The sequence below is a fragment of the Chamaea fasciata genome, unplaced genomic scaffold (genome assembly GCF_029207755.1).
Source record: "Chamaea fasciata isolate MVZ Bird 193981 ecotype frontalis unplaced genomic scaffold, bChaFas1.0.hap1 SCAF_68, whole genome shotgun sequence".
Classification (NCBI taxonomy): Eukaryota; Metazoa; Chordata; class Aves; order Passeriformes; family Sylviidae; genus Chamaea; species Chamaea fasciata.
The window spans coordinates 49,265-189,630 of record NW_027094153.1 but is presented as its reverse complement, the minus strand read 5'-3'; the positions used below and the strand labels follow the sequence as shown (position 1 = coordinate 189,630).

General features: G+C 47.0%; 3 protein-coding genes and 4 long non-coding RNA genes across 16 annotated transcripts; 6 read left to right on the top strand and 1 right to left on the bottom strand.

Annotated features, from left to right (window-relative positions):
• The first annotated feature begins 19,810 nt into the window (after positions 1–19,810).
• LOC136304293 (zinc finger protein ZFP2-like) lies at positions 19,811–24,767 on the top strand. Its single transcript, XM_066207927.1, has 2 exons — positions 19,811–19,852; positions 22,866–24,767. Exon 2 carries the CDS (start codon positions 22,880–22,882, stop codon positions 24,368–24,370), a length of 1,491 nt encoding a protein of 496 aa, XP_066064024.1. The 5' UTR covers positions 19,811–19,852; positions 22,866–22,879; the 3' UTR covers positions 24,371–24,767.
• Positions 24,768–34,763: 9,996 nt separating this feature from the next.
• LOC136304295 (uncharacterized) lies at positions 34,764–104,358 on the top strand. The gene is made up of 3 exons (XR_010724461.1): positions 34,764–34,844; positions 35,462–35,604; positions 104,044–104,358. It is a non-coding gene; the product is annotated as an uncharacterized lncRNA (long non-coding RNA).
• Positions 55,674–57,024, top strand: LOC136304301 (uncharacterized). The gene is made up of 3 exons (XR_010724465.1): positions 55,674–55,890; positions 56,094–56,221; positions 56,940–57,024. It is a non-coding gene; the product is annotated as an uncharacterized lncRNA (long non-coding RNA).
• On the top strand, positions 74,547–78,891 carry LOC136304300 (uncharacterized). Its single transcript, XR_010724464.1, has 3 exons — positions 74,547–74,612; positions 78,411–78,448; positions 78,876–78,891. It is a non-coding gene; the product is annotated as an uncharacterized lncRNA (long non-coding RNA).
• On the bottom strand, positions 100,344–104,134 carry LOC136304294 (large ribosomal subunit protein mL52-like). Of its 7 annotated transcripts, none has more exons than XR_010724459.1 (6): positions 104,090–104,134; positions 103,845–103,914; positions 103,152–103,219; positions 102,156–102,219; positions 101,123–101,208; positions 100,348–100,546 (listed from the first exon to the last, which is right to left on the bottom strand). XR_010724459.1 is itself a non-coding variant. In XM_066207933.1 (5 exons), the coding sequence occupies exons 1-5, from the start codon at positions 104,115–104,117 to the stop codon at positions 100,543–100,545; spliced, it is 234 nt and encodes a 77-aa protein (XP_066064030.1). In that variant the 5' UTR covers positions 104,118–104,134; the 3' UTR covers positions 100,350–100,542. The 7 variants fall into 7 exon arrangements, 5 of the variants coding, with proteins under 5 accessions (XP_066064025.1, XP_066064030.1, XP_066064027.1 ...); XR_010724460.1 differs by having other exon boundaries at positions 100,349–100,546; positions 101,123–101,199; XM_066207933.1 differs by lacking the exon at positions 101,123–101,208 and having other exon boundaries at positions 100,350–100,546.
• Positions 104,359–107,449: 3,091 nt separating the features above from the next.
• LOC136304297 (uncharacterized) lies at positions 107,450–116,248 on the top strand. Its single transcript, XR_010724462.1, has 3 exons — positions 107,450–107,524; positions 108,141–108,283; positions 115,383–116,248. It is a non-coding gene; the product is annotated as an uncharacterized lncRNA (long non-coding RNA).
• A 9,037-nt stretch (positions 116,249–125,285) lies between these two features.
• LOC136304298 (inhibitor of nuclear factor kappa-B kinase subunit beta-like) lies at positions 125,286–133,291 on the top strand. 4 transcript variants are annotated; one of them, XM_066207936.1, is made up of 9 exons: positions 125,286–125,429; positions 125,543–125,604; positions 126,021–126,130; positions 126,387–126,436; positions 126,951–127,045; positions 127,232–127,379; positions 127,583–127,710; positions 128,428–128,518; positions 129,051–133,291. In XM_066207936.1, exons 1-5 carry the CDS (start codon positions 125,315–125,317, stop codon positions 126,962–126,964), a joined length of 351 nt encoding a protein of 116 aa, XP_066064033.1. In that variant the 5' UTR covers positions 125,286–125,314; the 3' UTR covers positions 126,965–127,045; positions 127,232–127,379; positions 127,583–127,710; positions 128,428–128,518; positions 129,051–133,291. The 4 variants fall into 4 exon arrangements, 3 of the variants coding, with proteins under 3 accessions (XP_066064033.1, XP_066064032.1, XP_066064034.1); XM_066207935.1 differs by having other exon boundaries at positions 126,855–127,045; XM_066207937.1 differs by lacking the exon at positions 126,951–127,045.
• Positions 133,292–140,366: the final 7,075 nt, after the last annotated feature.

Sequence of the window (140,366 nt, the reverse complement as noted above, 5' to 3'; positions counted from 1 at the left end):
TTGTCCAGGTGCCCACGGCCAGAATTGGGATTCCACCTCCAACATTGCCTCTTGTGAGAGACTGGAGGAGATTGTTGGCTGGAAACATTTCGTGTGAGGGGGAGGAAGGGGCAGAGGCAGCCTTACCCTGCCCTGAACCCCAGCACTTCTCAAAGCATTGACTTGACCCTGTAACCCAAATCCCCCCGAGCCTCTATCCCAGCCCAGCAGTGTCTGCCAATCCCTGGCACACCAAAGGCAATGCTCCACACCCACCTCTGCAGCCCCCAGCCCAGCTCCTGAGTGACCAGATGACCCAAAGTCCCATCTGGGGGAGGGGCCCAGGAAGACCAAGGGGTATTTTAGGCTGACCACAAGGCAAGCACACACGTTGACCCTGGCTCCTCTTGGAATTTCTGTCTGAACACTGCTGGAATCCAGGAGCTGGTAGCAGTGTGTGTTCTTCTCTCTATCTCTCTCTCTATATTTTATTTGTCTTTCTCTCTTTCTGTGTCTTCCTCTTCTAATTCCCTCCTTGCAAATTTTGCTTAACTTAAAATTGAGCAGGCTTCCAGTTTGTGAAGTTGAATGGGCCAAGTTAACGCTTTGAGCAGTGTTTTTTTGTTGACTGAATGTCATAGTAAAGCTTTTGCTCAAGTTTCTCTGATTTTCTAAAGTTGCCAGTAAAGGCTGTTTTGTTGTTTTAAGCTTCTGAGAATCTCTTGTTGGTACTTCTCCATTGTTTCCAACTCAGAGTACACAAACAATTGTAATTCCTTTGCAATGTCTCACGGAGAGAGTTGTTTGGGGGTTGGGGCTCAGGGCTTCTCTGTCCTGCTTGGCACAGCCCAGGCAGGGCTTTCACAGCCACATCCCACACTCCGTTTCCCACCTGGACCCGCTGGTGCCTCTGAGTTCTGCTTGCCCAGCCCCAGGGACGCTCTCCTTGTCTGCCCATTCCCCCACGGTCTCTGGGCAGGGGTGGCCTCAGTGGGAGCTGTGACACCCTCCCTCAGACACTTGGAGGCTGCTGCTGGGTTGGACTTCTCCAGAGGCTTGTTCAGCCTTCAGCTCTTCAGTTCAGGAATTCAGTGGCCCAGGGCTCCATCAACATTCAGAACGCGTTAACAGGCCAAGCCTCGGGGAATAATTTGATTTAAGTTTTCAAATTTTTCTGGTTAATTGGACAGATTTTAGAACTGTCCTCCAAGTGAATGTATAATATTTTAAAGGACACTGAGAAAAGATTTTTATGGTCCTGTTTAGAGGTTTTATTCCCTATTAATACACTGATATGTGCAATCTCCAATTGGCATTGAATCCAAGTGAGACATAGACTTTAAAGAATTAAGGATTTTAGAGAGGTTAAGATTTTAGTTAGAGATAAGCTTTGTAGGAATTAATTAAAGTTTGCTAAAAATTAAAAGTCTGTGGTTAGTTAAGGGAAACCAGATTTGAATTAACTTTCCCAGGCCTCAATAACTGATTGCTTGTCAACTTTATGTTTTGCTTAGCTGGGTTTGTAATGAAGAACAGAGAACCTGATAAATAGATTTAGGAGCACAAGACGATTACAGAAACTCCCTATTCAGAAACCCATTGAAAGTCATGCACCTGGAGAAATGGGAGTCCTACCAGAGCTCATTTGTCACATTTGCATTGAAAAGGTAGAAAGTTCAGAGCAAGGACGACTCATCTTACTTTCTTATTTTAAGCCCCCCTCCCCTTGAAAAGGAGCACCGACCCATTTCAAAGGCCAAACTAGCATGCTTAATTGTTTTTTGGCTAGTTACCATACTAAGCGGAGAATGGGATGGGGGGGGGGGCTCTGAGTACGCATTTGTGTTTTGGGTATTCAACATCTTTGTAAATAAAAGAACTCTGTGATTGTCTGTAAATTGCGGTGTGTATTTGGGAGCCACCCCGCATGCCGCCCGGTGCTGCAACAGACATACACTTTCTAACTTTAAACTGTTAGAAAGTTTTTGTCCCCCTCACTTGGATATCAGTATTAGCTCGATATTCATATTTTTTTAATAAATCACAAGTACCTTCTAATTCACTTTGAATAGCTATGAAAATCAAGGCCCTTCCTGACTGACAATCAATCAGACTCTGTCCCTACCCCCACCCCACCATTTCCCACATCCAAGCCCTGGGACTCAGAGCAGCCTTGTGCAAATCTGAGCTCCTTCCACCCCAGGCTGCACCTGCAGCTTTCAGCTCCTTGGCTCCAATTCCCACCTGCTTTCCTTGGAGGAGCTGCCTGAGACACAGAGGGATGTTCATTTCTTGTCAGCACACAAACCCAGGGGAAGGCACAGCTCCGTAAAATGCAAAAGTCATTTCTCTGCTGGGTATTAACATCCACTTTCCACAGCAGACACTCTCAGACCAATGGAAAAGACCTCCTGTGCCCAGCACAGATCCCAAGGTCTCCCCAAAGCCTCCCTGCCCCGATTCTGGCCAGATTTGTTTTTTGCACACGCTGAAGACAGGAGCTCCCTCCATGCCTAGAGGAAGGAAAGGAGAACAAGTGGATGAAGAGCTCTCCTGTGCAGAGCCAAGGTGCAAGTGCCACCGGAGTGGGAACCACAACTCACCAGGTTTGTGTCCTTTGGGGCTCCGGGACTGGTGAGACTCAGAGGCACAGAAAGGTTTCTTGCCAACAAACAGGAGTTGAACACCATACAGTTTAATAAGCATCCCAGCTCTTCCCTCAGCTCTCTGTGATGTCCCAGCAGCATCTGACATGTCCACCATCCCCAAGGGCTTTCCATGCAGGAAGAGTTTTCGACAAAGACATACGAAAAGGAAATTCTGTGATAGATACAAACACACTTAAGATGTTGACTGATACGATACTTCTGTGAACTTCAGAGAGATTGGGCAACTCCCTGAAGATCAAAGCATGAAACCAGTCAGTTGAGAGGCACTTGAATGACCAGAGAGTGTCTGGAGGAGGAAATCAGGGAGACTCGGGAAGGACATAGATCCAGCTGGTCTAGTAAAGAAATGTCCTTAGTCATGGCAATTTAAACAGGACAGCTAGAAACACCAGAAGGAATAGGTGAAGAAAATAATAAACGGAATCTTTTTGACACAACTAGAGAAGAGCAGTATTTCTTGTTATGCCATCAGTAGAAGAATATAGTAGATCCAGGAAATTTCTGGTGGGAAAACTTTGCCATTTCCTCAACTACTCAAACGACCCAGATAATAAAAATATGCTTGTATATTATGAAATGCACAAGTACGAAAACCTGTGCCCCTTTCCAGGCAGACATCAGCTGTGTGTGCATGAACAGGCGGTGCCACTTGTGCCCCGAGGTGCCGAGCTGGGATTGGCATCTCTCAGAGAACAGCTGTAGGGGGAGCAGCGCACCTTGCAAGGTGCATTCCCGGAGAGCCCCAGAGGGCTCCTGTCCCATAAACATCTGCTCTGCTCCAGGCTGCAACAGGGACCAGCATGGTGCCAGGATCATCAGAGAACAGGATGAGTGCTGGAATTCAATCCCCTGCCCATCCCGCAGCAGCCCTGCCTTTCCCTCCCCAAGCCCTGGTCTCCAGCACAGCCATGGAGGCTCTTTGGGCTCTGGACTTTTCCTGCAGCCACCGAGGGCAGCTGAGCTGTGCCTTTGGCACAGTCAGCCCTGCCCAGCGCAGGCGATGCCCAGCAATTCCTCACGTGTGCCTCGCCTTGCTGTCAGCCCCGGCAGCCCACACGTGCCCCCCTGGCCTGTGGTGCCTCTGGCAAGGGAGCAGCACAAGGCACTGCAGGAGCCTGCAGACAATTCCTGAAGCACTTGGAGGATGATCCTGCACCCCAAGGGATGTTCCCATGATGCCAACTCAGGAAGTGAAATGGGGAGTGGGCCCAGAGAGGAAAGGGCAACCAGGGATGGGCTGTTTGCTGGGGAGAGAGCAGGGATGGGCAATAGGGAGAAATTTGTACCAGGAAAAGAAAGCCAGGGTGAAGCAAAGGAAATGCTCAGGGCAATTTGGGGGTGGCTGCCAGGCAGCGCTTGGCTCTGAGCAACAACATCTGCAGTGGCACAGGAAACTCCCAGCTGATGGGAACAAACTTTCTGGCTGACTTCAGAGGCCACGACAGAACTGAGTGGTTTCCCTCCTGTCCCCCAGGCCTTCCTGGCCCCAGGGGCTGATGGCATTTGTGCTCCCTCAGGTTCATCTCCCCACACCAACACCATGGGGGTGCTCAGGCCTGCTCTGGGCACTGCAAACAGGGGCTCCTGAGCCAGAGCTGCCGTGTCTGTGCCTGCAAGGATGCGGCCCCCGTGTGAGCTGGGAGAGAGGCCAGGGCTGCAGAGGGGGGATGTTGTTGGCAGGTGCATGAGGACGCTCTGGGACGCTGCCCGGGGGTGTCCAGCACAGTGGGGATGGATCAGCCCCTGCTCTGCTGCTCCTTCCCGTCTCCCCCAGGGACCCTGCAGAGCCCCAGCCGGGCTGTTTGCCCCCAGCCTGCCCACGGCCACCCTGGGGCTGCTCACGGGGCTTTTCCGTGCACAGCATTGGGCCTGGGCGTGTTCTGGAGAGAGCCTGGGCAAGGAGCCTGGAGCAGCGAGGCCCTGCCCTGAGGCGTCAGCGCTGCCCCAGCGGAGCCCATGGCCTGTCCCTGCTGCAGCCCCGGCACTGCCAGCCCCAGCCCTGTGCCCGGCGCCGAGAGCACTCCGGCCCTACAGCAACACCAGGGCCAGGAGGGCAGCGGGGCAGGGCCACGGGAGCAGCGCTGCCAACACCAAGGGCTGCTGCTCCTGGGCACAGCTGCTGTGCCAGCACTGATCTGCCCCCAGCTCTCATCCAGAGAAGAGAACCAAAGGGGGATCTCTGCAGAAAACTTGCCTGCCAGATCCTTGGGTTCCTTTAAAGCCACCAGGAGGGCAGCCCCTCATTGACACAGTCTGTGGCCACAGGGAAGGTGGAGAGAAACAAAATGAGAAATGGCACAAACAGTGACACTGCTTTGTGGACAATATTACAAAAGTAAAACAAAGGAAAAGAACCTCCAAAGTAAAGCAACAAGAGGTATCAAAAATGACTTTTATGACAAGTGATTTTGAGAAACTGGCCAGCAGTTTAACATTTGTGAAACCATCCAGCCATCAGTCTTCCACTCTGTAGCCTCGAGCTCCTGCTTCCTCAGGCTGTAGATGAGGGGGTTCACGGCTGGAGGCACCAGCGAGAACAGAACTGACAGGGCCAGATCCGGGGATGGGGAGGAGATGGAGGGGGGCTTCAGGTGAGCAAACATGACGGTGCTGAGGAACAGGGAGACCACGGCCAGGTGATGGCGGCAGGTGGAAAAGGCTTTGTGACGTCATCCCTGCTCAGACGGAATCCTCAGCACGGCCCTGAAGATCTGCACAGAGGAGAAAACAATGAAAACAAAACAACGTAATCATAAAGAGATGGAAAAACCAGTGAACCCAAACTCCCTGAAGCAGTAGTTGGACTCGGAGAGCTTGAGGATCTGGTGAACCTCGTGGAAGAACTGGCCCAGCGCATTGCCATGGCACAGGGGCAGGGAAAATGTATTGGCCGTGTGCATGAGAGCATTGAGAAAGGCACTGGCCAAGGCAGCTGCTGCCATGTGGGCACAAGCTCTGCTGCCTAGGAGTGTCCCGTAGTGCAGGGGTCTGCAGATGGACACAGAGCGGTCATAGCACATGATGGTCAGGAGCAAATACTCTGCTGACATGAAGAACAGAAAGAAAAAGAGCCGTGCAGCACCTCCCGTGTAGGAGATGGTCCTGGTGTCCCAGAGGGAATTGTGCATGGCTTTGGGGACAGTGGTGCAGGCCGCTGAGGGCCAGGTTGAGCAGGAAGAAGAACATGGGGCTGTGCAGGTGGTGGCCGCAAGCTATGGCACTGATGATGAGGCCGTGGCCCAGGAGGGCAGCCAGGGAGATGCCCAGGAAGAGGCAGAAGTGCAGGAGCTGCAGCTGCCGCGTGTCTGCCAATGCCAGCAGGAGGGAAGCGGCTGATGGAGCTGCTGTTGGACATTTGCTGTGGCTGCACATGGGGACATGTTCATGGATAAAGGACAGTGACAAGTCAGGACAGGCTGCTTTGAGCCAAACATGGGTCATTCCCTGTAGACTGTCCCACTGTGATTCACCCACCCTTGTTCCTGCTCTGGGAAAACCTTCACCCAGGTCCCTGCCTGAGCTCCAGTTGTGCTGTCTGAGTGTGCCAGGAGCAGCCAGGCCTGTGCATGGGGGCTCTCCAGGAGCCGTCCCTGCCCCGCTGCCCTGGGTTTTTGGCCATGTGGCAGAGGGACAAGCCTGGATATTCAGGATTTGTCAGTGGAATCACTCCTAATGCAGAAAGGCTTGTTGCCATCTTCACTCCCACTTCTAAAGGGCATGGAGAACAGGAAGGAATTATAGGCATTATTTTCCTGCCCACACATCATTCCTGGTATACTGAGGTCAGAAATCCCCAGCATTTCTGCTGCACCAGACCTTGCCCAGAGCAGAGGGATCCCTGAATGTCTCACCCTCTCCAAAGGTCTCTGGGCAAGGTCCTCAGCACCCCCTTCTGCCAAGGACACTCACAGCTCCCTTGGCAAACCCAACAGCATTTCCTCAGCTGTGGCATCTCTGCACTTCCCCGTGGCACATTCAGGGAACTGCCAGAGGCTCTGGCACAGATCTGCAGGCAGGAGGGCAGCTCAGAGCTTGGAAGGACGCAGCAAGGAGATCCCCGGGTGTGCCCATGATGGGGTCTCAGGGAGGGGGCTCAGCTCATTCCCCTTTCCCATGGACTGCTTTGCCCACAGCCACACAGCTCACAGGGAAGCTCGGACAGCCCATTCCCATGGACACAGCTGCCTGGCAAGAATCCCAAGGGCAGTGCCTGGCTCAGCTGCTGCAAATGCCAGAGCCTCCCTGAGAGCACCAGATGACAGTGACAGTATCAGGGGAGGGCAGAACCAAGAGAAGATGTTGTGGGGCTGTGCCTGGGAGGGCAGGGCAGACACAGCCAGGCACTCAGGACAGTGTTCCCGTGCCCAGCTGTGCACAGCACCTCCCACACACCCACAGTGCCCTCCTGCCCCCAGCACTGCTCTGTTCAGCCCCCTCTCCTTCCCCAAGCCTCTCCCTGGGCCTGGACATTTCCCTCCTGAGAGGAGCCTTGTCCCTGCCAGTGCTCACAGAGCCCATGCCACCCTCTGCGCCCTGGGCTCAGCCCTACAGAAACCTGCCTGTCTGCAGGGCCCGGCCTGGGGCAGGGTCTGTCTGCAGCTGGGCAAGGGCAGCTCAGGAGAGCCCTGCTGGGCCCTGCAAAGGGGATGCTGCTGCTGCTGCTGAGGGCTGAGGAGTGGCTGAAGGCCCTTTAGGAGGCTCCCAGCAGAGAGACTGACCACCCAAAGTTACAAATCAGGAGTCTCTGTAAATGATTAAACGTGACTCTGATGATCCTAGGTGTCCCTTTCAACTCAGAATGTTCTGTGGTTCTGTGATTACAATTCCTGTTCTGCTTCACTCATCCTCTTTTGCCTATAATCAGAAGAGAAAAAAACCCCTTGCAACAGCGTTACAACAGTGAAGTAAAAACCAGACATTTCTTGGAAACTTCCAGGTGTCTCAGTGGGAATGAGGAACACCCAGCCCCTGATTTCAACAATTGATTAGAGGTTGATTAATGAGGATATTTAACAGAAACATCGAATAGGAAATTCAGTATCCACAGCTACAAACCCCTGGGTCAACCCATTGGAGTAGGTCCAAGGGCTTCTTTGTGCCACTTTTTTTTCTGACTGCTCACACTCTGGTTTAAAAACAAAATGTTCATCTTGTAGGTCCACTTCCTGACAATAAGACTGGGCAGTATTTCAGGAATATATTTTGAAGCTTATTGTTCTAAAATCTAAGATAAAGGGTAGGAAATGTTGTAGAGTTATTGAAAGATTATAGTAATACAAGTATATAAAAGTAGTTGAATAGAGTCATAGTAGTTGAATAGAGTTGATTAAAGATAATAGTTTTATAACTACATAATAGTAGTTAACAGAGCTACGAATAAATGAAAAATGCATAAAAAGCAAAAATGTTTTTGTCATCACCCCAACTTTCCCATCCTTCTCCAAGCAGGAAATTGAAAACACTCTCAGGAAAGCTCCTGGCCTTTGCAGCAATACCAGGCTTAGCTTCCTTTGGCAAGTGTCCTCCGGAGCTGTGCCCAGGCTGGTCTGGAGCTGGGCGCAGCCCTGCCCCACACAGCCCCTCTCAGCAGCAGCACCTGCCCTGCTCAGGGCGGCTCCTTCCCCCCACAGCTTCTCCCCAGCGCTGGCAGCAGCTCCCCGGGCCAGCTGAGAGCTGTCCCTGGCAGGCAGCAGAGTCCCTGGCCCAGCGCAGCGCCCTGGGCTGCAGGACCCTGCTCTGCACGACAGCCCTGGGCACCCCTGGCTGCAGCCCCGGCTGCTCAGCCCTGCAGCAGAGCCCGGCAACAGGGAGCTGCCCTGTGCTGTGCCTCGGGTGCTGCAGCAGGGACACCCAGCCCTGCCCTAGGGCCACATGCCTGCTCTGCAGCCACGCTGAGAGTCCTCCTGGAAGGGCCTTAAAGCTGTGGGATGTGCCAGCTTCAGGAGATCCCTGCAGGAGCTGCAGCTTCTCTTCCCCCAGCCTGGGAGTGACTCTTCCTAACGCTGCGAGGATTTCTCCCCCAGTGAGCCCTCAGTGAGCTCTGCTCTGTGCTGCCAGCCCAGGCTGAGTTGAAGCCCTCTGTGCCTGTGTGCTGTGCCCGGGGTGGCTGCAGGCAGTGCCCCAGCCCTGCTGGGCTGGGCACAGGAGCTGCTCCTGGGCAGAGCTGTCTCTCTGCAGCGCTGCCCTTGCCAGGAGCTGCCTCTGTGCCAGGAGCCCGGCCCAGCTCAGCAGCACAGACACGGCACAAGGGCTTGAGTGACCCTCTCCAGGCTTGTGCTGAGGCCCTGAACATCAGTCCCTGAGAGGGAGCTGGAGAAACCTCTCAAGAATTCAAAGTCAGAATCCAGCTCCAAAGTTTCTTGAAGTTTTACTGGGTCCCGCTGAGGGACACAACAGAGAAAGTGTCCCCAGGCCCCAGCCAGAGCAGAGAAGTGCAGGCAGTGATGACACGTGGGGACAAAGAGAAGCCAAGTCTTGGTGCCCTGGGCCACAGCAGCCTCTGTGCCACCAAGGGCCGTGAGGAGTCACCTTGTCCTGAGGCCCTGGGGCCTCCTGGCACAGTCCCGGCAAGGCTGGGCACTGTCAGCCCCTTGTCCTGCCCTCGGCATCCCCCTCCCATCCCAGTGGCCTCAAGGATGTGCTGGAAGGAGTCCCTGGGGAGCCTTGGTCAGGAATGGCCCTGGGGCTCCTTAATGCTCCCAGGGACTGCAGGCTTTTCAAAGGACTTAGGGCTTTGCTTTTGCCTTGGAGTCTCAGAGAGGTTTGTGCAATCACGGCCTCCAGTTATCTGCTTTAATTAATCCCTTGAGAGGCTTTGTCAGTAATGACACTCAGTGCACTCATTAATGCTTCAAAGCACTTCAGGTTTTTAAAGGTACTTGATGCTTCCCTTTTAAAACTGACTTTGTGAAAGGTTTGTGCCATTGTTGCCCAAATTATCTACTTTAACAAGTCCTTTGAGATTCTCAGTCAGTAAAAGCACTCAGTGGGGCTCATCAGTAATTCCGGCTACTCAAGGTTTATTCAAGGACTTTTTTTTGACACTGAGTCTGAGAGGTTTGTGCACTCGTGGCCTCCAATTATTTGCTCTAATCAGTCCCTTGAGATTTTTACTCAGTAACAACACTCGGTGGAGCTCATTCATGCTTCAAGGTAATCCGGGTCATTTAAGCACTTCTTTTTGCCACTGAGTCTCTGAGAGGTTTGTGCAATCATGGCCCCAATTATCTGCTTTAAGGAGTCCCTTGAGAGCTGTGCATTGACACTCAGTGGGGCTCATTAATGCTTTGAGATACTCAGGGTGTTTAAGGTACTTTGGGGTTTTCCTTCTCACGCTGAGTCTCTTGAGAGGTTTTGGTGCAATCCTAGCCTCCAATTCTCTCCTCCAAGGACTCCATGAGGAACCTGTGTTGGGGATGGACCTCAGGGTGACCCTTTAATGCTTCCAGACACTTTGGGTTTTTCCTCTGACTCTGACTCCTGGAAAGGTTTGTGCAATCTCTTCTCAGGCCCTGAGGTTCCAGGGCTCAGCACCAAATGCATCACTGGGCTCATTAGGAGAAAGCAAGTCCTGACAAACCACGGCTGTGCCTTGATTTCCTTCTGGCCTGGTGCAGTTCCTTAGGAAGTCTTTTTTCCTAGAGTTATGGAGAAATAGTTCAAAGAGCGTCGAAGGAATCAACACTCTTCTTTTCAAAGGGGGTATTTTTCTCTTGAGAGCAGAGGTCATTGCAGCATTCAAGTGACTGATACTGATCCAGGGTCTCTCCTAAGGAAGTCTGGCCTGGTCAGAGGAGCTGTGCCTTGAGCTCTGATCCACTTTGGACAACCATGCTCCACATTCCCTAACCCCATCCTGCCTCTCCTCACTCACCTGGGACCTGCTTTGCTCAGAGAACTGGGTTCACTCAGACAAAGAGAGGTTTTCTTCCTTTCTTAGCAATCAAAACCTCCTAAGTTCCAAACAATCTCCTCAATTTGTGGCAAGCCCAAGGTGTCACCAAGGAGGTTCCCCTTCCCCAAGGCAGAACCATGCAAGGAATGTTTTAGACACCAACGAAGATGTACGATAAACAAAAATTTAGAGTCGGCTGGAGGCAGAATTAGACCAACTCCTCAAGGACAGACAAGCTTTGAACTCCTTGCAAGTCAAAGCTCCAGGTGGGTTGTTGGGAGGTGTGTGAGTGAGGCAAGAGTGAGGGCAAGGGAAATGCAGAGAGCCCTGGAAGTGCTTCTGTGCACACAGGCTGTGGGGAAGGGCGCTGCAGCCCAGGCCTGGGCCAGGAGGGAGGCTGGATCATCATCCCAAGCTGCCCGGGGCCATGGCAAGGGGCTGTGGCCATGGACACTGGCCTGAGCCCAGTGCCTGGGCCCCTTGCCCAGGGCTGGTGTCAGTGGCCAGAGCCAGAGGGGATCCCTTGCTGGGGGCTGTGCCACGGCCACCTGCCCTGTGCCGCGCTGGCTGCTCAGGCGCTGCGGAACCAGCAGCAAACGCCGCTGCCAGGGCCAAAGGCAGCTCAGCCAGGCAGAAAGGGGCAGTGCTGGGCACTGGTTCCATGGCAACCCTCACTGGGACAGCACACCTGGGTCACCTGTCCCGGCAACTGCCATGGAAACCTGGCTCATTGGGAATGCAATGGTGGACAAAGGTTTTAGGAGGGCCTGTCCCAATAGGACAAAGGGTGCTGGTTTTAAACTGAAGGAAGGGAGGTTCAGATGCGGAGAGATAAGGAAGAAATTTTTGAGCATGAGGCTGGTGATCCACCAGGACAGGCTTTCCCAGAGAGCTGGTCAATGCCCCCTCCCTGGAAACATTCAAGTCCAGCTGGGACAGGGCTCTGAACAACCCGATCTGGTGAAAGATGTCCCTGCTCATCGCAGGTGTTTGGATGAGATGAGCACTGCAGAGCTCTTCCCATCCCAACCATTCCAGGATTGCATGGGGAGAAGGGGCTGCTGGCTGGACTCCATCCACTCCCTTGACTCCTCCTTGTCTCTGCTGGAGCCCACATCCAGCAGCCAAAGCCAGCCCCTTCTCTGGCCTTTCCCCCCCTGCCCCAGGGGCTGCCAGAGCCAGGGAGGCGCAGGTGACCTTGAGGCTTTGCAGGGCTCAGGCACAGCGGCTGTGCCAGAGTCAGGGCTGAGGTGTCACTCTGCGGGCTGGGGCAGAGCCCAGGCAGAAATGAGCCCTGAAGCAGCAGCTGTGCAGTGGGGGCCAGCAGGCCGGGCTGCCAAGGGAGGCTTCTGCCCATGGGCTGGAAGCAGCTGCTGCCGCCAAGGTGCCTTTGGTGCCTCAGGCTCTCCCTGGCACAGCTCCCAGCACGGCACTCTGCACTTGTGCCCGAGCCCTTCGTTGTGTTGGCTTGGCCTGGGGCTTTTCCTGCAGCGGGACCTGCCCTGGTCATGGCACAGGAAAGGCAGTTCCTCATGGAGCAGGAGGCTCTGACTGTAATGGGCTCAAACAAGTCCAACAAGGCCCTGTTTACTTCAAAATTGCTTCCTAGAGCACTATATTCTATATAATTGTTACAGCTCCTATACTGTGGAGTAAATAACTCTCTTTTTTCTATTTGCTCTGTTGTGTAAATAAATCTTTCTGTCTAATCCTGATCAGAATCAATCATAGCTGCATTTATGGAAATATATCTGGTATTGAATCGGTAATCCTGGAGGACAAATTGCATTGCAGTTCAATTCCACCTGTCCAGTCTTTTACACGTAAACCTTTGACAAAGTCTGGGACTAGGATTGGATCCGGCCACTCCCAGTCTCCTCTCTTAGATGGAATTTGAAAAGTCAGGCATCCTGGAGGGGTTTGAGGATCCATGGTGTCTGTTGGGTGTCATTTCTCCACCTCGTGACTCAGCAGGAGTTTCTCCAGTGAAGAAATGAAGCTTTTGCCTGAAGCTCCCACTCTGCCCATGACAGGAAGCTGTCAGAGTCTGTCCAAGGATGTGATATGCCTCACGACTGTCTCCAATGATTGAGGACTGAGACCCCAGACTCTGAAAGCAGCCCCTGGCCTGGCTGAGGTGGAACGCTTGCCAAGTCTCGGAGGACTGGTATGCATCTCCATGAGAACGGAGTGCAAGAACAATGGAACTGGTCACAGTGGACTGAGCCAAGGCTGCCTGTCCAAACTGGGCTGTCCGTACTGGAGGTACGGTTTGCAGCTTGTTTCTGAGCACTCAGCCTTTACACAGCTGGTTCCCGCTTTGGCTCTGTGCCCCTTGCTTTGCTTCCTGCCTTGACCAACCTATAAAACCTCTGGAGACCCCCGCTCACTTTTGTGATCACCCCACTGGAGAAGATCGCGTCTATAGGCATCGTTAGGCGTCGAAGACTCGACCCTCCACGTTCATAGCTATAATCCCCTTCCCCTCTTTCTCTCTCTTTCTTACTATTTTTTATTTCTCTCCCCACTATGGCATTTGTTGGCACTAAATAAAGGTGCATTTGTGACTGAGTAAACTGAGTTTGTCCCCCACTGTGTCTTTTGCGCTCTGAGATCCCTAAAACGAACCATCACGAACCCCGCTTGTGTGAGCGGATCGTGACATTAAATTGGCGTCACGGACAGGATCTTGATGGACAGAGGGGTTGCGGGTTTTGTATAGCTTGTAACAGGGGAAGGACCCTCGTCTCAGCCGCACCTAGCACGCCACTTGGGTGAGCGCTGTTAGAAAGCAAGGGGGGCCAGGGAAAATTCCCGCACACTGTATACACCCAGGCGTATAGCACTCCCTGTCATCAGGATTTCACAAAAGGATCTCATTGTGCAAAAGATGGGACTGTAGTTAGGTTTGGGGTGGGGTTTTTTTGTGTTTTGGGCTGCTTGGTGTAGTTGAGGAGACAACCCTTTGTAACTAAGGTGAACCTCCCAGGCCGTTTTGGTCTCCTCGCCCATTCCAAGGAAGCAAAGGGAAACACAGTTTTAGCTGTGCCTTTGGTGTAACTTGAAGCGTACCTCCCTGAGAGTGGTTTTGGTCCCTTCACAAAATGAGTGAAAAAGATAAGAATGCATTTTATGCTTTGCTAGCTAAACATAGTGCTAGACCTTCTCCAGACGGAGAAAGGTGGGCACAGAATAATTGGTTTAACTTTGAAAACATTGTAGATAGAATATATTCTTTACAACATGATGCTAGATACAAACTGGGCAGAAATAAAACCATTCTATGCTCAGTTTTGGGGGCCTGTCTTTTGGCAGCCATAGAGACCCGTACTGAGCGGGTAAGTGAAGAAAAAGCAGTAATAGAATCCCTACAAAATTTGGTAGAAGCTTTGCAAAAACAATTAGAACAGGAAAGAAATCAGAATTATTTGCTGCAAATTTCTCTTGCAGAAGAGCGAAGCAAAAACTTAAAATCTGCAGATTCACCCACAGAAATAGAAGGAAAGGAGACATACAACATTAAACAAATATACCCTCAGAAAGAATTAGTACACATGCAAAATTGTGGGGAACACTGTTGCTCCAACTTGAGACCTCTCATTAAAACAGAATATAATTATATAAATGAAGAAGATCATGATCCCCACATAACCACCAAAGAAATACCATACACAGCCACTGAATTAGCTAAATTAAAGACACAATACTCCCGCCTCCCTAGTGAATCAGAGACGGAGTATGTTTTCAGAGTTTCCCTCACAGGGGGCGACCAAATTAAATTAAGTGAACAAGAAGCAAGTGGCTACTGGGGACATGGAGTTTTCTTAACAACAGGAAATATGCGTGCTCCATGGTCCCTGACACAGCGTGTAGCCTACTGGGCAGGGGGTTAAACCCCCTTGAGAGGGGCGACCCTCTGGCAATAGTCGGCACCTCAGACCAACTCCTAGAAAACATACACAAAGCTGCATGCTTGCAAATGATACAGGAAAGAAAATTAATCTCTGCCTGTGAGTCGCCAATGCAACAGCCTGTCAAACCTGAGATTATGACCCCCCTCATTCCAGGTTTGCCAGAGTCTCTTAAACCAACAGCAATTCTTCTTCAAAAAACAATAGCATCTATCTCTTCGGTAGATAGACTTGACAGATTTCTTGGCCATACAAGAGATCAAACTGGTTCCACTGACTCCACTGACTCCTCACCTTTTACAACTCCTAGCACACAATCTAACAGCAGTCATAAACTTTGGACATGGAGTGAGGTAGCAGAGGAGTTAATAAGTTACAGTAGAAAATATGGACCAGTGAAGTACTCAGAGGACAAACCAGAAAAACCCAGAGGAGTCAGGCACATTGCTTCTCCTAATGAAAAACCAGAAAAGGGAAAACAAATTTCTAACCGGCAGCAGCTGTGGTTGCTAGGGCTGGAAAGGGGAGTGCCACGAGAAGTAATGGATAAATTGCCGTATGATAAATCGGCTAAAATAATTTCCAATTGGCCCTGTCCCAAACCTATTGTGTTGGAATCATCCAACCAACAACCCAGTGCACCTCCTCTTCCACAAGCCTTGGGCAACCAGCCACAACATTCCCCAACACAGGTTTTAAGCAATGAGACACAGCATGCTCTCTCCCCGCTTCAGGGAAGTGAAACACACCAACCTCCTTTAAACTAGAAACTCCGTTTCTTGATAGTGAGCGAAGAAACGGAGACTGGATGTTTTTGAGGAAGCTCACAAAGGACCCGAGAACAGGGGACATATTGATTACAGCAATAGTTGGCCCCAAACAAATATTAATAACTTTTGTTGTGGACACAGGGGCCCAAATCAGTGCATTGAAAATCACACACGCCCAAAAGTGTGGGCTTGTTCCCAGCAAAAAACGATGTTGTGTTTTAAATGCCCTGGGAACTACAGAGTCTATGAGTATGGCTCTAGTAAAACTCACACTGCCCGGAGAAGACAACCCAATAGCTGTCCAAATGGTCATTGGAAACATTCCTGACAGTTTGTTAGGGATGGATATACTTGCTGGGAGACAATGGGAAGACTCAGAAGGCTTTCTCTGGTCTTTCGGAGCTCCCAGCCTTAACATCAGGCTGCTACAAACAGCTCCTTCCCTACCGTTCAGCAAAATCACTTCTGTGAAACAATATCCTTTACCCTCTGGTGCTAAAGATGGCATCAAGCCAGTCATTCAGGAATTGAAAGATCAAGGAATAATTGTTAACACTCACAGCGCTTTTAACTCACCAATCTGGCCAGTTAAAAAACCCAATGGAAAATGGAGACTGACAGTTGATTACAGACGGCTTAATGCCAACACAGACCCTCTTACAGCAGCGGTCCCAAATACAGCTGAATTAATAATATCAATTCAGGAAAAAGCTCACTCTATTATGGCAACAATAGATGTTAAAGACATGTTTTTGATGATACCCATACAACAAGAAGATATGGACCGTTTTGCCTTTACATGGGAGGGACAGCAATATACCTTCACACGTCTACCCCAAGGGTAGCGACACTCCCCCACTTTAGCCCACCATGCTTTAGCCCAAGAATTAGAAGAACTATCTAAACCTGACACTGTAGCTGTTTACCAATCCATAGATGATATTTTAGTGGGAGGGGAAGAAAAAGTAGTGGAGGATGTTCAACAGAAAATAATTTCCCACTTAGAAAGCCTTGGTTTGCAGATCCCCTCAGAAAAAATACAAAAACCTTCTCAAGAAGTGAAATTTTGAGGCATCTGGTGGAAAGGAGGTATGACATGCATCCCACCAGACACCCTAACTTCTTCAGATCAAATCAAGATGCCCGAATCTAGAAAAGAACTCCAACAAGCTCTAGGACTATTGGTATTTTGGAGAAAACACATTCCAGATTTTTCAATTATTGCCAGACCTCTTGATGATTTGTTGAGAAAGGGAGTAAAATGGGACTGGAGCCCTTCTCAGGAAGAAGCATTACAATTGTTGATTTTTGAAGCCACAGCTCATCAGGCCCTAGGCCCTATCCACCCAGCAGATCCTTTTCAGGTAGAATGGGGATTTGCTACCTCAGGATTGTCAGTACATATATGGCAAAGGGGTCCTGAAGGCCCAATCAGACCCGTTAGCTTCTACTCCCGTGGCTTTAAAGATGCTGAAAAAAGATATACAACTTGGGAGAAAGGCTTATTTGTTGTTACCCAAGCTCTCATAGAAGTAAAAAAATCACAAGAAAACAACCAATTGTGTTGAGAGGTCCCTTTAAAGTCATTAAAATAGTGATCACAGGGACTCCACCTCCTGAAGGGGTAGCACAACGAGCCTCAGTAAGGAAATGGTATGCACAAATAGAGCATTCTAATAACATCTTTTCAATTACTGAAGGCGCTGTGAAAAATTTACCAATACAAGACACAGAGAATCTGAATAGCAGCCAAGACAAACCTGCCTCAGTTCTTAAAATAGCCCCTCCCTTCTCCCCTGAGCAAACAGCACATTCATGGTTTACTGAGGCCTCAGCTAAGCGTGAAGGAAAAGTGTGGAAATACAGAGCTGTAGCTTTGCACACTTCTTCTGCAGAGCGGATCATTACAGAAGGGGAAGGCAGTGCCCGAATTGGGGAACTTAGAGCTGTTTGGAGTGTTTTCCAGAGGGAGGCACAAAACACCTCTCTTGTCTGTATTTACACTGACTCCTATGCTGTATATAAGGGCTGCACTGAATGGCTGCCTTTCTGGCAACAGAATGATCGGGAAGTTAACAGAATTCCAGTGTGGCAGAAAGAAAAGTGGCAAGAAATTTTACAAATTGCAAGTCAAGGGAATTTTGCTGTAGGGTGGGTAGCCTCTCACCAGACAGATGATAATCCAGCAGGAGAATGGAATAACAGAGCTGATGAATTAGCAAAATTAAGTCCTCTGAAAAAGGATGAAATCACTGAAGATTGGGAGCACTTATTAGAATGGCTGCATGTAAAACGACAACACACAGGTACAAAAGATTTATACCAGGAAGCTCATGCCCGGGCTTGGCCCGTTACCAGAGAAATGTGTAACACCTGCATTTAAGCCTGTGAGCAGCGTCGCAAACGGCTAGAAAGACATCCTTTAGAGGATGACCCACTACACTTGAGGACAGGTAAAGGCTTATGGGATGCATGGCAGGTAGATTACATGGGTCCCTTTAAGCAATCAGGAGGTAAACATTTTGTGTTAGTGGGGGTTGAGATTACCTCTGGATCAGTTCAAGCCGAGGCATTTAAAAGGGCTACAGGGGAAAACACTGTTAAAGCATTGCAGATATGGTTCGGGACTTTCCCAAAACCACAGGAAATTCAATCTGATAATGGGTCACACTTTACTGCTAAAGTAGTACAGGAATGGGCAAAAGGTGAAGGGATAAAATGGACTTTTCACACTCCCTATTACCCTCAAGCTAACGGAATTGTAGAAAGGACTAACGGTCTTTTAAAACGACTTCTGAAACCACAAGAGGGAGGCTGGGATGGCCGGTTGCATAAAGCTGTGCAAAGTGAAAATGAAAGATGGGGGGTAAATGGGTGCCCCAAAATTACTGCTTTTTGCCCAAATCCTCTGAGCTTAATCTCCTCACAAAGAGGACCAAATGATCCCGAAACTCCAGTTCATGACCCGGGACACCCTGTTTTGGTAGACCTCCCTACGGTGGGATAAGTACCACTTGTGTTGAAAACTTCTCTGAATCAAGTTGCGTGGATAGCATCTGATGCCTTAGGAAAAGAACATCGGATAAATACCCGCTGGATAATTCCATCGTTTTAATGTTCTGCCCTTAGGTGGCAGATTTTTCTGTGTTGCTATTGCAGGAGAACTCCGAGGGGACACTTCAAGTGACATGAAAACAAAATAACCATGTTAACATTATTAATACTTCTCTGTATCCTGCCACACTCCCATGGCCAGGAGCCAGCTGAGTGGCCGTGGTCTGAAGCCACTGTTAGATATCCCAGTACTCAAGAATCACATCCCAGAAGTCGTCACCTGAACCTGGCAACCTCAGGGTATCATGGTGGTCCACGTGAGTGGGGATGGGATAAGAATGAACGGGTTACAACTCTAAATGGAACAGTTGGTTTGGGGATATTTTTGTGGGCGGATGTTGGGATCGGGATTGTGTGGGGCTGGGTGGGTGGGATGTGGTTTGATAGTAAATCAAACTTGGAGAGTTCTTGATCACATGGACTGGGATCACATGGACTGGGATTTCACAGGCTGGACCATCTGGATCAGAACCATAGAGACTGGGATCATCTGGACCGGGGTGGCCGCCTCGGAACGATGCGAACCGAGGCGGTCCCGCCCGGCCCAGGGCAACCTCCCCGTCCCTCCCAGTCCCGCCCGGGGGCGCGGCCAAAACTCCCCAGAACGAACGCGGCGGTCCCGGAGCGATCCTGGAGCCGATCCCGGAGCGATTCCGGGTCCGATCCCGGTCCCTGTTTCGGCCTCGGTCTCAGTCTCGGTCCCGGAGCGCTCCCGGTGCTGATTCCGGTCGCGGTGCCGATCTCGACCCCGGAGCGGTGCCAGTCTCGGTGCCAGTGCCGGTTCCACTTTCAGTCCTGGTCTCAGTCTCGGTGTCGGAGCGGTGCCGGTGCCGTTTTTGGTCCCGGAGTGCTCCCAGTGCCAATCCCAGTCTTGGTCCCGGAGCGGTGCCAGTCTCGGTGCTGGTTCCGGTGCCGGTCTCGGTCTCGATCCCGGAGCGCTCCCGGTCTGGGTTCTGGCCGCAGTCCTGGAGCAGTCCTGGTGCCGGTGCCGGTTCCGAAGCGCTCCCGGCGCCGGTCCCAGTGTCGATGTCGGTCTCAGTCTTGGTTCCGGTACCAGTTCTGGTGCCGGTTTCGGTGTCGGTCCCACAGTGCCGGTCCCGGAGCGGTGCCGGTCTCGGTTCCGGATTCGGTCTCGGTCTTCGTGCTGGTGCCGTTTCTGGTGCTGGTCTCGGTCTCGGTGCCGGAGATTTTAGGGTCTTTTCGGTGATTTTAAGCCAAACCGGGCCCTTTTAGGACCGCGCGTTCCCTTGACCCCGCCCATTCCCCACCTCAGAATTCCCGCCATTTTCTGGACCCCGCCCCTTTCCCCTCCCAGTTCCCGCCCCTTCTCTGACCCCGCCTCGTTCCATTCGTTCCCCGCCCTTTCATTGACCACGCCCCTTTTCCCTTGGGCCCCGCCTATCTGTTGGCGCGTTCCTTCAGCGCATGCGCAGACGACCCAGAAGTGGCTCTCCCGAGCGTCGCCATCTTTGTTCCCGGTCTCCCGAGCCGGCTCCGGCGTGTCCGAGACCTGCGGTGGGGGAATGGGGGTCTATAGGGGATCTATAGGGGATCCATAGGGGATCTATAGGGGTCTGAGAGGACCTGGAAGTCTCCTTAGAGGATTTGGTGGGGGATCTGCAGGAGATTTGGGGCGGTCTGTAGGGGCTTTGGGGCGGTCTGGGGATCCCTAAAGGGGGCTGGGCGGGTCTCGGGGCTCTATCGGGGTCTGGGGCTCTGTAGAGGGTCCAGCGGGGTCCGTAAAGGGGGTCGGGGCGTCCCTAAATGGTGTCTGGGTGTCTGTGGGGGATTTGGGGGGTCTCTGTGGCGTTTTGGGGGATTTGGGGGGTCTGTAGGGGATCTCTAGGTGTCAGCGGGAGCCTGTAGCGGGTCCGGAGAGGTCTGGGGGTGTCTGTGGGTCCCTGTGGGGGATTTGGGGGGTCTGGGGGGGTCTGGAGGTCCCCAGGGGGGTCTGAGGGGATATGTAGGGGCTCGATAGAGGGTCCGGGGGCGCCTGGGGGACCCTATAGGGGATCTGGGGTTCTCTACATGGGATGTGAGGGGGTCTGGGGGAGTCTTGGCATCTCCATAGTGGAGTTTTGGGGCCCATAAAGGAAATTTTTGTGAATTTTTGGCTCTGAGCAGCTAATTCTTGGAAATTTGGGGTCCAAATTGGGCAATTTTGGGCGCTCTGTTGGGATTTTTTTTTTTTTTTAATTTTGGGGCCTCTGTTAGGAATTTTGGGGAATTTTGGAGGAATTTTGGGTCCAAACGTAGGAACTTGTGGAATCTTCTGTCCAAGCGTGGGAATTTTGGGTAATTTTGGGTCCTAACTTGGGAATTTGGGGAATTCTTTTTCCTAGATATCCTCTTCAAGTTGTCGGTGAGTGGCAGCACGGCACGGGCAAGTCCTGCCTGCTGCACAACTTCATTGAGAGCAAGTGTAGGAATTTCTGTGAATTTTCAAGGATTTTGGCAGTTCTAGGGGGTCGTGGGATTTTTGGGAATTTTGGAGGGATTTTTTTTCATTTTGGGGGACGTCTTGTGTATTTTGAGGGGATTTTTGAGGTATTTTTAGGACTTTGGGGTGGTGTTTTTTGCATTTTTAGAGTGTTTTCTGTTGCTGTTTGCGGGCTTTGGGGAATATGTTGGGAATTTTGAGAAATCTGAGGAGTTGGGGGATTTTTAGATAATTTTGGAGATTTTTTGGGGAGTTTGGGGGGTTTTTTAAATATTTCTGGACATTTTTAGGGTTTGGGGTTTTTTTTATTTATTTTATTTTCTGGGTGATTTTTATTGGTGTTTAGGGAAATTTTTGGACATTTTTTGGAATTTGGGAAATTCTGGGTAGTCTGGGAAATTTTGGGAATATTACTGGAAGTTTTGGAGGCATTTTCTGGGTTTTTTTCTTTTTTGAGCTATTTTGAGGCTTTTTTCAGTTTGTTTTTTTTCTATAGTTTTCCTTTTGTATGCAATTTTGGGGGGAGTTTTTTTTTAATTTTTTGGGAATTCTGTGTCTCTCCGGGCGCTCCCCCATCCTGCGGCATTTTGGGCAATTTTCTGTCACTCTTGGGTCATTTTTGGTCACGCTTTGGGTCATTTTCAGCCATATTTTGTAATTTCAGTGGCATTTCTAGTCAGTTTTGGGTCATTTGGGGGCCATTTTGTGGCCATTTTCTGTCACTTTTCGGGCATTTTTGGTCTCTTCAGGGGCGTTTTTGGTGCCGTTCGAGCCATTTTTTGCCGGTCTCAGTCCCGGTCTCCGGGCGGTGCCGGTCCCGGTGCCGGTCCCGGTGCCGCTCTTGGTCCCGGAGCGCTCCCGGCGCCAATCTCGTTCTCAGTCCCCGTCCCTGGGCGGTGCCAGTCTCGGGGCTGGTTCCGCTGCCGCTCTCGGTCCCGCTCTCGGTCCCAGTCCCGGAGATTTTAGGCGGGTTTGGGTAATTTTAGGCCAAACTGGGCAGGTTTAGGGTGGATTTTCGGCCCCTTTGGATGATTTTAGGCCAAATCTGGTGGGTTTTAGGGTGGGCTTTAGGTACATTTCATTGATTTTAAGCCAAACCAGGTCTTTTCAGGGTTGATTTGACGCCCTTTTTAGGAGTTTTAAGGGGATTTTTTGCCATTTTGTGTGGATTTAAACCAGTCTGGGCAATTTTAGACGATATTGGTTGGTTTTAGACCCCTTTAGATGATTTTATCCCCAACGGGCTGATTTTAGACCGAACCCTGTGGCTATAGGGTGGCTTTTAGTGCCCTTTGGGTGATTTTAGGCCACTTTGTGGGGATTGCAGGCCTCTTAGGGTGATTTGAGGCCAAACCTGATCCGTGTTAGGGTGGATTTTAGGCCCTTTTGGAGACATTTAGGCGCTTTTTGGTGATTTTAAGCGAACCCCGGCGGTTTTAGGACCGCGCGTCGCCTTCGCCCCGACTCTTTCCCCTCACGATTCCCGCCCTGTCCCTGACCCCGCCCCTTTCCCGTCCCAGTTCCCGCCCTTTCCTTGGCCCCGCCCTCCCAGGCCGGGCCCGGGCCCGGGGGAGGAGGAGGAGGGAGGGAGGAAGAGGCGCAGCGGCGGCAGGAGCGGGAGGAGAAGACGAGCGGAGGGAGCGGCGGCTCCAGCGCTCCCTGAACTGGCGGCACCGCCGGGATCATCGCCCCCATCCCGCAGGGGGCCGGGGAGGGGGAGCTCGCCCCAAATATCCCGGGGGGTCCCTGGGTTTGGGGTTTTTGGGGTTTTTGGGGTGTCCCGGTGTCGGCAGAGCCCCTGGAATTGCCGGGACCCCGCTGGGGCTGGAGGGGCAGGATGGGCGGGAAAGCGGTTCGGGGTCCCGGTGCCGGCAGTGTCTGCTCCCAGTATGAGCCTAGTCAGTCCCAGTATGAGCCCGGTCACTCCCAGTATCCGTAGGTGGGGAGACAGAAGAGGGGGGAGCTTTAAGGGTTCCTGGGACTCGCCGCAGCCCGGGGAGGGCAGGCACCGAGCAGACGGGTGATCTCCTTCCCCTTCCCTGTGACACGGAGGCAAATCCCATCCTGTCCTTGTCCTTCCTCCCCCAGACAAGGAGCCGAGCATGGAGAGCAGGGAGGACAAATCCCCGCGGCAGAAGCTCGTGGCAGAGGCCGTTTTGAGCGGCTCCACGGCGCAGGAATGCAACGGAGAGGAAAAGGGCCGGAGATCCCTGAGGAGGAGGGGCTGCAAACGCAGCTGGCGAGGATGTGAGGAGGAAAGAGCCAGGCCGGGCCGGGAAGGCGGCCGGAGATGGAGCCAGAGCTCAGAGCTGGTGGTCCATGAGCAGCTTCGTGATGGGGAGAAGCCCCACAAGTGCTCCGAGTGTGGGAAGAGCTTCAGCCAGGCCAACAGCCTGATCTGCCACCAAAGCATTCACACAGGTGAACGGCCCTACGAGTGCGGGGAATGTGGGAAGAGCTTCAGACAGAGAATCAACCTGATCCAGCACCAGAACATCCACACTGGGGAAAGGCCGTACAAGTGTGGGGAGTGTGGGAAGGGCTTCAGGGGCAGAGCCAACCTGAACTTCCACCAAAGGATCCACACTGGGGAGAAGCCCTACGAGTGTGGGGAATGTGGGATGAGCTTCAGCCAGAGGTCCAGCCTACTCCGCCACCAGATGTTCCACACAGGGGAACGACCCTACGAGTGTGGGGAATGTGGGAAGAGCTTCACAGAGAGAGCCACCCTGACTGAACATCAGAACATCCACACTGGGGAAAGGCCGTACACGTGTGGGGAATGTGGGAAGGGCTTCAGGCAGAGAGCCAACCTGAGGCTACACCAAAAGATCCACACTGGGGAGAGGCCCTATGAGTGTAGGGAATGTGCGAAGAGTTTCATCCAGAGTTCAAGTCTGATCAGCCACCAAAGCATCCACACCGGAGAGAGACCCTATGAGTGTGGGGAATGTGGGAAGAACTTCAGTCTGAGGTCCAGGCTGATCTTTCACCATAGAATCCACACTGGGAAAAGGCCCTACAAGTGTGGGGAATGTGGGAAGAGCTTCAGCCAGAAAATCAACCTGATCCAGCACCAGAACATCCACACTGGAGAAAGGCCGTACAAGTGTGGGGAATGTGGGAAGGGCTTCAGCCACAGAGCCAGCCTGAGCTTGCATCTAAAAATCCACACTGGGGAGAGGCCCTACAAGTGTTGCCAGTGTGGAAAGGGGTTTCGGGTCAGCAGCAAGCTCCTTGAACACCAGCAGACACACACAGAGGAGAGGCCCTTCCGCTGCCCTGACTGCGGGAAGGGCTTCAGGCACAACCCCAACCTCATCATCCACCGGCGCATCCACACTGGGGAGAGGCCCCAAGAGTGTCCCCAGTGTGGGAAGAGCTTATCACAGAGCTCAGCCTTGACCCAACACCAACCAAGGCAGCATCAGGAAAGCCCTGCCAGTGCCCCCGGTGCAGAAAGAGCTTCGAGCTCTGCTCCAGCTCCAGCCCCCACTGGAGGAGCCACATTGGGCAGAGCCCCGGTGACCCACATTCCCTGTGTTCCGTGTTGGGAAGTCACCTTGCCGATTATCCTTTTGATTAGACCTTAGTTATTTTCTCTTCTCCCTCTCTTTGTACTGCAAAAGCCAAGAGAGATTGTAGCCCTGCTTTCATGCCTGAGATCTTTTAGTTTTGTGAAATTCTTTTCTCAGGGAATTTTCTGTAAACAAGAGGAGTGTTTTTCTAAAAACTGTAGCATTGTTTTTCATTCCTTTTCCTAGGAGAGACTTCTTCTTGATGTCCCTCTGGTCTGACCAGTGTGATTGATGAGGTTTGTCTTTTTTTGTCACCAATCAGATTGGTCTGTGTAAAATACTAAGGGAGACACATTCGAAAATCTAAAGGAGTCATTTTCAGCCTTGGGAAGCTCCGAGTCTCCCAGCTCGGTCCCGCCCAGTCCCGCCCGGAGGCGCGGCCAAAACTCCCCGGAGCGATCGCGGCGATTCCGGGTCTGATCCCCGTCCCGGTTTCGGGCTCGGTCTCAGTCTCGGTCTCGGATCAGCGCCAGTGTCGGTGCTGGTTCCGGTGCCGGTCTCGGTCTGTCCCGGAGCGCTGCCGGTCTCGGTTCTGGCCGCAGTCCTGGAGCCTTCCCGGGGCCGGTTCCGAAGCGCTCCCGGTGCCGGTCGCAGTGTCGGTCGTGGTCTCAGTCTTGGTCCCGGTACCAGTTCTGGTGCCGGTTTTGGTGTCGGTCTCGATGTCGGTCCCAGTGCCGGTGCCTGTGCGGGGCCGGTCTCAGTTGCGGTGACGGTCTCAGCCTTGGTGTTGCTGCGGGTTCCGGTGCTGATCTTGTCTCGGTCTTGGTCCCATTCCCGGAGATTTTTGGCCCATTTGGATGATTTGAAGCTAAACCTGGTGAATTTACGGTGGATTTTCGGCACAATTGGCGATTTTAGGCGAAACCGGGCGGTTTTAGGACCGCGCGTTCCCTTGACCCCGCCCCTTTTCTGTCCCAGTTCCCGCCCTTTCCTTGGCCCCGCCCTCCCAGGCCGGGCCCGGGCCCGGGGGAGGAGGAGGAGGGAGGGAGGAAGAGGCGCAGCGGCGGCAGGAGCGGGAGGAGAAGACGAGCGGAGGGAGCGGCGGCTCCAGCGCTCCCTGAACTGGCGGCACCGCCGGGATCATCGCCCCCATCCCGCAGGGGGCCGGGGAGGGGGAGCTCGCCCCAAATATCCCGGGGGGTCCCTGGGTTTGGGGTTTGTTGGGGGGATGTTTGGAGCTCGCAGGGCTCCAAAGCCGAGCAGCAGATGCCCCTCGGGGGGACATCGGGCGCTCCCCGGGAGGTATTTTTGGGGGGTCCCGGTGCCGGCAGTGGCTGCTCCCAGTATGAGCCCGGTCAGTCCCAGTATGAGCCCAGTCTGTGAAAAACAAGGTTCACTTTCTATGTAAATTTTCAGAAACAGGTTTAATAGAAAATGAGTCAGTTAGGAGATTAAAAAAAAGCTAAGTACATTTGGCCGGTTGACTTGGCATTTAGCCAAGTCCACACTCTGCTGTATCAGAGTCATTCTTTAAATACCATTTCCATTGTATCAACCTGTTGAATGTTCATATTTTTCCATAAACTAGTTTCCATATTCCGGGAACTGTTTTGCATGGTCCCTCCTTGGGTCCGCTGTTTTAGGGCATGCGTGTTTCTTGGCTGTGTCTTCATTATCACCTCCAGCTTGGGCCTTGGTCCATACTTTCTTCAGATGGTAGATGCTGATAGTTGGTATCTCAATAGCAGAGTCTCCTTTACATGTTTTCTAGATGTTATCCCGACCAAACAGACAGTTTAAGCATACTATATCATCTAGTACCTCCATGCCTAATTTTCTTTACTAATAGCAGAACTAAAAAAAACTTATATCATTACACAATATTCTTAACCATATAGAACACATCTTGCAAAAAGCCAAGTTTATAATATGCATTTATAACACCGGTCACTCCCAGTATGAGCCCAGTCAGTCCCAGTACCCGTAAGTGGGGAGACAGAAGAGGGGGGAGCTTTTTGGGTTCCTGGGACTCCCAGCAGCCCGGGGAGGGTGGGGACTGAATAGATGAGGGACCCCAATAAAAGTGTGACCCCCCAACAGCTGGGACAGGGGGGAACCAGTTTGGGCCTTGGAGCTGCAGGTGGACACAGGCAGCTGCTTCTGCTCCCTCTGTGTGTCCCCATGTTCAGCAGTGCTGCTCCATCAGTCTGTGCCCAGCAACGGGGAAAAGCCTCAGCCCTGCAGGGCCAGTGGGAAGGGAGCTGCTCCATACAGGAACAGGAAACAAAGGAAGCACATTCTTTAGGATGTGTTTTCTGTTAAAAAAAAAAAAAAAAAAAAAAAAAAAAGAGAAAACCGGAAAAAATACAAAAGATAAAAACTGCCCCAAAACCGTGTAGTTAAAAGTCTTCCATAAGTGTGGATTAAAAAGATGTAAGTGATGTTTTGAAATGAGAACTCAGTTGCTTTGTAAATGTGCTCGTGGCAAGGATTCATCAGCTGCATTCTTTTGCAGATGTTGGAATTATTTCCTAATATGAAGTAAATTTAAACTTAAAGCAATAGGAAATTGAAAGATGGATTGTGTACGACTGCATCTTGAGTGTAAAAATTTGGCAGTTTGAAACTTGGAGCAAAAGTGTTGCAAATGAAAGTTTTAAATCCCAATGGATTGTGTGACAGCAGTTTTTCCTATACTATGTGTTGCAGCCCAAGGATTTCATCAGTGGGGTGGTGGGTGCTTTTAGCTTTGTCCTGTGCCACTCTGGGATGTCATGAAACAGGACTTCACCTGCCACCAGCCCGCGTTTCCCTCTGCCACCCCAGCTCCGTGGACCTTGTGTCCCCCAAAGCAGACACAAAGTTTTCCTGCTGCTCTCCCTTTGCACAAATCCACAGAGAGCTGGGATTGTTCCAAGTCTTGTCTCTCCATTGTGCCATATTCCAAAAGAACCAGCAGCCCATCCCAATGAATACAGCGAGTTACACTGATGGTTGTCAGCTCCATTTCCTGCCTAGAAATCCTGAAACTGCTTCTAAATGCTGCTCTCCTCAGCTCTTAGACACCTACTCACACAAAGCTGGGAAAAAATCCCCTGGCTTCCGGCTTACAAGTGAGCCAAAGTTAGAGCTCTGTGGAAAATCTCTATCCATCCCTATCCTTTTAATACATCTGTATGTGAGGTGTGCATGGATGTGTCTTGTATAGAAAGGAAGGAGTGCACAAGCACCGTGCCTGACACTTTCCCTCTCTGTGTTCATTCCATACCCATGGGTACAAAGACATTATGGAAACCCTGGCGCAGACAGAGCCTTCTGTGCATGGATACAGAGACATCCAAGAGCCCCTTGGTCATCCTGCTGGAAGGACGACAAAAAGGGAGTGGGAACTCAGCAGTGAGGAGAGCTGAGGGCTGGAGAGCAGCTCTGAATGACACTAAAATGTCTCTGGGCCACTGAGACATTGCTACTCTTCAGCCAGTGACAGTCCCTAAGCCTGGGACTCAGTCTTCCTCATGCTGAGGGGCACCAAGAAAGGCAACAGTGTGATGGAGACTGGCATGGGCTGGGAACTCACTGGGGAAAAATAGAGAGCATTGTGAAGGAAAAGGCAGGTGGAGGACAGAACTGTTCAGAGAAGAGCTGAGCTACAGCTTGAGCAAGCTTAAAAATGTCATTTGGGGCCATCCCAGATTGATTTCATTTCAGAAGGTATTGAAGAAGTTTATTTTTTGGGCGGTATCATGTTTTCTCTTGGAGATGTACACTCTGCAAACTTGAGCCGCATTGCCAAAATGCTCAAGGCAAGTCTCTGCTGCAGGGCACACCGTTTCTTCTTTGGCTGATCCCGGCCCGGTGCTGAGCCCAGCAGAGCCCTGGCAGAGCCCAGAGCAGCCTCAGCACCCGCAGAGCCCGGCTGCAAGGACAGAAACCAGAAACCGCCCGTCAGCTGAAGGCTCCTGTGCCCTTGTCCCAGCCGCCCGCGGTGCCCAGGCCACGCTGGCCGTGCTCAGGGCTGGGCCCAAAGCTGCCCATCATTGCTGGCAGGACGTGTGCCCAGCCTGCATCCAGCCCTCAGCAGCTGCCCAGAGCAAGATGCTCCTGTGCTGGCTGCCATCTCCCAAAAGCTCTTACCCCACCCGTGCCAAGAAGATGGGGACCCACCTCACGCCATCCGCCGCTGGAAGAAAAGCTGCTCCCAAACCACGTCCTCAGCCTTCTCCAAGGGCGTGGCCCATCCACGCCACAGCTGGTCCCAAGCACTTCCCAATCCAAACTGGACACCACCTAGAACACTTCCTTTAGAAAAACAAACAACAAATTAACAGACAAAAAGGGGAAACAAGGGAAAAGGTAAAAGATGTGATCTCTGTCAGGGGCTTGAGGAAGGGCCAATTCCGACATGCTTGGGAAAAACCCACCCACCAGTGAGGGAAGCCCATGCTTTCACTCTTCCCCCCTGCACTGCCCCCCAAAATAATGGTGATCCCAAAGCAAACAAGGGCAGTGGAGCAGCCCAAGCCCTTCCTTGCCTGCAAAGCAAAGCAGCCCATGGACAGGCTCTGGAGTCCCACCTCTGCTCCCACCTGGGGGGTTTGTTTGTGTCGGGCTGGCTGCCCCAGCCCCAGCCCAGGGCACGGTGGGTGGTGGGGGCTGTTGGCAGGGCCAGGAGCCAACTCCCATTTCGTAACCACCCCAGCCTGTGCCCCCAGCCCTGCCAAAAAGCAGCTTGGCAGCCCACTGAACAATCAGTTGGACCTGCCCCAGCAAAGAGAGGAACCTGTGGTTCCTGGACAGGCCGTGCAATGCCCAAATCTGGGAGCATCCCCCTGTGCGTGGACTCATCTGCAAATTGGCTGTGGAGCCTGGCTTTGAAGAAGGTGCCAGAATCGAAGTCAATCATCTTCACCTTTGTGGTGGCCAGGTCCCAGAAGAGGTTTTCATCCTTGATGTTGTCCTCGCTGTCTCCAGCAGCAGCAGCCCCACCTTGTCCAGCTTCTCCAGGGGCTCCTTCTCGTTCCCTGGGGGTGAGACCAGGCTCTCAGGGCTCTGCCCAGGGCCCCAGCTGTCAGTGAACCAGGACAAGCAAAACCAGCCTGGATGGCAGCCACCAGTGCTGGGCAGAGCAGCTCGGCTCCAGCACGAGGGCTGCCTGTGCCCATCCCATGAGCCCTGCGCAGTGACACAGGCAGGACAAAAAGTCTGGCTTGCTCTGCTTCTGATCGCCGAGGCATGTGTGCAGCTGGAACTCACCAGGGCCCTGCATCAAAGTGTGCCTGTGGCTCGCTCCCTTCTTCTATGGCAGGTGAGTATCCTGCATCCAAGGATCACAGAACAGGTCTTCTAATGAGGGCCTGTCCAAGGAGTGCACTGATAAACACCACCTGATCAGATCTTGGCAATCTGGGGAGAGAAACCAGAAGCCGCCAGTCAGTTGGAGAAAGCTCCTGTCCCACTATTCCCATGCCCAGGCCATGCTGCATGTGCTCAGAGCTGGGCCTAAACTTTCCCACCAATTCCCTGTTTTGGAGGAGATCAGGAGAGCAGGACATGTGCCACCTCCTCAGCAGCTGCCAAAGCAGGATGCTCACAAGCCAACTGCTGTTTCCCAGCACTGGTATTCCCCCCGTGCCCAGAGATGAGCATCCACCTTGAGAGAGCCGTTGTGGCAGGGAGAGCTGATGGTCCCAGCTGATCTTCTGACCCCTCCTGAAAGGGTGTCTTCCACAGACCATCTGGTGCAGCAGGATGCCCAGGGACCAGATGGTAGCTGGCTCGCCATAGTACCAGCCACAGTGGCTCCATTCCGGGGGGCTGTAGGATGGTGTTCCTATGGAATACAGATGGAGTTCATCAGGGGGATGCTGCTGCTCCCAGAGCCTGGCCCCAGCATCCCTGGGCATGCGGGGGCTGCACCAGTGGCACGTGGGGTGACCTGCTGCTCTCTCACCAGCACCAGTGACTTGTTTACAAACTCAGGGTTGGAAAAAAAGCTACTAGTGTCGGAAGGGGGCAGCGGAAGCCATGGCAAGGCCTGGCCATGACATCCAAAGGAAAAACCCACCCAGCGCCGGGGAAAAACCATGCCCTCATCCTCCCTGCCTGCATTGCCCCAAAAAACATTATGAAGCCAGGGCAAATAAGGCAGGCAGAGCAGCCCAAGCCCATTCTTGCCTGCACACCAAACTGGCTGCTGCACTGCTTCTAGCCCCCGCTTCTCTGCTACTCTCACCCACAGGTGTTTTTGTCGAGCTGCCTGCCCCAACCCCAGCACCAGTCCTGGGCAGAGTGGCTGGCAAAGGCTGCCAGCAGGGCTGGAAGCTGGCCCCCCACACACCCCTGCTCAAAAGCCACTTGGCTGAAGACTCAGTGCTGTGTCTGGCAGCAAAAGGGAGAGTCCCTGCTGCCACACCCAGGCTGGGCCATGAGATGCTGGGACCGGGAGCACACCCCTGCGTGGGCTCACCTGCAAACTGAGTGTATGCTGTCTTTTGCAGGTAGGTGCCACAGCCAAAGTCAATCAATTTGGCCTGCCCGGTAGCCAGGTCAACCAAGATGTTCTGGGGTTTGATGTCCCTGTGCAGGACCCCGCAGCTGGTGCAGTGCCGCACGGCTTCCAGGACCTGGCGGAACAGCTCCCGCGCCACCTCCTCGGACAGGAACCTCCGTGCCCGAATGAAATGCTGGAGGTCCTGACACCGCTCCGGGCGCTCCAGCACCATCACGATGTCGTTGGAGAGCTCCACCCACTCCAGCAGCTGGACCACACCAGGGAAGCCAGTGGAGACCCTGTCCAGCAGCACGATCTCCAGCGGTGCGCTGGTGCCGTTGGGCTGTGGGAGGACCACGATGCCGTCAGTGGGGCTGAGGCCCTGCCAGGGGTGGGGAAGCGCTCACCCTGCCCGGGATGTTCTGCACCCTCCAGTGGCCGCACGCCCGCTCTCCCTTGAGGCGTCCTGGCGGATTCCACCCTGCCGGGCCTCGGCTCGTCCCCGCCCGGCACGCCCCGGCTTCTCCCGCTGGCCCCCGCTCACTCACCAGCTCTCCCCAGTGCCGGACGCGGTTCCGTGGCACCCTTTTGATGGCCACCTGCAAGGCAAGGGGAGCAGCGGGCTGAGCTCACCGCCCGCCCTGCCCAGCCCCATCCTCTTCCTCCTCCTCCGCCCTTCTCCTCCTCCTCCTGCACCCCCTCCTCCTGCGCCCGCCGCTCACCGGGGCGCCATCCGAAAGCCGCGTCGCCGCGAAGACAGTTCCGAAGTCGCCGCGCCCCAGCAGTGAACCCAGCCGGTACTGCTCCTGGAGGCCCCGCTGCGCCTTCCCTGCCGGAGAGACGCGGCTGTCAGCGCTCGGCCTGGGGCCAGGAACGGCCCCTGAGCGCCCCTCAACCACCCCAGGCCGGGCATCCCCAGGCGTTCGCTCCTGGGAAGGCGACACTGGCGGCTCGGGGCCGGCGGCCGCGCTGGCCAGCGGCGGAGCTCGGGCCGGGGAAGGCGCAGCGCAGGCGGCGGGAGCGGCCGCGCCGCGTGTGTCCGCGGGGCCCGGGAGGGGCCGGGGCCGGGCTCGGAACAGGCGGAGGCAAAGCGCGGCGATACTGTCCCTGGCCCAGGCACCGATCCCCGCCCAGCACCGCCATCGCCAGGACAGCCAGAGGCGGGCGGAGGCCAGAGCGCGGTGGGAGGCCCGGGGGCGGGGACGGGGCAGCCCCGCCCGGGGCCGGGGGCGGGCCGGGGGCATGGCCCGGCCCTGCAGGGGAGAGGGACACTGGGAGAGGAGGGGGACACCGGGACAGGGAGACTGGGAGCGGGTGTGGGACTGCAGGAGAGGGAGAGGAGAAGCAGGAGGGAGTCACAAGAGTAGCTTTTTTTTGCTGCCGCTGCTGCCGCTGCTGCCATTGCTGCCGCTGCAACTGAAGCCCCGGGGCCGTTTTTCCCCGGGGCCGTTTGTCCGTTGCCCGCTCAGCGCCACGCCGAGCCCCGCGCGCCCCGGGGGCAGCCCCTGAGCCTTCCAAACACGGGAACTTTGCCCCGTTGAGCCAAGACCCAGAGCCTTGACTCCTGCACTGTGGCAGAGCAATCCCCTTGGCCGCTGCTGTGCATTGTCCCTGTTGAGGGTCACACACTGTCAGAGAACATTCCTTGAATGCAGAATTCGTACCTGGCCCAAGCACTGCACTTGCGTCTCCAGCATTGCTTTCCAAGAAAAACGGGGGTAGGCAAATTGTGTGTAGCTCATGGTATTTTACAGCATCCAAAACTTGCCAAGTCATGGATCTTAGAGGTGAGATCCATTTGTAGTTAATGAGATGGAGAAGTAGTGCAAAATGGAAAAGGGGAGCATAGAAATAAATAGAGAAAACCATCTTGGATTGGTTCTTTCCATTTTTGTTTCATTTTTTAAAAGCTGTTTCAGCTTTCCCAGAATCTTCTCCACAGTCCTGTCTGCTCTTTCCAAGAACCCTTCCTGGAGAACGAGCTGCAGCTTCTGTCACTAAATGTCCTACCAACGGCAGCAAGTTTGTGAAGGAAAATAAAAAATGGTTTTACAAATATATTACGGCAAAAGGAAGGCTAAAAACCGACCTTTGTTCTCTGCTGGATGTGGGAGGGAACTTAGGAACTGCAGATGAGGAGATGGCAGAAGTGCTTAATGCCTTCTTTGCCTCAGTCTTTAGTGGGAATATGGCTTGTCCTCAGGACAGCTGCCCTCCTGGGCTGGTAGATGGTGTCAGGGAATAGAATGGTGCCCCTGTTATCCAGGAGGAGGCAGCCAGAGAACTGCTGAGCCAAATGGATGTTCACAGATCTGTGGGCCCAAGTGGGATCCACCACAGGGTGATGAGGGAGCTGGCAGATGAGCTTGTGAAGCCGCTCTCCATCATTTACCAACAGTCCTGGCTCACTGGTGAGGATCCGGAGGACCGGAAACTGGCCAATGTGACAGCCATTCACACAAAGGGTGGGAAGGAGGAACTGGTAATTAGAGGCCAGTTAGCCTGACCTCAGTACCCGGTAAGGTCACGGAGCAGTTTATATTGAGTGTCATCATGCAGCACCTACAGGACGGCCCGGGGATCAGAGCCAGCCAGCACGGGTTTAGGAGGGGCAGGTGTTGTTTGACCAACCTGCCTCTTCTATGAACAGGCCACCTGCGTGGTGGATGTGGGAGAGGCTTTGGATGTTGTCTGTTTGGACTTCAGCAAGGCCTTTGACACTGTCTCCCACAGCACACTCCTGGAAAAGCCGGCGGCCCACGGCTTGGACAGGAGCACTCTTTGCTGGGGAGGCAAAGGCAGAGGGTGGTGGGGAATGGCGCCGCATCCAGCTGGCAGCCGGTCACCAGTGGTGTTCCTCAGGGGTCTGTTCCTCGGGGCTCCTGGACTCAGCCCCAAATCCACCGGATAAAAAACCACCGAAATCCCTGCGGAGCTCTTGGTCTTCCTTCAGTTGTCTTCAAGTCTCCATGGCTTGTGAAGCTGCTTGGAATCAGTTCGGAATTCTCTTAAGGAGGAAGATATCAAAGCGCACCTCGTGATTTTTGGTTTTTTAATTGCAGGAGTATTTTTTTTATTTTTCATTTCATTGAAGAGTTGACTGAAGCGTTCTTTAGGTGATCTTGGTGCTGAATGTCTCCTTAGGAGTTCTGAGCACAGCGAAGAATGAGCCCCTTGCAGGCTGACCCTGTTTGGACAACCTGCTTCTCACCCAGCCTCACCACGTGTGACATCACCCACCGTGGACTGCGCTCCCAAAACATCAAAGAAAATTCAGCATTTTTTTATGAAAACAAACTTATGTAAATAATAAAATTAGAAATTTAATTTTTTTATAATAACATTTTTCTATATTTTATTAGCTAATTTTTATATTGACATTAAAAAATCAATATATTTTTAGCAACGAAGAAAGTTATTGGTCATTGGTTCTAAGTAACACACTTCCCTTCATGAATTGATTGACCACTACTGGCTATTGATTTCTTCTTCTTCATGCTGATTTGCTCTATTTTTAGTCCTTTTGTCATCTTCTTTAGCATTTTCTCAGACAGGGTAAAAGGGGCAACTTTGGGGTTCATGGAGACATTTCTGGGGCACATTTGGGGCAGGGAATTTGGAGAGAACTTGAGGGTCTGGAGGACACATTTGGGAAGCGGGTGGACACTTGGAGGGGCACTTAGGGATTCTGTCGGACAATTCGGGGTCCAGGGGGCACTTGGAGGTCAGGGAGGGGAATCCGGGGCCCTTCGGGGTCCGGGCGGGCACCTGGGGGGCTCTGAGGGGACTCTCTGGGGCGCGGGGGATGATGGGAGTTGTAGGCGCGGGTAGAACAGGGTTGAACGGCGCCGCGGAGCATCACGGGAGGTCGAGGCGCAGCTCCAATGGCTGTCGGCGGGGCGCGGGGCATGATGGGAGATGGAGTCACGGCTGGAGTAGCGCTCCGAGTGCGCCGCGGAGCATGCTGGGAGCTGTAGTCCCGGAAGTGGCTCGAACGGGGCGTCTGGGGCTCCGGGAAGGCGCTTTGGGGACACTTTTGTGTCCGAGCCGCGATTTGAGGTCCTCGGGGGGAACGTGTACGGCTCGGGAGCACTTGCGGGGAGCTTGGGGAGCTGTAACCGAGCTCTCTAGGGCCCCGGGCGGGGCAGGAGTTTTTAGGCGCAGAACCGTGTTCCGAGGGGCTCCGAGGCCGGGGGGGATGATTGGAGATGAATCCCTGAAGTCGCTCTAAGGGGAATCTGTGGGGTCGGAGCGTTCAAGGGATCCGGGGACGCTTTGGGGGCGGGCGAATGGGCGCTGAGGGAACAGTTGGGGATCCTGGAGGGGCTGGGGGACACTTGTTTAGTTCAACGTGGTTTTCTGCTCATGAAACGTACGTATTGTATTTAAAACTTAATATTCCATAGGTATGGGTTCTACAGGCGTAGATATCAATTAGCCTAAGTGCAAAACCTAATATTCCATGTAAGAATGATGTTCTCTACTGTTAAAAGCAAAATTAACCATAACAAACAAAAAGGAGAGGGTTAACAATTAATGAGAAAGGAACAGAAAAGGTTGTTATGCCACTGTAAACTTTCACTCTGAGTCTACATTTCAAATAATACAGGTGACCCATCTGAAGGAGAATTTCTCCTCAGGGGAAATGTCTTTCTAAAAGTTTCCTTTGTTGCAAGGAGCTGCCTCTGTGCCAGGAGCCCGGCCCAGCTCAGCAGCACAGAAACAGCACAAGGACTTGAATGACCCTCCCGTGGATTTGGTGTTTCCATTCAACTCTGTCCCTGAAAGAGTGTTCCAAAAACTTCTCAAGAACTCAAAGGTAAATTAAAACACTGAAGTTTTTTGCAGTTTTAATGGGACACACAGAGAGACCCAATGGAGAAAGTGTCCCCAGGTTCCATCACTGCAGGCACTGGTGACAGGTGGGGACAGACAAGGCAAAGGTGTCTCTGGTGCTGAGCAAACCTGGATGTGTTCCATGAATCCAAAAGGCCAAGGCCTGAGCCCCGGCCCCTGGCAGGGCAGGGATCTGTGGGGCAGGGATCTGTGGGGTAGGGATCTGTGGGGCAGGGATCTGTGGGTCACAGATCTATGGGTCAGGGCTCTCTGGGTCAGGGCTCTGTGGGTCCGGGATCTGTGGATCAGGGCTCTGTGGGTCAGGGCTCAGCCATGGGTCACAGTACTATGGGTCAGGGCTCTGTGGGTCAGGGCTCTGTGGGGCAGGGCTCTGTGGTCACAGTACTATGGGTCAGGGCTCTGTGGGTCAGGGCTCTCTGGGTCAGGGCTCTGTGGGGCAGGGCTCTGTGGGGCAGGGCTCTGTGGTCACAGTACTATGGGTCAGGGCTCTGTGGGGCAGGGCTCTGTGGGGCAGGGCTCTGTGGTCACAGTACTATGGGTCAGGGCTCTGTGGGTCAGGGCTCTCTGGGTCAGGGCTCTGTGGTCACAGTACTATGGGTCAGGGCTCTGTGGGTCAGGGCTCAGCCGTGGGTCACAGTACTATGGGTCAGGGCTCTGTGGGTCCGGGCTCTGTGGGTCTGTGGGTCAGGGCTCAGCCGTGGGTCACAGATCCGTGGGTCAGGGCTCTGTGGGTCAGGGCTCTGTGGGTCAGGGCTCAGCCGTGGGTCACAGATCTATGGGTCAGGGCTCTGTGGGTCAGGGCTCAGCCGTGGGTCGCAGATCCGTGGGTCAGGGCTCTGTGGGTCAGGGCTCTGTGGGTCAGGGCTCAGCCGTGGGTCACAGATCCGTGGGTCAGGGCTCTGTGGGGCAGGGCTCAGCCGTGGGTCACAGATCCGTGGGTCAGGGCTCTGTGGGTCAGGGCTCTGTGGGTCCGGGCTCAGCCGTGGGTCACAGATCCGTGGGTCAGGGCTCTGTGGGTCAGGGCTCAGCCGTGGGTCACAGATCCGTGGGTCAGGGCTCAGCCGTGGGGCTCACCGTGGCAGGGGTTGCTCAGGAGGTCACTCGGGGGACGCCGGATCCTATGGGGCGGCTCCAGCGGCTCCTGTGGGGCAGAGACGGGGGCGGGACAATCTGTGGGGCAGGAGCCATCTGAGGGGCGGGGATGGGATCTGTGGGGCGGGGTTTGGGATTCGGGATCTATGGGGCAGAGGGGGGATCCCTCAAAATTCCCACAAAAATCCCCAAACTTCCCAAAAACTCCAAATTTCCCCCCCCCAAAATTCCAATTTTTTTCCCCGAAAAAATTCCCAAAATTTTCCCCCCATTTTTCCCAATTTTTTCCCAATTTTTCCCCATTTTTCCCAATTTTTTTCCCAATTTTTCCCAATTTTTTTAATATTCCAAAAGTTTCCCACAGAATCCTCAAAAAATTCCCCCAAAATTTTCCACAAAATTTTCCACAAAAATTCCCAAATTTTTCAAATCCCCCCAAATGTTCCCAATTTTTTTCCCAATTTTCCCAAATTTTGGGGTTTTCCCCCCAAATTTTCCCCAAAAATCCCCCTAAAAACGACCCCAAACCATCAAAAAACCCAAAATTTTCCCGATTTTCCCCCAAAATCCCCTAAAAATTCCCCCCAAAATCCCCAAATTCCCAATTTTCCCCCAAATCTCCCAAAATTTCCCCAAAATTCTCCCAGATTTCCCAAATCCTCCATTTTCCCCCCAAAATTCCCCTAAAAATGACTCCAAAAATCCCAAATTTCCCCCAAATTCTCAAATTTTTACCCCAAATTTCCCCAAATTTGGGGGTTTTTCCCCCAAAACTTTCCGACCTTGAGGGCCACCAGTGGGCGCTCTGCAGGGAGAGAATTTGGCGGATTTTGGGAAAATTTGGGGGAATTTTGGGGAGTTTTGAAGGAATTTTGGGAGAATTTTGAGGATTTGGGGTCATTTTGGGGCAAATTTGGGGGGATTTTTTGGGAAATTTGAGAGAATTTGGGGGAAATTTCGGGTAATTTGGAAAAAATTGGGGGAATTTTGGGGATTTTGGGAAAATTCAGGGGATTTGGGGGGAAATTTTGGGGGATTTTGGGAGGAATTTGGGAAAAAAATTTGGTCTTTTGGGGGGAAATTTGGGTTTTTTTTTCCGGAAATTTGGGGGTTATTTGGGGGAATTTTGGTAAAATTTGGGGAATTTTTGAGGAAATTTTGGGAATTTTTGTGGGCTGTTTATGGGGGGAAATTCGGGAGAATTTTGGTCGATTTTGGGCGGATTTGGGGACAATTTTGCGGGAGATATTTGGGGAATTTTGAAGAATATTGGGGATTTTTGAAGACATTTTGGGAATTTTGAGGGGGATTTTGGTAAAATTTGGGGATTTTTTGCGACTTTTGAGGAAATTTTGGGAATTTTTTTAGATTTTGGGGAAGTTTGAGGGGAATTTTTGGGGAAATTTGGGGCGGATTTTTTTGGGGGGAAATTTGGGACAATTTTGGGGTCATTTGGGGCCTCGGTGTATCCCGTCGGGCCCCGCGGCGCCGATCTGCGCCTCGGTGTATCCCATCGTGCCCCGCGCTGCTTAGCGCCTCGCTGTATCCCGTCATGCCCTGCGGCACTGCTTTGCACCTCGGTGTATCCCGTCATTCCCCACGGCGCCGCTTTGCGCCTCGCTGTATCCCGTCATGCCCCGCGCCGCTTTGCGCCTCGGTGTATCCCATCATGCCCTGCGGCGCTCTGTGCCTCAGTTTATCCCATCATTCCCCCGGCGCCGCTTTGCTCCTCGGCGTACAAATGACGTCACCCGCGTTTATTTTGCCTCTCATTTGCATAAATTTACATAAGGCTGGTGCATCAGTGAGGGGGGAGGGGTCAGAGCCACGCCCAGGCCCCTCCCAGTACAAACCAGTAAGTCCCAGTCCCCGTGGTCAGTGACGTCATTCGCGTTTATTGGTGCTCTCATTTACATAAATTTGCATATCGGCGAGGTGGGCGGGGTCAGAGCTGCGTTGGCCCCTCGCACTCCCTCCCAGTAGAACCCATTAACCCCCAGGCCCCGCCCAGCTTGTCCCGCCCTTGTTGTCGATCTATATAAGGGAAGGGGGCGTGGCCTGACGAGGGGCGTGGTCGGTTTACCTGTGGGGGGAGGGGCAAAGGTTACACCACGCCCAGAAACCCCGAAACCAGTTGAAACCAGTATAAACCAGTAACCCCCAAACCCACTCCCAGTCCATCCCAGTATAAACTAGTGACTCCCAAACCCTCTCCCAGTCCATCCCAGTACAAACCAGTGACCCCAAACCCACTCCCAGTTCATCCCAGTATAAACCAGTGACCCCCAAACCCACTCCCAGTTCATCCCAGTATAAACCAGTGCCTCCCAGTCCCCATCCCAGTGCCCTCACCTGTCCATACTGGTTTGAACTGGGATCTCTCGACGCTCAGCAGCCTCCAGGGAGCGGCTCAGGGCCAGGGCCCGGCGCTGGGGGATACCGGGAGTTACTGGTTTATACTGGTTTGTACTGGTTTGGGGGTTTTCCTTACTGGTTTGTACTGGGAGGGGGTTTAGGGGTCACTGGGATGAACTGGGATGAACTGGGAAGGGATTTGGGGTGACTGGTTTGTACTGGTTTATACTGGTTTGGGGTTTTTCTTTACTGGTTTGTACAGGTTTGTACTGGGAGGGGGTTTGGGGGTTTTTTGGGACTTTTGGGGAGAATTTTGGGGATTTTGGGGCATCAAAAATCCCAATTTTCAGTGGGAATTTTGGGTGGATTTGGGGGCTTTAAAAATCCAAATTTTTAGTGGGAATTTTGGGGTGAATTTTGGGGGTTTTGGGACTTCAAAAATTCCAATTTTTGGGTGAATTTTGGGGATTTTGGGGCTCCTAAAAATTTTAATTTTTAGTGGGAATTTTGGGGTCATTTTTGGGGATTTGGGGCCTCCAAAAATCTCAATTTTAGTGAGAATTTTGGGGGATTTTTGCTGGGAATTTTGGGGTGAATTTGGGTAATTTTGGGGCTTCAAAAATCCCATTTTTCAGTCAGAATTTTGGGGTCATTTTTTGAGATTTTGGAGCTCTGAAATCCCGATTTTTAATGGGAATTTTTGGGGTCATTTTTGGGGCATTTTGGGTGAATTTTGGGGGATTTTGGGGCTCTAAAAGTTCCAATTTTTAGTGGGAATTTTGGGGTGAATTTAGGGGATTTTGGGTGGAAATTTTGGGGTGAATTTAGGGGATTTTGGGGCTTTAAAAATTCCAATTTTTGGGTGAATTTTTGGGATTTTTGGGGCTCTAAAAATCCCAATTTTTAGTGAGAATTTTGGGGGTTTTTGAGGGATTTTAGGTGGGAATTTTGGGGGGAATTTTGGGGCTTTAAAAATTCCCACTTTCAGCAGGAAATTTTGGGGTGAATTTTGGGGATTTTGGGGCTCTAAAAAATCTCAATTTTAGTGGGAATTTTGGGTGGGAATTTTGGGGTGAATTTGAGGGATTTTGGGGCTTAAAAAAATCTCAGTTTTCAGTCGGGATTTTGGGGACATTTTTTCGGATTTTGGGGCTCTGAAATCTCGATTTTTAGTGGGAATTTTTGGGGTCATTTTTGGGGCATTTTGGGTGAATTTTTGGGGATTTTGGGGCTCTGAAAATCCCAATTTTTAGTGGGAATTTTGGGTTTTAATGGGGGGATTTTTAGTGGGAATTTTGGGGTGAACTTGGGGGATTTTGGGGCTTCTAAAAATCCCATTTTTCAGTCGGAATTTTGGGGTCATTTTCTGGGATTTGGGGGCTCTGAAATCCTGATTTTTAATGGGAATTTTTGGGGTCATTTTGGGGGCATTTTGGGTGAATTTTGGGGGATTTTGGGGCTCTAAAAGTTCCAATTTTTAGTGGGGATTTTGGGGTTTTTTGGGGGGATTTTGGGGCTCTGAAAATCCCAATTTTTAGTTGGAATTTTGGGGTGAATTTTGGGGATTTGGGTGCTTTAAAAATCCCAATTTTCAGTGGGAATTTTTGGAGTAAATTTTTGGGATTTTGGGTGGAAATTTTGGGGTGAATTTTGGGGATTTTAGGGCTTCAAAAATTCGAGTTTTTGGGTGAATTTTTGGGATTCTTGGGGCTCTAAAAATCCCAATTTTTGGGGGGAATTTTGGGGTAAATTTGAGGGATTTTGAGGCTTAAAAAATTTCAGTTTTCAGTGGAAATTTTAGGGTCATTTTTAGGGATTTTGGGTGGAAATTTTGGGGTGAATTTAGGGGATTTTTGGGCTTTAAAAATCTCAATTTTGGGGGGGAATTTTGGAGTAAATTTTTGGGATTTGGGGTGGAAATTTTGGGGTGAATTTAGGGGATTTTGGGGCTTTAAAAATTCCAATTTTTAGTGGGAATTTTGCGGTTTTTTGAGGGATTTTAGGTGGGAATTTTGGGGTGAATTTGGGGGATTTTGGGGCTTTAAAAATCTCAATTTTTGGGGGGAATTTTTGGGATTTGGGGGCTCTAAAAATTCCCACTTTAAGCAGGAAATTTTGGAGTGAATTCTGGGGATCTTTGGGCTCTAAAAATTTCAATTTTAATGGGAATTTTGGGGGAATTTTGGGTGGGAAGTTTGGGGTGAATTTGGGAGCTTTTGGGGCTTAAAAAAATCTCAGTTTTCAGTCGGGATTTTGGGGTCATGTTCTGGGATTTTGGGGCTCTGAAATCCCGATTTTTAGTGGGAATCTTTGGGGTCATTTTTGGGGCATTTTGGGTGAATTTTGGGGGATTTTGGGGCTCTAAAAGTTCCAATTTTTAGTGGGAATTTTGGGGTGATTTTTGGCATTTTGGGGGGAAATTTTGGGGTGAATTTTTAGGGATTTTGGGGCTCTAAAAATCCCAATTTTTAGTGGGAATTTTGGGGTGAATTTTTGGGATTTTGGGTGGAAATTTTGGGGTGAATTTAGGGGATTTTGGGGCTTTAAAAATTTGTCCTGGGTTGAAGTATATTCTATCACCATCTTCATGAACTGTTGAAACCAGGTGAGGCAGTGCTCCCTGCCTCCTCCACTCTGGCTTATCTTCTGTTAATGGGCCCATCAGCACCTTTGCTACACAGCTCACAGATAACCCCCTCCTGGACTACCTCCTGTTAATGGGCCCATCAGGCCTTATCACATGACTCACCATCCCATTGTGAGATGCTCCGCCCAGAGGGAGGAACCAAGCATTCCAGCCTGGATATAAGCTGAGACTCTGAACACCAGAGGGGCGCTTACCCTCTGGATTCCCAGAGGACCCGAGCTACCAGACCTTTCTACAGGATCACTGCTTCAGGAAGACCACCTCATCTGGACTGCTTCCATCACTCTGCTCAGGTTGTATTCTGACTCTGTCAGTGGTCTTTTGTATTATTGCATCTATTTTAGTTTACTTTCTTTCCTTTTTTTTTTCCTATTAAATTGTATCTCTGACTTGGAGCCTCTCATTTGTTTTGCTTCCAAACCACTACACATGGAAAAGAAAAAGCCCGTTTTAGTTATTAATACAGTTGTTCACGTTCCATCACAATCAGAAGACAGCATAATTAACTATTAGCATATTATTTGAGAATCAAAGCTTCCAGCCAGAAAAACTGCCTGTCAAGAGATGTCAGTAAGAAGAGGCAGCCATAGTACGGAGACCACACAGTTCCTCGTGCCCACACGTTCCCAGTGCACGATGCAAGTAATCATCAAAAGCACAGCTGAGACAGAATACAGTAATAGAAAGTTAACGACTTACACCATTTGCACCATAAGAATGCAGTAAGAGGAGGGAGCTCAGGCAAATAGAGTTACAAAGTAGGTTGAAAAGCAGCTCGTCTTACTAATCAGAACAGCATTGAGTGGTACGATGTGCAGAACTCAGAGACAACGTAAGAAAAATATTATCTAGCAAATAATGTATGCCTGTGGTTATAGATCGAAATTATGACACCCATTCCTGGTTTTGCCAGCTCTCCTGTGGAATTGTGAGGAGGCTCCACTTCTCCATCATTAAAATGGGGATCACAGGAAATTCTTGTTACTTGGAATGCTAAAGTTTACTTAAACTTTCAAATTCTACGTATAGGATACTGCAGAAGGAGTGTTTTCAGTTTTATTTAAGTCTTGAATTTTAAGCACAGTGGAAATGAATGAAAACACAGTTAAGTTAAACTCTGGTGCTTATTTGTCCCTGGACCTTTTGGATAAAAGTCCCTCTGGACTAAAAATCTGAGGAAAACTAGTAACAGCAGGGAAAGTCAATTGCATTCATAAGTAGAAATGAAAGCTATGTAAGGTGAAGAAACTCGTGTGGCATGCGTCAATGGAACTAGTCCTAGTTATTAGTTACTAGTCACGGCGAACAGGCGCTTTCTCGCTTCCCAGGCTAGGAGACGCACTTTCCGTGCCGCAGAAGCTTCTCTGCTTGTGGAGAGCTCAGAAACGGCGCCCAGCCGCTGTTCCCAGCCTGCCTGCAGCGTTGAACCGCTGACTGCACTTGGCGCAGAGAACAGGCGCTTTCTCACTTCCCAGGCTAAGAGAAGCACTTTCCGTGCTGCAGAAGCTTCTCTGTTTGTGGAGAGAACCAGTCCACCAGGCCATTGCTATTCCAATTTAAACATTCTGTTCCACTCTCTGCCGTGCTCCAGATACCCCTATATGTTACTCCAGTGTCTTTGTCGCATTTAACTTCAGTATCTGAAAACAAGGTAAGATCTGAAAATCTAAGGACAGCATACCAATTCTTTTCCCTGACAGTTTCCCCAGTCTCTGTTCTGTTTAAACTTGGCTCTCAAATGTCTTGTCTAGTAAGTCAGTGAAAATGCCCTGTCAGGCAGTCTGTAAGTGTGTATGAAGGTCTTCAGTTACAAAATTTAGAGTTTTATTAAGAGACACCTAGAACAACCAAGATGTGCTTAAAAGTTCTTTGTAGTATTAGCTTTAGAATAAAAAAAGACAACTTACTAGAGAGCCTAGCCTACAGCCGGAGCTTCTGGGTATCTCATCCTTGTGTACTGCACAGCTAACCGCAATAGCATTGTTCACAGCAGTTGCTGCGGTATACTCACCTATTTCACACTGCTTCCCTGAGAAACCTTGGTGGCACTGGCAGATGAAGAGCTGTGGGGAATAATATGCCTGTGAACACTGGCCCCCATTGTAGCCTTTATTTCTGGTGCAGGCTGTGGAATAAGCCAAAGCCAGGAAATACTGTTAAGATTTCACAGAAGCAAGAAGCTGGAAATGTATACACACCTTTCATTTTCCTGTCAGTCTCTTTTAGCCTGTTCTGTTTTTCCCTACCCACCTGTTATTGCCATGTGCTTACAGCCTTTTTGTGTAGCGCTTCAATTTTTTTCTCTGTTTCATTCTCTTCACATATTCTGTCAGACTTTCTCAGCTCCATGCCCACTCCCACTTAGTCCCGCCCATGACAGTGTATACTGGTATTTTCTTTTCTATCCTCTTCTATTCCCAGACGAATTTTCTGTGCAGTAACTCTGGCCCTGACAGTGGATGATTAGATGGACAAGCTCTCACCATTTCCTTTTTCTTTGTCATACTTACCTCTGACAGGCAGAGTGTGGCAGTGACTCCGACCACTGTCACACCTACAGTATTCGATTCTGCTCCCTGAAAGCCTCAGCCAGGTCCCCCTGTATTGGTAAATTTCTGCAGATGAATTATCTGTGCAAATGGCTGTAATCGGAGAAAGGAAATCCTCTTTTAGTTCAGGGAAAAGACCTGGCTGAGCAAAAGGACTCCCTTCTATTTCCAGGAGAAAAGCATCTGTGATGGGAGCATCTGTCTAATGGGTTGCCCTTTTTCCTTCTCCGACCACAACGGTCCCATCTCTCTCGCTGCTGTGCTGCCAAATGTACTGTTCCACTATTGACTCGTCTCTCTTTCTTTCAAGAAGAGCAGAGGGAGGGGAAAACTTTGTTGTGGATGGTATTAATGCGCTGGTATTTTGCCTTCTGAGTCTCTCATCCACATAACCATGACCAAAAGCTCTCAGGCTCTGTTTCCTCAGCATGATTTGCTTTCCCCTCCCATGTTCATAATGCTCCAGCTAACATGGTTTTAGTTAGCCTAGCTTACCTCTAGATCTGGCTCCTCGTTTGAAACGCATGTGTAAGCCCTGCAAGCAAAGAAGGTTAATTCTGTGAGTAACTGCTCTCTTAAAAAAGATGAGAGAACAAGTACCTTCAAAGAGTCAGTCCTTTTCTTAAGGGCATGTAAATCAGGAAGCTCTGAGGAATTGTCTGCCCTCTTGTCAGACAGTACAGTGAAAAGTGCCTCTAGTACCTCAGTATGGGTTCCTAAGAATTGTAAATCATTTTGTTCCACAGATTACCAGGTGATTGCTTGTCATCTGAGTGAGGTGAATTTGGGATATGCTGTACTCACATTGTGTGTGAAGTCATTATGTGTTCTTGGGGCGTTGCAAATGCTAACTAAAGCTTGCCAGCTTTCTGCTATTTGAAGGAGGTTCAAGCAAATAATTTCCAAGGTAGGTACAGTCAACAAGCAGTTACTTTTGCTCACTGACATGCAGTTTCCCCATGAGACTTTGTAGCTTGATTATCTTTAAGAGATATGTCTCTTGCAGCCAGTTAAATGAAATATTTTGGATAAAGTTTAATGGAGGAAACCAATTTAGAAAGCTTCTTTGATTAGGCCACAAGAGAAAGAAGATAAGAAGGAGGAAAGGTGGGATAGCAATTTTTTGAGAAAGGGAGTAAACGTTCTGGAATTGTGTAGCATTTACTCAAGCTGTGTGTGGTGTGAGGCTTAAAGTGAGGGGACAAGGGAACCACTGACGTGCAGTTTTAAGTGAGAATAGTGATGAAGATGATGACCATAGAAAACGGAAGGCTGGTTACAATGGAGTTCTTATTAACAGTGAAAGGTGACAGTGAACAGATACACCAAGAATACCCGGAGAAGACTTGTTTACTTGCAAGTCTTGAAATGAAAACGGGCCAGGATAACACATAACACATCCACAATGATAGACTACTTTGTAACATTTTTCTTCCTCTGATTTGTAGTGAGCTAAGCAGATTCTCATTCTGTCTGATGCAGACAGCTGCAGCCAATGGCAAAGAAATGCTGCTGAAAATACAGGAAGATGGCAAGAGAATTATTTGATGCCTTAGCCTCTTACCTGGCACTGGGCAGTCATGATTGCTCCTACCAGCACAAGGAGACATGGCAGCTTGCCTTCCATTCGGAGTGTTTTTCACATCAGCTCTAAATATCAAATTATCTGTAGAGACAAAAAATAGGATGTTGAACAAAGGAAGTTTACAGCGTGAATTCAGTTCAAGGTGTAACTTTAAATGAAAGTTTTAAATGATGAGAATTCTTTTTATACATTTTTTCAACCCATCACTTCTCAGCTGTCTGGTCTAACTGTCCTGGTCTTCCTAGGGAAACTGCCAGGCTGGATCCAGATGTGCTTTTACTTGATAAACTTAGAAACTTGTAAGCTAAAGCACACTCATTTACATCTGGAGGAAACTGAGAGAGTGCTTCCTGGGGAATAATACAGAAGTAAATTCCAAGTACTTTTTCCCTAAATTGTAGGATGCCAACAGTAGTACCATGTGCACTATTAGAGAGATGGGCTTACCTGATGATGCAGTGTAATGGTGATTTAAATGCGTTAATTGAGATTCTGATTACTGACACCTACTTAAGAGATCTCTTGCAGAGGGTCTGCTGAAGGGTCAGTTTGTGTTAACTGTGGTTTAAGAGGATCTGCATTTCTTGTAGACTGCTACTTTGGGTGAGAGTGAAGATTCTCTCTTGTGTAGAGAATGTGTAGGCAAAATGACTTTGCTTGATGATAGGTGAGGACTTATTTTCAATATTTCTACCGATCCTTCCCAACTAAGCCTTTAGTTTTTACTAGTATCATACGCTTTTGCTAAAAAGGCAGAGTTGTGGCAATGGTCTGGCAGGCTAGCTTTTTTCTGATAGTCTCATTTATTTGTTGCAGCATCTTTCTGTATGTCACTTCTATGCAGTCACAACTATACATTATTCTCTCTAATCTCTTCAGCAGCTTTACACTTCAAAGCCCTCTTCAATCCACCAAGAAGAGTTTCTGCTTTCTCCAAATCGATTTACATAGTCTGACTCGTCTATCAGTACTCTTGGGAGAGAACCTTCATTGATCCCTAGTGGAAGATTGTAAGGTGTCATGTAGGTGTGGTGGACCCTGCCTGCTTTGAACAAGTCCTGCACCACAAGTCCATTTTCTCTCTTCCTTTTAAAATATAATACCTCCTATACAAACCAAGAGCTGGGAGCAAGATAAAGTAGCAGGCACAAGATACAGGCAAGAAGATAGATTTTAATTTCCAGTCTCTAGGATTGCCCTGGAGTTCCAAATACTTGAAATAATATTCAGGCAGCGTTGCCCACACTATCACCTTTTTATCATCTATGTTATATGCAGAAAGCTAACTCAATTATTTGAAAAAACTACTACTTCCAGAAATCATGAGCTCAGACTCTGTTTATATAAAGCCAAAGAAGGCAGCTGGATAACAGCTGGTGAAACTAGAGTATGATAGATGAGTCATAAATTTGGATTCAGGGCTAATATGGAGAGAGACTCTGGGTTTTTAGTAGTTTTGTCATTGGGGCTTGTTTGTTTGTCTGTTTGTTTGTTTTAAAATTTGTTCAAAGCAAAAGGTATAAATAGTCCAGTTTCTGAAGCAGAACCAGAAGAACAGCAGGATAATTTAGGATGTGACTTCTCATTATTAGGCTGCAAAAAGAAGGGACTTAAGTTGCAAGTCAGACTGAAAAGATTCACAAGAACATCTTCCGAGAACCTTAATTACTCCATGCTTTATCTTTAGGTCACATCTTGACAATAAAATCCTTAAAATTCAGAGCATCTCTCAGTGACTTGTATTGGTCCATAGATTTCACAGTACACTTTTTATATACTTTCAAGTCATCTTTCACCTCTTAGGAAACACTGCATAGTGAGCCTTTTTAAAAAAAAGTGGTACAAGCGATTCCCAAATAGACATTAACTTCAGTTGCATCTGAACTAAATCAGCAGCGTTCCCAAAGTCGAAGTGAATGATCTGAACCGCTGTCCAGTCGGTTGGTTTCTGCTGTAACCCTGTGTTATAGTATCCTTACTCCCCGCAGCTGTGGCTCATTATTACAGCTATGCAGGCTTGTGTTCTGAATCCCACAGTGGCACTGTTTTAACTTGCTAATTGTTGGTATCACTGGTGATCTTTGTTGTTATCTGTAGAGAAGGCTTGAAGTTCTTAAAACTGTTAGAAACAAGATTCCGGTAGCTAAGACGCTTTCAAAGAAAGCTTTGTTCAGTGAAACTACTTAGATCTGAGTTGAGCTGCCTGGTTAGAATTTCTTCCTGGGAAGCTCGGTAAAGAACTGTTGAGATCTTATTTCTGAGGTATCTGCTAAGATGCCCCCAAAACAAGGCAACACCAGTGATTTTTTTTTTTTTCCCCCCTGGCCTAACTGATATCTTGGAAGAAATCTTAGCTACCTGAAACCAGCAGGAAACTGCAGACCATTTTCAGGGGGTAGTTGAATGTCTTTTTATTTTTTCTTTGCCTGGAGTCACCGCTTTGCCTGACTTAACGTCTGTGCTGCCGCAGTCCCTTGGGGTGTTGGATTAACATTTTCGGCTGCAGCAGTCTCATTGCAGTTTGGGTCTTTTCTGGACGGTAGCAACAGACTCCCTTGCACTCCTGTGCAGGGCTCGTTGCTGTACCTTCTAGACAGATCTGTAATGCATACATGTTGAAGAAACACACTGTCTTCCGTATGAAGTGCCAGGAGTTAAAATGAGTCCGTGAGAGATGGAAACCTTTAGAATTCACTAACTCAATTTCTCAAAGCATTTGTGACCATGTTGGGCTTTGCGTGGTGACCACGAGCACATGAAAGTGTATAGCAGTTTCAGAACATCATGTATACTTGCCTAATTTTTGTTCTACAGACTGAACCATCCCAATGTGGTGGCTGCCCGCGATGTCCCTGAAGAGATGCAGAAGCTCGCACCAAATGACTTGCCATTGTTGGCCATGGAGTACTGCCAAGGTGGAGACCTCCGCAAGGTGGGGTCCCTAGGATGGTAACCCAGGAATGGATCACCTTCTGATCTGATCCTAGGTTTTCTACTGAAGTTTTCCCTTCAAACCTTTGCTTTCATACCCTGATGTTTCCTATTTCTAGTCATGGCATCAACAAGTGTTGGTGGCTTGGTCCTTGGTATTATGTTCAGCTTTTGAAGACTTAAGTGCTTTGTATTTTTTTAGGTGCAAGTGACACTGTGAGGAGTTTGCACCTAGAGAATGAGGGCAAGTGTAGGGGACGTGCAACAGTATTTGAGTATGGCCAAGACCATTGTGGGGTAGGTGCATCTGTAGGCTGTACCCTTCCTGAAAGTGATGAACTCTTGTCTGTCACAGGAAGAGATAACACATGGTAGTTCTAATCCTAAGGCTTTTCTGACCTTTGCTATAATCTGCCCATAGCTGAAACACAGACCTTAGGCCTCAGATTGGAGTTGATAGTGTCAGGCAAAGAGGGATGGAACAAATAGAAGGATGAAAACGGGATGACAGTGACTTCTTTCATCTTCTTTCCCATGCAATTAAACCAAGGCACAAAGCTGTAATTGCTGCTACCGCAGGTCACAGTCCATAGAGTTTTGTGCTTCTGGAGAATTTAATTGCTGTTGCTGAAACTTCTTGCATCCCTGAGAATTTGTGGAACTCTGGAGTTCACTCGGGATAGAGAAGGGAAAGACTCCATTCTGTGTTCCTTACTTGCAGTACCTGAACCAGCTGGAGAATTGCTGTGGCTTGTGGGAAGAAGCTATTCTTATCTTGTTATCTGACATTGGTAAGTGGTGGCAGTACCTTCAGTTGTCTGAACTATGGAAACCCTTTTAGTCCTGAGTCCACTCTCCAAATATACAGTAGTGACCTTAGTGACTCCATTTCAGATTGACCTTTTATGATCTTGATCATCTCCCAAAAGTGTTGGGAGTCTGGGGAGGTTCTTGCCTACTGGAAGCTAGCCAGCATTACTACAGTTTACAGGAAGGATGTGAGGGAACATCCAGAGAGAGAACTCAATTTGTGTTCAGAGTTCTATGGTGCTGACTTTACCCCTTACACTCAGCGTTTCATTGTATGTTTGATTGTACAAGGTCTGATGTGAAAGCCATGTTTATTACTAGATAGAATAGATGAATCCTTACTGAGCTCATGCTAGGTACTGTTACTTAGCTCTAACAACTGGCTTTTTCTGTCTCAGCTTCTGCTCTCAGATACCTTCATGAGAACAGGATCATCCATAGAGACTTGAAGCCAGAGAACATTGTGCTGCAGCAAGGAGAGCAAAGGGTAAGCAGGAAGCCGTCGTCTCTACCTGCACAGACAAGTAAACTTACAAGGAACCTGCATGTGCTTCATGCAGTTACATGATCCCTCTGCAAGAGCACTCAGCCCAGGATAACACCTGTCTCAGGTCACTGTCACATAGTATTCTGTGTGCAGCTGAGGTGAGACATTGTATTAGACGTCTGTTAACACCTGACATTTTGACTTTCAACTATTAAGGAAAGAAGCAGACTGTCCTGATTGACCAAAGATCGGAAGGAGCTAGAGGCGTAACTGCTAAGTGTGCTACAACACCTTCAAATTCATTGTGGTTTTAGAAATCTACAGTGGCCTCCCATTTCTGCTTCTATCTCTTCACTGGCACCTTTCCTGCATAGCTTTGAAGAGCCAGACCTTTTCTTTCTGCTGTATGATGTGCTTTTAACAGGACTTCAGTCTGGCATTCTTATTCTCTGTTGTGTGTTTCAGTTAATACACAGAATCATTGACCTTGGTTATGCTAAGGAGTTGGATCAGGGGAGCCTGTGCACATCCTTTGTTGGGACTCTGCAGTACTTGGTAAGAAAGGAATTCAGCTAGAAGAGCAGCTACTGCTTTCTAGTGGGATAGAATTAACTGTTACCAAGCTTTGGGCTGGGATTAGGTACTTGCACGGTATGGGGTGCGTTTGTGGTGCTGAAGCTAGCAAAGGTGACTGCTTTTTTGCTGACGCTGGGTTTTGCTGAGACTGGATTTTGTGCTACCTGCATCTGTTATAAATAAGCAGGAGTGCCAGTAACCTATGCTACTCACTCCAGGAGGGTCTTAAAGCACGTGAGAGGCAGTGTTCGGTAATGTCTTTAATTATTTGCACAATTGTTAATGAGATGTTAAGGGACAGAGAAAGCTAAGAGCTTTCTGGCCAAAGCCATCTGGCTTTGTCTCATGCGTGTAAACTGTATCAGGCTCCAGAGCTGCTGGAACAGCAGAAGTATAGGGTGACAGTGGATTCCTGGAGCTTTGGCACGCTTGCCTTTGAGTGCATTACAGGCTTCCGACCATTCCTACCCAACTGGCAGCCAGTGCAATGGTGAGTGAACCGTGGCTGGGTGGTAAGTGGGCATGATGTGACTTTCCTGTTTACAGGAAGCAGAAGTGTGGTCCCTTGATTCTGAGGATAATATCCCTATGTTTCTTGCCCTTTTGGAAAGTGACCCCTTTCACAGGGGCTTGACTCACCTGAGCAAGTTCAGCATTCCTGATACTTGCTCTATGGGATAAGGGCTGACTCCCGCAGGGCAGGTAACAGAAACCAAAGTGGCATCTGTATTATATGTCAAGAGTAGCTTTTAAGAGCCTACTAGCATGCAGGCTGGGAAAGGCGGGCAATTTTTTCACCATTGTACTCGCTTACATTAGGCATGCAAAAGTGCGTCAGAAGAGTGAGCTGGATATTGTTGTTTCAGAAGACTTACCCGGAGAAGTCAAGTTTTCTAGCAGTTTGCCCTGTCCCAACAATCTAAACAGGTGAGTACTAGAAATTGCTGTGCTGAGATAAACTGATTCTTCTGCAAAAGGACCAAGTTTGTGTTATATGCCTTACTGTGTTAATCTGTGAATACATTGAGTGCGTGACACAGGCAGTACTACTGTCGCTTGTCAGACTTGTGTAGTCTTGGTTTCTGCCTTCTAAACACTGCGTTTGTGATGGGGAGAGGTGGAGTGCTGGAGGGAGAAGGAGGGGGGCAGTTTTGTCAGTCCTCCCACACAGAACAGGCCGTATCGTTACTGCCAATGCACTTTTACCTTTTCTGATCTCCTGGTTTTTGTTGCTCAGTGTTTTGTCTGGGAGGCTGGAGAAATGGCCGCAACTCATGGTAATGTGGCACCCACGTCAGAGAGGTACAGATCCTACCTATGGACCCAATGGGTGTTTCAAAGCATTGGATGGCATTTTGAACTTGAAGGTAAGCAATATGTCTGTATTAGCCTAAAAAGTTTTCCAGAGAGCAGTTTCCTGAGCCTCTGAATCTTAGACTTAGGAGGAAGAGTGAGGCAGAAACTCATAGAACTGTCTCCTGACCGTTAGTGACAGGTGCTTTCCTCTTGCTTCTTTGAGGACAAATACTCCCTGAGCTTGTTGGGAGTAGTGAAGAGCTTCTGTGCATGCTTGGTTCCATATTCTGAGAGAGGATTCTACAGGTATTTAACTGCCATGTTTAACTGCCATATTTAACTCTCTTCCACTTGATGGAGGACAAGAACTTTGCCATAATGTTAGGAAGTAGCTGTAAAGTGACTTCTTGATTCTGCCAAGTGCTTTGAAGAGTTTCTTGGTGGTCATTTTTTCGGTCCCTCAATCTCTGCTCTAAGATGACCAATGTATCTTCAGCCTTTCTCATGCCATGCTACTCTTCTTGTAGTTGCTTCACGTTTTGAACATGGTTACGGGAACTGTGCACACCTACCCTGTGACAGAGGAAGAGACTCTGCAGAGTGTGAAGGCCAGGATTCAGTCAGATACAGGAATTCCAGAAGAGGACCAGGAACTACTGCAGGAAGCAGGACTTGAATTGTTTTCTCAGAAGTTGGTCACTAAACATACAGCTGATGGCAAGGTGAGTCTCGGTATTTCCTTTCTTGAGTTTGAGTGAATCAGAAGTCACTGCACTCGCTTTGGGATCACAGCACTCCCTGCTGTTGTGGCATGCTTTTGTCATGGTAACCTCACAGACCTAACAGCCACTGTAGCGTAGGCAGCCTGTTGCCTTTGGTGCTCTGTGTTTGGTTGAGGAGGACTCTTCTGTTTGTGGTGTTGCCAAGGCTTGCTCTTCCCAAGAAAACCTGGTTGGGTCTTTTGTCTTCTGCAGGGGAATGATACTGCAGCAGCAGACACAGACCTTCTCTTCCTCTTTGATAACAAGAAAGTTTCCTGAGGCTCAGGTGGCCTTGCGTCCTCATCCAGAAAGTGTTGGCTGCATCCGTAAGGACTCCTCTGGCATGAATATGAAGGGCGGGCCGGGGTCAGTGTTGAGAGGGGCGTCTGTGTTTTGTGGTCTGTATCATGCACAAAGAGTAGAGGGAGCTTTTGCGTATTGGGACTGAAGAAGCAGTAAAATGGACTGTCATTCATTCAGTTTATCAGAATAACTAAAAAAGGGAGGTGTTTGATTTTGACATGCTAGGGGAGCTGCACAGGGGTTATCCAGCTCTAGGCTTTGCAGGCAGTAACATGCCCCTCAAAGGAGCAGTGTTTTGGTCTGTTTTGTGATAACACAGTATTCCTGCTTCACGCTGATATGTCCATTTCCCTTTCTCCCACCTTCTTTGTTTTCAGTTCAGGATCCAAAGAAGAATCTCCACCTTTTCCAGTTGCGGAAAGTGTGGGGTCAGATCTGGCAGACGATGCGGATGCTGAAAGAGGACTGTAATCGGCTTCAGCAGGGGCAGCGAGCAGCCATGTACGGTGGCCGTTTCTCCACAATACTTATCTCTGTCTTTGTGCACTGGTGGAAGGGAAGACAGAAATGGGACCCTGTTGGAATGGGGAAGCCCGTGATTGGAGCTGTATGCAATTCATGAAAAGTGGAGAGTTAGCCCTTTGGCACAACTGCATTTGTCCTCACCGCTGTCTCAAGTATCTGTTTTGGATGTAAATGAAAGCCTGGTGGATTTCTACTTTCAGAGGCTAATAGGACCTTCTTGTCCTTGCAAGATGAATCTGTTGCGTTACAATAGTACCCTCTGGAAGATGAAGAATTCTATGGCCTCCCTTTCTCAGCAGCTGAAAGCAAAGCTGGACTTCTTTAAAACAAGCATCCAAATTGACCTGGAAAAGTATAAAGAGCAGATTGAGTTTGGAGTTAGTGAGTATAGCATCTGGAAAACGGGTCTTTTCATGACTCTTCTCCTCACAAAAACACCTGCCTCCTTCTCTGTGAACCTGAGAAAGCCAGTCACTCTTCTTTGATTCCTCTAGCTTCTGAGAAGCTGCTGTTTGTCTGGAAAGGGATGGAGCAAGCTGTGGAACTTTGTGGGAGGGTATGTTTCTAAATCTAACTGCTAGTCATAAAGAGGTTTGTTTTTGTTATCTCTCCCCTCCTCCCCCTTTAGCTTCATTGTCCCTGCCTTAAATAGAAGCCCCTTGTATCTGCACTGATGTCAGATTTCACATTGCCTCGGTTTGTGTGGCACAATTTTTGTCCATTATTAGTACTACATGAAACTCATTCTGTTGTAAGGCTTAGGGGGAAATGGGAGATCTTGGCGAAGCCCCAGAAACCTCTTGGAATTTCCTTGAATTGAAACGACTCGTTTGTCTTTGGCCAAGGCTGCTGTTTGCATCTTGTTGGTTTGTTTAGAAATAAGAATGAGAAAGGAAGAACCAGTGTGAGTGTGAGTGGTAGTGTCTCTAGGTATGAGATTGTTGTGTTGCTTATGTTCTACCCTGCTTTCAGGAAGATGATGTGGAGCAGGTAGTGAAGAGGATGATGGCCCTGCAGACAGACATCGTGGACCTGCAGAGAAGCCCGCTAGGTCGTAAACAAGGAGGAACACTGGAGGATTTGTGAGTTGAACTACCTTGAGCTTCAGATGCAGGAGTGTTTCTGGCTAAGCTTACTCACTAGAGGACAGTGAAAGGGCTGTTTCTTCCACCCAAATTGTGGGGGACTGGGAGCACTTTAACACTAAAGATGTTTTTTGACTCATCTGTCATTGTTCTGAAATGGCAGACAGGTATAGAAAAGATTTGAGTTCTCAAACTATTTGTTCCATGTTTTGGTTCTTTGGAAATCCTTTTCTTTCCTGCTTTTTTCTTCTAGAGAAGAACAAGCCAGAGAGCTGTACTGAAGACTCAGAGAGAAGCCAAGAGGTAAAAGATGCTTTAGCTCGAGGTCAGCTTGCTTTGTGTGTAACTTTGGAGGTGTAGTAACGATCATTGAGAAAACTAGCTGACTTCTAGGCCTGCCCAGACACTAGCAGCACATGGGCTCTCCTGGATTGCCTTTTCTCGAGAGGGAAGTCAGGGAGTCAGTTTCACACTAGGCCAGCCTTCCTTTCTTGGTGCTTTGTGAGCTGTTCTCAAAACTCCTCTGGAGCTCTTCTCAGAGCAGGCTGTTGCCACAAGCAACAACCAACCTTTCTGGGTAGAAAGGATGAAAGACACGACTGTTCCTTTGATCCAGTCCCAACTCTCCTTTTCAAGTTCTTTAAATTTTGAAGAAGGTGGCTAAAATTCAGTGTAATTCATCCCACTCAAACTTGCATATCCTGAACTTTGGCTGTTTCAGGATTAAAGCAGTAGTGGAAATGAGCCGCTAAGAATCTTCTCACTCTGTCCTATAAACCGACCTTTCTGTGTAATATTGGCTCTCATTCCGGATCAGAGGACAGGCGGTGACAGCCAGGAAATAGTACGACTGCTTCTACAGGCAATCCAGACCTTTGAAAAAGAAGTTTGAGTCATTTATGCTCAGCTCAGGTGAGCTTTGCACATTTTATTCAGAGTTGAGAGAAGGTATTTTCTCTTCCAGCAAGAGAAGGTTTAAAACTCATTGCATATGGCTCTTGAGATCTTGCAGTGTTAACAGAAAATCATTAACTTCAGAACTGTTCTCCTACTGCAGTGGCCCATGTGTGATCTGATTAGTTTTTATTTTTTTAATAGTAAAACTGTAGTTTGCAAACAGAAGGCATTGGAATTGTTCCCCAGAGTGGAGAAAGTGATGAATCTGATGAGTGAAGATGAGGAAACAGTTGTTAGGCTTCAGGAGAAACGACAGAAAGAACTGTGGAACTTGCTGAAAATTGCTTGTGTAAGTAAATTAAGAACTCCCCTTTAACCTGAGAATATGGTTTGTAGCACAGGCTACTGAAACAATAGTAAATTGAGTGTATCCTATGGTTCTTTTCTTTCTTTTGAATCAGTATGAAAGCCAAGTTCCAGGTTGTCTCATATTCCCGGCTGCTGAAAACTAGTGGGAACAATTGCACTCTGAATATTCTGTGTTTTCTTCAGAGTAAAGTGCGTGGTCCTGTTACTGGCAGTCCAGAGAGCATGAACACATCCCGTCTTGGTAGCTCAGGTCAACTGCTGCTGCAAGTCCCTTCTGGAACATTCAATTTATCAGAATCTGTAAGAAAAAGGTGAGGCAAAGTCTGGAGTTCTTTGGCTGCTAATGCCACCACTACAAAGCTAGTCTTCCTGCTTTGTGAAATAATGGCACACAGAGTTTCTCATTTATTTACACTTTGTGTTCAGCTTGCGTTGTCAGCAGCCTTAGTTTACTTGGTAGTTAAGACTTCCTGGGGCTTTCAGATCTTCCATATGAAAATTGGGTATCATGTATGGCTTCACTTCCCCCAGCCTCAGTAACAAAAGTGGTTTTTTGGTTTTCTTCCTTTAATCTGAGATGGTTGGGCTCACTTGGAAGTACACTGCCAGCAAGAACTGATGAAGTATTGTCATGTAAGGTCACAGTAGCTGAGCTGTGTCATTGAGACTGCTGCATGCGTAGTTCCGGCTTGCTTAAATGAACTGGGTTACCACTTGGAATGAAAGACCTTGGTTTGTTTCTTTGCCTGTTGCCCCATCCTTAAGTTTATAGGCTTCTCAGCTTTTCCTCTAGCAACAGTGGTTCCACCTAATAAGAGCCCAATTCCATCTTGGAATACATTTCCTTTCCCCCATTTAGTAAATCAGGGGCTGCCACCAACTTTTCAAGTTGCAGTATGAATTACAAGCCTATGTCCTGACTAACTTCAGTGTTCTGCAGCATATCTGCCAGAAGTATTTCTTAATGATAGAGGCAGCATCTCTTTAAACTGCCACAGAAATTAATAGTGTAATAATTGCCCCTTTCAGTGAGGAGCTGCTGCTGGAATCTCGGGAACTTTGTAGCCAACTAGAAAATGTGATGCGTGACACAATGAAGGATCAAGAGCAGAGTTTCTTGGTAATGTATTCACTCTTCTGTAAATGGACTAAGGAAGTGCCTGGCTTCAAAGTTCTGAATGTGCAACTTTGCCACCACTAACACAGCTAAATGAAATCTGCATTTTACTCATGGCCAGGGGGGAGAGTAGGAGATGCACAGAGATAGGAAGCACCGGTTCCCTCATAATCTGCGCCTGACATATTCTGCTTGCCAAAACTGGGAGCCACATGCTGGGAACTTGCTGCGCTAAACAGTAAGGGATGGGGCGAAGCACTTGGCTGTTGTACAAAACTACTACAAAACTGCACACAAATTTGGGATGAGCGGGTGTCAGGGATCCTTAATTTAACAATGCAGAATATTGAAGAGAGAGTAAAATACTGGAGAGTGCAAGTAGGTTGTTTCCTTGACAGCAGTCACGTGGCTCATCATGAAATTGACCAACTTGTTCCCAGTTAATTTTTTATAACTCTTAACACACTTTACCTTTATTTTAGAAAAAGCTCAACTGTAGCCTGGTGTTGAATTTCATTTATTCTTTCAGCTCTAGGCTGGAGCTGGCTGCAGCTTCAGGTAGAAGAAACAAACAATCCAGAACAAACCCAGATGTAGAATCACTCTGGTTGCCTCTGAAGCCATGCTGCTTTGGGAAGCCAACTGTGAAAAGCTGCTGCCTCTGAGAAGGGAATATCAACTGCCTTCTACTGTCACCAGCTGCTTATGTGAATCATATGGCTTAGCTTTTAGTATCCACTTCTCAGACACTTTTTCACAAAGATACATTAGGGAATGCCTGTTCTAACTGCTTGGAGAATGTTCTTAATTGTGCCTTAAGACAGCAGATCTCTGTCCTGATACGTCTTCCCTTGGGCATCGCCTGGGGCTGTTTTGCTGCATTTTAGGCTTTCTAATGAACAATGGACAAGGTATACCCAGTCACTGGTAGATGTCACCTTCCTAATGAACTGTGAACTTAATTGCTTAACTTTGCTGATTTGCACTTTTTTTCTTTAAGTGTAATGGTTGTACTTACCTAATACTTGTTTCCTGTATGGGAACGAAATTATCTAAAACATGTAAACTTTTGGTTTGCTCTTTTTGATGCGCTCAATAACACTATAATGGAAAAAACTGCTTTCACTGTGCAGGTCTCTAAAACGTGAGAGGTGTAAGAATGTTAGCCTGGAAACCAAAGAAGGAAATCTTCAGTGTACAGGTATCGTGTAACAAAGCATTTGCAGATTATCTATTAACCATGCTTAAAGTTGCATGAAAAGATGAAAAAAAGACCAAAAAACCCAGCTGGATGGAACCTTGGTGAGAGTCAACACACACCAACCTTGTGTTCTGACTGTGACCAATTTATTTCATTCTGTTCTAACCCCAAATTTCCACTACAACACAGAGACCTCCTTTTATAAAAGGCTGTGAAGTATAGGACATGCAAAATGCAATACGATAATAGGGAGAGGTTGGATTTTCTTTTGGTTTTTTTGGAACAGATTTAAAATACAGGAAACTGAAATGTGGCACAAACATCACAACTTCCATGCATGCCTTCAAGTGTCTTCCTTTGTTGTGCTGGCACACTCTGGACTTCAGCATTGGGTTAAAGTCATTCTTGGGCAGAGTAGAAAGTTCACACTTCTTCAAATTTCTGAGTAATATTAAGGCTGAAATGCACCGGGTACACTTTTCCTTCATCTTCCAGAGCACCACCAGTTGTTTTACTTAAAGCTGTGTTAGGCTTCCAGCTCAAATCCCAGCCCAATTTTGTGACCTCCAGCACTGAAATTCTTGCCATCAATCAAGCCTGAGAGGGTCAGCTTTACACCTACAAAAGCAAGTCACGAGAACCATCATGCACTGACATCCCAGTACAGTGCTCTTCCTCAGGTCCTTGACCTCACTAATGTGGCTTAGTTGCCACAGGAACTTGCATACACAGACATCCTTTAGTTCTCTGAGTCTGCGTAGACTTCTAGCTCCTTTGTTCATCTAGTCTGTTCTTAAGATGACAGTGAATTAAACCATAGTGTAGTACTTAACACCATTTGCTGCTACCAGTGAGAACTGCGTACCAGGTCGAAGGGCATGAGTGTAACCAATTCCAATGAGGCTGGCATTGTTCACTTTAGCCTATAAAAAAAAATCACAGTATTTATAAACTGTGTAAGTATTCATACAGAAGAATCTCAGTCCCCTGAGAAGGTGGCCTATGCATTAACACTCTTGAGCTACTTGGAGACCAACCTCTCTTAGAAGCATGTTCCAATCTTTTCCTTTTCTCAGGAGTTTTCAGCTTAAGCAAATGGTGCGAATTCTGCCTTCACAGAATGCCATGCTGTTTTTCACTGCCTCGTCTATTATGTCTTTATATCTTTTAAAGAGCTACTTACTGCAGTCCCTCAGAGCCTGTCTTGTTCACATCACTCAGGAGTGATTTTCTTTTTTCTTCTAATGAGCAAGAAATACATGAATATGCAATCCCCTTTTTGCATTACTAAGTTTTGAGCTCTTAACAACAGTATTTCTCATTTTCAATTTTGGTTCAGTGGTCCTGGAACTAATTGTTGTTTTGAAACATAAATGCTTGCTACTTCAGTTCTTGGTCTTAAAACACACACGTCAGCTAACTTTCAGTGGTTAACTTACTGTTAGGAGAAGGCTGTAAGCTCAGGTAAACTTCCACCATTGTAATTATAATATGGTTTTACATTATGGATTTAAGAATTAAAAGGACACTTTCATTGTCTTTTAAAAGACATTTTTCAGCACAGTAGCATGCTATTCCAAGCACACTAGTCAGACTATTTCACTATGGACAAAATTATATTTAAGATTTCTTTTCCTCCATAAGTTCACAAGTACGATGTGTGAGGTCCCAGTTTAAATTTGTACCACAACAGAAGCCACAGTTCGCAATCTACCATACTTCCTCAGTAACTAGTTCAAGCAACTGCTTCATTACAAATTTTCAGTATTTAGGGGAGCTTGAAATACTCATTTCTGTAACAAAATTCTTACCACAACGGAAGTCTTCTCATCCATTTGGTACTTTCCAGCAATACCAAAACGTGTGTTGTTACTGCCAGCAGTCCATGCAAGATTGACTGATGTCTCAACCTTATTAGTAACCTTCTGATAAACAGACCCACCAAACTCAGTGCTGTCATTCCTGTTTGTAATAGATGCAAGTGTGTCAGGCCTTGCTTTGTTTAGTAACTCTTAAGATTAACCCTTCCCCACAATGATTTGACATTATCTCCTAAAATGAACCAAGAGATCCAATACTTCCCTGAACCCAGGCTCACTACTTCCTAGCTGGAGCTGGCAGACTCCTGCTCCTATTTTTTTTTGCACAAAGCATGTTTTGCTTGCAGAACGGAACAAGACTTGCCAGAGACCTACAGTTTAAGGTTCTGACAAAAAAAACCAAACCAAACAAGCCAAAAACAAAACCAACCCACCCAGATAACCTGGTTGCTTGTCTCAAGTAAGCCAGTGTGCAGTAACACATAAAGGAGACTTCAGTTATGAGAATAAGACTGAAAACAATGTTGTTGAGTTATAATCGTTTAAATACACCATCTTCAAAGCGTCTCAGGCCACCTGAATGCCAAGATTAGGGCTAAGCAGTGATGACAGCTGGAAACAAACACAATGCCATGCATGCCTTTCTCCTTCATCGTGGGCATTTCTGAGGGAGAAAGTTTCTGTCTGGAGAGTGTGATTGATAACTGGCTAGCTGCAAAAGGTCACGTAGACATGAGGGAGCTTTGCTGAGCACACAGGCACTCTCATGAGAACCAGCAAGGCAGCAAGCTTCGCATGTCCTTGAGCACAGCTGGGATACGATAACAAGACCTTGTAGCTGAAAGATATGAGGGAGAAGCACGGTAAAACAAAAACTTACTCAAACTGTGTAACCACAAAGAAATGTAGAAAGAGGCGTAGCTGACTTTTAGTCTGAGCACCAATCCTGAGCTTAACTTTTGAAATATGCATGAGCTTATTAGTGTTATTATAAAAGCATTGTATGAATTATCAATAAACGAGATTTGCCGATCACTCATATTGAGTGCACATTTCTCCCGCCACGGATTTCCCACAAGAACAGACCTTCCAGTTCTTAAAATCTTCTTAGTAGGAGGTGTGATGGTGCACTTTGACTAAATTGTGGTCAATTCTGTCTCCTAATAGCTGGCATCTTCAGATTCTACTGGAGGTGTTGTGAATGTCTTTTCAAGAGTTGAGAAGGAAAGTGTCTTTTAAGGATTCTGATCTTCCAGTGTGATGCGTAGGTACCAGTCAACATGTAGACTGATGACAGGCACAGACAGTATTCTTGGCAATTGCTTAGAAAATAAACAAAACATCAGGCAGTAGAATAATCCTGTCAACAAGGAGGATAACAGTAACTTTTCCAAGGCACAAATGTCAATGTCACTTTCAGTTACATTGCAGGAAAAAATGGTAAAAGAAATGGGTGTGACCCAGAGTTCCCACAGCCAAGAGGATATGTGAGTACCAGTTTGGCTGAAATGACTGTTGCTTGTCATTCCCCAGTGACAGTTTGGAGAAGTCATCACAGGCTCTTTTAATTGATGAATACTGATGTGTATAAGTCAGGTGTCGGTATATGTATTTTCACATCCTTTTTTTTTGCTTTTTCCATTGTGCTGCAGGTAATCTCAGAACAGCAGTGGCTGTGCTGAAGCAATATAAATAATAATCTCTGATTTTTTCCAATGATGTTTGATTGCCAAGTGATATCCTCAGCAAAGTTGGTCAGACCCTCTCAGTCCTACTCCTTGTAGCTACTGAGTACTGAGATTGTAGAAGGCCTTACTGAAGCTGACAGAAGTAATTTTCATTGCCTTCAGTGACTTTTCAATTGGGCTGAAAGTGCTGGTTGGTCTCAAAAATACTTTGTGAGCTTTGATCTAATGAGTGGAGACCAGTGGTAAATCAAAATGGAAGGAAGAGCTTTGTGGGCAAAATGCAGTACAGGTTAATTTGCTTTTTCAAATTCTAACTTATTTAAATTTTACATCAGAAGTTGTGGAGGTCTAAATCCCTACTACCACCTTAAGGCATCTCTGCCTCATCATTGCTTAAGACACTGACTGAATGCACATAGTTTAATTTAAAGTTGATTGCATTTAACAACAGAGTTTTTTAAAGCCTTTAGTCATGTAATAATGGTAGATAGCGCTTCATTTAGTCAAGAATGACCCGATACAGTTATCTATCATTTACATTAGCAATGTTGAACCGACAGTAAATTCAATTAATTCTTCAATTTTATGCTCTTAACATTTAAAAACCTAAATCCACTTTAAAATCAATTTGCATTATTTTGAGGATGGGATTCTTAATGTTAAGCTCCTATTAAATCCGCATTTTCTCTACTCTAAGGTTGCTTTGAATTTTTTTGTCATGTTTTTGTGGAATGTTGGTCTTAAGCAGTTTTTGTGGGTTTGTCTGTGACTTAAGGAGCTCTCTATTGGATACTGATCTATGCAGTTGAAATAGAACACTGGAAAAACATGATTTATAACAAGTGTTCTCATAGCAGACCAGGAGGTTGGGTTGATATTTCTTCTTCTTCCATCAAGGAACACCCATGGCTGTGGGCTATAATTTATAACAACAGTGTTGCTTTGACCGGTTTTGGTTACTGTGGGCTTGTTTTCAGGAATGATGAGTATGTAGTTATCCCATCTTGAAAGAAATACATAGCACATGTGCTTATTTGGATTAATTAGTATGGTTTTATATCACAGTTGATAGAAAGCTGGAAGAAAAGCCCAAGAGTAAAGGAATAAAGGAGGCAAACCAAACAACTGAGGGTTGTGACTGTGGTTAAAGTCCCTTATGAATTCTGAGTGCTCCAGCACCGGTTTTCTGTGAGTCACTCTTTGAAGCTGCCTTATCATTTTGTTATATATATTCCAATATATGTCAGTCCTGTCAGACCCTAGAGAGAACACTTGCAGTGAGTAATTTCAGGTCTGAGTGCCACAAGCAGGCTGCTGAGAAAGCTGGCCCAGCCTTTTTTTTTCTTGGTGTTTCTGATGGTTTGAGCTGCAAGTTCACTCAGCTGAGCTGCTTTGTGCTCCAGCTCTGTTTCTTTAGTGATGCTGCAATACTTGCTGCACGGCAACTCAATTGGAAAACAAAGAAATTAATGATACAGACAGAAGATCTGTTCCCAAAGCAGGGTGAAATTCTGGTGGAAGGGCTTCTGCTGCTTGAATTTTAAACACTGTGCTGTGAAACCTCTCACGTCATCTGTGGGTTAGTGGTTGTATCACCTGGGATAGTCCATCCAGGCCCTGTTGATGCAAACGTGCTTTTCACTGGTGCTGCTCCCTATTTTGGAGAATATCTGAAAATAAGGTGTGAGCAAGTACTGAAAATTTCAATTTTTGCTCCTATTTACCCACTTGCCTGCTGTTTTAATTTTGAAGTAGGGTGTCAGATAGAATCTGTCTAATGGCAGCGGTGTAAATAGCATGCCTTCAGTTCCAAACTGAAACCCCTTGCAATCAGCAGATGTCCCAGCTCAAGGAAAATGGGTTGCAAGCCCAAAACATTCACTTTCCCTGCCTCATTTCTTATGGTCTTACCAAGGAAATAGCCAGACTTGGATTGTGCTTACTCTTTGCAATGAAGAAGTTGTTAATGCTGCGTTTTCATGCTCCCATCGTCGCTGTACTCCAAATGTCTGTTCTGTGGAATGGGCAGGATTAGGCTGTTTAAGACAAAGCCACTCCACATTTACAGTGCCTGTAAGGTCCATAGTAAGAGCCCTAAATAGAAGTATCATTTCCAAGATGCCTTCTATTTTACAAGCAGCCAAACAGAAAATGAAACCCTGGGTTGAATTGTAGTCTTCCTGAAGGAAGTGTCAAAGCCTAACAAGGGAGCTTGACCCAGCTTTGTACTTGTTGTTCAGTGAAATAAACTTTAATTGTTAATGAATCCAAACACTGTTAATGAATCCAGTACTACTACTTTACTGAAAAAAGCTGCAATTACTGGACAATCCCCTGATTTTCAGCTGCTGTAAATCACTCTATCTTCACAGAATGGAGAGGGGCACTTCATTTAACAACACTGAAGAATTAAGACAGGGAAATGGCATAAAAATCAGAAAGGATCTTAGGATTATAATCAGGGGAAACAGAGTAAAGAAAAACATGTAAAGTTGGGTGTTGCTTCTGTGAAAAGAGAAGTTGTACATCCATGTGCATGTAGCTGCATTAAGGAAAAGCATTAGTATTCAAGCCAAATGATGTCATGGAAAAACCGGTTTTTTTTTTTAAGCATGCAAAACTTCTGTCAGTTGAAAGGGGATAAGAACAGCATATTAATCAATTTGCCTCCTTACCTGTTGTTTTGTGAAGTAGTTAGGATTGCTGGCATTTTCCATCTGGAATTTTATGCCAGTGGCAGATCCCTGACTGTGATGGTAGAAGGGTAAGGACCTCATCCAAATGCATCAACAGGAATAGTGTTTCACTGTGAAACTGCCAAGTATTTCAGACCGGTGCCTAATAATGCAAAACCTTGTTGTAAATATGTGTGAAGTGTAATTTATCTAATGTAATTCTGAGATGTTTAGAGCCAGTCATTTGAAATAGACTCCACTCCTCTGTTAGCTTTTGACATTGGAATGACTGTAATCATGTTGCAGACCATCAGCCCTTGGATTAAAATTTCAACCTACAGTGAGCTTCAAACTGCTTTGCATTTACCCTTAGAAGAAAAGGGAGGTTGAATAAATTTTGTTACGTTGATTTATCTTAGGAAAATGGGTGTCAAGGTTCTGAATTACAGTAATTATTGTAAGCATGTAAAATATTATCAACTACAAGATACATCTGATGTGGTGTGGATGGATTAGTGCACATGCTAAGACCAATTTGAGAACATTTCAAGTTTTGCTACGTTTGCTAGGGCTAGTTACATCCACTTAAAATACAGATTGACTCTAAAATGGCAGTGGTTTGCAGGTCCTAAGTGTTGGGACTTTGGTTAAAGCAAAAGGAACAAAATAATTCTTTTTCTTTTAGCTTGTCATGCAGTTTGTGCTAAGGCTTTCAGTAGTACTTTATTGTGACAGCTCATTTCCCTTTTCATTTGATGCCCTCATATACACCTTGTCACTCTATTAAACCAGAAAGATTTAGTTTCTTAAAGAGCCTTCAATGAAGCTGTTATAAAGCCTTTTCTCAAAACAACAAATATGGAGCCTGAACACATGAGATTACACTGTTTTAGTTTATGTTGCTTTCTTGAGGAAATAAAAACAGGAGAGAGCAAGAGTTAATTGCTTAATAAGTATCAGCTATTATCATCAAAAGGGTTCATAATTTTGAGTTTCATTTTTATTTTGACCAGAACACTTTTAGATAATAAATGTTGCAATTGAATCTTGGTTGTTTTAGGAAGTTGTTAAAACAAGCTAAATGTTTTCCATTTATGGATAACAAACTGATGCTCTAAGTTTAGGAATTACTGTGCCAAAATTTGAGTATTTCTTTCATTTCCTTGTAACCCGTAAAACTGACTGTTTCTGGTTATTCTGGGACCTTTGAACTAGGGGTCTTACCTCAGGCGGGATGTCAAAAGAATATATAGATTGTGATGCTGTTTTCTCTCCATTACTAGGAACAGTTTTTTATCTGGGCAAGTTGTGATTCAGACAATGCCACTAGATTTCTACCTGAGAATCTGCCTTTTGTGGCCTGTTTTATGGGTATTTTCACTTTTTTCATTGCAAGTTTTTAGGATTTTCTAAGTGTGTGTTTCTAAAAAAGCAGCACCCAAATTAATTGCATCTTATCAGTACGTAAGAACTACTTTATGGCATTTTAACCTGCAAACACTATGATAGCGTGTGTGGAAATGGAATTTAACTCACTTGGCGGACTTGAAATATATCCCTAAGCAGTAATTGCAACATCTTATCAAATTCTCGAGCAGGAAACCAACCTTTTTCTAAATGGAATTTTTATGAACTATTTTAAGGACTGTTTACTGGAAAGCTGCCTAATCACTGCATTCCCTGGGTAATGGCTGAAATAAGTGTGCTGAATTAGTAGCAGGAAGATGCTCAACTACTCTGGCAGGGAAGAGTTGATACTGCTTTTGCTAATGCATGTAAATCACAGAGAAAATTCTGAATATGGAGAAAATTTTTATCAATAGCCCCATTTAATTGTATCCTTCATTTGAACGGTGCCTTGCTTCAGCGATTTTTAAGGAAATTATTGAGACTATTTTTTTAAGTGGTAGAAGTAATAATTAAAACCCATCCATGAAAAGATTTGGGAATACATTTAATTGATAGAAAGATTAGGTATATCGGGAAAAATCCACTTTGCTGGCATTCTTCTGGTTTTGGGTCTTGGCGAAGGAACTAAAATGGGTTAAGAGGAAATTGCTTGTTCCACAGTGTGCTGTGTGTGGCTTCCTGGGGATTTTACCTTTACGGTGAGTGTTCCTCTGAACACAATGAAGCTGCAAGTGTGTGCTAAATCCAGTTAAGGAGATTTCCAGTCTAGTCTTTTGGCTCTGGAAGTTAGATGTTTCCATATTCTTCTAAAAAAGAATCATTGCTTTCTGTTCAGTGCCTGCATTCACAGCTGTCTGGTTTTTACCTTTTCTTCAGCTGCCTCTTCTCCACACAAGTGCCCTTGTCTACGTAACTCTTTCTTTTATGGCAGCTGTTCAATAGCTGGAGTTAAGCTTCTTGCCCTACTCTGAATTTCCAATTTCCCGTTTGAGGATGAGGCAATCACCGCTGACTTCCCAGAGGGCACTCCTTCGCTTAGTTATCCAGCTCTTAGCAGCTTTGAAAGGGACAGAGAAATGGAAGGGAATAGCTTTGGTTCATAAATATTTTTGCATTAATAATAGTTAAAGTTAAGGTCAATGATTGTAGTACAGATGACTGCCAATAGTGCTTTATAGCCCCTTTGGAAACTGAAATTATGTGAAATAATTCCAAATAGCCTCCCTCGAATGGTTATTCTGTGAGCAGCAGTAGCTCTGTTTTAAGGCTGGCGTGGTGTCAGGAGGTCTCTGGGCATGCCAGGAGTTTCAGGTTGCTCACTTTTCTGTTATTTTTGCCCATCTCCAAGTGTTTCCATTCTACATTCGGTCTTCCTGAAAATATTTGTGTGTCTTCCTTCATTTGGACATTGCAAAGCATGACTCCTTTTGTGGAGGACTTTTCACCCTTTCCCAGTCTTGTGCCTTTTGTTTCTTTTGGATGTAAATCCAAGCAAGCTGCAAATCTTTTATTTCTTATTGGGATTTAGCAGTGGTGTCAGCAAGTACAAAAAAAAGTTCAACACGTTTTATTGTTATCAAAAGCATTTCCAGGAGTGGGAATGAGGGATAGGAATCCAGGGCACAGGGATGGTGGATCCCTGCTTATCTCTGTAGTATTTTAGAGTGTGTTTCAGTGTATCCCTGAACCTCTTTTGCAAATATTGTTAAAAAGGCAGTGCTTCCTAAAGCAAGAAATGAACCCAGGAAAAAAAAATCTCACAGTCTGTCTTGGTTTGGGAAAACAGGTATTTGCTAGGTAATAAAAAAAAACAACAACTGTAGTTTCCTTTGGGATCGAGAGTGTAAACCCCCCCTTCACCCCTTTTTTTTCTTTTTCAATTATAAATTTAAAATCAGAGGCTCTTAGGCAAAGATTTGGGTAATAGAAATAGCAGTTCTTTACTAGTATGTATTACAAAGCAAGCAAACACAAAAAAAAACCCACCAAACAACTACAGCATTAATAACAAACGAAAACAGTACTAAGCTGTTCTCTGAGCCCCAGAGGGGATTCCGGGGGGCCAAGGGACTGAGAGAGGGACTGTGCAGGAGCCGGGAACAGTGAGAGAGCCCAGGCTCTGGATTTGTGTTTATTTTAGAACTTCCTGTGTGTCTAAAACATTCCTTGCACGGTTCTGCCTTGGGAAAGGGGAACTTCCTTGGTGGCACCTTGGGCTTGGCACACACCTGAGGATGTTATAAATGATCAGAGCCAATTTCCAAAATCAAAGATTTATTTAACAAATTTGAAAAGCAATTTCGGGAAACGCCACGATAAATCAGGACAACATCGGTCGAATGTTGGGTGGACAATCCGGGAGCAGCAAAGGGTGCTTCTCCGGAGTACTGCCCACAAATTCGGGGTCTCAGGGGAGGTGTTTTATACCATTTTTCTACCCTGAGGCGAAAACAAGACGGTAACAAAGAACCCGAAGAACATGACATCATGTACATAACATAATCATTGAAATGTCTGGTGTCCGCAAGGGATATCTGAAAGAGTTTCCTGAGAAATTGAGAAGACGTCTGAATGAAAAGTCTCCGAATCTTCTGTCAGAAGGTTTCTGCCCAGATTGGTATCGGATCTCCTGATGAGCTGTGAAGATGTGGCCAGCCCATGCTTAATGGGCCGTTTCCCGGTTACCTCTCTGGCAGATGTCGAGGTAACACCTTTGGACTGTGAAAAGACTGTGGTATGCGAAGAGATGCCCTGGAACTCTTTCCAGGAATTCAGGGGTTTTTTACATTCCACTGCAAAGTTTTAATACACACAATTTTAATCCACGAATTTAATACTATGTATCCATTACAAGGAGATTGTCTGTTTTCCATGGGGAAGCTCAGGGGTTTTAGATTGCTAAAATAAAAGAAAGGAACCCCCTCGTTGCCTGAGTGCACCCAGTTCTCCGAGCAAAGCAGGTCCCACATGAGCGAGGAGAGGCAGGATGGAGTTGGGGAATGTGGAGCAAGGTTGTCCACTGGGTCAGAGCTCAAGGCACAGCTTCTCTGAGCAGGCCAGACCTGCCTGCTTAGGAGAGTCCCTGGGTCAATATGAGTCACGGAATGCTGCAATCACCTCTGCTCTCAAGAGAAAAATACACCCTTGAAAATAGGAATGTGCGTTTATTAGAAGCCCTTTGAAATATTTCTCCGTAACTCTAGGAAAAAAGATCTCCCAATGAATTGCAACAGACCACGGGGAAATCAAGGGAGAGCTGAGAGATGAATTTCAAAGGAGGTAAGGATTTGAGAAAAGTTCATGTTTTAGCTAAAGATAAGCTTTGCCAGAATTAGTTCAAGTAGGTAGATAGATAAGCTGTGCTGGAAAGAATTAGAAGTTAATGGTTAGATGAAAGGATTGCGATCAAGGATAACGATCCTGGATCTAAATAACTAATTGCTTGTCATTTTTGTGTTTGTTTAGCTGTGTTTATAATGAGAAACAGAAGAAACTGATAAATAGATTTAGGAACACAGACAATTGTAAATCCTCGAGCATCCTAAAACCCATTCAACAGTCACGGAGAAAGGAAACAGGAGTTTGACCAGTTATCATTTATCTTGATATCCATTGAAAAGGTTGAAAGTTTCCAATGAGGAAGACTCCACTTACTTCCTTTTTTTACGCCCCCTCCCCATATAAAGGACCACTGACCCAATTCAAAGAACAAACTACACACGCTTAATAGCTTTTTAGCTAATTATAATATGAAGCAGAGAATGGGAGGTTTTAGTGCTATAAATATGTATTAGTATTTTGGATATTCAACACTTTTGAAAAGAAAGAGATTTTGTAACTTGGCAGTGCATTTTAGGGAGTGATCGCACACAACTGCCTGGCGTTGCATTAAACATATACTTTCTAACTCTAAACTGTTAGAGAGTCTTCTGTCTGTCACAGTTGGGTATCGATAGTAGATCAATATCCATATTTTAATAAGTCAGCAGTGGCACAGGAAACTCCCAGCTGATGGGAACAAACTTTCTGGCTGACTTCAGAGGCCTCAACAAAGTTGAGTGGTTTTCTCTCCTGTCCCCCAGGCCTTCCTGGCCCCAGGGGCTGATGGCATTTGTGCTCCCTCAGGTTCATCTCCCCACACCAACACCATGGGGGTGCTCAGGCCTGCTCTGGGCACTGCAAACAGGGGCTCCTGAGCCAGAGCTGCCGTGTCTGTGCCTGCAAGGATGCGGCCCCCGTGTGAGCTGGGAGAGAGGCCAGGGCTGCAGAGGGGGGATGTTGTTGGCAGGTGCATGAGGACGCTCTGGGACGCTGCCCGGGGGTGTCCAGCACAGTGGGGATGGATCAGCCCCTGCTCTGCTGCTCCTTCCCGTCTCCCCCAGGGACCCTGCAGAGCCCCAGCCGGGCTGTTTGCCCCCAGCCTGCCCACGGCCACCCTGGGGCTGCTCACGGGGCTTTTCCGTGCACAGCATTGGGCCTGGGCGTGTTCTGGAGAGAGCCTGGGCAAGGAGCCTGGAGCAGCGAGGCCCTGCCCTGAGGCGTCAGCGCTGCCCCAGCGGAGCCCATGGCCTGTCCCTGCTGCAGCCCCGGCACTGCCAGCCCCAGCCCTGTGCCCGGCGCCGAGAGCACTCCGGCCCTACAGCAACACCAGGGCCAGGAGGGCAGCGGGGCAGGGCCACGGGAGCAGCGCTGCCAACACCAAGGGCTGCTGCTCCTGGGCACAGCTGCTGTGCCAGCACTGATCTGCCCCCAGCTCTCATCCAGAGAAGAGAACCAAAGGGGGATCTCTGCAGAAAACTTGCCTGCCAGATCCTTGGGTTCCTTTAAAGCCACCAGGAGTGCAGCCCCTCATTGACACAGTCTGTGGCCACAGGGAAGGTGGAGACAAACAAAATGAGAAATGGCACAAACAGTGACACTGCTTTGTGGACAATATTACAAAAGTAAAACAAAGGAAAAGAACCTCCAAAGTAAAGCAACAAGAGGTATCAAAAATGACTTTTATGACAAGTGATTTTGAGAAACTGGCCAGCAGTTTAATGTTTGTGAAACCATCCAGCCATCAGTCTTCCACACTGCAGCCTCGAGCTCCTGCTTCCTCAGGCTGCAGATGAGGGGGTTCACGGCTGGAGGCACCAGCGAGAACAGAACTGACAGGGCCAGATCCGGGGATGGGGAGGAGATGGAGGGGGGCTTCAGGTGAGCAAACATGACGGTGCTGAGGAACAGGGAGACCACGGCCAGGTGATGGCGGCAGGTGGAAAAGGCTTTGTGACGTCATCCCTGCTCAGACGGGATCCTCAGCACGGCCCTGATGATCTGCACAGAGGAGAAAACAATGAAAACAAAACAACCAAATACCAAAGAGGCACTAACAGCCAAAAGTTCTTTTCTTACCTGGCGGGTTGGAGGCTGGGGGCTGCTGCTCCCTGGGGAGCTGCTGGAAGCTGCAGGGCTGGATCCTGAGCACCTCCCGGTCGAGCGGGGGCAGCTGCCCCCCGTAGAGCTCCAGGAAGCGGCTGGGGGCCCCCTCCTGTCCGTGCAGCCACAGCCGCTCCCCGTGGAAGCCGAGGAAGTGGCAGGGCGGGATCCGCAGCACCTCCCGCGGGGCGGGCAGTGGCCGCTGCCCATAGAGCTCCTGGAAGCGGCTCGGCCCCTCCCGCCGGGCCGGCCCCGGCCGCTCCCTGTGCAGCAGGTGGAAGCCGCAGGGCGGGCGCCAGGCGAGCGGCGGCCGTTCCCTGGGCGGCTGCTGGAAGCGGCCGGGCCGGGGACAGCGCAGCTCCCGGCCGTCCGGCAGCACCCGCTCCCTGTGCAGCAGAAGGAAGCCGCGGGGCGGGCGCCCGGGCGGCAGCGGCGGCCGCTCCCTGGGCAGCGGCTTGAAGCCGCAGGGCGGGCGCCTGCGCCCCTCCCGCCCCGCCGCCGGCCGCTGCCTGTTGGCCGCGCTCCGGCGCCTGATGCGGAGCAGGAGGTCGGGGCGGTCGCGGCGAAACCAGGGGTTCCTGTAGTGGAGCCAGGCGCCGGCATCGCCCGGCGCGGCTGCGCCAACCCAGCCCGGCCCCTTGCGGAAGCCGTAGCGGTTCAGCTGGCGCAGGAAACTGCGAAACTGCGTGGCCCGGAAGGTGTGCGGGGCCGGCCCCTGGGAGCCGCCCGGGCCGAGCAGCTCCCGCTCCAAGAGGGAGCGGTCGATGAGCAGCCCCCGCGCCTGGCTGTCCCAGCGCACGGAGCGGACGCGGGGGCTGTTTGCCAGGCGCCACAGCTTGGCGGGGAAGGTGCCGGCGCTGAGCCCGGCGGGCAGCGGCAGCTCCGGCATGGCGTCCATCGCCGACTGTGGCCACAACGACCGGAGACCAACGGCCGCGGCTCGGCTCGGCTCGGCTCGGCTCGGTTCGACTCGGCTCGGCTCGGTTCGGCTCGGCTCGGCTCGGCTCGGCTCGGCTCGCCTCGGCTCGGCTCGGCTCGCCTCGGCTCGGCTCGGCTCGCCTCGGCTCGGCTCGGCTCGGTTCGGCTCGGCTCGGCTCGGCTCGGCTCGGCTCGGTTCGGCTCGGCTCGGTTCGGCTCGGCTCGGCTCGGCTCGGCTCGGCTCGGCTCGCCTCGCCTCGGTTCGGCTCGGTTCGGCTCGGCACGGGAAGCCCCTGGGCAGGGTGGGCTCTGAGAGCTGTGGTGGAGTCTGTCCCCATGCTGCATCCTGTGCCTGGGTCACCGTCGGTGACGGAGGAAAAGGCCATTGCTTTGTCTTGGCTGGGGAAAGGATGAAAAGGGGACATTAGAAAGCATTCTTTTGGCCACCTTTTCAGCAGACTAACTGTTTTTTTCTCGCCATCTCTGCCTGTTTTTTGCAGAGTTGGAGCATTTCTCATGATTCGCTGTCAGCAACAGCAGCAGGAAGGGGCAGTGATTTTGTCAGCATTGTCATCAAAACGCTAGTGCTGCCCCATGGATGGATGTTGCTTTATGTCAGGGATGAAAGGCCTTCACTTGTAGGGAGCTCACGCCGCTGTCTTCCCAAATGACGTTGCCATTTTCTTTCCTCAGGAATCGCTTCTTCTGTTTTTCCCCCCATCTGGGGAGATTTCCAATGCAAATGCCTCCTGCAGCCAGCTCTTGCCAATGCAGACTGACCAAGGAGATCTTGCAATGGACAGAGACTCCCTAGAGCTGGTGTGGAGAGGTGAGGGGGGAAGGTTTGTCCTTTAGTCTTGAAGTCTTGTTGGGGAGCTGATTGTGCTTGGGGGCACTGACAAAAATGATGTGTCCTGAAAAACCACAGAGACTTTGGGGTTGTCATGTTGGGGCAGAAATTTCTGTCTGAGAACTTTTTGAAAAGTTTCAATTAACCTTTTTTTTTTTTTTTTCTTTTTCCCTGCAGAGATCCTTTTCCATACCTTTTGGGGAACTTCCCTCTGCTGGTCTCCCAGGTCAGGCCATTTCCCAAGGTTCCTTCCCAAAGTGAGGAGTAGCCCATGGCCTCCACTCTCCACTGGAACCAAAGGAAGCACAGAGCTTGCTGTTGTGGGAGAAGAGCTTCTCTTTCCTTTCCCTTTGGGGCAGGTTGGTATGTTCTCATTTGATAAAGGGAGGTTTAAACTCTGGAGGTGTTGCATTTCAAACTGCTCCAGCCTCGAGCTCTGGTGTGGGTATCCTTGGACAAAAGGCCTCCCTGTGTGAGCTCCCAGTGGGCTGGTTCAGTAAGGAAGTTGATATTTCAGGCTTGTGACTGCTGAAAGCAGTTGGTGTCTGGAGGTGTCCGGAGCTGAGAGCGACTACTTTTCTCGCCTGGCTGCAGAAAAGGTAGTTGGAAAGTGGGGATTGCACTTGCAGAGATGGCAATCAGGGGTGTTTTCCAAGAAATGGGCTGGCAGAGAGGCAGGTCTTGTGCTCAACTGGCTGTGTGTTTGTTTTGGTGGTGGGGAGATGTTGTAATGAATCAGCCGAGACTCCATATCCTTCATGCAGATAAAGCCAATTCTTTATTCACATCGCTTCTTTTGTCCAGTTTTCAGGGACCTCATGCACCACACCCGTTGGCGGGTAGTTTCCTTACTGCCTCATTTATTGGTCAGAAGGTCATTTGTGTGTATGTGCTAAGTTTCAGGTTGTTTCCATTTTTCCTTGGTGGGTTCTGATGGAACAGAGCTAATATTTATGCAGATGCACTTGTTTTTCTCCCTAAGAATAGGCTGTTGTGTGAACAAACTTCTCTTTCTCTAAACAGTTTTCAACTGGGAGCTTGCAGGCTATTGCTAGCTGCTTAGCTAAAGTAGCATGGCCTCATCCATATTCCATAAGACCTTTCTTTAATAACATTTTTTACCTGTCTGCAACAGGGAGAGTCACAGACACAGACACAGACACCAGCTGAAGCAACAGTGTCATTTACTATCATGCAGGAGTGCAAAGACAAATCAGAAAAGAAGGTAAGCAATGCACCTTATCACTGGTACAAAAGGTTGCCTCTAGTGGTTAAGAAAGATACATCAGCAGACACCCTTTTTACTTTATCCTTCATCCAGATCCACTCATCAGGTGGGGAAAGCTGTCCCAGCAAAGCTTGGGAAAGTCACTGCGAGGAACTAGGAAATCCTACACTGCCTCCCCCTTTCTTGGCCACCAGGCTTCTGACTGCACTGTGAGAGTAGCCCAGCTTTGACAGTGCTGAACGAGCAATCTGACAGACCTTCTGGGGCAGGAGATCTGATTTCCTTCTCCTCTTGGTTTTCTCCCTGAGCCTGTCCAGGGCTCAAGGAGGAAGCAAGGCCAGATGTGGCCTTGTCTGGTTTCTTCATGCTGAAAGGTAAAGACGTGTTTCATCAATGAATGAATGCATAGATCCTAATGATAGTAACACTTGGTTAAGGAGCAGATCCATTGAAAGTTTGGTTGGAAGGGTCATCCAGAGGGCAGATTTAGCTCAGGGCCTGTTGTTCAGGCCTTAGTCCTTCAGTATTTTGTGGTGCAAATCAATGCCCTGGAAAGCTGGAAACAAATGAGTCCCTCTTGAGCACGTTTCAGAGCGGGAGCAGGATTAGCCCTGCAAGGCCGGGCTAGGGCCAAGAGCAGAGGGCCAGCAGGCTGCATTTGCCCAGAGGCAGCCGTCCAGACCAAGAAGGCCACTGGTGCCCAGGGCCTGAGGTGCCTGAGGCTGCCTCCCCGCTGTGCAGCTCTGCAGAGCCCGTGGAGCGCAGGGTCCCGGGCAGCCAGGGCGGCCTGGCTGCCTTGGAGCACGAGGGGTGTCCCAGAATGCTGCGGCCCTTGGCTTTTTAACTGTTGCTCAGAGTCTTGTCATTAGTCCACACTGTCTGACATGTTTTCCTTTCCTCTGGCATATTGAAGAGAGCTTTTGGAGAAAAGTGGCTGATGTAGCTTCTGCTGGTGCTGGTGCTTTTGTCTGCAGGTCAGGGCAGGTGGTTTGAACCAAGGACAGAGTCCGCAGTTAACACTGCAGTTTTGCCAAGCCAAGAAAACCATTCACAACTGGGTGACCGATGCTGAGCAGCTTTGCTAGTTTTTGGAAAGTTATCACCTTAAAAAGCCCAACAAATGTTCCTACATGAGGGTACCAGCAGTGTCCCAAAGATCCCAACTTTTTCCACCTCTTTTCTGTGTCTTTGGTGTTTCTAAGTTCCCCATTCCCCAGCAGGAATGAAAGCATGTATGATAATGTGAGTGATTTGAGAGCTCTGTGTTGTGCCCTGCCACATCAGCGTTGATGACAGGCTGGACATGGACAGGTGTGTCGAGTTCAATTCATCCCAGTTCTGTGCCAACAGCAGCCCCAAGATGCCGAGAAGAGCAAGGACGGTGGGTGGGTGTGCACGCACAGCCCTGTGGCCTGACTGCTGTGTGGGCAGAAGGTTCTCAACAGCAGTACATCTTCACTCCCCCAAGTGGGAAGAATATATCAGATCTATATGAAATGAAAATATTTATGAAAATGCACTCAATGGTACATATTTATATGTATCATAGATGCAATTTATCAAATATAATGCTGCATATTCTATATTTTGATATGCCATAATCAATAGAATATATCAAATAAAGAGTTGATCTTTCCCTAAGCTATTGCCTGTGGGTCCTAGAGGCCATCTCCTAGTGTTACTACATTTGTGCCTTCTGGTACTAGTTCTTATAGCAGCAACTCCCCTGGGAGTTCCTCCAGGGAACTTCACAGCAAGGGCTTCCATCACTGTCGTGGCTGTGGGAACTTGTTGCTTGCCATTTCTCCCCCAGAATCCTTGTGGATTCTGGAGCATGTCAGCACAGGTGTCCATGGCCCTTCCTTCATCCCCAGCCTGCAGCACTCACAGCCCTGCGGCCTCCCCCTTGCTGCAGCTCGTTTGCAAAGTGCTGCCAAAGGCAGCGGAGCTGGCTCAGGATCCCTGTTGGCTCCTGGGCTCCAGGATGACCTTCAGAGGGACACTTGGAGCGCTTCCTGAAGAGCTGCCCGTGGCATGGCGAGTGGATTTGTCCTCCCTGGGTGCCTCTGGTTGGAGCTGGATGCTCCGTGGAATCCCGGAGTTTTCTCAGCAGCCTTTGCAGCGAGTTCTCAGCCAAGGTGTGGCTCTGCTGCCATCCCAAATCTGCACCTGCCTTGCCCAGCCTGAGTGCAAGTGGGGCATGTGCTGGGCACGGATGGAGATTTCCATGGCCAAAATCCTCCAGTATATAAAACTGCTCATTGCTCTGGACAGCACAAATCACAAAACGCCCATCGCAGTTGACAATTGTAATTTCTTGCAGATTCCTACAGCTGCGCTGCTGATCGACAAATACACCAGAATTGATTTCACATGGAAAATGTCATTTATTACAAATTGCTACACCTGCGCTGACAATACAGAACTATGCTGATGTCAATTTGAGTCTTAAAAAAAAGGAATTTATTAGATTTTTACAACAATGCCATGTAAAAATATAGAAATATCCACTTCAGTTAAGAAAACTTAATTTATTGCCAACATCTACAACAAGTCACTAGACACAGAGATCAATTAGGTGTTTAGCAACTTAATTTATTACATATTACTGCAAGCCTAAAGCCCATCTAGGAATACAAAAATATCAGTATTTCTATCTAAACCGTCGTCTACAAAGATCTCAATCGATACAATGACACAACTATACATCTCCATACATGTTTAAATAGAAAGATACACCCAGATACACCCACCTCAAAATACAGAAGTCAATACACAGATGTAAATAGAAAACTGGATATATTTACTTCTAGGAATACCAATATACCTATTTAAAGAGCCATATAACTCCAACTGCATGAATAGAAATACCTACACAACTCTATTCATAGGAAATAGAATTAAAACACACATAGAACAGCATACTTACATATACATATACTTACATCCATACATACATATGTTATTACAAAGATGTATGCATATATACAGACATATATATGTAGCATACATTTATAAATATACAAAGATACATACAGAAATATTCCTATACAAATAGTAACTTGCATATATAAATATCCATGTAATTATTCCTCTCTATGCTACAGTCCATATATCTTTAAACAGAAATCTAAGCAGAGGGATTCCCACCACCTCATCTTCAAAGCCTTTCACTCTGTTCTTGCTTCCTCCCCTGCAGAGCAGCACCCCTGGACAAGGACAGCAGATGGCACTGGCTCAGGGGACAGTGCCTGGGGCCACCGGCAGCTCCCAGCGCTCCAGGGACAGCCGGGGCTGGAACTGCTGCTCCGCCCGGCCCGGCCGCCAGCTGGGACCCAGCGCGGCAACAGGGGACACAGGGGGCACAGGGGGAGAAACAAGAGCTGAAACAGGCAGCTGAGCGGGGGAAAAGGTAAAAATGCAGCCTAGACCAACACAAACATCACTCTATCCATCTCTATCAATTCACAGACCGTCACGGGGCTTTGCTTTGTGATGTCAGGGCACGGTTGCCACGTGGTCGTGGTGACATCGCAAGGTTGCCTTGGTGCCCGGAAGGCCTCAGGGGTGTCAGAGCAGCTCTTGGGCTTGCTCGGTGCAGGAACTTGGTCCTGTGCTTGAGGCTTTTGTCAGTGGGCAGCTGCCGACTGACAGGAGACTCCTTTTAGCTAGCGTTAGAGCGCAGTCTGCAAACTTGCACAGCAGTTGCCACAATGATTGGGCAACTCGCTGCTGCAGCTTTCACTGTTTATGGAGTTACTTATTCCTGCTATTTCCTGACTAACCTGGCACGTAAGTAGAGGTTTTCCCTGGGTGTCACCTCACCTGGTTTTTGTGTCTTCCTGCTCTTTCTTAGTGACTGAGTTGATTTGGAAACAGAAAGGCCATTGGGATGCCGCTTGGGTAAAGGTGCTGTCAGCACGTTCAGCTCAAAAGGGGCTGTGTGTAGCCACGGCCGTGCGGCCAGCATTTGCATGGGAGCCTGCAGGAGTTGCGTTCCCTCCGTGGGAGAGTCTGTGGCAGCAGAGTTTGCCAATTCCTCCATTGCTGGGTCAAGCAGGACAACTTTGAAAATGTAGACTGGGAGGCCTTCTTGGAAGGTCTTCTAAAAATGCTGCGGTTGTCTCCAGTTTTCTCAAAGCATCTGCTTCATTTTCCCTTGCCCACTGCAGGTCACCTGAGCCAGGTATTCAGAGGTGCTGATCCCGAGGTGAGTAAGGAAGGAACATTTGATGTTCCTGGTGTTTAAAATTGTGCGGCAAGCTGTGAGCTTGGCCTGTGGCAGTAGAGTGTAGAGGGCCAGCTGAGTAGGCTGCAAGAAAATCCATTTCCATGTCTGCAGCAGCAAGAGCAAAGGCATCACTGCCTATTTCCTAATTTTCCATTCCAGAGCTTTAAAAGAACTAAAAGATCAGTTTTGCAGAGAGAATGGTGCTTCCTGATAGTAGTCGGGGGAATATGTAATTTGGAGCCATTTGCAGTGTCCAGTTGAATCAGGTCATTAGAATTTAGTCAGAGTGACTTAGAATCCCCTTGCTCTCCAAGTTGATGATTTGTGCTTAGTAGAGCTGGTTCTAGAGCTGAAGAGAAAGAAGGTTCTAAATAAGCCTGTGTCTCACGCTCCTGTCTGTCCACAGATCCCAGAACCAAGAGCAGACTCTCCTCTGGCTTCCTCTGCTCCTGGACAAGAAGCCAACGCGGAGCCAAATGACCCCAAGGCTCCAGCTGTGGTCACACCACAGCCGGAACTTTCCCAGACAGTAAGTGCCACTTCTGGAGGGTGCTGTCTTTAGTGCGAGGCAGAGCTGGAAGTTTCTGAGCAGCCAGCTCTTGCTGTTGGTGGCTGAGGATGCCGAGTGCTGCAGTCCTGCCAGACCTAGCCATTCCCCTCAGCCAGTGACAGCTGGAAAATGGGCTTTGAGCTGCCATGTTTAGGCCCCAGCTTGCTGGGATTCTGATAGGGGCCAGCCTGGAGCAGGAAGGTTCCCTGTGTGCAGAGGAGGGAGCATGCCAAAGGCACTGTGCTCAGCCTTGGTGGATACGTGGGGGACGCTGTGGTCTGGTGACACCTGTCCCTCTCCACAGACGTGCCAAGTACCCACAGGCACCAAAAGTCTTGATCTGAGAACACAAGCTCTTTGGGGTGGTTCGTGCCCATGAGCTTCTTGGCTGTGCTTACCCGGGAGCATTTCAGAGACACACTGGGGATGTGGAGTTGCTGTTTGAAGACAGGGATCTTGGTGCCTTTGTTGCCAGGTTGTTCTTTTGCCTCTTCAGGCAGAGCAGTCAGTAGCAGAGCTGACAGGCACTCGGAGTCCACCTGTCTTTTGGCTTTTAATAAGCTGCTAAGAGATGATGTGTTGTCCGTGAATCTTTGGAGGGCATCTCTTCTCTTGTGTGGCAAAAGACACGTTCCCTGTCAGCTTCCAAAGAGGCTGTTGGAGCTTCAGCCCCAGATGGAGGCTGATTGTACTGCTAGTGTCACAGTGGGACAGAGTGAAGGGCAGGGAGAGGGGAATTCAATGGAGCTCTTGGGACTGAGGAGTCCAGGAGTCCCCCAAGCACTGAAAGCACAGAGCCTTGTCATCTGCAGAGATCAGCACTGGGACAGGAGGGTTACAATGGAAGCAGAGGTGGGCAGGGAAGCAGAAAGAAGTGGCTGAATGAATATGATTTGTACGCTGAAAAAGGAAAAAGCTGAGCCTGATGGCATCTCCCAGTCACTTGCTCTGCATTTGTGTGTACAGAACGTGGAGGCAGAGGCACAAGCAGAACCGCCCAAACCTCCGAGTGACACGATGGCAGCGAGGAGGAAGAGCAGGGAAGACATCAGGAGAACGGAGGATCAATGGAAACTCCATCAGGAGAGGGGCAATCAACAAAACCATGTAAGCGGAGGAGTAGTAGCCACTCCCCTGATGGAAGGTTCTGTCTCCTGTTCTTTACGGAACTTTGGAGACAAGCTGCAGGCAGAGCTGCAGAAAACTCGGGCTAGGATCAAGGCATGGGAGAAGAGGCTGGAGGAAGAAATGGAGATTCAAACAGAATGCCGAGTGAAAATTTGTCTCCTCCTTGAGAAGCAAGAGGCTCTACAGAAACAAGTGAGTGAATGAGCAATAGCCACTGCAGTCACCAACCTGGTGCTTTCTGCCCTTCTTGCCTTTCCCCTGCAGAGCAGCAGGGGGGTGGGGTGATGCCTCTGAGTGCCGTCCTGCTCCAGTGTGTGTCACAGGCACTCTGAAGGACACTCCCTGCTCTGCTGAATCTCAGCTGCTGCCCTGCACAGTGGCACTAGTGCTTTGGCCTTTTGGCCAGCAGTCATCTGAATGCATTCCTGCTGGCCTCTTCCCGCTCTCCTTGTTTCTTGAGATGTTCTTGCAGGTGAACACGGTGACCCAGATGGATCTGGAAAGAAGCTGTCTGTATCCCTTGTGAATCTGGTCCTCTCCCTTTCCTCAGAGTCGATGACTCTTGGCTGACAGGGACAAGCTGGACTCTCTGACTGCTTTGTTCTCTTTGACTTGAGGTGGAAGTGTTGACATCTCGCCTGGCAGCCTGCAAAGATTTCCATCAAGTGACTGGCAGCAAGGAGGCCCAAGATTCCTGTGAGGCACAGAAACTGTCCCAAGCAGCAGCGCTGCCGGTTGGGCACGTTCAGAAGATGCCGGAGGAAAAGAGGACTCCATGGGAGAAGGTAGAACATTTGAACAAAGAGCTGCAAGTGTGTCTGCAGCCCTTGGAGGGGGAAAAGCGTCCTTGGGAGAAAGTGGAATGGTCATTTTTGCAGTCACCCTTCAGAAAACCCACGCAAATGCATTTTGGAGAAAATAGACAATGAATCTGGCCTTGCACTCCAGTCAAACCAGCCTTTGGCTTTGAGCCATCCAGTTTGAGGAGTGGACATCAAAACAAACCCATGGCAGAGCCCTGCATGTGGCTGACAGCATCTTGCTAAGGGCTTGCATTTGAAATGGGATCTGGAGCTAATCTCTGCCAGCCACTTTTCTTTCTGACACCAACTCCTTTGTTGTCTCAGATCTCCACAGGCTCTTCTGTTGAACCTGCAGGAGCAGCAGTGTCACCTGAAGGCACTAGTGCTGGCCAAGCTGTGCAGTGGAACCCGGGCAGTTCGTTCATCTCCAGCACTGACAGGGCTTCTGCTCAGCAACAGGAGATGGAGCATGATGAGGATGAGTCCCTGGAGCTCCTGAGTATGTCTTGTGTCTTTCTTCTCTGAGGGACAGTGTATTGTGTGCACGTGCCAGCACAGCTGGACCCAATGATCCTCCTCACTTTGGTGTCCCAGGAGCATTTAGGGCTCCCCACAGGAAAGGCTGTGCTCCAAGGCAGCAAGAGAGTGCTCTGGGTGTTCCCGCTGCCTCTGAGGGCAGCTTGGACGTGCCTGGGGTTTGCCTGAGCTTCCCCATCTGCTAAAGGCAGAAGCAGGGGTTGTCCTTGCATCAGCAGAAGGCTGTGAGCTAGCAAATGATCTGGGCAAGTCCTGTGTGCTAGTGGCCAAACTGGACAGAATAGTCAGCTTCCTAAATTCTCCTTAGACTCCTGACTTCTCATCCGCCATCCGAGCAAAAAAAACCTTCACGGAAATTGATTGGTTTTGGCATTTTGTCTTCTGGTTGTGGTTTTAGTTTAGGTTTTTTTACGGATTTTTTTTGGGTAGAGGTTTTTTCTCCATCTTGAAGGAGCTCTTCTGCCCCATGTGTCTTAGTGGCGTCATTTTGATGACTGTTCTTATTTACCACTACTACATCTGCAGGTTTTTTAATGAGAATATTATATATTTGTCAGTGAGGACTCTTTGGAAAGAACATCAGGTGACAGCAGAAACAGAGAGCAAGAGCTGGTTTTTTTGTGCCCCCAATGAAAAAAAACAGATCTTTTTATTACAATCTGTATTTCATATCCTAGTTTTGTTCCTAGAAAGATGCATCCAAGAGACATAGGCCTGGGACACGATCAGATAAAAGTGCGCTGTAGGCATTTCTCAGGAGTGAGCCTCCAGCCCCTCTGCTGTATATTCCTCAGATCCATGACACTTTTTCCTACCTGATTCCCAGTCATTCCCATGACTGTTAGAATGCTACCCACTGGCCCAAGCCCTGCTCAGATCAGTCTCTAGGAAAACACATCAAGCCCTTTGTGATTCTACAGCACAAGTCATTGAAGCTGCTTCTTGCCCAGAGCAGCTGCCGGTCCTGTGCCCTCAGATAAGACCTGGTGGGGCTGAGAAGAGAGCCCAGCTGACTCTCTGTCTCCCGTCACCTGTTGGCACAAAAGGGCACTGACGTGCACCTGGGTGTGTCTGCTCTCCAAGCCAATCCTGCCGTGTCCTCAGTGGGGGCAGCAGCTTGGAAGGGGCTGGGTGTGGCCGTGCCTTCTTGCCATTGCTTGTCAGTGCTGGTGCCTGGGCTTTGGCAGCTTTGTGGCGGTGGCTGCCCTGGCCCTGAGGGCTGGTGTGAGCGCCGAGGCTGGAGCCTTCCTTAGCTGGGAGAGTGCCGCTGCCGGCCGGCCGCTGCAGCGCGGAGCTGCCCCGAGGCAGCAGCCCCTGCTCTGGGCCGGCTCCTGCACGGCCTGGGCTGGGCTCACAGAGGGTCAGCATCTCCTCTGGGCAGCTGTCCGTGTCCCGCCGGCACCTGAGGAGCACTGCTGTCCCTGCTGCCCTTGCCCGCTGCGGGAAGGTGGGCACGTGTGCGGGGCTGAGAGGGCGAGTGCAATGGCAGGGACTGATCCCTGCTGTCAGGGGGAGGAGAAGCAGTGTGGTTCTTCACGTGGGCCACGGGCAAGGGCGTCTTCCAGCTCAGCCTGCTCATCAAGGGTGAGGGTCCTGCTGCTGAAGGCCCCTTGGGATTGGTTAGAGCATGAGCTGCTTGGGTTTAAAAAGGGAAAGGCATTCTTTTGGTAAAGTGCTGCAAGGTGGGGAAGATGCCCTCCTCTCCTGGGAATGCATCTCCCTGTGCTTTCTTTTCTTTCAAGAGATCTCTTCAAAGGACTGTAGAAAATCATTCTCTGTGCTGGCCTGCTTGTGCTGCAGAGCTGCCTGTCTTGTTGCAATTGTTGTTGTTGTTGTTGTTGTTACCCAGCTGGCCACAAAGGACTCAGAAGCCCAGACTGTAGAGCCCCAGCAGGGCTGCCTTTTGTATCTCTTGGATGGTGGGATGTCTGCTTTCAAGTGAGCATCTTGCATTTTGTTTCCCTCAGGGCAAAGGGCGAGCATGGAAAATCCCCGAAGGAAATACATGGAAGAGGAAATTGTTGGCAGAGGGTGAGTCCAACCACAGTTACTTGTACGCAATCATGGGGCAACGATTTGCTGCTGGAATATCTGTCAAGGGTGAAGTCAGGCAAGTTGCAAACATATTCAGACACTGGGGTTAGTCTGCCCCATCTCTCAGTACCAGCCAGAATTTGGAAGTGTGGTCAGAAGGAATTGTCAAAGACACTTGGATTTCATTGCCAGAAACAGCAAGCACCCCTTTTTGTAGCAGGGAGATAACTGTTGCAAGGAACATTTCTTCCCAAGAGTTTGCTGAAGGAAATAGTGTGATCAGGATAAAAACTGCCCAGTTTAGAAACTGAAATCCAAGATGAAAGAATCACCTGGCCTTTTGAGCTGAGGCACTAAACCCCAATGCTTCAGAAACAGGCTCAGTGCCCATGCACTGGAGAAGAAAATGCATCATCTGCCTTCTGGCAGAGCCCTCCTGCATGCTGCAGGTTGGAGGCATTTCCAGCAGACATCTCCTGTCTGGACTGGCTTTCACTCCAAGGTCTAAATGGCTTCTCCTTTCTTTGCTGCTGTTTTGTTTCTAGGGCTTTTGGAGAGGTTTGCAGAGCCATCGACACTGCCACAGGAAGACAGGTAAATGTCAAGAGCCCCCGCAGATTCTGCTGCTCTCCAGGGCTTTCCTCTCTCGTGTCAGCTGTGGCTGCAGCTGTGGCTAGAGCTGTGCTGCAAAGGCACAAGAAGCACAGACTGGTGCCAGCCAGCCAGCTGCATTTGGGACAGTCTTTGTCCTGCTCAGCTGCCAGAAGGAAGGCAAGGAGGGCAGCGGTTCCTTTCAGAGAAGGACGCTCTCCCTGGCTCTCAGTTGCTCCAACAAAGGTGGTGCCTTGGAGCATCTCACTGCTCTCTGGGGCTACGGCTTCAGAGTCCTGAATTCCCATTTCTGGCTGCCAGCAAATACATCTGAATGTTCCTGGCAGTTCCTTAGCCACCTGCAGTGCTGCACTTGGGAACTGCACATAGGGAGAGATCTGCAAGGCGTCCCTGAAAGCCCCAAGCCCTGCCTAGAGCCCAAGATGTATCCACAGAGTACCCAGGCACGCATTTCTTCCTCTGAAGTACGGACAGAGAAACAGAGAGTGTGCTCAGAGCTTTGGGGATGATAGTTGACGCACCATTGCTAACAAGTGGACAAGGCAAAATGTGGTCAGTGGCCACGTGTCCTGGAACTGGCCCCCAAAGGAGCAGAGAAATGAGCTGTAGGAATGTCAGTTCCTAATTACTCCTTTGTCTAATCGCAAGGCACTTTGGCAGAGCTCACCTGTGTCATTGCAAAATCACTCGCTCCATGTGTGTTTTGGTCTCCTTCCACCAGCTTCTAAAGTTACTGATTTTCTGTGTCATTCTAGGTGGCCATCAAGAAAATCAATCTTCAAGGACTGAATAGGAATCAACAAACGCTAAATGAAATCATGATCATGAAGAAGAATAAGAGTCCCCATATTGTGGATTATTTAGACAGGTGAGTGGTCATGGTCTCTTCCCATGAAGGTTTGTTTACATAGTTAAAGCATGCGAGGTTAAAAACCCACTTTGGACACTGGCAGAAAATAGAGCTGTTAATAATCAGTTAATTATTATTTCTCTACTCATCTCCAGTGGATGGGAAGAGAGTGTATTTTGCCTGCGTGTGTCTTCCCTGGCTTTCAAACACTGAGTTGGAACATTGGCCAAAAACCTGAATCAACCCTCCCATACTAAGTCAATACCCTGTAAGCTCACTGCCTCCATGTTGTCTCAAGATTGATTTTTTCAAGTTTCTTCAATGCTGATGAAGCATGCTAGGGAGGATTTCCCTTGGATTGTTGCCTCTTTTCCAGGGCTGGCCATGCCAGGAACACTAGGTGTTCCTTTCCAGAAATACCATGCGGGACAGGTTTTTCATCTTGGCTGATACTAAACTGTACTTTTTGCTTGCTGGCCATCTAAAATATCTCCTTTTTCACAGATGTGCTGTTCTCCTTGAGACTGCACAGACTGCAAACAATGCACAGCCTGGAGGGAATGTCTATTCCTTGAATTCTGTCTATGTCACAAAGGGACCCGGAAACAAGAATCAAGCAAAGAAACCAATGTATGCATGTTCATCTGCACGGCCTTGTTCCCTTCTTTCAGCTACCTTGTGCTTGACGAACTCTGGCTGGTGATGGAGTACATGGATGGAGGCTCTCTGAAGGATGTCATCGCTGAGGTTCACCTATGTGAACACCACGTTGCAACCATCAGTCGAGAGGTGAGGGATCCCATCGGTGCGTCCCAGGGCTTGGGCAGTATTGTCTGGGAAAGGGGCTCAGGACAGGAGCGATTCCGTGAGCCAGGCTTTGTTTCTGTGTCGCTGGTATGCTCTGGGCAAGCAAAAGCATCTCAAGCGAACTGCCTGCCAGTGCCCCTGCACTCACTGGACTCTGTTCTTGTCCTCTTCTCTCCTGCTGTTGCATTCTCACTCTGGCTCTTGTATTTGCTCTTCTCCATCTTGCCTCTCTAAACTTTGGCCTGTCTGCACTGCATTCCCTGCCTGTAAAAGCAAAGGTGGGGGTGGCACTGTTTGAAAGCAGCAGCAAAGAAGAAAGAGAGACTCATTTCTCTGAGTCCTCAGCTGGAAAGGTTAGCAGTGCAGCCAGAATGCTCTGTACTTCTGAGCACATGCACTGCAGCAGCAGTCATCCTGGCTGGTTTCCAGGGCAGAGTCTACACCAGCAGTTGCTGTTGCTCTTTGGCAAGCTGACATGCCTTTCTTTAGAAAGGTGCTGCCCTGCCTGTGTTGGAGCAGCGAGCTCTTGCCCTCAATGGCACTGTCTTCTGCCATTACTCCCCATTCCCCTGCAGAGGGAATCTTGGAGAGCTCTTTCCTTTCTTGTGTGATGAAATCACATCACTGATTTTTGCCCTCCTGTTTCTGGTTTCTCTCTCAGTGCCTGCAAGGACTGCATTTTCTCCATTCCAACCACGTGATACACCGAGATGTGAAGAGCCTCAACATTCTCCTCAAAACGGATGGCTCTGTCAAGCTGGGTCAGTATATTCTCGGGCAGGTGCAGCGTTCCAGGGATATGTGGGCTGTGGGGCTGCTTTTGAGTGAGTGCCAGCCCCCCCAAAATGGTGCTGGTGGCAGTGCAGGGAGCCTGTTGTGAGCCGACCACGCGGTGGCAACGTGCACAGACCTATGGCAAGGATCGAGCAGTGCACAGTGGCATTGCTCTGTGTGTGTCCCTTCCAGAGGGAGGGGGCTACAGGTCTAAAGCTTCAGGGGAACAAAAGACACTGCTGGAGGCCGTGTAAAAAATGTGGGGATTTTTGAAGCAGCCAATGCCATATTTCCTTGGCTAAAGTCCTGAGGAAACAGAGCAGGGACAGTTGTCTAGGAGATTCAGTAGCACATTCTCCAACTTCAACTGGGCAATTCTTTTCCTTGCTTTCCTAATTGCACAGGATTCAAATAAAAACCTTCTTTTGCTTTCTCCCCAGCTGATTTTGGCCTCTCTGCTCAACTCACCCCTGAGCAGAGTAGACGGAGAACGGTGACCGGGACTGCTTGGTGGATGGCGCCTGAAATTGCAAAAGCTGAGTCCTATGGCCCCAAAGCAGACATATGGTCTTTTGGAATTGTGGGCATTGAAATGGTAGAAGGAAAACCTCCTTACTGGAATAAAGGTCCTCTCGTGGTAAGGTGTAAATACTCTCTGATCCCGCTGTCTTTCTCCCCCATCCCACGTTCTGTGTGCCATTGGACAAAATCCCATTGCCATCTGCTGGAACTACTTCCACCACGGTCCCTTTCTGAAAATGTCCCTGCAGCACATCAGCATCTGCTGGGGTTTTGGTTGCATCCGTGGGGGAACTCAAGCCTTAGCCCAGGTAAACCATCTCCCTTCTCAGGCAACATTTGGCTTTGGCTTAGAAGTCCTTCCAGCTCTTTTGGCCGTGTAGATGGCCCTAATAGCAGCAAACAAGCATCTTAGAGCTGCTGTTATCTTTCCTGAAATGAAAGAAAGAAACCTAAACCCAACAAAGTTTCTAAAACAGTGGTTTGGAGAGAAGTGTACCCCCATTCTTCTCACAGGGAAACTTGCCTTAACTGAGGGATTTCCTTTCTTTACTTTTAATTACCATTGTTTTCAAGAACCAAGGAAAAAGCTTGATGACTTTTATAGCAGCTGTGCTTAAGGGACCAACAAGTGCTGCAGAGATGCTTTTCATGTCATACTCCTTGGAAATACTAGAGTGAGTTAGTAGAGCAAAGTCCCTCTTCCAACTAGCTTGTCAAGCTGGTCAGGTGAATCCTCGGAGAAGCAAAGGTGCTTTTGCTGATGTAGTTTCCACTAAGGAGGTCAGTCAATGAAATCAGCTGCCAGGGCAAGATCTGCTGGATGCTGGAAAAGCTGTGACTGCATCAGGCTTTGGGTTTTTTGTTGGTCCAGGAAAGTCATCTCTGCCTCTGTGCCACGGCAGAAAGAGCCACTGCAGAGTGCAGCTGAAACGATGGGATCTGGGAGAGCAGTTCCAGATGTGAAAGAAGCAGCTGAGAGACTCGTCTTTCCTTTTTCTCCAGGCTCGATTCCTGATAGCCATCAAAGGGATCCCAGAGCTGCGGCAGCCCAAGCTCCTCTCCCCTTTGCTGCGTGACTTCCTGAGCTGCTGCCTGCAGAGAGACGAGGAGCGGCGCTGGTCTGCCAAGGAGCTGCTGCAGGTAAAATGCCAAGGGGCTGCAGGGGAAACAGTGTCCCAGGGACGGGCTCCTCCTGCACTGAAGTGCCAGGCATCAGATGAGCCTCGTCCTCCTCGCCTCCACTCTTGGTGCTGTCCAAATGAGAACAGCCAGGAATCCTAGACTGGGCTGGGCTGGCAGGGACCTGTAAGGGTCATCTGGTCCAAGTGCCCTGCAATGAGCAGGGGCGTCTTTAAAGAGATCAGGATGCTCAGACCTGAAATATTTCCAGGCCTGGGGCATTTAGCAGCTCTTGCAGTAAGCTGTGCCACTGTTGTCCCACTGTTGCTCCTTAGACCTACTCTGACTCAATCCCCTTTTCATTGAAAAAAAGATTACCCTGCCTTTGGGGCTCTTAGCTTGAAAAGTAATGGTTCATTCTTGTTTTTTGTTTTCCTTTGTGCAGCATCCATTTGTAACATCGGCCAAGCCTACATCCAGCCTGGTGCCACTCATCCTTACATTTAAGAAGTAGAAGGAGTTGACAGGAATGGACCAGTCACTTAAAAACTTTTTCTTCCATCACCAGCATCGTAGAGGATTGTAGAGCAGGATTGTAGCTAGGATTGTAGAGTAGGATTTTAGCCTAGGATTGTAGGGTAGTATTTTGGCCTAGGATTGTAAATAAAGTTTCTGAAACCTCAAGTCATTTTGAAGATTGTCCTCCTTCTGAGCCTGTGAGAATGCTCAACATTTCCTTCTGAACTGTCCATTTTTGCTTAGAGGTGGAAAGTGACATTGATGCCCTCTTTGGTACGGTTTGAAGGGGGAGTAGGCTCTTCTTTCGTCATGCTCTCCGGACCGCAGTGCCTTTGGAATATGGCCCAGGGGCTGGGTTTTACCCAGCTGTGGCACTTGTGTTTGAGGCAGAAAGGGCAGTGGCATTTGCAGGCAGAACCAAAGGACGAGTGGGGCAGCCCAAATACCCTGTGCAGATGCAGGCCTTGAGCTCTGACTCGAGAGCATTTGGGTTCCTGCCACTTGCATTTGTATCCCTAAGTGCAATCTCTTTGTCTGGGGGAGAGTTTTGCCCAAGTGAGACAGCAGAAAGATCAGGGAGGCTGCTGGGAAAGGCGCAGAGCTGGTGCAGAGCTGTCAGCGGCTGCAGGGTGAGCCCAGGCCCCGCCTTGCCCAGGCTGGAGCCCCAGCAGAGCCCTGGCAGAGCCCGGAGCAGCCTGAGCCGGGGCAGAGGCAGCTGCAAGGAGGCCCTTGGAGCTGCAAGAGGCAGCAGCCCGGCCCTGGGTACCTCTTGGTGGCCCCGGGCGAATCCTGCGCTCTCAGAGCCCAGCTGGCAGCCGGCTGCTCCCGAGGGGAAGCGTGGCCGTGCTGGGCACAGCACAGACCGGTGGCATCGGCCGTCCGGAGCGTGCACAGGAGCAGAGAAAGGCAAACCACAGGCGAGGGCTGCAGGCCTGGCTGAGGATTGCCACCCTTGTGCCGGCTGCCCTCTAACTCCTGGCCAAGGCGAGCAGTGTGTGCAGCGCTCTGGGCACAGGGGAGGGAGCCGGGCTGCTCCGCAGGCTCCGGCACAGGGCAGCCTCCTTCAGGCACGGCGCTTCTGCCGGGGGAACCGAGGCCAGCGGCAGGCAGGGACAGCTTGTCAGGTCACATCTGCAGGAGCCGGGGCCTCACACGGCTCTGGGAGGAAGCGCCTGCAGTGCTGGAGTTGTGCACTGAGCCAGAGCAAAGGGGTGAAATGCAGAGTGTTCTGCAGAAATATTCCGGGGCTCCAGGCCAGCCTGCTTTGAGCTCTCTGGCACACAGCAAGCACTGTGCAATGCAGCCCTGAGCTGTTGGGAGAGGGGTGTTAGAAAGGAGCCAACTCTTAGATGAAATTAAATGGGGCGACAAAGTCATCAAAGCCAAAGAGAACTTTTTCTTAGGAAGGATTCACCTGAGCTGGGTGTGTATCTCCCTCTCCCAAGAGCCAAAGATATCGGCTAAGTTATTTCTCCATCAGGCAGGCAGGCAGGAAGGCAGGAACGCACGCACGCATCTTTCAGGGCACTTAATTGGTTAAGTGTCCATCACCGTGCTATGTGTGTCCTATCCGAGTTTTGCATTTCTTGGAGAGGCTTTCCTAGGCTCTTATTTTCAGAGCTTTTGTTGTTCCTGTAGCCTTGATGAATTCCTGCGAACTCTGGAAAAGAAGACTGCAGGTGTCGTCTTCTCTACAAACAGTTTGGCTGATACAGGGAATGGCCCAAGTTATTCAGATACATTGCTACACCGGGAGGGCTTAGAGAGAAACCTGGAGATGGGTTGTGGAAGCCTGAAGTGGGATCTTCTCCCCTGCCAACCCTTGTGTAAGAGACGGTCCAAAGATCCCTCATCTGCCTCACGACCATCGTCAAGGACAGAGACTGAAACCCCTAAAAGGGACTTGAAAATCTCAACACAGGAGTTCTGGCCTGGCTGAGGTGGGATGTTGGCCAAGTGCTGCCTGCAGGTGTGTTTGATGGAAAACACCCAGCACCCATATGGGAACATCAGAACCTGAGCAGAAACAATGGGCAAGTCACGGTGAAGTGACCGCGCCTGCTGACACTGCACCTGCTGACTTGGACTGGTTGACGCTGTACCTGCTGACGACCGACTTGTTCTGGGTTCTCTAAATGAACACACTGCAATGATTTCCCCCAGCTGTTTGGCCAACTGCCTGTCGCTTCGGAGAGGACTATAAAAACCCTGGAGACCCCCGCTCACTTTTGAGATCTCCCCACTGGAGAAGATCGCGTCTATAGGCATCTTCAAAAGCCTCGAGGACTCGACCCTCCATGCTGGTAGCTATAATCCCCTTCCCCTCTTTTCTGTTTTCCTTACTATTCTCCTTTTCTCTCCCCACTATCGCATTTGTTGGCACTAAATAAAGGTGCATTTGTGATTGAGTAAACTGAGTTTGTCCCCCGCTGTGTCTTTTGCGCTCTGAGATCCCTAAAACGAACCATCACGAACCCCGCTTGTGTGAGCGGATCGTGACAAGTTTGCATGTGAATAAGTTCATTTGTGTACCTTTTCCGCTCTCCCTCACCCCCCATTTCGTGCCGGCGTCCATTTTGAAACTGTCTCCTTCCCGTGGGGCCGTGCTCCCGCTGCTCCCCTCACAGCCCTGATGGCGACACGCAAACCAGAGAACTCCCTGGGACTGCAGTGCCCACAGGAGGTGGAGTGGACGCCTAAAAACCCCTAGGGCCGGTGAGCCATTAGCCAGACAGGACTCCAAACTACCCCAGTGAGCAGGGAGAACATGGGGCTGCTTGCTGGGGCTCCGTGTCTTGTCGCCATAAGTCAGATAGTGCCCTCTCTGCGTGACTGCCCTTGGCTTGTCAACGAGCCTGTGCTTTCCTGCGGCTCTCGTGGGGACGCAAGCCCCGGCTCTGTCGGGCACCTGGCAAAGCTGTTTCACCTCCTCGTCCTCATCGCTCCAGGGAGCAGTGGCGGTGTGTGTGACCCCTTGGGTTCCCCGCCCAAAGCTGTCCTAATACAGGCATTTAAAGGGAGATTTGTCTCCTGGCCCACTCATAACAGGTGTGGTCTCACTTGGATGTGCCTGCAGTCCTGGAAGCTTGACTAATCTTTTTTCTGCCTCATTTGGACCTTGAGGTTGTTTCGTGGTGGTCTCACTTTCATGTGTCTGCAGTTCTAGAATGTTGGCTCCCCTTTTTTCTCCTAGAATTAAACTTTGAGCTTGTTGGGGGGTGGTCCCACTTTGATCTATCTGCTGTCTAGGTAGCTTGACTGCCCTTTTTTCTCCTACATTTGGACCCTGAGCTTGTTTGTTGGCATCTCACTTTCATGTGTCTCTGCTCCTGGAAGCTTGACCACCTGATATTCTCCTGCAGATAAAACTGGAATTGGTTTGGGGTGGTCTCACTAATGTATGTCTGCAGTCATGGTGGTTTGAGTTTTTTCTCCAAAAACTGCATCTTGAGCTTGTTTAGGGGCTCTCCCTTTCATGTGTCTGCAATCCTGGAAGATAGACTACCCGTTTTTCTCTTAGAAATTGGTTTTGAGCTTGTTTGGGGGTGGTCTCACTTCCATGTGTCCTGCAGTCCTGGAAGCTGGACTACTCACGTTCTCTTCCAAATCCACCTGGGCCTCGTTGGCTGCTGTATTTGGGGAGTGCAGGTACCATGTACTGTTGACGCATGGATGGTTTCGTCTGCTCAGGGGGTTGTTCTCTGCGAGCAAACAGCTTTAGGATGGATGCCCTCAGACTTGGTGTTGTATGGGGCACTCATCTAGCCTTCCAAATCAGTTAAATCAACCGTGGAGGTCAGTGAGGTGATGGATTTTTCAGCCAGACCGCCCTCACGTTCCACTTGGAATAGCGACCCTTGTTTCTGTAATACAGAAAAGCAAGGTTATGTCATTTGTGGCTGTCATTGTTTTAGCATGTAAATATCATTACATTTGAGGCTTGTATTGTACAAAGTTTTGCTCTTCACTCCTGGCAAAGGCCTTCTACGTTTTATGTACAAAGTTCTTGCCATTTTTTCATTTCATGCCCTGTGTATAGTGTCACTCGTATGTCGGGATGCAGAATAAGGTTTGAAATTGCCTACAATTCTGATGTTGTACATGCACAGTGTGTTTCTGCTGATTGTCAGTGATGTGCTGTGGAAAATTTTGCCCTCTTGACTGTGCTTGTAGCCAAGAACTTGACTCTCTACTAAACAAAGAAGGTTAAGGCCTTCATGTTTTAGACTGTAAGGAGAGGAATGAGGTGGAAAAAACCATCAAAGCTATCACAAGTATATTTAGAAATAACAAACTCTGATTTCATTTTGCTCTTGGAATAAGTCTGCTACACCTAAGGAAAAGTGGGTTTTCTGGAGGTTCTGAAATGTGACAGGAAGCTTCTCTGAGTTATATCTTGGGCATAAAGGGTCCTCATGCATGCTAGACTGGGGAGAGAGAAAGCAGCAAGAGCCTGACAAGACAATGTGGTAGGAAAAAGGAGTGGGCAGAAGTGACACAAACCAAATAGGAGTTTAGCAGGGTAGTGCCACTAAATCGGAACAGGGAGTGAAAGATTGACAGTAACTGGGAAACCAAAAGTGATGATTTCCTCCAGTGAGCTGCCAGGTACTTGTGGCAGTAGAGGATGGAGCTGCATAGGAATTGTGGGGAAGTTGTAGGTGTGGGACTTATGATGCAGGATTTGTAGAATTTGTAGATGTAGAATGGTGTTTGCTTTCAAAGGAAAAGGCTGAATAAATTTAGGAAAAGGAGGGCAGACAAGCCCTACTTGTACTTTAAACTCATCCAATATTTCTCTGATGTCAAACATACGTCAAGATAAAAAAAATAATTTTAGCCAGAAATGGAAATTAAAAGTTTTCAGACTGCAGTACAGTGGAAGGTCTACAAATAGTCCCTCTGTGTAACAGGGCGGGAATATTGTGTTTTGGTAAAAGTTCCTTTTTTGACTAGAAGATCACTAATGTGACTGACTTGTCAAGTGGATCTTGCTTTAGTTACAGGGAACCGTTTTTTGCCCTTTGCGTTTTAACTTTGCATTGGGCAAAAAGTGATTTGTGGCAAAGTCACTGTAGTAAAAATTAGCCTATTCTCACTTTTTGTGTATCAGAGAACACTTTTTTTTTTAACACTGTTGTGCTATTTTCAAACCTTGATACAGGGCACAAGAACAGACAGCTTTTAGTGCACGTAGTATTCTTTGTATTAGAGCTTAATTTGAAATGTTTGCCACTTTGGAAAGGAGAGAGTGAAGGAACCTGGCTGCAGATTTCAGGGTGACTCATGAGCTTTATCTTTCTATTAAAAATAGAGAATTGCACAAAATCTAGTAAATCAGCAGAAAAAAACTGGCATTTTGTAACACTGAACAAAATCCTGTATCTTGTGCAGCTGGCAGTTCTTAGCTGTGTTGGCTTAAATACAGCTCTCTTTAATGTGCTTTGAGTTTTGTTAGTTGACTTTTGACTTCCCTGTGTCTGCTTTTCCTTTTCCATTCCGTGCTGAGCTGGGTTGACAAAGTTCTGTTTACCTGCAGCTGTTTGTGTGTGTAATATTCAGACACTCATCTGAAAAAAAACCCCCTCAGGTAGTGGTGGATGGTTGTGAAGGGGTTCTCCTCCATGGGATAAACTTGTGTCTTAACATGGAAATGACAAATTTCAGTAAAATAGTTTCCACATAAAGTAGAAGCTTGAAGCTTCCTAGAGAGAGTTCAATTTGCTGCTTCTGTGGGGTGAGAATTTTCTCTTTTCTCTACCTTTGCATTGATATCATCTGAAACTCCGGTGTGATCCTTCAGATAGGCAGTAACAGGATCCTTTAATGCCCTCTGGATTAGACACTTGTGATGTGATATTGATCACTGCAGCTTTGAATCATCATTACAGACGTGAGCTAATACCTTAGGCTGAGTTTGATGCTGGATGATAACTCCTGTTTTCAGGCTAGAGCAATCTCTTTTGCTTACACCAGGAAATTAGAAAAGGCAGAGTGGCAATGAACAATGTGACTTTGTCTTGCTTAGTTGGGAAAATATTGCTGTGTTCTGCTGTGTTTTGAAACAAACAAACAAACAAAACCCAAAACAAAACCCAATGCTTGTTTTATTTTTCTGAAGTTGTTGTTATGCGTTGGGGAACTCGGGAATGAAGCAAGATATTATCATAGAAGTGACAAACTGTTCATACTAGAAGTAGTATTAGAACCAAAACAGTTTGTAGGGGAATTCCTCTTACTTTGCAGTCCTTGCAGTGTTCTCTTAATCTTGTTTTCTTTCCCTGTTAATGTGCAGAGGTTTGTATGTGGAGAGTTTTCCAGAACGTAGGTTCTCTATAACACTGCTTTTGGGGAATGAGAGAGGAGGAACTTTGTCTTGAAAAGTATTTCAAATCTTCCAGCTGATGGCTCTGTCTGCAGAAACACAGTTTTTCCCACCACTGCTAAGCTGCAGCTAAAAACGGTGGAAAGCCTGTTTTTTTGGGAGCAGAGGACACTGCAGCAACACTGCAGAACAGCTGAGAAAACTTGTGGAAATGTTTAAGTTTTGCAAATTTGCCTTGTGACAACTTGCAGTTCCAGCATTTTCCTTAAAGAGAACAATTTGAGGTTGTGTGGACTGCTCTTATGTTTCCAGGATTGTCCTGACAGTCTTCAAAACATTGTTTTTACTTGTTACTTCAAGAGACAGGAAACTTGGACATCTAGTTTTGTCCAAACTCTGGATGAGGCCTTTGAAGGAGTATCTTTAAAAACACATTTCCCAGGCCTATGGAGACATGGTGTCCTACAGTCCTTAAGTGTCCTGTAGGAAATAGTACTTTTTGTTACAGACTTCAGCTTGTATCGAGATTTAATATCAATGCTTTCAATAGATTCAAAATAATTTTCTGTCTCTGGTGGTGCATTCTTTTTCAGAGGTTCTTGTCTCACTGTTCTGCCTAACAGTGTTCCGAAGAAATGAATTTTTAACAGGAATTGAGAAGTTGTGGTTTTGAATCTTATTTCAAGGAGGCATCTCCAGGGATCAAGTTGAAGTGCATTACATTGGTTTGTTTCCATATCTGGGTTAGTAATTGGACAAATACGAAGACAGTTGGAAACACAGAAATAGGGTTTTTTTTCTTTTTGTATTGCTTCAAATTTAATTATTTTAAGAAACCAGATTTTGCCATAAGTTTTGTTTTTCCTGACTCCTGTCTATCCTTTCTAATAAGCGTTTTTCACTTTTTTAGGGCCGCTTTTTCTTGATGTTTAATTGTAGTGTGTCCCTTACTTGGCAATATTTTGCTCAGGGTGATTTACAGACTAAAGTAGCTTGCTGATGAAAGTTAATTTTTTATCAGGTCTGTAGAGCCATGTGCTTGTGCGTGGGGGTGAGAAGAGGGCAGAGAAAGGGAAGAAGGCAAGGATTAAGTGAGTCGATATATGTGCAAGAGGTTGCCTGAACTGCAGAGATTAAACAAACCAAAGAAGGGCTCTGTCTAAAATGAGGAATTAAATGTATTTGTGACAAATATCAACATCTATCTCTAATTTATTTATTTTTACTCAAGAACTAGGCCCTTAGAGATTTGTGAAATCTATTGGCAAACATCATGACTACATTTTGAGAGACAAGAAATGTGTAAAAGGAAGAAAAAAAATGGGGAAAGGAGAGGGGCAAGAGAATTATTCTGGTCTGAAGAGGATGGATGACTTTCTAGAGCCTATCTGGAAAAAATATTGACAGATTCAACAGCAAATAGCACATGGATGAGAGATTTTTGTCCAAAGTAATTGGTGCCAGATGTAGCCCGTCCTTTAACTTGATAATAGTTTAGGTGTAGGAAGTTCATCATCTACACTTAAGAAGCATGTCTGTGTAGTACTCTATGGGAAATTACAAAATAAGGTGTTAAAATGGTGGTTGGTAAACTGGACAGGGAATGACTGAAGGGGAGAGCAAGAAGCTGTACTTGGAAGGGAAGAATTGGTCTGTTAATACAGATCCTCAGGGTTTGTCTTGAGACCGTTCTTCAGGATGAACTAAATGCCATGGCACAGGATTAAGAGACTTTGGTAGGCTGGAGGAGCAGATAATTCCTGGAAGAACTGGATGGTCTCAACAGCCTGGAATGTAAAGCAGGGCACAGTTGAGTAACATGGAGTGAAGTTCATGTGCTAGTGAGAATTGTTGTGAAGGAGAAGGTTCAAAACAAAAAAACCCACCCACCCAACAACCAGCTGTGAAGGTTCTGGGTCACAACAGGCTGGCCATAAGCAGGGAATGTGTCGATGCTGTGGAAAAGGTTTGGTTTCAGTGGAATGGAAAACCAAGCTGTTTTAAGATGGAGAGCTGACAGCACTGTCAGGCCACAAGTCACATGTGGGATTGGCACAGGTTGTGTACAGTGTGTTTATGGGATTTTTTTGCTGCTTCCCCTCACCAAATATACTGGAGTTGTTAATTTTTGCACAAAGCCTAGACTCTAAACCCCCCCGTAATACTGTAACATCTACACCTGAAATGTATATTCAAATGGAGGCTAAAGAACATAAGTTCCAAATGGGCTTCTTATCCTTAATGTTCCTCTGCTGCAGTTCAAGTAAATGTAATGCAACCCAGTAAATGCAACCCTATTAGTTGCTCATTGAATGCAGTACCACTTTTAAAAATTCTATTTGCTGTGCAGGATTTTTCCCAAGGTACATTAGATAATGCCAAGTTTAAATCTGTCCGTGAGTCTACCGAGATCGCCATGCAGATGGAGCTGTGAAAGCCGAATGAAAGATTTTCATATAAGCACACTGGGCTTAAACAAATCTGTTTAATTTGTTTTCCTCCCAGCCCCTGTTTTCAACAACTTGAATTCCTCAGATATTCAAAGTTATTTTGGAAGTGTTTAACACAGAAAGTGAAAATGCAGCCTGAACAAAAGGATTGTTATTTTAAGAGAGGAATATTTTGAAAGTGGTGGGAACAAACAAAGGTAGAAGTTCATTATGACATGAATTTAGTCTCAGACTAAATGGTTTTCTTCTGTGTCCATGCTAGGACAAAGAGATTGCTTCCCCCAGTTTGTCCTCCCCTTGCTGCATGAGGAAACTTCAGTTACCAAATACAGGATCTTGTGCATCTTCATCCGTCTTGGTACATAATGGCAATTTAAACACTTTGTTTTGTGTAATTTTGTCAGCAGATGGGCTAGGGAGAAAAATCTGATTCGGATGATTCCTGGATATTTTTATCAGGTCAGGGCTGTAATATTGGCCACTGGTGAGTGGTAATTTGTGTTAGGGGAGATTTCTTGTGTTTCATAGCTCCCCTAGATTAGTGTACAGAAGATATTGAGAAAATGCTTGGGCTGAGGTTGGCCAGAGTCTCATGGTCAGTCACGAGGTATTTCTAAAGGTTTTCTGAGCTTCTGTGTCTATCTGTGCATCATCCTGTTGCCCCAGTGCAAGGAATTAATTGATCCAGTCAGGATAATAAACTGCCAAGAATAGCAATCCTTTGGTAGATAGATGTACAAAATTCATTTTGTCTGTCCAAGCACTGATGAAATGCAGAACCTGGGCTGATGCTTTGCTAGTGTAAACCAATTCTTGTGTTCGGTAAAGATACTTTCTTAAAGCATTAAAAAAAAAGCGCTCAAATTTGTCTCTTCAACGGGCTCTAGTACAATTACGTGGTAGTAAATGCATCAACAAATACTGGTTTTAGTTATTTTTTGAAATAGCTCTTAAAAAACATCCCAAATCTTGAGAATTCATTGGAGCCTTCCTTAATTGTTTGGCATTTCAGTGTGTGTAGGCAGTAGAGCATGTGAGCAGCTGTAACCACGTTCGTGCGGTCATTTTTGCAAATACATGAAAAAACTTGCTTATGGGAGAGTCACAACCCACTTGTGTTTACAACCTGAGACTGGTACAGTGAGTAAAAACAAGCTGGGATACTTGTAGGAACAACAAAAACCCAGGAAACCCTGAGAAATATTTGGAATCAAAATTATTGTGTGTTTATGGCCAATGCAGTGCTAAGAGAGCCAGGACATGTGGCATGTTTGGGTTTGGTTTTTGAGTGTCCACTTAAAATTAGTAACACGGCTCAGATTTTTCAATACAGATCTCTTAGGTACTGGAGGTAGTTAAGTGTGTCATACTAAACACTCTTGGAGTTGAAAATGTTGCTTTGTGTGAGTATTTATATATTCTGAAACTCAGCTGTGCATGCTTTTTGTTCGCCGTTGAAATGCTGTAACCACAGTTGAATTGAAATCGGTCGGTTCAAAGGAACTGATACAATTTTATCTGTTTGCTCATCTAACTTACAGCAAGAAATAGGCACAGACTCTGGACTGAGGGATGTTCACCAGTATGTTTGAAAATTTGTGTTTGATAATTGAAGTTAAATATCATGAGAAAACCTCATAAACAGGGGTGAAATTCAACATGTAAAGTGCTTGTTTTCTTTTGTGGCCTTGTGTGAACTGTCTTGCAGATCAAACTTCTAACTCCTTCTATGTGAGTTAGCATTAGCAATAAGTGGCAAAGTCCATCCTGTTGTTAAGAATTTGGATGCTGTGTAGGGCAAATCCACCTTTTCACCCTATTGTTTGGCCTCTCTTCTTACCATTTCTGTAATCATCAATGATTGAGTAAATCCCCAAGAGCATTTTGTGGTAGTGATGCAACCACACTTGCCATTTTGTGAGTGTGTGATAAATACGTATTAAATGGTACCAAATGAGCTCAGCAGAGATAATAGGTTGTGTGCTTTTCTCTAGAGGCAAGAACACCAGGTGTGGCCTGGTGTTGGGATTGTGGATCACAGGAATCAGTCAATGACCTCAGTTTTAAAACACCAGTCTGGCTGCATTTGGTCTGCTCTGCTGTCACCTGGAATCTCTGCTGTATGTGCAACTACAAACCCTCGGTTTATAAATTTACTTAAAATATTATAAATCTCCTACTGATGTAAGACTGCTCCTGCGAGGAAAGGTTTATTAAAGAAACAAATCTTACGTGAGAAGACTGCAGAGAAGAGATGCATTTTGCCATAGCTGTATGGCTGAACCTATGGGGGTGGACAGAAATTCTGAATCTTTTCTTCCAGCCCCTGTGTTGGAGGAAGGGTTAGGTTGGAATCCTGCAGTTTTCCAAAGTGGTGTCTTGGAAGAGAGAGGAGTGAGTCCCAGGCTGAGCCTTCCTCTAGGAGAGGAACTGCAGGTATCCCGTCATGCCCTGCGCCGCTTTGCACCTCGGTGTATCCCGTCATGCCCCGCGCTGCTTAGCGCCTCGCTGTATCCCGTCATGCCCTGCGGCACTGCTTTGCACCTCGGTGTATCCCGTCATTCCCCACGGCGCCGCTTTGCGCCTCGGTGTATCCCGTCATGCCCCGCGCCGCTTTGCGCCTCGTTGTATCCCATCATGCCCTGCGGAACTCTGTGCCTCGGTTTATCCCATCATTCCCCCGGCGCCGCTTTGCTCCTTGGCGTACAAATGACGTCACCCGCGTTTATTTCGCCTCTCATTTGCATAAATTTACATAAGGCTGGCGCCTCAGTGAGGTGGGCGGGGTCAGAGCCACGCCCAGGCCCCTCCCAGTAGAAACCAGTAACTCCCAGTCCCCGTGGTCAGTGACGTCAATCGCGTTTATTTCTGATCTCATTTACATAAATTTGCATATCGGCGCGGTGGGCGGGGTCAGAGCCGCGTTGGCCCCTCCCACTCCCTCCCAGTACAACCCAGTAACCCCCAGGCCCCGCCCAGTTTGTCCTGCTCCTGTCGCTCCATATAAGAGAAGGGGCGTGGCCTGACAAGGGGCGTGGTGGGTTCACCTGTGGGGGGAGGGGCAAAGGTTAAACCACGCCCAGAAACCCCAAAACCAGTTTAAACCAGTATAAACCAGTAACCCCCAAACCCACTCCCAGTCCATCCCAGTATATACCAGTAACCCCCAAACCCACTCCCAGTTCATCCCAGTGTAAACCAGTGACCCCAAACCCACTCCCAGTTCATCCCAGTATAAACCAGTGACCCCCAAGCCCACTCCCAGTCCATCCCAGTATAAACCAGTGACCCCAAACCCACTCCCAGTCCATCCCAGTATAAACCAGTGACCCCAAACCACCTCCCAGTTCATCCCAGTATAAACCAGTGACCCCAAACCCACTCCCAGTCCATCCCAGTACAAACCAATGACCCCAAACCCACTCCCAGTCCATCCCAGTACAAACCAGTGACCGCAAACCCACTCCCAGTCCCTCCCAGTATAAACCAGTGACCCCAAACCCACTCCCAGTCCATCCCAGTATAAACCAGTGACCCCCAAACCCACTCCCAGTTCATCCCAGTATAAACCAGTGACCCCAAACCCCCTCCCAGTTCATCCCAGTATAAACCAGTGCCCTCACCTGTTCATACTGGTTTGAACTGGGATCTCTCGACGCTCGGCGGCCTCCAGGGAGCGGCTCAGGGCCAGGGCCCGGCGCTGGGGGTACTGGGAGTTACTGGGTTATACTGGTTTGTACTGGTTTGTACTGGGTTATACTGGTTTGTACTGGTTTGGGGGTTTTCCTTACTGGTTTGTACGGGGAGGGGGTTTAGGGGTCACTGGGATGAAGTGGGATGAACTGGGAAGGGATTTGGGGTGACTGGTTTGTACTGGTTTATACTGGTTTGGGGTTTTTCTTTACTGGTTTGTACTGGTTTGTACTGGGAGGGGGTTTGGGGGTTTTGGGGGATTTTTGAGGAGAATTTGGGGGATTTTGGGGCTCTGAAAATCCCAATTTTCAGTCAGAATTTTTGGGTCATTTTTTGGGATTTTTAATGGGAATTTTTGGGGTCATTTTTGGGGCATTTTGGGTGAATTTTGGGGGTTTTCCGGGCTCTAAAAGTTCCGATTTTTAGTGGGAATTTTGAGGTGATTTTGGGGGGATTCTGGGGCTTTAAAAATCTCAGTTTTGGGGGGGAATTTTGGAGTAAATTTTTGGGATTTTGGGTGGAAATTTTGGGGGTTTTGGGGCTTCAAAAATTCCAATTTTTGGGTGAATTTTTGGGATTTTTGGGGCTCTAAAAATCCCAATTTTTAGTGGGAATTTTGGGGTTTTTTGAGGGATTTTAGGTGGGAATTTTGGGGTGAATTTGGGGGATTTTGGGGCTTTAAAAATCTCAGTTTTCAGTGGAAGTTTTGGGGTCATTTTGGGGGGTTTTGGGTGGAAATTTTGGGGTGAATTTTTGGGATTTTTGGGGCTCTAAAAATTCCAATTTTTGGGGGGAATTCTGGGGTGATTTTTGGGATTTTGGGTGGAAATTTTGGGGTGAATTTTGGGGGTTTTGGAACTTCAAAAATTCCAATTTTGGGGATTTTTGGGGCTCTAAAAATCCCAATTTTTACTGGGAATTTTGGGGTAAATTTGGGGAGTTTTGGGGTTTTTTGGGACTCACCACCAGCTCTTGGTTCTCTCGGAGCCGCCGGAGCTGCCCCCGCCGGGGGGGGAGGGGCGCCCGTCTGGACGGGGGGAGGGGAGAGACAAAAATCCCCAAATTTTTCCCCCCCAAAAATTCCCAAATTTCCCCCCCAGAGCATTCCTAAATCCTCCCCTCAAAATTCCCAAGTTTCCCTCTGAAAATTCCCCGATTTTCTTCCCCCAAAAATTTTCCCACGTTTCCCCTTCAAATTTCCCAAATTTTGCACTCCCAAAATTCCCCAAATTTCTCCCCAAAATCCCCGAACTTCCCCCCCCAATTCCCAAATTTTCCCCCCGAAAATTCCCAAATTTTTATCCCCAAAATTCCCAAATTTTAATCCCCAAAATTCCCAAATTTTCCTTCCTAAAATTCCCAAATTTCCCCCCAGAATTCCCAAAATTTTCCGCCCAAAATTTCCTCCCCGATTTCCGGGTTTTTCCCTCCCAAAAATTCCCAAAATTTCCAACCCAAATTCCCAGAGTTTCCCCCCCACAAAAAATCCCAGATTTTTCTCACAAAATTCCCAAATTTCCTCTCCAAAATTCCCTATTTTTGCTCTCAAAATTCCCAGGTTTTCCTCCCCAAATTCCCAAATTTTCCAGCTCCAAATCACCAAATTTTTATCCCTAAAATTCCCAAATTCCTGCCAGAAATTCCATCCTCGAATTCCTGATTTTTGCCCTCCCCAAAATTTCTCCTCAAAATTCCCAATTTTCCCTCCAAAACTTCCCAAATTTTCCTGAAAATTTCTGAAATTTTCCCCCCAAAAATCCACAAATTTCCCCCCCAAATTCCCGAAATTTTTATCCCAAAACTCCCAAATTTTCCCTCCCCAAAAATTCCCATTTCCCCCCGCCACAAAATTCCAAAATTTTCTCCCCAAAACCGCCAAACTCTGTCCCCAAAATTCCCAAATTTCCCCCAAATCTCCCAAAATTCTCCAAAATTTCCCCAAAATTTCCGTTTTTTTACCCGAAAATCTCCAGTCAGGAAGGTCCCGCAGGGCACCGGGCCCAGAGGAACTCGGGGAGAGCCCAAAGCTGAGGGAAAAACCCCAAAATTTGGGAATTTTACCCCAAAATTCCAGCAGAAATCCCCTGGAATCCCAAAGTTCGGGGAAGAAACCAAAAAAATTTGGGGAGAAAAAAATCAAAATTTGACGGAAAAAACGCCCAAAATTTGGGGAAAAAAATCCCAAAATTTGGGAATTTTAACCCAAAATTCCAGCGGGAATTCCCTCAGATCCATCCAGGATCCCAAAATTTGTTGGGAAAAAAAAAATCCCGAAAATTTGGGTAAAAATCACAGAATTTGGGGGAAAAATCCCAAATTTACCCCAAAGTTTTCCAAAATTCCCCAATTTTTCCCCGATTGCACCCCAAATCCTGGGAAATTCCTAAAAAACTCCACGGAACACCCCAAAAATTTGGGAAAAACTCAGAAATTTTGGGACAAACCTCAAATTTGCAGGAAAAAATCCCCAAATTTTGGGGAAAACCTCCAAATCCAGGGAAAAACGTCCCAAATCCCGGAAATTTCCCCAAATTTCGAGGGAAAAAACCTCCCCCAAACAATTTCCCGCCAAATCCCCTCACGACGAAACCACGCCCCCTCCCTTAAAACCACGCCTCGTTCCTGAGGCCACGCCCTCTTTCCCCCCCTCACCTCTCTCGCCATTCGCCAATCCGCTGCGGGGGGCGTGGCCAGGGCCGGGCAGCGCGCGCCTGCCGCTCCGCTGGGGGGGTGCCAAACGTCAATCACGCGCTAGCCACGCCTCTTCTTTCAAAACCCCGCCCAAATCAAGGTTAAACCACGCTCAACCCCACTCAGACCACGCCCGCTCATTTGCATCTCATTAAATCAGCGCCTCCCGCCCCCCGAGACCCTCCTGGAGCTTTGCCGGGACGAACCGAGCCGGAGGACTCTGCGCGCCGCCATCTTCGCCACGCCAGGAAGTGATGTCACCGCGCGCATGCGCACGTCACCGAAAGAGCCGCTCGCCGCCATGTTGTACGGAATGACCGCGAAGCGCGGCGCCATTTCGCACCGGAAGTGCCATGACCCAACTTCCGCTTCGTGCGCCGCCATCTTGTACGGAACGAGGCGGGAGCGGCGCCGGCGATTAAACGCCGGAAGCGAAATAAAATTAAAATAAAATTAAATTTCAATAAATTTTCAGATCGCCGCTTTTTGTTGTTGTTGTTTTGCTGTCGCCGCGGGTTTTTTTTTTTGTTTGTGGGAGTTTGAGGCGGTTGTGGGGAAAATTTTTCCCCTCAGGTTTTGCCGATTTGGGGATTTTTTTTCTTTTTAAAGAGACTTTTTTTCCCCCAAAAAATTCGTTTTTCCCTCTAAAATCCCCATTTTTCCACCTAAAATCACCATTTCCCCCCCTCTAAATCCCATTTTTCCCTTAAATCTTCTTTTTTTTCCCTAAATCCCCATTTTCCCCCTAAATTTTCATTTTTCCCCTTAAATATCCATTTTTCCCCTGAATCCCAAGTTTTCCACCCGTAATCCGCTTTTTTTTCCCCTAAATTTCCATTTCCCCCCTAAATCCCATTTCTTCCCCCTAAATTTCCAAATTTTCCCCCTAAAATCTCCCTTTTTTTCCCCCAAATCCCTGTTTTTTTCCCCAAACTCTCCATTTCTCCCCCAAATTTCCGTCTTGTCCGGAAAAACCCCCCGCACCGTGCCGCCATTTTGTACGGCAACCCTGAGCGGCCAAACCGCCCCAAAACCTCAATTTTCCCGTTTCCCCCCCCCAAATTCTAAATCCCCATTTTTCCCCCCAAATCTCCGTTTTCTCCATTTTTTACGGCAAAAACCTCGCGCCGCCATTTTGTCGCCCTCACGTCCCCCCTCACACCGCGCCGCCAGTTTGTACGGCAACCCCCAGCGGTCAAACCGCCCCAAAACTCCCTAAATTTTGCCCTTTTCCCCCCAAATTTAGAGTCGGAGATTTCCATTTTTATCTCTAAAATCCACTTTTCCCCCAAATCCCCTTTTTCCACCCAAATCTCCGTTTTCTCCATTTTGTACGGCACGATCCTCAAGGCGCCGCCATTCTGCGCCCTCAGGTCACCCTCAAACAGCGCCGCCATTTTGTACGGCATCCCCCAGCGGTCAAACCGCCCCAAAACCTCCCGATTTTATCCATCTTTTCTCCAATTTTAGAATCGGAAAATCCATTTTTTTATCTCTAAAATCCCCTTTTCCCCCGAAATCCCCTTTTTTCCTCCCAAATCCCTGTTTTCTCTATTCTGTACGGCGAAATCTCCGAGCCGCCATTTTGTCGCCCTCACACCGCGCCGGCATTTTGTACGGCAAGCCCCGGAGGCCAAACCGCCCCAAAACCTCTCGATTTTATCCGTTTTTTGCCCCAAAAAACGAGTCGGATATTTCCGGTTTTTAATTATTTTGAATTTTTCAGGATCCCCCCTCAGCCCAACGTGTCTTTCCAGGGTCTTTTCGGGGTGTCTGAGGGCGCGGCCGGAGCGGCCCCGAGGGAGCTCAGCGGGTTTTCAGCGAAGGTTTGCCGGAGAGGGCCTGATTAAACAAACAAAAAAAACCCGAAATAAATAAAAATGTAAAAATATCATTCTGGGGAGGGATTCCCCCTCCCCCCAAATTTTTTGGGGGGGTTTTTTTGGGGGGGTTTTTTTGGTCACCTTTGGCCGCCAGCTGCAGGTGGTTCCGGAGGCGCCGGCGGCGCTGATCGGCCTCGTGCGTGGCCTTGGCAAATGAGGAGAAGGTGGAAGGAGGCAGCTCTTAGGAACAGAATTATTCCTTTTATCCTCTCTATGCCTGTTGAAGTACTGCCTTCCCTTAGGGGCATAACTCAAGCAAACACCTGTTGGATGCCATTGTGTTTTCAGGGATGATTTAGGGATGGCTGCCCATTTCTAGTGATCCTGTTCAGAAGTGGTTTAAAATGTACAGTAGTGTAGGCGGAAAGTCAAGCTAGAGCTGCTGTGACAGTGCTTCCATCATCTGTCAGCATCCTGAGTGTTGTGAGCTAAACCTGAAATTTGATTTGAACTGCCTGATATCTGCCAAGGGGCAGGATATCATTGCTGGAGAGAAATCCTCTCATCTTCCGCGACTCCATCCCCAGTCAGATGGAAGAACAGGTTGGTATCCAGAGGTGAATGGCACTGGACCTTTACGGGGCACAGAAATCATCCATATCCCCATGCTTTTAAGGAAAAGGATTCTGAGCAGAGGGCCCTTTGGCTCTGCGGCAGAAACTGTTTGGAAAAACTTGCAAAAAAATTTTTTTTTTTTTGGAAAAACTTGGAGGAAGATATCAAAGCACACCTCGTGATTTTTGGTTTTTTAATTGCAGGAGTATTTTTTTTATTTTTCATTTCATTGAAGAGTTGACTGAAGCGTTCTTTAGGTGATCTTGGTGCTGAATGTCTCCTTAGGAGTTCTGAGCACAGCGAAGAATGAGCCCCTTGCAGGCTGACCCTATTTGGACAACCTGCTTCTCACCCAGCCTCACCACGTGTGACATCACCCACCGTGGACTGCGCTCCCAAAACATCAAAGAAAATTCAGCATTTTTTTATAAAAACAAACTTATGTAAATAATAAAATTAGAAATTTAATTTTTTTATAATAACATTTTTCTATATTTTATTAGCTAATTTTTATATTGACATTAAAAAATCAATATATTTTTAGCAACGAAGAAAGTTATTGGTCATTGGTTCTAAGTAACACACTTCCCTTCATGAATTGATTGACCACTACTGGCTATTGATTTCTTCTTCTTCATGCTGATTTGCTCTATTTTTAGTCCTTTTGTCATCTTCTTTAGCATTTTCTCCGACAGGGGTAAAAGGGGCAACTTTGGGGTTCATGGAGACTTTTCTGGGGCACATTTGGGGCAGGGAATTTGGAGAGAACTTGAGGGTCTGGAGGACACGTTTGGGAACCGGATGGACACTTGGAGGGGCACTTAGGGATTCTGTCGGACAATTCGGGGTCCAGGGGGGCACTTGGAGGTGAGGGAGGGGAATCCGGGGCCCTTCGGGGTCCGGGCGGGCACCTGGGGGGCTCTGAGGGGCCTCTCTGGGGCGCGGGGGATGATGGGAGTTGTAGGCGCGGGTAGAACAGGGTTTGAACGGCGCCGCGGAGCATCACGGGAGGTCGAGGCGCAGCTCCAATGGCTGTCGGCGGGGCGCGGGGCATGATGGGAGATGGAGTCACGGCTGGAGTAGCGCTCCAAGTGCGCCGCGGAGCATGCTGGGAGCTGTAGTCCCGGAAGTGGCTCGAACGCGGCGTCTGGGGCTCCGGGAAGGCGCTTTGGGGACACTTTTGTGTCCGAGCCGCGATTTGAGGTCCTCGGGGGGAACGTGTACGGCTCGGGAGCACTTGCGGGGAGCTTGGGGAGCTGTAACCGAGCTCTCTAGGGCCCCGGGCGGGGCAGGAGTTTTTAGGCGCAGAACCGTGTTCCGAGGGGCTCCGAGGCCGGGGGGGATGATTGGAGATGAATCCCTGAAGTCGCTCTAAGGGGAATCTGTGGGGTCGCAGCGTTCAAGGGATCCGGGGACGCTTTGGGGGCGGGGAATGGGCGCTGAGGGAACAGTTGGGGATCCTGGAGGGGCTGGGGGACACTTGTTCACTTCAACGTGTTTATTTACTTATGAAACATACGTATTGTATTTAAAACTTAATATTCCATAGGTATGGGTTCTATAGGCGTAGATATCAATTAGCCTAAGTGCAAAACCTACTATTCCATGTAAGAATGATGTTCTCTGCTGTTAAAAGCAAAATTAACCAAAACAAACAAAAAGGAGAGGGTTAACAATTAATGAGAAAGGAACAGAAAAGGTTGTTATGCCACTGTAAACTTTCACTCTGAGTCTACATTTCAAATAATACAGGTGACCCATCTGAAGGAGGATTTCTCCTCAGGAGAAATGTCTTTCTAAAAGTTTCCTTTGTTGCAAGGAGCTGCCTCTGTGCCAGGAGCCCGGCCCAGCTCAGCAGCACAGAAACAGCACAAGGACTTGAACGACCCTCCCGTGGATTTGGTGTTTCCATTCAACTCTGTCCCTGAAAGAGTGTTCCAAAAACTTCTCAAGAACTCAAAGGTAAATTTAAACACTGAAGTTTTTTGCAGTTTTAATGAGAAACACAGAGAGACCCAATGGAGAAAGTGTCCCCAGGTTCCATCACTGCAGGCACTGATGACAGGTGGGGACAGACAAGGCAAAGGTGTCTCTGGTGCTGAGCAAACCTGGATGTGTTCCATGAATCCAAAAGGCCAAGGCCTGAGCCCCGGCCCCTGGCAAGGCAGGGATCTGTGGGGCAGGGATCTGTGGATCAGAGCTCTGTGGGTCAGGGCTCTGTGGGTCAGGGCTCAGCCGTGGGTCAGAGATCTGTGGGTCAGGGCTCTGTGGGTCAGGGCTCAGCCGTGGGTCAGGGCTCAGCCGTGGGTCAGGGCTCTGTGGGTCAGGGCTCTGTGGGTCAGGGCTCAGCCGTGGGTCACAGATCCGTGGGTCAGGGCTCTGTGGGGCAGGGCTCTGTGGGTCAGGGCTCAGCCGTGGGTCACAGACCCGTGGGTCAGGGCTCTGTGGGTCAGGGCTCAGCCGTGGGTCACAGATCCGTGAGTCAGGGCTCAGCCGTGGGGCTCACCGTGGCAGGGGTTGCTCAGGAGGTCACTCGGGGGGCGCCGGATCCTGTGGGGCGGCTCCAGCGGCTCCTGTGGGGCAGAGACGGGGGCGGGACAATCTGTGGGGCAGGAGCCATCTGTGGGGCGGGGATGGGATCTGTGGGGCGGGGTTTGGGATTCGGGATCTATGGGGCAGAGGGGGGATCCCTCAAAATTCCCACAAAAATCCCCAAACTTCCCAAAAACTCCAAATTTCCCCCCCCAAAAAATTCAAGTTTTTTTCCTCGAAAGAATTCCCAAAATTTTCCCCCAGAATTCCCAAAATTTCCCAATTTTTTCCCAATTTTCCCCCATTTTTCTCAATTTTTCCCAATTTTTCCCCATTTTCCCCAGTTTTTCCCCATTTTTCCCAATTTTTCCCAATTTTTTTTAATATTCCGAAAGTTTCCCACAGAATCCTCAAAAAATTCCCCCAAAATTCCCCAAAATTTTCCACAAAAATTCACAAATCTTTCAAATCCCCCCAAATGTTCCCAATTTTTTTCCCAATTTTCCCAAATTTTGGGGCTTTTCCCCCAAATTTTCCCCAAAAATCCCCCTAAAAACGACCCCAAACCATCAAAAAATCCCAAAATTTTCCCGATTTTCCCGCAAAATCCCCTAAAAATTCCCCCCAAAATCCCCAAATTCCCAATTTTCACCCCAAATCTCCCAAAATTTCCCCAAAATTTTCTCCCAGATTTCCCAAATCCTCCATTTTCCCCCCCAGAATTCCCCTAAAAACGACCCCGAAAATCCCAAATTTCCCCCAAATTCTCAAATTTTCACCCCACATTTCCCCAAATTTCGGGGTTTTTCCCCCAAAACTTTCTGAGCTCGAGGGCCACCAGTGGGCGCTCTGCGGGGAGAGAATTTGGCGGATTTTGGGAAAATTTGGGGGAATTTTGGGGCGTTTTGAAGGAATTTTGGGAGAATTTTGAGGATTTGGGGTCATTTTGGGGCAAATTTGGGGGAATTTTTTGGGCAATTTGGGAGAATTTGGGGGAAATTTCAGGTAATTTGGAAAAAATTGGGGGAATTTTGGGGATTTTGGGAAAATTCAGGGGATTTGGGGGGAAATTTTGGGGGATTTTGGGAGGAATTTGGGAAAAAAATTGGGACTTTTTGGGGGAAATTTGGCGTTTTTTTTTCCGGAAATTTCGGGGTTATTTGGGGGAATTTTGGGAAAAATTGGGAATTTTAGGGGGAAATTCGGGGGATTCGGAGGAATTTGGAGAAGGAATGGTGAAATCCTGGGAATTTTTGGACCATTTTGGGTCATGTCGTGAGAAATTCTGGGTGATTTGGGAGGGAAATTTTGGGTGATGTGGAAGGGAAATTTTGAGAAATTTGGGAAGGAAATTTTGAGAAATTTGGGGGAATTTTTGCAATTTTTGTAGAAATTTTGGGATTTTTTTTAGATTTTGGTGAAATTTCTGAGAATTTGGATAATTTTTGAAAAAAATTTTGAAAATTTTGGGGAATTTGGGGGGATTTTTGACAAAATTTTGGGAATTTTTTTTGGATTTTGGTAAAATTTGGGGAATTTTTGAGGAAATTTTGGGAATTTTTGTGGGCTGTTTTTGGGGGGAAATTCGGGAGAATTTTGGTCGATTTTGGGGGGGATTTGGGGACAATTTTGGGGGAGATATTTGGGGAATTTTGAAGAATTTTGGGGGATTTTTGAAGAAATTTTGGGAATTTTGGGGGGATTTTGGTAAAATTTGGTAATTTTTTGGGACTTTTGAGGAAATTTTGGGAATTTTTTTAGATTTTTTGGGAAATTTGAGGGGAATTTTGGGGAGTTTTGGGGAAACTTGGGGCGGATTTTTTGGGGGGGAAATTCGGGACCATTTTGGGGTCATTTGGGGCCTCGGTGTATCCCGTCATGCCCCGCGCTGCTTTGCGCCTCGGTGTATCCCGTCATGCCCCAGAGCGCCACTTTGCGCCTCGGTGTATCCCGTCATGCCCTGCGGCGCTCTGTGCCTCGGTTTATCCCATCATTCCCCCAGCGCCGCTTTGCTCCTCGGCATACAAATGACGTCACCCGCGTTTATTTCGCTTGTCATTTGCATAAATTTACATAAGGCTGGCGCGTCAGTGAGGTGGGCGGGGTCAGAGCCGCATTGGCCCCTCCCACTCCTTCCCAGTACAACCCAGTAACCCCCAGGCCCCGCCCAGTTTGTCCCGCCCTTGTCGCTCCATATAAGGGAAGGGGGCGTGGCCTGACGAGGGGCGTAGTCGGTTCACCTGTGGGGGGAGGGGCCATGGTTACACCATGCCCAGAAACCCCGAAACCAGTATAAACCAGTATAAACCAGTGACCCCAAACCCACTCCCAGTCCATTCCAGTATAAACCGGTGACCCCAAACCCACTCCCAGTTCATCCCAGTATAAACCAGTGACCCCCAAACCCACTCCCAGTTCATCCCAGTATAAACCAGTGACCCCAAACCCACTCCCAGTTCATCCCAGTATAAACCGGTAACCCCCAAACCCACTCCCAGTTCATCCCAGTATAAACCAGTGACCCCAAACCCACTCCCAGTCCATCCCAGTATAAACCAGTGCCCCCCAGTCCCCGTCCCAGTGCCCTCACCTGTCCGTACTGGTTTGAACTGGGATCTCTCGACGCTCGGCGGCCTTCAGGGAGCGGCTCAGGGCCAGGGCCCGGCGCTGGGGGATACTGGGAGTTACTGGTTTATACTGGTTTGTACTGGTTTGTACTGGTTTATACTGGTTTGTACTGGTTTGGGGGTTTTCCTTACTGGTTTGTACGGGGACAGGGTTTAGGGGTCACTGGGATGAAGAGGGATGAACTGGGAAGGGATTTGGGGTGACTGGTTTGTACTGGTTTATACTGGTTTGGGGTTTTTCTTTACTGGTTTGTACTGATTTGTACTGGGAGGGGGTTTGGGGTTTTTTTGGGATTTTTGGGGAGAATTTTGGGGATTTTGGTGCATCAAAAATCCCAATTTTCAGTCGGAATTTTGGGTGAATTTGGGGGACTTGGGGGCTTTAAAAATCCAAATTTTTAGTGGGAATTTTGGGGTGAATTTGGGGGGTTTTGGGACTTCAAATATTCCAATTTTTGGGTGAATTTTGGGGATTTTGGGGCTCCTAAAAATTCCAATTTTTAGTGGGAATTTTGGGGTCATTTTTGGGGATTTGGGGCCTCCAAAAATCTCAATTTTAGTGAGAATTTTGGGGGATTTTGGGTGGGAATTTTGGGGTGAATTTGGGTAATTTTGGGGCTTCAAAAATCCCATTTTTCAATCAGAATTTTGGGGTCATTTTTTGGGATTTTGGGGCTCTGAAATCCTGATTTTTGGGGCAAATTTTTGGGTCATTTTTTGGGATTTTGGGTCTCTGAAATCCCGATTTTTAATGGGAATTTTTGGGGTCATTTTTGGGGCATTTTGGGTGAATTTTGGGGCTCTAACAGTTCCAATTTTTAGTGGGAATTTTGGGGTGAATTTAGGGGATTTTGGGTGGAAATTTTGGGGTGAATTTAGGGGATTTTGGGGCTTTAAAAATTTTCACTTTCAGCAGGAAATTTTGGGGTGAATTTTGGAGATTTTTGGGCTTTAAAAAATCTCAATTTTAGTGGGAATTTTGTGTGGGAATTTTGGGGTGAATTTGAGGGATTTTGGGGCTTAAAAATATCTCAGTTTTCAGTCGGGATTTTGGGGTCATTTTTTGGGATTTTGGGGCTCTGAAATCTCGATTTTTAGTGGGAATTTTTGGGGTCATTTTTGGGGAATTTTGGGTGAATTTTTGGGGATTTTGGGGCTCTGAAAATCCCAATTTTTAGTGGGAATTTTGGGTTTTAATGGGGGGATTTTGGGTGGGAATTTTGGGGTGAATTTGGGTAATTTTGGGGCTTCTAAAAATCCCATTTTTCAGTCGGAATTTTGGGGTCATTTTCTGGGATTTGGGGGCTCTGAAATCCTGATTTTTAATGGGATCTTTTGGAGTCATTTTTGGGGCATTTTGGGTGAATTTTGGGGCTCTAAAAGTTCCAATTTTTAGTGGGAATTTTGGGGTGAATTTAGGGGATTTTGGGTGGAAATTTTGGGGTGAATTTAGGGGATTTTGGGGCTCTAAAAATTCCAATTTTTGGGTGAATTTTTGGGATTTTTGGGGCTCTAAAAATCCCAGTTTTTAGTGGGAATTTTGGGGTAAATTTGAGGGATTTTAGGTGGGAATTTTGGGGGGAATTTTGGGGATTTTTGGGCTTTAAAAATTTCCACTTTCAGCAGGAAATTTTGGGGTGAATTTTGGAGATTTTTGGGCTCTAAAAAATCTCAATTTTAGTGGGAATTTTGGGTGGGAATTTTGGGGTGAACTTGGAGGATTTTGGGGCTTCTAAAAATCCCATTTTTCAGTCGGAATTTTGGGGTAATTTTCTGCGATATGGGGGCTCTGAAATCCTGATTTTTAATGGGAATTTTTGGGGTAATTTTGGGGGCATTTTGGGGGATTTTGGGGCTCTAAAAGTTCCAATTTTTAGTGGGAATTTTGAGGTTTTTTGGGGGGATTTTGGGGCTCTGAAAATCCCAATTTTTAGTTGGAATTTTGGGGTGAATTTTGGGGACTTGGGTGCTTTAAAAAATCCAAATTTTTAGTGGGAATTTTGGAGTAAATTTTTGGAATTTTGGGGTGAATTTTGGGGATTTTAGGGCTTCAAAAATTCGAATATTTCGGTGAATTTTTGGGATTCTGGGGGCTCTAAAAATCCCAATTTTGGGGGGGAATTTTGGGTAAATTTGAGGGATTTTGAGGCTTAAAAAATTTCAGTTTTCAGTGGAAATTTTGGGGTCATTTTTTGGGATATTGGGTGGAAATTCTGGGGTGAATTTTTGGGGCTCTAAAAATTCCAATTTGGGGGGGGGAATTTTGGGGTGATTTTTGGCATTTTGGGTGGAAATTTTGGGGTGAATTTTGGAGGTCTTGGGACTTCAAAAATTCAAATTTTTGGGTGAATTTTTGGGATTTTTGGGGCTCTAAAAATGCCAATTTTTAGTGGAAATTTTGGAATTTTTGGGGGGATTTGGGGTAGAAATTTTGGGGTGAATTTGGGGGATTTCGAGGCTTCTAAAAATCCCATTTTTCAGTCGGGATTTTGGGGTCATTTTCTGGGATTTTGGGGCTCTGAAATCCCGATTTTTAATGGGAATTTTTGGGGTCATTTTTGGGGCATTTTGGGTGAATTTTGGGGCTCTAAAAGTTCCAATTTTTAGTGGGAATTTTGGGTTTTTTTGGGGGGATTTGGGGTGGGAATTTTGGGGTGAATTTTTAGGGATTTTGGGGCTCTGAAAATCCCAATTTTTAGTGGGAATTTTGGGGTAAATTTTGGGGGATTTAGGGGCTTTAAAAATCCAAATTTTTAGTGGGAATTTTGGAGTAAATTTTTAGGGATTTTGGGTGGAAATTTTGGGGTGAATTTTGGGGATTTTGGGGCTTTTAAAAGTCCAATTTTTGGGTGAATTTTTGGGATTTTTGGGGCTCTAAAAATCCCAATTTTTGGGGGGAATTTTGGGGTAAATTTGAGGGATTTTGAGGCTTAAAAAATTTCAGTTTTCAGTGGAAATTTTGGTATCATTTTTAGGGATTTTGGGTGGAAATTTTGGGGTGAATTTAGGGGATTTTTGGGCTTTAAAAATCTCAGTTTTGGGGGGGAATTTTGGAGTAAATTTTTGGGATTTTGGGTGGAAATTTGGGGGTGAATTTAGGGGATTTTTGGGCTTTAAAAATCTCAATTTTGGGGGGGAATTTTGGAGTAAATTTTTGGGATTTTGGGTGGAAATTTTGGGGTGAATTTAGGGGATTTTTGGGCTTTAAAAATTCCAAATTTTTGGTGACTTTAGGCGATTTGGGGGCTTAAAAAATTCCAATTTTTAGCGGGAATTTTGCGGTTTTTTGAGGGATTTTAGGTGGGAATTTTGGGGTGAATTTGGGGGATTTTGGGGCTTTAAAAATCTCAATTTTTGGGGGGAATTTTTGGGATTTTGGGGCTTTAAAAATTCCCACTTTAAGCAGGAAATTTTGGAGTGAATTCTGGGGATTTTTGGGCTCTAAAAATTTCAATTTTAATGGGAATTTTGGGGGATTTTGGGTGGGAATTTTGGGGTGAATTTGGGGGATTTGGGGGCTTAAAAACATCTCAGTTTTCAGTCGGGATTTTGGGGTCATGTTCTGGGATTTTGGGGCTCTGAAATCCCGATTTTTAGTGGGAATCTTTGGGGTCATTTTTGGGGCATTTTGGGTGAATTTTGGGAGATTTTGGGGCTCTAAAAGTTCCTATTTTTAGTGGGAATTTTGGGGTGATTTTTGGCATTTTGGGGGGAAATTTTAGGGGTGAATTTTTAGGGATTTTGGGGCTCTAAAAATCCCAATTTTTAGTGGGAATTTTGGGGTGAATTTAGGGGATTTTGGGTGGAAATTTTGGGGTGAATTTAGGGGATTTTGGGGCTTTAAAAATTTGTCCTGGGTTGAAGTATATTCTATCACCATCTTCATGAACTGCTGAAACCAGGTGAGGCAGTGCTCCCTGCCTCCTCCACTCTGGCTTATCTTCTGTTAATGGGCCCATCAGCACCTTTGCTACACAGCTCACAGATAACCCCCTCCTGGACTACCTCCTGTTAATGGGCCCATCAGGCCTTATCACATGACTCACCATCCCATTGTGAGATGCTCCGCCCAGAGGGAGGAACCAAGCATTCCAGCCTGGATATAAGCTGAGACTCTGAACACCAGAGGGGCGCTTACCCTCTGGATTCCCAGAGGACCCGAGCTACCAGACCTTTCTACAGGATCACTGCTTCAGGAAGACCACCTCATCTGGACTGCTTCCATCACTCTGCTCAGGTTGTATTCTGACTCTGTCAGTGGTCTTTTGTATTATTGCATCTATTTTAGTTTACTTTCTTTCCTTTTTTTTTTCCTATTAAATTGTATCTCTGACTTGGAGCCTCTCATTTGTTTTGCTTCCAAACCACTACACATGGAAAAGAAAAAGCCCGTTTTAGTTATTAATACAGTTGTTCACGTTCCATCACAATCAGAAGACAGCATAATTAACTATTAGCATATTATTTGAGAATCAAAGCTTCCAGCCAGAAAAACTGCCTGTCAAGAGATGTCAGTAAGAAGAGGCAGCCATAGTACGGAGACCACACAGTTCCTCGTGCCCACACGTTCCCAGTGCACGATGCAAGTAATCATCAAAAGCACAGCTGAGACAGAATACAGTAATAGAAAGTTAACGACTTACACCATTTGCACCATAAGAATGCAGTAAGAGGAGGGAGCTCAGGCAAATAGAGTTACAAAGTAGGTTGAAAAGCAGCTCGTCTTACTAATCAGAACAGCATTGAGTGGTACGATGTGCAGAACTCAGAGACAACGTAAGAAAAATATTATCTAGCAAATAATGTATGCCTGTGGTTATAGATCGAAATTATGACACCCATTCCTGGTTTTGCCAGCTCTCCTGTGGAATTGTGAGGAGGCTCCACTTCTCCATCATTAAAATGGGGATCACAGGAAATTCTTGTTACTTGGAATGCTAAAGTTTACTTAAACTTTCAAATTCTACGTATAGGATACTGCAGAAGGAGTGTTTTCAGTTTTATTTAAGTCTTGAATTTTAAGCACAGTGGAAATGAATGAAAACACAGTTAAGTTAAACTCTGGTGCTTATTTGTCCCTGGACCTTTTGGATAAAAGTCCCTCTGGACTAAAAATCTGAGGAAAACTAGTAACAGCAGGGAAAGTCAATTGCATTCATAAGTAGAAATGAAAGCTATGTAAGGTGAAGAAACTCGTGTGGCATGCGTCAATGGAACTAGTCCTAGTTATTAGTTACTAGTCACGGCGAACAGGCGCTTTCTCGCTTCCCAGGCTAGGAGACGCACTTTCCGTGCCGCAGAAGCTTCTCTGCTTGTGGAGAGCTCAGAAACGGCGCCCAGCCGCTGTTCCCAGCCTGCCTGCAGCGTTGAACCGCTGACTGCACTTGGCGCAGAGAACAGGCGCTTTCTCGCTTCCCAGGCTAAGAGAAGCACTTTCCGTGCTGCAGAAGCTTCTCTGTTTGTGGAGAGAACCAGTCCACCAGGCCATTGCTATTCCAATTTAAACATTCAGTTCCACTCTCTGCCGTGCTCCAGATACCCCTATATGTTACTCCAGTGTCTTTGTCGCATTTAACTTCAGTATCTGAAAACAAGGTAAGATCTGAAAATCTAAGGACAGCATACCAATTCTTTTCCCTGACAGTTTCCCCAGTCTCTGTTCTGTTTAAACTTGGCTCTCAAATGTCTTGTCTAGTAAGTCAGTGAAAATGCCCTGTCAGGCAGTCTGTAAGTGTGTATGAAGGTCTTCAGTTACAAAATTTAGAGTTTTATTAAGAGACACCTAGAACAACCAAGATGTGCTTAAAAGTTCTTTGTAGTATTAGCTTTAGAATAAAAAAAGACAACTTACTAGAGAGCCTAGCCTACAGCAGGAGCTTCTGGGTATCTCATCCTTGTGTACTGCACAGCTAACCGCAATAGCATTGTTCACAGCAGTTGCTGCGGTATACTCACCTATTTCACACTGCTTCCCTGAGAAACCTTGGTGGCACTGGCAGATGAAGAGCTGTGGGGAATAATATGCCTGTGAACACTGGCCCCCATTGTAGCCTTTATTTCTGGTGCAGGCTGTGGAATAAGCCAAAGCCAGGAAATACTGTTAAGATTTCACAGAAGCAAGAAGCTGGAAATGTATACACACCTTTCATTTTCCTGTCAGTCTCTTTTAGCCTGTTCTGTTTTTCCCTACCCACCTGTTATTGCCATGTGCTTACAGCCTTTTTGTGTAGCGCTTCAATTTTTTTCTCTGTTTCATTCTCTTCACATATTCTGTCAGACTTTCTCAGCTCCATGCCCACTCCCACTTAGTCCCGCCCATGACAGTGTATACTGGTATTTTCTTTTCTATCCTCTTCTATTCCCAGACGAATTTTCTGTGCAGTAACTCTGGCCCTGACAGTGGATGATTAGATGGACAAGCTCTCACCATTTCCTTTTTCTTTGTCATACTTACCTCTGACAGGCAGAGTGTGGCAGTGACTCCGACCACTGTCACACCTACAGTATTCGATTCTGCTCCCTGAAAGCCTCAGCCAGGTCCCCCTGTATTGGTAAATTTCTGCAGATGAATTATCTGTGCAAATGGCTGTAATCGGAGAAAGGAAATCCTCTTTTAGTTCAGGGAAAAGACCTGGCTGAGCAAAAGGACTCCCTTCTATTTCCAGGAGAAAAGCATCTGTGATGGGAGCATCTGTCTAATGGGTTGCCCTTTTTCCTTCTCCGACCACAACGGTCCCATCTCTCTCGCTGCTGTGCTGCCAAATGTACTGTTCCACTATTGACTCGTCTCTCTTTCTTTCAAGAAGAGCAGAGGGAGGGGAAAACTTTGTTGTGGATGGTATTAATGCGCTGGTATTTTGCCTTCTGAGTCTCTCATCCACATAACCATGACCAAAAGCTCTCAGGCTCTGTTTCCTCAGCATGATTTGCATTCCCCTCCCATGTTCATAATGCTCCAGCTAACATGGTTTTAGTTAGCCTAGCTTACCTCTAGATCTGGCTCCTCGTTTGAAACGCATGTGTAAGCCCTGCAAGCAAAGAAGGTTAATTCTGTGAGTAACTGCTCTCTTAAAAAAGATGAGAGAACAAGTACCTTCAAAGAGTCAGTCCTTTTCTTAAGGGCATGTAAATCAGGAAGCTCTGAGGAATTGTCTGCCCTCTTGTCAGACAGTACAGTGAAAAGTGCCTCTAGTACCTCAGTATGGGTTCCTAAGAATTGTAAATCATTTTGTTCCACAGATTACCAGGTGATTGCTTGTCATCTGAGTGAGGTGAATTTGGGATATGCCGTACTCACATTGTGTGTGAAGTCATTATGTGTTCTTGGGGCGTTGCAAATGCTAACTAAAGCTTGCCAGCTTTCTGCTATTTGAAGGAGGTTCAAGCAAATAATTTCCAAGGTAGGTACAGTCAACAAGCAGTTACTTTTGCTCACTGACATGCAGTTTCCCCGTGAGACTTTGTAGCTTGATTATCTTTAAGAGACATGTCTCTTGCAGCCAGTTAAATGAAATATTTTGGATAAAGTTTAGTGGAGGAAACCAATTTAGAAAGCTTCTTTGATTAGGCCACAAGAGAAAGAAGATAAGAAGGAGGAAAGGTGGGATAGCAATTTTTTGAGAAAGGGAGTAAACGTTCTGGAATTGTGTAGCATTTACTCAAGCTGTGTGTGGTGTGAGGCTTAAAGTGAGGGGACAAGGGAACCACTGACGTGCAGTTTTAAGTGAGAATAGTGATGAAGATGATGACCATAGAAGACGGAAGGCTGGTTACAATGGAGTTCTTATTAACAGTGAAAGGTGACAGTGAACAGATACACCAAGAATACCCGGAGAAGACTTGTTTACTTGCAAGTCTTGAAATGAAAACGAGCCAGGATAACACATAACACATCCACAATGATAGACCACTTTGTAACATTTTTCTTCCTCTGGTTTGTAGTGAGCTAAGCAGATTCTCATTCTGTCTGATGCAGACAGCTGCAGCCAATGGCAAAGAAATGCTGCTGAAAATACAGGAAGATGGCAAGAGAATTATTTGATGCCTTAGCCTCTTACCTGGCACTGGACAGTCATGATTGCTCCTACCAGCACAAGGAGACATGGGAGCTTGCCTTCCATTCGGAGTGTTTTTCACATCAGCTCTAAAGATCAAATTATCTGTAGAGACAAAAGATAGGATGTTGAACAAAGGAAGTTTACAGTGTGAATGGAGTTCAAGGTGTAACTTTAAATGAAAGTTTTAAATGATGAGAATTCTTTTTATACATTTTTTCAACCCATCACTTCTCAGCTGTCTGGTCTAACTGTCCTGGTCTTCCTAGGGAAACTGCCAGGCTGGATCCAGATGTGCTTTTACTTGATAAACTTAGAAACTCGATAAGCTAAAGCACACTCATTTACATCTGGAGGAAACTGAGAGAGTGCTTCCTGGGGAATAATACAGAAGTAAATTCCAAGTACTTTTTCCCTAAATTGTAGGATGCCAACAGTAGTACCATGTGCACTATTAGAGAGATGGGCTTATCTGATGATGCAGTGTAATGGTGATTTAAATGCGTTAATTGAGATTCTGATTACTGACACCTACTTAAGAGATCTCTTGCAGAGGGTCTGCTGAAGGGTCAGTTTGTGTTAACTGTGGTTTAAGAGGATCTGCATTTCTTGTAGACTGCTACTTTGGGTGAGAGTGAAGATTCTCTCTTGTGTAGAGAATGTGTAGGCAAAATGACTTTGCTTGATGATAGGTGAGGACTTATTTTCAATATTTCTACCGATTCTTCCCAACTAAGCCTTTAGTTTTTACTAGTATCATACGCTTTTGCTAAAAAGGCAGAGTTATGGCAATGGTCTGGCAGGCTAGCTTTTTTTCTGATAGTCTCATTTATTTGTTGCAGCATCTTTCTGTATGTCCCTTCTATGCAGTCACAACTATACATTATTCCCTCTAATCTCTTCAGCAGCTTTACACTTCAAAGCCCTCTTCAATCCACCAAGAAGAGTTTCTGCTTTCTCCAAATCGATTTACATAGTCTGACTCGTCTATCAGTACTCTTGGGAGAGAACCTTCATTGATCCCTAGTGGAAGATTGTAAGGTGTCATGTAGATGTGGTACCATTGTGGGGTAGGTGCATCTGTAGGCTGTACCCTTCCTGAAAGTGATGAACTCTTGTCTGTCATAGGAAGAGATAACACATGGTAGTTCTAATCCTAAGGCTTTTCTGACCTTTGCTATAATCTGCCCATAGCTAAAACACAGACCTTAGGCCTCAGATGGGAGTTGATACTGTCAGGCAAAGAGGGATGGAACAAATAGAAGGATGAAAACGGGATGACAGTGACTTCTTTCATCTTCTTTCCCATGCAATTAAACCAAGGCACAAAGCTGTAATTGCTGCTACCGCAAGTCACAGTCCATAGAGTTTTGTGCTTCTGGAGAATTTAATTGCTGTTGCTGAAACTTCTTGCATCCCTGAGAATTTGTGGAACTCTGGAGTTCCCTCGGGATAGAGAAGGGAAAGACTACATTCTGTGTTCCTTACTTGCAGTACCTGGACCAGCTGGAGAATTGCTGTGGCTTGCGGGAAGAAGCTATTCTTATCTTGTTATCTGACATTGGTAAGTGGTGGCAGTACCTTCAGTTGTCTGAACTATGGAAACCCTTTTAGTCCTGAGTCCACTCTCCAGATATACAGTAGTGACCTTAGTGACTCCATTTCAGACTGACCTTTTATGATCTTGATCATTTCCCAAAAGTGTTGGGAGTCTGGGGAGGTTCTTGCCTACTGGAAGCTAGCCAGCATTACTACAGTTTACAGGAAGGATGTGAGGGAACATCCGGAGAGAGAACTCAATTTGTGTCCAGAGTTCTATGGTGCTGACTTTACCCCTGACACTCAGTGTTTCATTGTATGTTTGATTGTACAAGGTCTGATGTGAAAGCCATGCTTATTACTAGATAGAATAGATGAATCCTTACTGAGCTCATGCTAGGTACTGTTACTTAGCTCTAACAACTGGCTTTTTCTGTCTCAGCTTCTGCTCTCAGATACCTTCATGAGAACAGGATCATCCATAGAGACCTGAAGCCAGAGAACATTGTGCTGCAGCAAGGAGAGCAAAGGGTAAGCAGGAAGCAGTCGTCTCTACCTGCACAGACAAGTAAACTTACAAGGAACCTGCATGTGCTTCATGCAGTTACATGGTCCCTCTGCAAGAGCACTCAGCCCAGGATAACACCTGTCTCAGGTCACTGTCACATAGTATTCTGTGTGCAGCTGAGGTGAGACGTTGTATTAGACGTCTGTTAACACCTGACATTTTGACTTTCAACTATTAAGGAAAGAAGCAGACTGTACTGATTGACCAAAGATCGGAAGGAGCTAGAGGCGTAACTGCTAAGTGTGCTACAACACCTTCAAATTCATTGTGGTTTTAGAAATCTACAGTAGCCTCCCATTTCTGCTTCTATCTCTTCACTGGCACCTTTCCTGCATAGCTTTGAAGAGCCAGACCTTTTCTTTCTGCTGTATGATGTGCTTTTAACAGGACTTCAGTCTGGCATTCTTATTCTCTGTTGTGTGTTTCAGTTAATACACAAAATCATTGACCTTGGTTATGCTAAGGAGTTGGATCAGGGGAGCCTGTGCACATCCTTTGTTGGGACTCTGCAGTACTTGGTAAGAAAGGAATTCAGCTAGAAGAGCAGCTACTGCTTTCTAGTGGGATAGAATTAACTGTTACCAAGCTTTGGGCTGGGATTAGGTACTTGCACGGTATGGGGTGCGTTTGTGGTGCTGAAGCTAGCAAAGGTGACTGCTTTTTTGCTGACGCTGGGTTTTGCTGAGACTGGGTTTTGTGCTACCTGCATCTGTTATAAATAAGCAGGAGTGCCAGTAACCTATGCTACTCACTCCAGGAGGGTCTTAAAGCACTTGAGAGGCAGCGTTCAGTAATGTCTTTAATTATTTGTACAAATGTTAATGAGATGTTAAGGGACAGAGAAAGCTGAGAGCTTTCTGGCCAAAGCCATCTGGCTTTGTCTCATGCGTGTAAACTGTATCAGGCCCCAGAGCTGCTGGAACAGCAGAAGTATAGGGTGACAGTGGATTCCTGGAGCTTTGGCACGCTTGCCTTTGAGTGCATTACAGGCTTCCGACCATTCCTACCCAACTGGCAGCCAGTGCAATGGTGAGTGAACCGTGGCTGGGTGGTAAGTGGGCATGATGTGACTTTCCTGTTTACAGGAAGCAGAAGTGTGGTCCCTTGATTCTGAGGATAATATCCCCATGTTTCTTGCCCTTTTGGAAAGTGACCCCTTTCACGGGGGCTTGACTCACCTGAGCAAGTTCAGCATTCCTGATCCTTGCTCTATGGGATAAGGGCTGACTCCCGCAGGGCAGGTAACAGAAACCAAAGTGGCATCTGTATTATATGTCAAGAGTAGCTTTCAAGAGCCTACTAGCATGCAGGCTGGGAAAGGCGGGCAATTTTTTCACCATTGTACTCGCTTACATTAGGCATACAAAAGTGCATCAGAAGAGTGAGCTGGATATTGTTGTTTCAGAAGACTTATCCGGAGAAGTCAAGTTTTCTAGCAGTTTGCCCTGCCCCAACAATCTAAACAGGTGAGTACTAAAAATTGCTGTGCTGAGATAAACTGATTCTTCTGCAAAAGGACCAAGTTTGTGTTGTATGCCTTACTGTGTTAATCTGTGAATACACTGAGTGCGTGACACAGGCAGTACTACTGTCACTTGTCAGACTTGTGTAGTCTTGGTTTCTGCCTTCTAAACACTGCGTTTGTGATGGGGAGAGGTGGAGTGCTGGAGGGAGAAGGAGGGGGGCAGTTTTGTCAGTCCTCCCACACAGAACAGGCCGTATCGTTACTGCCAATGAACTTTTACCTTTTCTGATCTGGTTTTTGTTGCTCAGTGTTTTGTCTGGGAGGCTGGAGAAATGGCCGCAACTCATGTTAATGTGGCACCCACGTCAGAGAGGTACAGATCCTACCTATGGACCCAATGGGTGTTTCAAAGCATTGGATGACATTTTGAACTTGAAGGTAAGCAATATGTCTGTATTAGCCTAAAAAGTTTTCCAGAGAGCAGTTTCCTGAGCCTCTGAATCCTGGACTTAGGAGGAAGAGTGAGGCAGAAACTCATAGAACTGTCTCCTGATCGTTAGTGACAGGTGCTTTCCTCTTGCTTCTTTGAGGACAAATACTCCCTGAGCTTGTTGGGAGTAGCGAATAGCTTCTGTGCATGCTTGGTTCCATATTCTGATAGAGGATTCTACAGGTATTTAACTGCCATGTGGCCTCTCTTCCACTTGATGGAGGACAAGAACTTTGCCATAATGTTAGGAAGTAGCTGTAAAGTGACTTCTTGATTCTGCCAAGTGCTTTGAAGAGTTTCTTGGTGGTCATTTTTTCGGTCCCTCAATCTCTGCTCTAAGATGACCAATGTATCTTCAGCCTTTCTCATGCCATGCTACTCTTCTGGTAGGTGCTTCACGCTTTGAACATGGTTACGGGAACTGTGCACACCTACCCTGTGACAGAGGAAGAGACTCTGCAGAGTGTGAAGGCCAGGATTCAGTCAGATACAGGAATTCCAGAACAGGACCAGGAACTAGTGCAGGAAGCAGGACTTGAATTGTTTTCTCAGAAGTTGGTCACTAAACATACAGCTGATGGCAAGGTGAGTCTCGGTATTCCCTTTCTTAAGTTTGAGTGAATCAGAAGTCACTGCACTCGCTTTGGGATCACAGCACTCCCTGCTGTTGTGGCATGCTTTTGTCATGGTAACCTCACAGACCTAACAGCCACTGTAGCGTAGGCAGCCTGTTGCCTTTGGTGCTCTGTGTTTGTTTGAGGAGGACTCTTCTGTTTGTGGTGTTGCCAAGGCTTGCTCTTCCCAAGAAAACCTGGTTGGGTCTTTTGTCTTGTGCAGGGGAATGATACTGCAGCAGCAGACACAGACCTTCTCTTCCTCTTTGATAACAAGAAAGTTTCCTGAGGCTCAGGTGGCCTTGCGTCCTCATCCAGAAAGTGTTGGCTGCATCCGTAAGGACTCCTCTGGCATGAATATGAAGGGCGGGCCGGGGTCAGTGTTGAGAGGGGCGTCTGTGTTTTGTGGTCTGTATCATGCACAAAGAGTAGAGGGAGCTTTTGCGTATTGGGACTGAAGAAGCAGTAAAATGGACTGTCATTCATTCAGTTTATCAGAATAACTAAAAAAGGGAGGTGTTTGATTTTGACATGCTAGGGGAGCTGCACAGGGGTTATCCAGCTCTAGGCTTTGCAGGCAGTAACATGCCCCTCAAAGGAGCAATGTTTTGGTCTGGTTTGTGATAACACAGTATTCCTGCTTCACGCTGATATGTACATTTCCCTTTCTCCCACCTCCTCTGTTTTCAGTTCAGGATCCAAAGAAGAATCTCCACTTTTTCCAGTTGCGGGAAGTGTGGGGTCAGATCTGGCAGACGATGCGGATGCTGAAAGAGGACTGTAATCGGCTTCAGCAGGGGCAGCGAGCAGCCATGTACGGTGGCCGTTTCTCCACAGTACTTATCTCTGTCTTTGTGCGCTGGTGGAAGGGAAGACAGAAATGGGACCCTGTTGGAATGGGGAAGCCTGTGATTGGAGCTGTATGCAATTCATGAAAAGTGGAGAGTTAGCCCTTTGGCACAACTGCATTTGTCCTCAGCGCTATCTCAAGTATCTGTTTTGGATGTAAATGAAAGCCTGGTGGATTTCTACTTTCAGAGGCTAATAGGACCTTCTTGTCCTTGCAGGATGAATCTGTTGCGTTACAATAGTGCCCTCTGGAAGATGAAGAATTCTATGGCCTCCCTTTCTCAGCAGCTGGAAGCAAAGCTGGACTTCTTTAAAACAAGCATCCAAATTGACCTGGAAAAGTATAAAGAGCAGATTGAGTTTGGAGTTAGTGAGTATAGCATCTGGCAAACGGGTCTTTTCATGACTCTTCTCCTCACAAAAACACCTGCCTCCTTCTCTGTGAACCTGAGAAAGCCAGTCACCCTTCTTTGATTCCTGTAGCTTCTGAGAAGCTGCTGTTTGCCTGGAAAGAGATGGAGCAAGCTGTGGAACTTTGTGGGTGGGTATGTTTCTAAATCTAACTGCTAGTCATAAAGAGGTTTGTTTTTGTTATCTCTCCCCTCCTCCCCCTTTAGCTTCATTGTCCCTGCCTTAAATAGAAGCCCCTTGTATCTGCCCTGATGTCAGATTTCACATTGCCTTGGTTTGTGTGGCACAATTTTTGTCCATTATTAGTACTACATGAAGCTCATTCTGTTGTAAGGCTTAGGGGGAAATGGGAGATCTTGGCGAAGCCCCAGAAACGTCTTGGAATTTCCTTGAATTGAAACGACTCGTTTGTCTTTGGCCAAGGCTGCTGTTTGCATCTTGTTGGTTTGTTTAGAAATAAGAATGAGAAAGGAAGAACCAATGTGAGTGTGAGTGGTAGTGTCTCTAGGTATGAGACTGTTGTGTTGCTTATGTTCTACCCTGCTTTCAGGAAGATGATGTGGAGCAGGTAGTGAAGAGGATGATGGCCCTGCAGACAGACATCGTGGACCTGCAGAGAAGCCCGCTAGGTCGTAAACAAGGAGGAACACTGGAGGATTTGTGAGTTGAACTACCTTGAGCTTCAGATGCAGGAGTGTTTCTGGCTAAGCTTACTCACTAGAGGACAGTGAAAGGGCTGTTTCTTCCACCCAAATTGTGGGGGACTGGGAGCACTTTAACACTAAAGATGTTTTTTGACTCATCTGTCATTGTTCTGAAATGGCAGACAGGTATAGAAAAGATTTGAGTTCTCAAACTATTTGTTCCATGTTTTGGTTCTTTGGAAATCCTTTTCTTTCCTGCTTTTTTCTTCTAGAGAAGAACAAGCCAGAGAGCTGTACCGAAGACTCAGAGAGAAGCCAAGAGGTAAAAGACGCTTTAGCTCAAGGTCAGCTTGCTTTGTGTGTAACTTTGGAGATGTAGTAACGATCATTGAGAAAACTATCTGACTTCTAGGCCTGCCCAGACACTAGCAGCACATGGGCTCTCCTGGATTGCCTTTTCTCGAGAGGGAAGTCAGGGAGTCAGTTTCACACTAGGCCAGCCTTCCTTTCTTGGTGCTTTGTGAGCTGTTCTCGAAACTCCTCTGGAGCTCTTCTCAGAGCAGGCTGTTGCCATAAGCAACAAACAACCTTTCTGGGTAGAAAGGATGAAAGACACAACTGTTCCTTTGATACAGTCCCAACTCTCCTTTTCAAGTTCTTTAAATTTTGAAGAAGGTGGCTAAAATTCAGTGTAATTCATCCCACTCAAACTCGCATATCCTGAACTTTGGCTGTTTCAGGATTAAAGCAGTAGTGGAAATGAGCCGCTAAGAATCTTCTCACTCTGTCCTATAAACCGACCTTTCTGTGTAATATTGGCTCTCATTCCGGATCAGAGGACAGGCGGTGACAGCCAGGAAATAGTACGACTGCTTCTACAGGCAATCCAGACCTCTGAAAAAAAAGTTTGAGTCATTTATGCTCAGCTCAGGTGAGCTTTGTACATTTTATTCAGAGTTGAGAGAAGGTATTTTCTCTTCCAGCAAGAGAAGGTTTAAAACTCATTGCATATGACTCTTGAGATCTTGCAGTGTTAACAGAAAATAATTAACTTCAGAACTGTTCTCCTACTGCAGTGGCCCATGTGTGATCTGATTAGTTTTTATTTTTTTAATAGTAAAACTGTAGTTTGAAAACAGAAGGCATTGGAATTGTTCCCCAGAGTGGAGAAAGTGATGAATCTGATGAGTGAAGATGAGGAAACAGTTGTTAGGCTTCAGGAGAAATGACAGAAGGAACTGTGGAACTTGCTGAAAATTGCTTGTGTAAGTAAAATAAGAACTCCCCTTTAACCTGAGAATATGGTTTGTAGCACAGGCTACTGAAACAATAGTAAATTGAGTGTATCCTATGGTTCTTTTCTTTCTTTTGAATCAGTATGAAAGCCAAGTTCCAGGTTGTCTCATATTCCCGGCTGCTGAAAACTAGTGGGAACAATTACACTCTGAATATTCTGTGTTTTCTTCAGAGTAAAGTGCGTGGTCCTGTTACTGGCAGTCCAGAGAGCGTGAACACATCCCGTCTTGGTAGCTCAGGTCAACTGCTGCTGCAAGTCCCTTCTGGAACATTCAATTTATCAGAATCTGTAAGAAAAAGGTGAGGCAAAGTCTGGAGTTCTTCGGCTGCTAATGCCACCACTACAAAGCTAGGCTTCCTGCTTTGTGAAATAATGGCACACAGGGTTTCTCATATTTTACGCTTTGTGTTCAGCTTGCATTGTCAGCAGCCTTAGTTTACTTGGTAGTTAAGACTTGCTGGGGCTTTCAGATCTTCCGTATGAAAACTGGGTATCATGCATGGCTTCACTTCCCCCAGCCTCAGTAACAAAAGTGGTTTTTTGGTTTTCTTCCTTTAATCTGAGATGGTTGGGCTCACTTGGAAGTACACTGCCAGCAAGAACTGATGAAGTATTGTCATGTAAGGTCACAGTAGCTGAGCTGTGTCATTGAGACTGCTGCATGCGTAGTTCCGGCTTGCTTAATTGAACTGGGTTACCACTTGGAATGAAAGACCTTGGTTTGTTTTTTTGCCTGTTGCCCCATCCTTAAGTTTATAGGCTTCTCAGCTTTTCCTCTAGCAGCAGTGTTTCCACCTAATAAGAACCCAATTCCATCTTGGAATACATTTCCTTTCCCCCATTTGGTAAATCAGGGGCTGCCACCAACTTTTCAAGTTGCAGTATGAATTACAAGCCTATGTCCTGACTAACTTCAGTGTTCTGCAGCGTATCTGCCAGAAGTATTTCTTAATGATAGAGGCAGCATCTCTTTAAACTGCCACAGAAATTAATAGTGTAATAATTGCCCCTTTCAGTGAGGAGCTGCTGCTGGAATCTCGGGAACTTTGTAGCCAACTAGAAAATGTGATGCATGACACAATGAAGGATCAAGAGCAGAGTTTCTTGGTAATGTATTCACTCTTCTGTAAATGGACTAAGGAAGTGCCTGGCTTCGAAGTTCTGAATGTGCAACTTTGCCACCACTAACACAGCTAAATGAAATCTGCATTTTACTCATGGCCAGGGGGGAGAGTAGGAGATGCACAGAGATAGGAAGCACCGGTTCCCTCATAATCTGCGCCTGACATATTCTGCTTGCCAAAACTGGGAGCCACATGCTGGGAACTTGCTGCGCTAAACAGTAAAGGATGGGGCAAAGCACTTGGCTGTTGTACAAAACTACTGCAAAACTGCACACAAATTTGGGATGAGCGGGTGTCAGGGATCCTTAATTTAACAATGCAGAATATTGAAGAGAGAGTAAAATACTGGAGAGTGCAAGTAGGTTGTTTCCTTGACAGCAGTCACGTGGCTCATCATGAAATTGACCAACTTGTTCCCAGTAAATTTTTTATACCTCTTAACACACTTTACCTTTATTTTAGAAAAAGCTCAACTGTAGCCTGGTGTTGAATTTCATTTATTCTTTTGCCTCTAGACTGGAGCTGGCTGCAGCTTCAGGTAGAAGAAACAAACAATCCAGAACAAACCCAGATGTAGAATCACTCTGGTTGCCTCTGAAGCCATGCTGCTTTGGGAAGCCAACTGTGAAAAGCTGCTGCCTCTGAGAAGGGAATATCAGCTGCCTTCTACTGTCACCAACTGCTTATGTGATACATATGGCTTAGCTTTTAGTATCCACTTCTCAGACACTTTCACAAAGATACATTAGGGAATGCCTGTTCTAACTGCTTGGAGAATGTTCTTAATTGTGCCTTAAGACAGCAGATCTCTGTCCTGATACGTCTTCCCTTGGGCATCGCCTGTGGCTGTTTTGCTGCATTTTAGGCTTTCTAATGAACAATGGACAAAGTATACCCAGTCACTGGTAGATGTCACCTTCCTAATGAACTGTGAACTTAATTGCTTAACTTTGCTGATTTGCACTTTTTTTCTTTAAGTGTAATGGTTGTACTTACCTAATACTTGTTTCCTGTATGGGAACGAAATTATCTAAAACATGTAAACTTTTGGTTTGCTCTTTTTGATGCGCTCAATAACACTATAATGGAAAAAACTGCTTTCACTGTGCAGGTCTCTAAAACGTGAGAGGTGTAAGAATGTTAGCCTGGAAACCAAAGAAGGAAATCTTCAGTGTACAGGTATCGTGTAACAAAGCATTTGCAGATTATCTATTAACCATGCTTAAAGTTGCATGAAAAGATGAAAAAAAGACCAAAAAACCCAGCTGGATGGAACCTTGGTGAGAGTCAACACACACCAACCTTGTGTTCTGACTGTGACCAATTTATTTCATTCTGTTCTAACCCCAAATTTCCACTACAACACAGAGACCTCCTTTTATAAAAGGCTGTGAAGTATAGGACATGCAAAATGCAATACAATAATAGGGAGAGGTTGGATTTTCTTTTGGTTTTTTTGGAACAGATTTAAAATACAGGAAACTGAAATGTGGCACAAACATCACAACTTCCATGCATGCCTTCAAGTGTCTTCCTTTGTTGTGCTGGCACACTCTGGACTTCAGCAGTGGGTTAAAGTCATTCTTGGGCAGAGTAGAAAGTTCACACTTCTTCAAATTTCCGAGTAATATTAAGGCTGAAATGCACCGGGTACACTTTTCCTTCATCTTCCAGAGCACCACCAGTTGTTTTACTTAAAGCTGTGTTAGGCTTCCAGCTCAAATCCCAGCCCAATTTTGTGACCTCCAGCACTGAAATTCTTGCCATCAATCAAGCCTGAGAGGGTCAGCTTTACACCTACAAAAGCAAGTCACGAGAACCATCATGCACTGACATCCCAGTACAGTGCTCTTCCTCAGGTCCTTGACCTCACTAATGTGGCTTAGTTGCCACAGGAACTTGCATACATAGACATCCTTTAGTTCTCTGAGTCTGCGTAGACTTCTAGCTCCTTTGTTCATCTAGTCTGTTCTTAAGATGACAGTGAATTAAACCATAGTGTAGTACTTAACACCATTTGCTGCTACCAGTGAGAACTGCGTACCAGGTCGAAGGGCATGAGTGTAACCAATTCCAATGAGGCTGGCATTGTTCACTTTAGCCTATAAAAAAAAAATCACAGTATTTATAAACTGTGTAAGTATTCATACAGAAGAATCTCAGTCCCCTGAGAAGGTGGCCTATGCATTAACACTCTTGAGCTACTTGGAGACCAACCTCTCTTAGAAGCATGTTCCAATCTTTTCCTTTTCTCGGGAGTTTTCAGCTTAAGCAAATGGTGCGAATTCTGCCTTCAGAGAATGCCATGCTGTTTTTCACTGCCTCGTCTATTATGTCTTTATATCTTTTAAAGAGCTACTTACTGCAGTCCCTCAGAGCCTGTCTTGTTCACATCACTCAGGAGTGATTTTCTTTTTTCTTCTAATGAGCAAGAAATACATGAATATGCAATCCCCTTTTTGCATTACTAAGTTTTGAGCTCTTAACAACAGTATTTCTCATTTTCAATTTTGGTTCAGTGGTCCTGGAACTAATTGTTGTTTTGAAACATAAATGCTTGCTACTTCAGTTCTTGGTCTTAAAACACACACGTCAGCTAACTTTCAATGGTTAACTTACTGTTAGGAGAAGGCTGTAAGCTCAGGTAAACTTCCACCATTGTAATTATAATATGGTTTTACATTATGGATTTAAGAATTAAAAGGACACTTTCATTGTCTTTTAAAAGACATTTTTCAGCACAGTAGCATGCTATTCCAAGCACACTAGTCAGACTATTTCACTATGGACAAAATTATATTTAAGATTTCTTTTCCTCCATAAGTTCACAAGTACGATGTGTGAGGTCCCAGTTTAAATTTGTACCACAACAGAAGCCACAGTTCGCAATCTACCATACTTCCTCAGTAACTAGTTCAAGCAACTGCTTCATTACAAATTTTCAGTATTTAGGGGAGCTTGAAATACTCATTTCTGTAACAAAATTCTTACCACAACGAAAGTCTTCTCATCCATTTGGTACTTTCCAGCAATACCAAAACGTGTGTTGTTACTGCCAGCAGTCCATGCAAGATTGACTGATGTCTCAACCTTATTAGTAACCTTCTGATAAACAGACCCACCAAACTCAGTGCTGTCATTCCTGTTTGTAATAGATGCAAGTGTGTCAGGCCTTGCTTTGTTTAGTAACTCTTAAGATTAACCCTTCCCCACAATGATTTGACATTATCTCCTAAAATGAACCAAGAGATCCAATACTTCCCTGAACCCAGGCTCACTACTTCCTAGCTGGAGCTGGCAGACTCCTGCTCCTATTTTTTTTTGCACAAAGCATGTTTTGCTTGCAGAACGGAACAAGACTTGCCAGAGACCTACAGTTTAAGGTTCTGACAAAAAAAACCAAACCAAACAAGCCAAAAACAAAACCAACCCACCCAGATAACCTGGTTGCTTGTCTCAAATAAGCCAGTGTGCAGTAACACATAAAGGAGACTTCAGTTATGAGAATAAGACTGAAAACAATGCTGTTGCATTATAATTGTTTAAATACACCATCTTCAGAGCGTCTCAGGCCACCTGAATGCCAAGATTAGGGCTATGCAGTGATGACAGCTGGAAACAAACACAATGCCATGCATGCCTTTCTCCTTCATCGTGGGCATTTCTGAGGGAGAAAGTTTCTGTCTGGAGAGTGTGATTGATAACTGGCTAGCTGCAAAAGGTCACGTAGACATGAGGGAGCTTTGCTGAGCACACAGGCACTCTCATGAGAACCAGCAAGGCAGCAAGCTTCGCATGTCCTTGAGCACAGCTGGGATACGATAACAAGACCTTGTAGCTGAAAGATATGAGGGAGAAGCACGGTAAAACAAAAACTTACTCAAACTATGTAACCACAAAGAAATGTAGAAAGAGGCGTAGCTGACTTTTAGTCTGAGCACCAATCCTGAGCTTAACTTTTGAAATATGCATGAGCTTATTAGTGTTATTATAAAAGCATTGTATGAATTATCAATAAACGAGATTTGCCGATCACTCATATTGAGTGCCACATTTCTCCCGCCACGGATTTCCCACAAGAACAGACCTTCCAGTTCTTAAAATCTTCTTAGTAGGAGGTGTGATGGTGCACTTTGACTAAATTGTGGTCAATTCTGTCTCCTAATAGCTGGCATCTTCAGATTCTACTGGAGGTGTTGTGAATGTCTTTTCAAGAGTTGAGAAGGAAAGTGTCTTTTAAGGATTCTGATCTTCCAGTGTGATGCGTAGATACCAGTCAACATGTAGACTGATGACAGGCACAGACAGTATTCTTGGCAATTGCTTAGAAAATAAACAAAACATCAGGCAGTAGAATAATCCTGTCAACAAGGAGGATAACAGTAACTTTTCCAAGGCACAAATGTCAATGTCACTTTCAGTTACATTGCAGGAAAAAATGGTAAAAGAAATGGGTGTGACCCAGAGTTCCCACAGCCAAGAGGATATGTGAGTACCAGTTTGGCTGAAATGACTGTTGCTTGTCATTCCCCAGTGACAGTTTGGAGAAGTCATCACAGGCTCTTTTAATTTGTGAATACTGATGTGTATAAGTCAGGTGTCGGTATATGTATTTTCACATCCTTTTTTTTGCTTTTTCCATTGTGCTGCAGGTAATCTCAGAACAGCAGTGGCTGTGCTGAAGCAATATAAATAATAATCTCTGATTTTTTCCAATGATGTTTGATTGCCAAGTGATATCCTCAGCAAAGTTGGTCAGACCCTCTCAGTCCTACTCCTTGTAGCTTCTGAGTACTGAGATTGTGGAAGGCCTTACTGAAGCTGACAGAAGTAATTTTCATTGCCTTCAGTGACTTTTAAATTGGGCTGGAAGTGCTGGTTGGTCTCAAAAATACTTTGTGAGCTTTGATCTAATGAGTGGAGACCAGTGGTAAATCAAAATGGAAGGAAGAGCTTTGTGGGCAAAATGCAGTACAGGTTAATTTGCTTTTTCAAATTCTAACTTATTTAAATTTTACATCAGAAGTTGTGGAGGTCTAAATCCCTACTACCACCTTAAGGTATCTCTGCCTCATCATTGCTTAAGACACTGACTGAATGCACATAGTTTTTTAAAGCCTTTAGTCATGTAATATTGGTAGATAGTGCTTCATTTAGTCAAGAATGACCCGATACAGTTATCTATCATTTACATTAGCAATGTTGAACCGACAGTAAATTCAATTAATTCTTCAATTTTATGCTCTTAATATTTAAAAACCTAAATCCACTTTAAAATCAATTTGCATTATTTTGAGGATGGGATTCTTAATGTTAAGCTCCTATTAAATCCGCATTTTCTCTACTCTAAGGTTGCTTTGAATTTTTTTGTCATGTTTTTGTGGAATGTTGGTCTTAAGCAGTTTTTGTGGGTTTGTCTGTGACTTAAGGAGCTCTCTATTGGATACTGATCTATGCAGTTGAAATAGAACACTGGAAAAACATGATTTATAACAAGTGTTCTCATAGCAGACCAGGAGGTTGGGTTGATATTTCTTCTTCTTCCATCAAGGAACACCCATGGCTGTGGGCTATAATTTATAACAGTGTTGCTTTGACCGGTTTTGGTTACTGTGGGCTTGTTTTCAGGAATGATGAGTATGTAGTTATCCCATCTTGAAAGAAATACATAGCACATGTGCTTATTTGGATTAATTAGTATGGTTTTATATCACAGTTGATAGAAAGCTGGAAGAAAAGCCCAAGAGTAAAGGAATAAAGGAGGCAAACCAAACAACTGAGGGTTGTGACTGTGGTTAAAGTCCCTTATGAATTCTGAGTGCTCCAGCACCGGTTTTCTGTGAGTCACTCTTTGAAGCTGCCCCATCATTTTGTTATATATATTCCAATATATGTCAGTCCTGTCAGACCCTAGAGAGAACACTTGCAGTGAGTAATTTCAGGTCTGAGTGCCACAAGCAGGCTGCTGAGAAAGTTGGCCCAGCCTTTTTTGTTCTTGGTGTTTCTGATGGTTTGAGCTGCAAGTTCACTCAGCTGAGCTGCTTTGTGCTCCAGCTCTGTTTCTTTAGTGATGCTGCAATACTTGCTGCACGGCAACTCAATTGGAAAACAAAGAAATTAATGATACAGACAGAAGATCTGTTCCCAAAGCAGGGTGAAATTCTGGTGGAAGGGCTTCTGCTGCTTGAATTTTAAACACTGTGCTGTGAAACCTCTCACGTCATCTGTGGGTTAGTGGTTGTATCACCTGGGATAGTCCATCCAGGCCCTGTTGATGCAAACGTGCTTTTCACTGGTGCTGCTCCCTATTTTGGAAAATATCTGAAAATAAGGTGTGAGCAAGTACTGAAAATTTCAATTTTTGCTCCTATTTACCCACTTGCCTGCTGTTTTAATTTTGAAGTAGGGTGTCAGATAGAATCTGTCTAATGGCAGCGGTGTAAATAGCATGCCTTCAGTTCCAAACTGAAACCCCTTGCAATCAGCAGATGTCCCAGCTCAAGGAAAATGGGTTGCAAGCCCAAAACATTCACTTTCCCTGCCTCATTTCTTATGGTCTTACCAAGGAAATAGCCAGACTTGGATTGTGCTTACTCTTTGCAATGAAGAAGTTGTTAATGCTGCGTTTTCATGCTCCCATCGTCGCTGTACTCCAAATGTCTGTTCTGTGGAATGGGCAGGATTAGGCTGTTTAAGACAAAGCCACTCCACATTTACAGTGCCTGTAAGGTCCATAGTAAGAGCCCTAAATAGAAGTATCATTTCCAAGATGCCTTCTATTTTACAAGCAGCCAATCAGAAAATGAAACCCTGGGTTGAATTGTAGTCTTCCTGAAGGAAGTGTCAAAGCCTAACAAGGGAGCTTGACCCAGCTTTGTACTTGTTGTTCAGTGAAATTAACTTTAATTGTTAATGAATCCAAACACTGTTAATGAATCCAGTACTACTACTTTACTGAAAAAAGCTGCAATTACTGGACAATCCCCTGATTTTCAGCTGCTGTAAATCACTCTATCTTCACAGAATGGAGAGGGGCACTTCATTTAACAACACTGAAGAATTAAGACAGGGAAATGGCATAAAAATCAGAAAGGATCTTAGGATTATAATCAGGGGAAACAGAGTAAAGAAAAACATGTAAAGTTGGGCGTTGCTTCTGTGTGAAGAGAAGTTGTACATCCATGTGCATGTAGCTGCATTAAGGAAAAGCATTAGTATTCAAGCCAAATGATGTCATGGAAAAACCGGTTTGTTTTTTTTAAGCATGCAAAACTTCTGTCAGTTGAAAGGGGATAAGAACAGCATATTAATCAATTTGCCTCCTTACCTGTTGTTTTGTGAAGTAGTTAGGATTGCTGGCATTTTCCATCTGGAATTTTATGCCAGTGGCAGATCCCTGACTGTGATGGTAGAAGGGTAAGGACCTCATCCAAATGCATCAACAGGAATAGTGTTTCACTGTGAAACTGCCAAGTATTTCAGACCGGTGCCTAATGATGCAAAAACTTGTTGTAATTATGTGTGAAGTGTAATTTATCTAATGTAATTATGAGATGTTTAGAGCCAGTCATTTGAAATAGACTCCACTTCTCTGTTAGCTTTTGACATTGGAAAGACTGTAATCATGTTGCAGACCATCAGCCCTTGGATTAAAATTTCAACCTACAGTGAGCTTCAAACTGCTTTGCATTTACCCTTAGAAGAAAAGGGAGGTTGAATAAATTTTGTTACGTTGATTTATCTTAGGAAAATGGGTGTCAAGGTTCTGAATTACAGTAATTATTGTAAGCATGTAAAATATTATCAACTACAAGATACATCTGATGTGGTGTGGATGGATTAGTGCACATGCTAAGACCAATTTGAGAACATTTCAAGTTTTGCTACGTTTGCTAGGGCTAGTTACATCCACTTAAAATACAGATTGACTCTAAAATGGCAGTGGTTTGCAGGTCCTAAGTGTTGGGACTTTGGTTAAAGCAAAAGGAACAAAATAATTCTTTTTCTTTTAGCTTGTCATGCAGTTTGTGCTAAGGCTTTCAGTAGTACTTTATTGTGACAGCTCATTTCCCTTTTCATTTGATGCCCTCATATACACCTTGTCACTCTATTAAACCAGAAAGATTTAGTTTCTTAAAGAGCCTTCAATGAAGCTGTTATAAAGCCTTTTCTCAAAACAACAAATATGGAGCCTGAACACATGAGATTACATTGTTTTAGTTTATGTTGCTTTCTTGAGGAAATAAAAACAGGAGAGAGCAAGAGTTAATTGCTTAATAAGTATCAGCTATTATCATCAAAAGGGTTCATAATTTTGAGTTTCATTTTTATTTTGACCAGAACACTTTTAGATAATAAATGTTGCAATTGAATCTTGGTTGTTTTAGGAAGTTGTTAAAACAAGCTAAATGTTTTCCATTTATGGATAACAAACTGATGCTCTAAGTTTAGGAATTACTGTGCCAAAATTTGAGTATTTCTTTCATTTCCTTGTAACCCGTAAAACTGACTGTTTCTGGTTATTCTGGGACCTTTGAACTAGGGGTCTTACCTCAGGTGGGATGTCAAAAGAATATATAGATTGTGATGCTGTTTTCTCTCCATTACTAGGAACAGTTTTTTATCTGGGCAAGTTGTGATTCAGACAATGCCACTAGATTTCTACCTGAGAATCTGCCTTTTGTGGCCTGTTTTATGGGTATTTTCACTTTTTTCATTGCAAGTTTTTAGGATTTTCTAAGCGTGTGTTTCTAAAAAAGCAGCACCCAAATTAATTGCATCTTATCAGTACGTAAGAACTACTTTATGGCATTTTAACCTGCAAACACTATGATAGTGTGTGTGGAAATGGAATTTAACTCACTTGGCGGACTTGAAATATATCCCTAAGCAGTAATTGCAACATCTTATCAAATTCTCGAGCAGGAAACCAACCTTTTTCTAAATGGAATTTTTATGAACTATTTTAAGGACTGTTTACTGGAAAGCTGCCTAATCACTGCATTCCCTGGGTAATGGCTGAAATAAGTGTGCTGAATTAGTAGCAGGAAGATGCTCAACTACTCTGGCAGGGAAGAGTTGATACTGCTTTTGCTAATGCATGTAAATCACAGAGAAAATTCTGAATATGGAGAAAATTTTTATCAATAGCCCCATTTAATTGTATCCTTCATTTGAACGGTGCCTTGCTTCAGCGATTTTTAAGGAAATTATTGAGACTATTTTTTTAAGTGGTAGAAGTAATAATTAAAACCCATCCATGAAAAGATTTGGGAATACATTTAATTGATAGAAAGATTAGGTATATCAGGGGAAAAATCCACTTTGCTGGCATTCTTCTGGTTTTGGGTCTTGGTGAAGGAACTAAAATGGGTTAAGAGGAAATTGCTTGTTCACAGTGTGCTGTGTGTGGCTTCCTGGGGATTTTACCTTTACGGTGAGTGTTCCTCTGAACACAATGAAGCTGCAAGCGTGTGCTAAATCCAGTTAAGGAGATTTCCAGTCTAGTCTTTTGGCTCTGGAAGAGTCCCTAACTGTGCACCTGGGACATAGGATTGTCCAAAAGTGTCCCCATTGCACATTGCGAGGAATCCTGGTCTTCATTCTGCTGGTTTAGTTTGATGTTTCCATATTCTTCTAAAAAAGAATCATTGCTTTCTGTCCAGTGCCTGCATTCACAGCTGTCTGGTTTTTACCTTTTCTTCAGCTGCCTCTTCTCCACAGAAGTGCCCTTGTCTACTTAACTCTTTCTTTTATGGCAGCTGTTCAATAGCTGGAGTTAAACTTCTTGCCCTACTCTGAATTTCCAATTTCCCATTTGGGGATGAGGCAATCACCGCTGACTTCCCAGAGGGCACTCCTTCGCTTAGTTATCCAGCTCTTAGCAGTTTGAAAGGGACAGAGAAATGGAAGGGAATAGCTTTGGTTCATAAATATTTTTGCATTAATAATAATTAAAGTTAAGATCAATGACTGTAGTACAGATGACTACCAATAGTGCTTTATAGCCCCTTTGGGAACTGAAATTATGTGAAATAATTCAAAATAGCCTCCCTCGAATGGTTATTCTGTGAGCAGCAGTAGCTCTGTTTTAAGGCTGGCGTGGTGTCAGGAGGTCTCTGGGCATGCCAGGAGTTTCAGGTTGCTCACTTTTCTGTTATTTTTGCCCATCTCCAAGTGTTTCCATTCTACATTTGGTCTTCCTGAAAATATCTGTGTGTCTTCCTTCATTTGGACATTGCAAAGCATGACTGCTTTTGTGGAGGACTTTTCACCCTTTCCCAGTCTTGTGCCTTTTGTTTCTTTTGGATGTAAATCCAAGCAAGCTGCAAATCTTTTATTTCTTATTGGGATTTAGCAGTGGTGTCAGCAAGTACAAAAAAGAGTTCAACATGTTTTATTGTTACCAAAAGCATTTCCAGGAGTGGGAATGAGGGATAGGAATCCAGGACACAGGGATGGTGGATCCCTGCTTATCTCTGTAGTATTTTAGAGTGTGTTTCAGTGTATCCCTGAACCTCTTTTGCAAATATTGTTAAAAAGGCAGTGCTTCCCAAAGCAAGAAATGAACCCAGGAAAAAAAAAATCTCACAGTCTTATCACAGCATGCTTTTTCTTTCTTATAAAACCAACATAATCAAAACAAAAACCAACCAAACCAAAACCAAACCAAACAAAAAACCTCAGAAACTAACCAAGCAAAAAAAAACCCCAAAGCCCCCAAAAAACTAAAACAAAAACAAAAATGTGTTGTATGAACTTTCTGATCACTCCATGTCAATTCATACCCAAATAGCTAAGTTGCAAGAACTCACTAGTCATTTGCAGCAAGACACAGGCTTGGCTTTAACAGATTGGCTACGATCTTTTGGGCTAGGGCCTTGGATAACCTCCCTACTGCAACATGTAATCAATATTGTGATTGTTATTTTACTGCTTGTCCTTTTTGTACCTTGCTTTTTTTGCTGCTTGCAACAGATGATGTATCGTGTAGCAGAAACAGTAACTACTCGACATGCTGGGTTTGTTGCACAAAATAAAAAAGAGGGAATTGTTGAAGAATGGTTAGCAGTGCAAGGCCACGGATCATTAGAGGCCTTATGGCCCGATACCAAGTGCTAGCAGCCTACGCGCTGCTGAGACAAGCCGTCCTTGGGACAGCAGTAAGCACGGACACAGGCCAAAGATAAAAGAACTTGTGGTGAATAGAGCATAGCAGTAAGCACGTATACAAAGTTTTCAGCATGCCAAGAGGAGGAACCTTCTCACGCTTGATATAGCCAATCAAGTATAGATGAGTAGTGTATGCTAACCAATTATAATTTGACAAGTATGCTGAACGCTTCGGGCAAAAGTATAAGAACGGATGTTATGAGCAATAAAGTTGAACAATGCTTTACCAATCATATTGATTGATTGCATTCTTCCCTCGCAGAAATCCTCCGCAGTGCAGCACATCCTGTGTAGGAGACGGTCCTGGTGTCCCAGAGGGAATTGTGCATGGCTTTGCGGACAGTGGTGCAGATGGAGCCCAGGTCGCTGAGGGCCAGGTTGAGCAGGAAGAAGAACATGGGGCTGTGCAGGTGGTGGCCGCAGGCTACGGCGCTGGTGACCAGGCCGTGGCCCAGGAGGGCAGCCAGGGAGATGCCCAGGAAGAGGCAGAAGTGCAGGAGCTGCAGCTGCCGCGTGTCTGCCAACGCCAGCGGGAGGAAGTGGCTGATGGAGCTTCTGTTGGACATTTGCTGTGGCTGCATATGGGGACATGTTCATGGATAAAGGACAGTGACAAGTCAGGACTGGCTGCTTTGAGCCAAACCCGTGCCATTCCCTGT

Bases quoted from the DNA above. Each gene is read 5' to 3' on its own strand.
- LOC136304294 (XM_066207928.1), bottom strand. From the start codon at position 104,117: ATGGCGGCGCGCAGAGTCCTCCGGCTCG. The intron at 102,220-103,844 runs GTGAGGGGGGGA...CCCCCCGTCCAG, and splicing joins ATTGGCGAATGGCGAGAGAG to ACGGGCGCCCCTCCCCCCCC. The intron at 100,547-102,155 runs GTGAGTCCCAAA...CTCCCCCCACAG, and splicing joins GAGAGAACCAAGAGCTGGTG to GTGAACCCACCACGCCCCTT.
- LOC136304298 (XM_066207936.1), top strand. From the start codon at position 125,315: ATGAAGAATTCTATGGCCTCCCTTTCTCAGCAGCTGGAAGCAAAGCTG. The intron at 125,430-125,542 runs GTGAGTATAGCA...TGATTCCTGTAG, and splicing joins GCAGATTGAGTTTGGAGTTA to CTTCTGAGAAGCTGCTGTTT. The intron at 125,605-126,020 runs GTATGTTTCTAA...CCCTGCTTTCAG, and splicing joins CTGTGGAACTTTGTGGGTGG to GAAGATGATGTGGAGCAGGT.
- LOC136304293 (XM_066207927.1), top strand. From the start codon at position 22,880: ATGGAGAGCAGGGAGGACAAATCCCCGCGGCAGAAGCTCGTGGCAGAG.